Genomic DNA, 144,179 nt, shown 5'->3' on the forward strand with positions numbered 1-144,179 from the left:
TTCTGTGTGAGGTCATAGACACCAAATATAATGCCGCAACTGCAAACAGCAATGAATATAGGATATTTTATTATCATTAGTATATGACATCGTATTCCTCCTAATCAGTGATTTTTTGTAGGTTAATTATTACCAGGCAATTTCATGGTCTAAAAACAATAGTATTAATAATTTATAGTAGAATGTACCAGCTATATGTGATAGGGAATCTATGTGACCGACTTTATTACTTTAGGTTAATTCGTATTTGTGTATAGTATACAAATATTTACTGAAAATGTAACTGGTGTGTGATGTGTAGCGTTTTTATATTGGTGTTTTAGATTCTAATTATTTTTTTAGTAAGATAAATCGAGTTTTTAAATTACAGAGGTCAGAATGTGGAGGAAGCCTTTCTTGAGACTGCTAAGAAGATATATCAGAGCATCCAAGATGGGCGACTGGACCTGAATGCGGCGGAATCGGGTGTGCAGCACAAGCCGGCGTCGCCGGGCCGCCCGCTGCCCGCGCCGCCTGCTGCGCGCGACAACTGTGCCTGCTAACTGATCTCGCAGATATCACATACATGGAAATCATACTTAATGGTTCAAAATTATTATCTTAGTAATAAACACAATTGTCATCAAATTTGTTTGTTTTGACATGTTTATATTAGTGTACATTCCACTTTATATTTGTTTTGAGAATGTATATTTTAACTGGGCTGACCTGAAAATGTAATTAGAAATTTTGCAATTTCTAGATCTGTTTGACAAATATTTTCTGCGGAAATATTTTTGAAGAATTTAGCTTCAACCATATTGTAAATGTATTATTTATCTACCTACATGAGTGTATTTTTGTATAGGTATAAATAGGTTTGGTCTCTTTTAATAGATCAATTAAACTTTGTTTTTTTAATCAGTAGTGAAAACGTTAATAATTGATTATAATGTAGTAGTTACAGTTTTAAATTATTTCAGATTTTATTTATTAGCGGGAGCAGTATGTGTATTTTAGTTTATAAGCACTTATACATTGCATTGACCGTGGTGGTAACATAGAACTACACGGTAGTTATTTTTAAAGAAAATACGTTTCTTATAACTGTTGTGTGCATTTTCAAAGCTTTAGCTCTTTTTGTCATTCCTTCCTACGATTATTCTGAGAAGTAATTTTAGTAATATTATCAAAGCAAAAATCTGTAAGTCCGTACATTTAATAACAATAATAAAATCAGAATTTGCTTCCAGACTTTATAATGTTACCACAAACAAAAGTTATGTAATATATTTAAGGACTTTATTTAATTATATTTGTGAACAACAAACAATTATAACCTTTATCGATAGCGACGTGCGATCTGTGCATGTCTCATTTCCGAAACCATTATTTTCTTTCTATAAATAATCACGAGTGTCATTATCACGTAAGGTATGTAAATATAAATATATATCATATACTAAGAGGTTTATACATTTTAGTTTGTATGAATATGTTCGAAATAGTCGAGTTTGCCGCTTTATTCATTAATTTGAGGATATTTTCCAAATAAACAAACTAGGTTCACTTTACTGCGTGTAACGTGTTGTGTGTCCAGCTATGAGTACACTACAGCGTTTCCCTGTATCTGGGAGGAACGCTTCTGCGTGTAAATCAAGATTATGGCTCCGACATGATTTAGCGACGAAAAATGCGAATCCAATTGTGACCCAATATCTATGAAATAAATAACAATAAAATGTTTATTTAAATTTCATAAAAAAATACCAATCGCGCTTGCAAAGATAGCTTATCTGTGTCACCATAATATATTTATCTGATAGAGAGAGTTTGAGAACTAACAAGTGATAATGATACTTTGACTGTTGAAAATCTATTAAATCGAAATAAATTGATTACATCAGCCTAATCCTCACTTATCTTTTGACTACATACTTTTTTATTTCCCGTTAGGTATCTCCCTAGGAACATAACAACAATTTGTTTAAATGTCTTTATTCTTGTAGTGCGGAAACACGTGAGATTCGGGCAATCAGTTGAGGTAGGCGTGCCTTATATGACAAGTGTTCTTTTCAGAAGCATTAGAATAGAATAGAATAAGTTATTAACGATTATATGCATCACTTTCTACACAACACCACTTTGGGTTTTGGTGCCTCTAGTGCTATAATAATAGCCCAGAAGGCGCGCCTACTTTAATTATTGTGTGTATTATAGAGGTATTCATATCAATATAATATAATTAAAAAAAGTGTAAATCAATTTAACTTTGTTTATGGGCTAATATATATTTATGTAAAGCAGAAATACATTTGAGATTCACTTGATTATACGTAGTATTAATTAACAAACAATCGTCATTCTTAATTTGTTTAATTTTATTTCAGTACAGTTCCATCACCATGCATAGTAAACCTTATTGAATATTCAATAATATAATAGTTGTTAAAGAATAATATAAAAATATGTAAATTCCACAACCTTAGAACTTAATTATTTTAAGTTAATAAAATAGACAATAGGTATAAAATTGAATTGCGTACTTTAATAAAGTTTGTACAGTGTAGCGTCAGATAACTACTTAACCTTTAAATGCGATAGTTTGCAGAATACTTGTTAAATTATTTTATGACGTAATATTACAAGGGCCGATTTTTCAATCACCCTAAGTCAGTTTGATTTATTCGGAGTTTGAGTGGCTAAAAGTTACGTTTTGAATAGAAATACTGCATAAGTAATTCGATCTTGTGTCTCAGCAAGTTATTTTAATGCTATTAAAGTGTGCACAATTTTGTGAAATTTGAGGCCAGTACTCTTCTATCATAATTGGCTAACTAACTCTGTAGTTTATTCTCAATAAGGGCGAACCGAGTGATGACTTTTGATATTTTATTTCATTACTTTACGAATATTTAATCATGTTGACTGAATATGTAACTATTTATCTGTCAGTTAGATCGTTTTAAAAGGATAGACATGTAACACACATTTTCCCTTAACTTAAAATCGTTTTTGTCTCGTCTTCTGTAACACCTTTTAACACAAACAAAATTTTCAACATCTCTATGATTATCATGTCATTGTCATAATGATTATAAGTTATAGCAGTGCCTCTTAAAGTTTTGATGTAATGCTCTGTAAAAGAACATCATGCATATCTTGTAGGGATTGTTCCAATGCATTTCTGTACTTGACACAATCGGTGTCCGGATTGTCTACAAATGCAGATGTTGCAAAATTGATGTCATTTGCTCTGGGATTGTAACATGTCGCATAGCCATCAGATACCAATGGGCCGTAGCACATAAACCCATCACACTTAGAAGCAACCTGAAACATCATCATACATAGTTAGTTATTTTGAACACTTCTTGACAACATAAATCTCCGTTTAATAGACGATATCTGGTGTTATAAATGTTGTTCAAGACAGTTTTTGCCTAACCTGGCTGGTTGAGATCCTCATGTGTGCGCTTTTCGTAAATGCCTTGTCAGAATAAATTTTGGGTATTTCAATACCATTTTCGATTGCCGTTAATTTTAATCCCAGTAAATGTCTATCAACACCCAATCCCTGAAGCGCCTGTAATAGAAGTCAGCGATATTAGATTGTGTTACTCTTGAATATTTGAACCCATGTATTCAAGTAAGTCCTACCTGTACAGTATAGTTTTTGTGCGAATTAATAGCGCTCTTTAATGCAGCTGATTTCTCTTTAGGACTATTGTTTGCGTTTAACATGGTCCTTGCAAATTCTACGGATTCAATTGAACACGATCGTATAGTTTCTGTGCGTCCTCCTATGTACATTCTTGTAGCTGCTGACTCGTAGTGTGCGCCAGGAACTTTATGCAACCTAAAATGTACAAATTTAGTTTTTAGTTTTTTAGTCGTGTTAATGTCTTCATTAATTTCATCATGTTTTCAATTCTTAATATTTTCATGAATTTTCTGGTCAATGTTGCTCAACAAAAGTTACGCCCGTTGATGTAGCGTACAGATAATCTTAAATGCGCTTTCGCCTGTCAGTGGAAATTAAGTTGGTGATAGTTACGTTATACATTATGCTAGGTACATTTGCTGCGATAATCTTAAAGCTAAGTTACGAGGAATTAATATGTAAGGAACAAAAATGTTATGAAAACTAATTGCCAGCTAATTTAGTAGCAAACAATACTTTCAATCTAATCAAAAATCAGCAAATCAGTTAATTCACTATTGATCTACATAGTGCGACACTGCAGCGGCTATTTTATAAGTAGATGGCAACTAGTAAACACTGCTTCAAGAAGGTGTTTTCGATTATAATTACCATTTACAAGAGCAGTGCTAAGAACTATCGAGATAACAAATCCTCTTACGCTTGAATAACTTAGTATCTTACCTGTAAAAAGCTAGTTGCATAGCCATTTGTAGATAACTGTCTGGGCTTAACTTTTGCTCTTTGATGAAGTTTTTCCCATATTTATTATATTGGAAACAGTTCAGCTCCAAATTATTTACCAAGCTGTAACAAAATATTTATATATAAAGAACATGCACAAGCACGTTACAGATACAATAAACATTACCAAAGACCTTGTATCAATATTCGAATTACAAAGATTCTTCGCTGTTGGTGTAGCCCAAATTACTTAACTAATTTTTAGCACCGTCCGTCGCTCAGTGTTAACAAGTACAGTTAAGTTAGGAGACTAAACATATGATTAAACACGTTGACAGTCCCTGCATCACATAATGATACAAATAATATACATCACCATACGTCCTTGCATCACATGTGATGCAAGTAGCTATACAAACTTTATGCACCGAAGAAAAATTCCACGGGATCGGTATGACGTCCCTTCCACCCTGTCTATTAATTAAATTTGAAGTATTTCCAACTACCTTCAATAAAAAACCGCGGGACGTCACGTAAAAGTGGGAGGATTTGGCCTGGACGGTCAACGTGCGTTAACGCCCATTCTGCGGAATATAAGCGCAGCGAAGTACGGAATTTGTAATATTTTTTACGATTTTCACTGCAATTTATTTAAGAGTATTTAACTTAGTTTTACACATATTTAATTTACAATGAGCAGAACCGCTTTGTACCGGGGCAAATGAATGAATAGCAAATGGATTAAATTGGCACTATTAGTATTATCGTAAGCATCTTTCTAACACAATAATTGGAAATTCGGTACTTGGCGGAACACTCATCAATCGTCAATACAATGAATTTAAAATTATTGTAAGTATTGGCAAATTGCTTAAGAGAGAAATGGCTTCAAATTGAATTGAATAAAATTTAGAAACCCAATTTTTTTTAACGTAAGAAAATTACAAACCTGTCTAAATTCTTTTTTGCTGTATTAATCATGGCACCGACGTCCGACGACACGTTGAATTTCAAATGAGTCGGTTCTCTAGGGCGTGATGATCGCGGTCCTGGATTTTTATTTTTTGCTCTAAAATGTTAACTTATATTAATTAAGTATTATAAATAAAAAGCTTGAAAAATATACAAATGCTGCAATCGGCCTTTTAAGAAAGACAAGCAATAATCACTACACTTGGACACTTGTAACAAGGTAGTGTGGGGAGGTTAAAAAAATGAGATAGTTACAAGAATTCATAAAATTATTAAAAAAATTAAGCGTAACCCTCTTGTCTTTTTCAAATTGATACCGACAGAAAATAACAAAGGCAAGTACCTATAAGCATATCTTACTTACAGGTATTGTACGATAAAGTCCATTAAAACAGCTATAGGTTGACCTTCTGCTGGGGAGTGTTCGTAAGTTAGCCCTGTTACACCATCAGCACCAACGACAAACTAGAACCAAGGACCATCGTAATCCATCTATTCATATTCAATTAATAGAATATAATCTGTGTAAGTGTTTGTGATTGCGTCTCACCTGCACCGTTTTATCAAACCAGCGATTACCACCATTGCTGCTAGATCCATTACCATGTATGAGCTGTGCTCCAGCTAAGGTTCTACGAGCATCAGGATCTTTCAATTTCCATAAGCCAACGGGAGCATCCAGACAGAGAACAACAATACTTCTTTGAACATCTTCTAAAGATGTTTTATTAATTTTATCTGAAATATTAATAAAACATGTTTCCTGCCTTTGTCTTATTAAAAGAGAATGATCCTTTAATTTAGTCAGTGAGTACTGGTCCTTTAGCCTTTTCAGCATAAACCCAATACCTATTCTATACCGCTACACGCTTTTCCAATAAGTGCGAACAAACAGGCGTTCAGATGTAGAGGAAATAGAATAAGTATTTGAAGGATACATACCATTAGCGAGTAGTTGGTAAGCTTTAGCCCACCTATCGCGGTTTTCAGACGTGAGAATACCGATTCCTTCATTATTCACAGTGTTCGAGAGTTTAATTACTTTGCTTAATTGTTCGACAATTTGATCTTCGTTCAGTAAAATGTTATCATCGCCCCATAGATCGACATGAAATATCTAAAGAAAAATCAATTATTATCTATACATTTAGGGTATTTTAACACGAAATTAGATATTAGGGTGTGTCAATATAAATCTTGTTTGTCTTTAATCGAAGTTATGGAGATTCTTTCTTAAATGTAAATTGTGTATCTACCACTTAAGTATATTCCTTTTTATCTTTTTCTCGTATTGAACTAATGTTTTAGGTGGTTCATATGGCAATTCGACTTACAGCCGTTTACATGAAAGCTTGGAACTACAGACAGATGTACTTTATTTACATATTACGTGTAATAAATAATTATAATTTGTTGCCTTACATGATTATTATGAATGATTGTAACGTGTTTGCTATCATTATTATAAGACAACTTGTCTCGTTTTTCCCATGGTATCCTGCAGGTTCCAAATATTTTCTTATATTGTTGCATATCTAAGGGATTCTTTCCCATCATTTCAACGGGAATCTGGTTACTGAAATGAGTATAAAATTTATTATGTTCCCAATGCTGTTGAGGTCAGTCTTCCCGTCTTCCGTCTACAGAGGCATATTAAGTATAGCATAAATGGAACCCTGAACACTTACTTGTCAATCAAACTTTTATACTCCAGTGCAGCTAGCAGTGTCTTAGCCGCATATTGTAATTGATTTTTTTGACTTTCGAATTTCTCGAGAGGAAAGGCTAATCCAGGGCTAGAAAATACAACTACTGGATCTCGGTATTCCAAATATGCTGTATTTAGCCACCACTCTTCAAGCCAGTTTAAATGCTCCTTTGACCTCTTCTCTAACAAAGCCTGTTTCAAATTTGTAAATAAATATTAGCGATGAATATAATATTAGTCAAATTTAACACGTTTATCCTTCATAAACGTGTTAATATATATATATATATATAGGTCATGCAAAACAACAAAATAATACAAAAAACTTACTTGCAATTTCTGTCCTGTGCCATTTAGAAAGTCTTTTACCAGAGTTGTTGTCTTTGCAAATTCTTCATCATTTAAATGAGGTCGTACTGTTAACAAATACTTTTCTATCGTGTCCTTAAGTTTCGGAACTGGTAATCTCGGTAGATTTTGCGAATTAGTCGTTGAATGTGAAGATGTATAATTACAAGTTATTTGCATAGAGGTGACATAGGGCTCAAGGAATCCTTTCAGACCCCGCTAAAATCATAAAAGATACACTTCCAAATTACTTGCTAGAGTGTTACTTAAAGATAAATTTAAATTCCACTAGCTGTCTCGAAACTCCGACCGCGTGAACTTCAGTTCAAGCGCGGTGGTTTCCGATTCCGTGTAAATGAAAGAATAGGATTACCCATTTTACCATATTTGCCATTATACCAGGTCCAATAATAAAAATACTTTCATTAGTAAGCCCTTTTTAAGAATACAAAAATCTAGAACGGAGACTACCTCCACAGGAGAAATGTAAAAAAAAAGACATATAAAAGCCTAAATAGCCTTGCTATAATGTGCTGAAATTACATTATAATCCCTAATTATATCAATCATTCAATTACCTTTGGGGACAAAAATGCAATACATGTATATTTTCTAATGGAATGCAATCAAAATAATCATTTTCAAGTACAATTTCAATCATTAAATGAGGACAACTATGGTTATGGTTAGTCTTTCCTAACAAACATATACCTTTCGAACGATATACAATTTATTCTGTTTGAATTCAGAGCCATATTCCACACATTTTTGGAGCTTATGATCCTATAATTCTATTACTATCTAATATATTATAATCATCATTATGATAGTGTGTGCAAAATATTTGTAGTAATATTATAAATTTAAATGTTAGTTTCTTTGTTATGTTTTCACATGAAAATACTTTACTAATCATCATGAAATTTTGCACACAGTGTCTAGTAGTAAAATAGGGTATCATTTAAAGCAAAAAAAAATCAGGTTTATACTTTATATCACAGGCAGGCACAGGCGCGGGATCCACTAGTGTTTTCAAAAATCAGCTTTTTATTATGAGCATTGTGTCTTATATTTAACCAAACCAAACTCAAACTATGGACTCTCTCTTGCCAACAGATATGAAAAGTTTATCTCAAAATAAAAGTTCTTCCTCTCAATCCCTTTATTGAATCAAACAACTATTTGTATAGGTATATGCTTAATCTTAAATCTAAATATTAGTAAATAGCCTACTTACCAATTTAGGCAGACCGCGTAACATTTTAGTTAAATCCTGAAATAAGAATACGCTAAGTGAGTTTCAATGCATGTACTGTTTCATTTATCTATAATGTAATAATCGTAAAAATAAAACTACGTAAGAACGGCCATAAATTAATGATAGGAAGTTATTAATCTCAAAGTTAATTTTGGATAAAACTATTTTAGTAACTTTAATATTGCAATAATAAATAAGCACTTATACTTTTTAGTTTCAAATTACTTATTAGACAGCTGTTACCATTCGAAAATAATATATCGGCGAATAACAAACCTCTCCGTCTTGATTGAAAGTCTCCTGTACTTTGACACTAGTCAACATCTGTTCAGCTAGGTATATAACTATATGAAACGATTGTAGAAAAAGGAAGCAGAAAATTTAAACTTTACAGATAAGTTCTTAGTGAAAGTGCCTATGCATCCGTGGCAACTACAAACGCAATATACGTTCCTCTACGGTACGGACCGGTGTTGCTTGAAGGCTGAATATTAATCAAGTGGACACACCAACAATATAGTTCATAACTTTTTAAGTGGTATCTGATAATGTTGGTTTTTATTTAAATCCCGTTTTGACGTGTGAAATGACCTTGAATAAATGAAATGAAATGACACTTGACATTTCAACGTTCAGTCACGTTCATAAATAACCTGCTGAATCAATACGCATTTTCATGAAAAATCGGCACGTAAAATAGTCACCATTTAAGCGCGGATATTATCTAGTGTATAAGAAAATATTCTTAGTAGCTTAGCTTCTTAAAATATTGTTGTTTTCTGCTATCAGTTAATAAATCTGTTCTTTAAAAGACACATACAACATTATAGCATTTAACACGACAATATTATTAGTGGATGGACGAAACCGGAAATGACCTGCAAATTTTATATAACGTATATTATGCAAATTACCAAGATCAAAAAATCTGTTTAGGTTTTACGTAAATAATATAGACATGTCCTAATTTAATGGAAATAATTTATACTTTACAGATACTATACTTATTGGGACTTTGGAATTTTTCAAGAACCATGTTTGTTTTATGCCTTCGTATTTAAAGATCCCGCTTTACTATTTGTTACACTATTAACTGTAGCTAATGTGAAAGTAAAGCGGTGCGCTAAGCAATCCAACGGATAGACACAACTCATATTCATTGTAGCTGTTGCTACAAAAGAAAATGAGTTGCGTCGCCTTATTTATCTTAGGCCTCAATAACGGAGACGAGGGCATCATGCCTCTCGTGGGGCGGAGCGACTCGCAGCGCGTAACCAGTAAGATTTTTCTGTTTACAGAGCGGCGGCACATTAAGCAGCGCGTATCTTCGAACTCGTAAACCCAAAAGTATGAATGAAATGTCATCGGCAAATCCGATCTTTGCCGGTACAGTGGACGCATTATGCAAACTCAATACGTGTGATGCGATGCGTCCGATGCTTACGGTACTGACTTGTGGAAGCTTAGCTTTAAGCTGATGGCAATGCACCCGATGGGGGAACAATCCATATATATTAGTATCGAAAAATATAAAACTCAATAAAGAACACTTGCAGCGTGGTCTGCCAATGTCCGTTGTGACGGTTTCTAAGTCAGCGTTCTGAAATATCAAAAAATAAGTGATAGAAGAATCCTCGGTGGAAGATGATTGGGCATTGCTTTATAGAGCTTTTCTAGCTTTTCGCCCGCGTCGAGGTCGGTTATCTCGCGTTTCCAAGACAACTCTTCATTACGTCCGGGATAAAAACTATCCTATGCTCTTTCTCAAGGACAACTCTATCTCTGTACCAAATTTCATTAAAATCAGTTCAGTGGTTTAGACATGAAAGCATAACAGACAGATAGACAGAGTTACTTTCGCATTTATAATATTAGTAGGGATTGAAACCGCGTGCGTCGCCGATAAACGCCGCGTAAAGACGCAGCAGGCACTGCTGCGGGCTCTAAAATCGATTCTCCGTAACACACCATTATTATATGTGAACTAGCTGTTGCCCGCGACTTCGTCCGCGTGGTTAGAAGATATAAGTTATGATTTATACCTGCCCTGTTTTTTCCACACTTTCCATTGTATCTTCGCTCCTATAAGTCTCAGCGTGATGGTATATAGCCTAAAACCTTCCTCGATGAATGGTCTATTCAACTTGAACACGACGCGCGACCATACGGCGCTCACGGCGGAAATTCTCAGTGAAGCAATGCCGGCGGGTGAATCTTTTGCCCGTCCCATTTGAGGAATACAGAAATAGTCTCCGTCCGCGTCGCAATGTAGTTAAAACTCACTTTTCCACGATTTTAATATGTATCATAGATCCTACGTGCGCCTTAGCGTTACTGCCACGTGCTCTGAACAGACTGTACAGTGTGCTTAGGCTGGTTTTAGAGTCACGCTGACCGTCGGCGCGTAGACTACGCGTTAGACTAAGAGGATTTACCGAGGGCGCAGATGTGGGCATCGCCATGTCCGCCCTGCATCACTATGAACTATGTCTTATAATGACATACGTTTGTATTTACGCATGCGATGTGACGCGCCGCAAGAAACGCCGCCTCTCCGTAAACAGAAAAATCGGACGACGCGTCGTACGATTTTTCTGAAGACGCGACGCGCAGCGCCCCGCGCTTTCTTGAATGAGGCCCAAGGCTAACGGTTGACAGAAGCAGAGAAAGCCTGTGAAGCGATGATTTCTCCATTTTATAATGCATCTTTTTATGTAACTACCTATAAGATCAGAGTGGACCCTGGACTGATTATGTTGTTGACAAACTTGTCGCTGGAAATAGGTTTATACTACTAAAAGCTTATTTTTGTTGTGCGGAAATTTGTCACTATGTCAGTATTAATTTTAGGTTATAAAAACATATTCTCAAATTCAGAATTATTTTATTTATAAAAAATCTCGGTCACTAGAAATACATTCCACCATTCATCTAGAGTTCAAGACTAAATTACTTTTTTGCTAACACATGAATTTGTGTTACAACTTGTTTCTTAACCAGAAAGAGAAGCAGATGATAAAATAGTCAAGGAATATTATTTGGCCATATTACTTTTAAATACATTAACAAAATTACTAAGATTAATGATATACTTGTATGCTTACTTCTTTAATTCTTTTCTATTTCTAGAAACTATAGTAAGGAATGTTTTCATGCCAAAATTACATAAATAAAACAAATCAATTTCTAATTCCTTCTTAAAATTGATGGAAGTCATGTAATGTACTATATATTTGGGTTACTATGTATGTGAATTTAGATCTTGGCTACTTGGAATATATGTGATTTTTTATTGGAATGAAAACTATTTAAATGCATAATCTAGGGTGCTAGTACACAAATACAAATACATACCTTGTTATATTACTTAAGTATATATAATTAATAAAACATTGATTACCTTAATTCTATATTCATTCAGTTTCTATGTTTAAAATTTTATTCCATACATTGATAAATACAACAGTCTTCAAGCTACATCTATAATATTCATGTATTGTGGATATATTTATTAAGTAAAAGGTAGAAACTAAATGAATATTAGTTACAATATAAAGCATGTTACATTGTCTTCAGATAATTATTAGGGTTTACTGCTGTTCCTAAAGATTAAAACTTACAAGTTCTTAATCACTGATGGTATCTCAAATTGTAATAATGCATCTTCTTAACCAAATTAAACATCATCTATTGTGGGCAACCAAAACGCCATATTGGTGCAAGCAGAAGCCAGCATCATGAACTTAGGACTGAATTGTACACATTGTATAGGTGCAGGATGATCTCCATTTAAAACACACACTTTATATCCAGTGTCAGCATTCCAGACATGGACTCTCCCATCGGTCGAGCCACTGAAGATATATTGTGAGTCTGGACTAAATGAGGCCTCTATAGGTATGCCTTTATTATTAAGATGACCAGTAAATGTCTGCAAAGGAGTGCCATGATATGCATCCACTAATCTGATTATGGATCCATTTGTACTGATCAACATTGTTTTTCCATCACGTGAAAATTTTAATCCAGTCCAGTCACATTCTTTCTCTTGATTTAGCTTGAAGGTGACAAAGGGGCCCTTATCAAATGACCGTAAGTCATACAGCTTAATGCTTTCAGAATTAACACCAGCTGCGAAAATAAGGCCTTCAGGATCATAAGCTGCTACAGGTCTTCCAGACAGATGCATCAAGCCTTGACAATTTGGTGATCGCAAGTCCCACAAGCGCAGTGTTTTGTCCAATGATCCAGACAGAAATGTGTCTTCAACTGGTGACAAGCATAATGTTACAACTTTCTTAGTGTGTCCCGGGAAATACCTGATATACTTATTATCATGAAGTGACAAATATCTTATAGTATCATCAACTTTAGTTGAACTGTGTATAGCTGTGTTCTTGGCATGTGTGAAGTGTATGAGATCGACACCATACTTTTTACTGTTGACTGTAATCATCTGCGTGCCTTTCTCACAATCATATATAACAATTTGATCATCTTCGCTACAAGATATTAGTGTCTCGCCACTTGGAGAAAAGTCAATACTGTTTATTTTGTCTGTGTTTTCTCGAAACACCTTAGCTACTTTAAAACTTCGTACCACTTGGTCGACCAGTTTCATCATTTGTGTTTTTATGTATACTTTGGGCTATCGCGATATTCACTAACAACAAACAATACAAAATTCAAAATGTAATGAATGATTTGATTTACTTCATGGAGCTTGAAAGCACATACTGCCAAGTTGCCATAACAAATAATTAGTATTGAATAGTATTGATTTTATGCGCTGCTCTCAAATATCAACTCAGTATTTTATTGAAAAGTTAAAGTTGAGCAACTTTAACCGAAATGAACAGCTGTAGATTTTTCAAATTTGATGCTATGTATATTTATGTCAGACATCTTTCGCTGGTAAGACTCAATCTCTGAAAGTGAAATATTGAGATTCAAGTTGTATGTCCTTCCTTGTGGTAAAATTGCACTTCTTGCATACAGTCCGCTTATTTATCATTTTACTATGAATTATAAGGAGTCACTTGGTAAATTTAAAAAGTAACTTTGAGTTCCTGTATGACAAACATGAAACAGTTGATCCTAATTCCGAAATTAAGATTCATTTCATTCACATTTTAAGATCTAAATTTGAGTGACTTTAATCATACTAATATATAAAGTTGAAGAATTTGTTTGAACGCGCTAATCTCAGGAACTACTGGTCAAAATTTAAAAAAATATGTTTGTGTTGAATAGACCATTCATCGAGGAAGGCTTTAGGCTATAAACCATCACGCTGCGACTAATAGGAGCGAAGATACAATTGAAAATGTGAAAAAACAGGGCAGGTATAAATCATAACTTATATCTTCTACCCACGGGGACAAAGTCGCGGGCAACAGCTAGTTTAAAATATTTCTTAATGTGATAGTGATATTTTTATACATACAATTTTACAATTAAATGGAAAGCGTAAAAAACGGATTGAGGGGTGCGGGTGGCCTTTACTCAACTGTGGGAAAATATAGGCCTAAAAAACAACAGGACATGAACTTCTTTTAGGTGTAATTTATCTATAATATGTATGTATTAAGAAATATATAAGTAAGTTTATCAGTTGTCTGGTTATCATAACACAAGCTCTGCTTAGCTTGCGATCAGATAACCGTGTGTGAGTTGTCCCAGAATATTATTATCTCTTTTTATTCACGGGTTAACTTTATGTGAAGAGACCCGGTCCTTTTTAATGGCGTGCACAGGGACACAGGTCCAACGTGCAGAGGTCTTCTTGAGAACTTTAATCTATAATGTGATGGGGCATCTAATAGGGATCATTCACCTCCGCTCTATAGGAGAACGGACATGAAGAATCCAAAGTAGATACAAAACTATTGCAAGAATGTGTGAAAGAAAAATTTGGCTATTATAAATATGATAAGTTATGTGGACCAGTTCCTTGGATTTTCCAGAAAACTATGGCACCTGCTTCTCTACACATGGTGATGTAAATAAATTGGCAGGCGGTGACTCGCCGCTCACTAGATGGGCCCCCTATGATACCGTCACGATTGACAGCAGGTGGGCAACACCAGTGCGAGTGGCTAGGGGTGTAGAGAGGTGCGACACCGATTTCTATCAATCGCGGGTCACAGACCCGGAGCGGGTTTCCTCATTATTACGCCATGAGACACTTCCACCCCCGAGCATATAGCTCTAGCGACCCCTCTCTAGCCAGCAAGTTAAGGCAAGAAAGAGCTGGGAGTTCCCGTAAAGAGTAGACCCCCTGGGGCATTCAGGTTCCATTGTGTCACTACTCACAATATTATTACTATTATTATTCAACTATAACCACGGTTTATCCGATTCAATCGTCTTATGTGTTGCATTTGGGTAGGCTTTATTTAAAATAAGGTTTTATGCCAGTCGGTTCATCTTCTAATATATAAAATTCCCGTGTCACGATGTTAGTTACCGTACTCCTCCGAAACGGCTTAACCGATTTTTACCAAATTTTATATGTGTATTCAGTACGTCTGAGAATCGAGTAACATCTATTTTTCATACCCCAAAGTGTTAAGGGTTGCTCACACTAAAAAAACATATTTTATTTTTTATGACATTAGAAATACATAGAATTAGAAAACAACGTTTGCTGGGTCAGCTCGTAATTGAATAAATGAAGCCAGTTTAGAGAATCACGTAGAACAAATGTTCGTTATATATATATCCAAAAATACTGCCTCAAGTCCTTTTCTAATTTCTGCCATTGTTTCTTAAGACTGTGTTTTCGACAAAAGATCGTACTTGATTGTTACCAGGACTTAACGCTTTAGCTCTCATAGTGAATCGTGTTTATTTTTAAAAAGTTCAATGCTTCCTGATAAATTATTTAGCTAGGATAAGGATATGATGATTTAAATATGCCGTGACAAACGATAATAGTTCTCACTTCGCAAATCAATTTAGGTAAAACTGACACAGATTTTATTTTTAGTAAAAAAATATATTAATTTTGCTGTTTGATCAAGCACATAGAGTGAAACGGAAAACAAACCATAATGTAATAGTAGTAACATAGATAGCTAGGTACACTCCTCGTTCGTTAGCACATGTATAAAAAAACTCATTTTGGAAACAAAATGGACGGTGTTTAAATGGCGTTTGTCGTATTTGTTAGTGATGTGAGATATTATGCTTATTTGGGCATTGAATCTCAGTAATACGGTAGACGAAAAAGGAAAATTGTCTCTACCGTCGTAATATAGTCTGAACCGTGACTGTCTTTCATTGATAATTTTATGGACCTACATTTTTGGAGTATGGTATCCATTTTGTGAACAACTTGTTGTGTGGCGTTTATAGTGAGTATTATCTACTTTTATTTTAGTGAAATATTTCATAGTAATGCAGCGTTCTTACTATAGTGTTGGAAATATGGTTTAAATATAAAGTATTTGTATCAATATGTGCGTGTAAATGTTTAAATTATTCGGCTACCAACTATTGTTACCTACATGTTTTTATACACATACATAGTAGGTAGGTGGCGAACGCAGTGTTCCACTGGGATTACTCGACGCCAAGTATTTGTTAAGTACATTATTATCTAGACTAATTCGTGTCTTATTGTGTGTTTTTGTTATATCCAGTTACTTTAATTGATCGTCGAATCGGGTAGGTTCACTATGATCATCTTTTGCTATTGATTTCTCGATATTTTTGTCTCTTATTACTGCCATGAATGGTATTATATAAATAATGGTGAACGGTGTTGAGTCTAGACGACTAGACCTCAAAACTAACTGCTCACTATTATAATATAATACTATATAATATTCCATCAAGCAGATTATTTTAAGATTTTTGTTTTAATTCAATTTTTCTGTTCAATTTTTTTTTTGTGGAAATATTTAATAACAAACATTTGAACTGTTCTAATTCTATGCGTGCAGAAGGCCAGTAGCACATAAATGTTTAACAGTTTTTTTTTAACAAATTAAAACTTGAATTTAACCAAGATAAGAAAATAGTGTAATATAAATAACATAATGTACTTACACAATTGATATTAAAAAATAGTTGGAAAACCCGTATACTAAAGTGTATAAAATTGTCTATTTATAAAAAAATAACATATCAAATAGTTTTTTAATTACAAAGTGTGTAAAATATCTTAAAGGAAAACAATGCTCATTGGAAAAGAGTGCTACTTTTTGTTATGCAAAAATTAGGTCATTGATCTAAGCATCCTACTTCATGGGTATTTATTGCATATTTAAAAGTGTGTTATATTGTTGAAATGCAAAAATATACATATTTATCATATCATAAAACAAGAAAATTGAATAGAAAAAAGGGTGTCTACATAAAATATGCTTGAACACATATAGTAATATTTATATAGTAATATTTGTAAATAAAAATATACATTTTAGTTCAGAACAAACAATATTAATTTGTTATTTGAGTAAAATAATACTTTCTGTTTAGTAATTGTTTCTGGAAAATAGTAAATATTCAATGGTGTGTACTATATCTGAGCAGAGAGTAGTATTATGTCTAATGAAACATACCTAATGGTACCTACTTAATGGTTTTTTTTGGTACAGTTAACTATAAAGCGTGCTATGTTTTTAAAAAGAAGATTATGCTGTGTAACTGAACGGGAGAAGTTGTACCGCTATATGTTAATTGTGCTGTCATAAGCGTATAGCTTTTCCCCTTGGTTATGCAAGCTGAGACCATCGCCAGCCAGAAGAACACATATGAAGCTCATAATTAAAGGAACTGCTTTGTTTTTATGGTTAACAATAAATTTATGCTGACTGATTATGTATGTTACTAAAACATTTTAATTGATATATTTCTGCCTGTGCATTTTGAATGTGCTAAGAAGTGTAGTGCACCAGATTTAATTGAGCAATGTGAATAAAACACTTAATTTAAAACCCAAACAATTTTCGGATAAACAGTTAAAATGTAGAATTTGAGAAGAACCGGTATATAACTATTTATTATTTACATGTTACAGAGTAAAATGGACATACCACAATTTAATTGGATTCTTCTTGATGGAAAAATAATCATAATTCACTCGTAATAGAGTGATGGACTCATATAATTTATTTGATGATGGAAGCGGTATGTTGGAAGGACTTACTGATCTTGGTGGATCAGACAGCTTTGCTGGCAGCACATCATCTGGAGTAACTGGAGATAATAAAGATACTCCAGATAATAGGTATATTTAAATAAACAATGATAAAAATTATCTTTGAAAAATGTATTGTGTTTAACCCCAATTTATTTTAGTTACAGACAACCTTACAGTCAAAGTAGTGTACCACAAGAAGGATCAATTCAGAAACTGGCTTCGTTTGGAGGACCTTCTGCTGGGATAAATAGCAGTTCTCAACCAGTGCCGAACCCAGGTGCTGGTCCTCCTGCACCTGAATACCACGACTATGGGAATTACCCGCCGCGCCCACGCTTGCCTCAGCCGCCACATGCTCCACTACATCCATCACATCATGTGCATCCTTCACATTCATACCCAGGATATCATCCTGGCCCTGATCCAATGTATGCCATGCCAGAACAACCAGGTGAGCCCATTATTGTAACATTTGAGATTGACATAAGAGTAATGGTAACTTGAGGCATTTGCTTATACATGTAAATTATTTTACAGGAATTGGGGAAATGGGTGTGTGGTCTGGGCCTCCAGGAGCAAACAGATACTCTCCCATTACACCAAGCTATAGACATAGCTATGAACACCAGCAGAAAATGCACCAATATCCTCCGCAACAGGTATATAAAAAGTTCAATGTTATTTTTTTATTATAATTGGGTGAAAAGACAGTGAAAGGGTTCTTAATTAAACTAAGTATACTATTTGAAGTAAACATACTATGTATTGAACAGGGATCTGGAATAGGCAGTTTACAAGCACAGAATGGGGCGTACATACCAAGACAACCTCATTTTTCCCAGCCAACTTCACAACAATTATATGGACAACAGCAGGTATATATTCCTACATCATATTTTCGAAGTAGGCTTCAAAAACCCCTGGAATGTTAAAGATTTTATAAAAAAAGAAATACATTTATTTTAATGTCTTGCACCGTTTTTGGCATTCTTTCTAGCAGTGATGTGTCTTCATGTGGACTTGTGTGGTTATACTTTCAAGCAAATGTTTTCGTTATCATTATAATGTTACAAATCAATTCTTAGAAATCCCATAAAAAAGCTAATTGTGGAAACTTAATTATAAATGAAAAGTTCATTTCTCTTATACTATTTGAATGCTAAAAAATACCTATTCATTTTTCAGAACTATCCAAATTACACACAAATGCATCCACCAACTGCATCAAGAATAAGTCAACATCCAACATACCACCAGCAAATGGACGTAAATCCACATCAGTATGGTATACCACACGGTCAACAAAGCCATGCACCAATCCCACAACATCAGTCTCACCAAAACATGGCAGGTCATACTGGTGGCATGAGTGCAGGAATTCAAAGCCACCCTAATGTGCATCTCCATCATCCAGGAGCTCCACCACTACACCATGTCCCTCGCCAGTCTCCGGTGCCACCGTCGTCAGTGGCGCCTTCGCATTCAGTACCCACGCAAATGCCCTATGCGTCACCTCATCATTCTGTGTCAATGAACTATCAATCTCATCAAATTCAACATCCTTTAGATGTGAATGTGACTAACCAGTATGGTTCAGTAAAACCAACAGGAATTGAAACAGGGAGCCCGCAGTATCGCCCTCCTTTTCCACAGCTCTCCCCACAAATGTCGCCCAGGGCTCAAATATCACCACGACAGCAAACTCAATCTCAATTATCGCCGCGTCCGGTCATGTCACCGGTTAAAGGCCCTAGCGCATCACCACATGGAACACGCAATTTGGTACAGTCACCCGTGTCTGCTGGACCACCGCCTCCTGCTCCTGGACCATTTGCTTCACAAAATACACTTCAGGCTCTAGAACAAATGGTTTTACCAGCAGGTACAGAGTACCCTTATCAACGCAATCCTGCATCGCCAGCTGTATCGCATGTGGTGTCATCGCCATCTCAGTGGAATCAAAATAAATTGGCACCTACAAGTAACGTAACTCAAATCGAGAATAGTGAACAACCTGTAAAACCTACAGAATCTTCAACAACATTACCAGCACATAAACCTGAATTGGTGAAAAATATTTCTAATTCTGTATCAAATACTGAACCAAAACCAAAGCATTTGGAAAAATCAGAAACGGAGAATGACAGACCTTCCGAGAATATAATGACACCACGAAACTTTGTACAACCAACTAATATCAATAATACTCTTAAAGACAATTTAACAGCACCAAATTGTAATAATTCCTCGACTCCATCGGGTGGATCCAATATGTCGGTCCCTATAGAAACTGCTGAAACCTCTGAAAAGATACCAGCTCAGCCCACTGAACATGAAATGGATAATTTACCACCAAAGGAAGATGAAAACGGCACAACTAATGTACTCAAAACCTTTACCAGTGAACAGAAAATGGAGTCTCAACAAAAAGTAGTCGAAAATACTAATCCACCAGAAAATACGAGCGCTCTGAACGTGCAGCCCCCGTCATCACAGGCAACTCCAAATAAGGGCGTCAGTGATCATGCTCAAATAAGAGCACCTCAACAAATGCATGTACCATCTTCTTTAAATAATGGTAATACAAGTCAGTATGATAATATATCAAGCATGAATGTGAATAGGACGCCAGGTTACCCAACAGGACCCATTCAGAATGTGACAGCAAATCTGCCTAACATACCTCAAGGGTTACAGCCAAATGTCGCTACTAGTATTCCACCAGCAGTACACACTAGTGCTGCACATAATGTATCTTCTACATTTCAATCAAGTTCTACTTCCGTCACCCAAGCAGTTCCTAATATGCCCACAAACTTACCATCAAATCATACAATGCAACATCCAAATTTGACGAATACTGTTACATCCAGTATTCCAGCTCATAATCAGCAAAGTAATTTACCACCTATTTCGGCACCAATACAAGGAAACATGCAGCCTAGTATGCCTAACATACCCAGTAATATGCAATCAAATGTCCCACCCATAATTTCTAATGTGCCCGTGGGATTGCCTATGAATGTCCCAAATATGCACACACCTTTACCACCAAACCCACCTAGCATTATTTCAAATATTCCCCATAATATGAATCCTAACATGTTAATGATGGGACCTAATCCAATTCCACATCCCAATATGCCTAACATGTATCCAGCAACTCATCAACAAGAAAGGATGACTTTGCAGCAACAAATTCAAGATATATATTGTTTACCACCTTCAAATGAAAACCAAGAAAAAGTAAGATGTTTACAAGAACGACTGGCCTTACTTCAACAACATGAATCAAATGATAAGTGCAATGGAGGGCCAAATTGTACGATTCAAAATCCAGTGTATGGAACAAAGATGGTAGAAAGTCCTCAAGTTACAAGTACAACAGGGCGCGGACGTGGAAAAGGACCAGCTAAACCTAGAAAGCCTAGAGCTAAAAAGGAAAAGTTCATGTCAGCAGTACAAGCTTTAGATCAATTACCAGTATCTGAAGACTGTGTTACAGCTGGAACTGGATTACAAAGTAATTCAGAACTCGACTTAGAATTAAATGAAGATATTACTAACCTAGATAGTAGTGCTATTTCTATTGATGATTTAAACACTGGTAAAATTAGAAAGCAAAGGGGGCCGCGAAAGAATAAAGAGCGAAAGCCTCGTACTCCTAAAGAGCCTAAAGCTAAAGAATTGGGTGATAAACCAGTTAAAGAACGTAAAAAACGTGAACCTAAGGATCCTAACGCCCCTAAGAGAAAAAGAAATTCTAAAAAGTACGCCGTTGAAGTACAAGCGGATACTACGACTTCATATGACTTACTAGAAAATGATAATAAAGACACAAAATCGAATGAATTAGGTTCGAGTCAAAATACATCCATGAGTGAGAGCCCCAGTGTAGCAAAAGCTATGCCTGATTTATCATTAGATGAATCTAATGTAACTGATTTTGACGATATACCTGTTTCTAAAATAGCTATCAAAGATTTATTAGAAGAAGCAGAAGCAAAACGAGAGCAAGGAGAAAAAGATGACGACTTGGATTCAATATTTTCTAAAAGAAAGTCGTCTAAGAAACGAGCCTCAGCTGGCGGAAGTTGCAAAAAAATATCTATCCGTAAATCCCTAGGCGGTGGTAGAAGGAAAAAACGAGGGGGAATAGTTCCCGATTCTGATGGTGAACCAGATGATATGATGTCTACTCCTCCTCCATCGCCACCTCCTGAAGGGGACGATAGTCTTAAAAGAAGATCTGCTAGAAACACGCAACGAAAAAAATACACCGATGACGTTATGTTACGTTTGTCAGATGATGAATTTACAATGTCTACTCCAAAAGTGGAACGAGAATGTAAAACTGAAGACCCTGAAGCCAAAGACAATATTAGATCTGAAGGCATGCCTAAACCTAACTATATTTACGTCAATACTACTGAAGAAGATGCCATGATAGTTCAGCATGTTTTAGCATGTCGAATGGGAAAGAGAGAATTTAAGATTGAACAAACAACAAGTGAAATTATGCCAAACATTGAAAGTGAGGAAACTGAAGTAAAAACTGAGAATATAGCCACTAATAATGAAACACAGCCATCTGTTTCTGGTGAAGATATTAATGAAGACGTTAGTAATGAAAACGATAAAGAAATTAAGGAAGAAATTCCTTCTCCAGAGAAACCACTTGAAACTCCACTCGAAACTCCCAAAGTAGAAAATTCTTCAGAATTAGAAAAAGATAATTCAGATTTAAAAAATAAAAAACCGGTAATGGTTGATGTAGAAGAATATTTTGTGAAATATAGAAATTTCTCATATTTACACTGTGAATGGAAAACAGAAGAAGAGCTGTATAAAGGTGATAAAAGAATATTTTCCAAAATTAAACGTTTTAAACAAAAGCAAGCCCAACAAATGAATATTTTCGAATTGTTAGATGATGAACCCTTCAATCCTGACTACGTTGAAGTCGAAAGAATTCTAGATATGTCCGAAAATCAAGACCCTGCAAATGATACTGTAGTCAAACATTATTTAGTTAAATGGAAAAGTTTGCAGTATGAAGATAGTACTTGGGAATTGGAAGAGGATATTGATGTAGACAAAATAAGACAGTATAAGACATTCAGTGAAATTCCACCTAAAGAAAAATGGAAGTTTAAGAAGAGGCCTTCTGCAGATCAATGGGTCCAGCTGAAGGAGTCACCCATGTATAAGGGAGGCAACACACTAAGACCATACCAACTCGAAGGACTGAATTGGTTACTTTTTTCGTGGCATAACAATAGAAACTGCATTCTAGCAGATGAAATGGGTTTAGGAAAAACTATACAAAGCTTAACATTTGTTAATTCCGTATGGGAATATGGCATAAGGGGGCCTTTCCTAATTATTGCCCCTTTATCAACTATACCTAATTGGCAAAGAGAATTCGAAGGGTGGACAGAAATGAATGTTGTTGTTTACCATGGTTCACAGCAAAGCAAGAGCATGTTACAGGAGTATGAATTTCATTATAAGAATGACCAGGGTGAACCTATAAAAGAAATTACCAAATTCAATGTCCTTATAACAACATTCGAAATAATTGTCACCGATTTCCAAGAATTAAAATCGTTTAACTGGCGTATATGTGTAATAGATGAAGCACATAGATTAAAAAACAGAAATTGCAAATTGTTGGAGGGATTAAGGCAGCTGCATTTGGAACATAGGGTGTTATTATCTGGTACACCTCTACAAAACAACGTAAATGAACTTTTTTCCTTACTTAACTTCCTAGAACCCTCACAATTTTCAAGTAGTGATGCATTCTTGAATGAATTTGGTCAACTTAAAACGGAATCTGAGGTACTCAAATTACAGGCTCTTTTAAAACCTATGATGTTAAGAAGGTTGAAAGAAGATGTTGAAAAAACGCTTGCTCCAAAGGAAGAAACAATTATTGAAGTAGAGTTGACAAATATTCAGAAAAAGTATTATAGAGCTATACTTGAGAGAAATTTCAGTTTCTTACAGAAAGGCATTGCTAGCGCAGCAAATATTCCCAATTTGATGAATACTATGATGGAATTGAGAAAATGTTGCATACATCCATACCTGCTTAATGGTGCTGAAGACCAGATTCAATTTGACTACAAACAAGCTAATGGAGAGGATAAAGAAGCTTATTATAAAGCTCTTATTGATTCATCTGGTAAAATGGTACTTGTTGATAAATTACTACCAAAGTTAAAAGCAGGTGGACATCGAGTTTTAATATTTAGCCAAATGGTTAGATGTTTAGATATTTTAGAAGACTACCTTGTATTTAGAAAATACCCCTACGAAAGAATTGATGGTCGCATAAGAGGCAATTTAAGGCAAGAAGCTATCGACAGATTTTCCAAACCCGATTCTGATAGATTTGTATTTCTACTATGCACTAAAGCAGGTGGGTTAGGCATAAACTTGACAGCTGCTGACACGGTTATAATTTATGATAGTGATTGGAACCCTCAAAATGATTTACAAGCTCAAGCTCGTTGTCATCGCATTGGTCAACAAAAAATGGTGAAAATATACAGACTGATTTGTCGCAATACATATGAAAGGGAAATGTTTGACAAAGCTTCATTAAAACTAGGTTTAGACAAAGCCATATTACAAAGCATGAATACTACCCAAGGAAAAGAAACTGGAATAAAGCAATTGTCCAAAAAGGAAATTGAAGACTTACTTAAAAAAGGAGCATATGGTGCTGTAATGGATGAAGATAATGCTGGCGACAAGTTTTGTGAAGAAGACATTGAAATGATTCTAGCTCGTAGAACTCAAGTTATCCAAATGGAATCTGAGAAAGGTTCAACATTTTCAAAGGCTAGTTTTGCAGCTGCTGATCAAAGATCTGACATTGACATTAGAGATCCTGACTTTTGGAATAAATGGGCCAAAAAGGCTGAAATTGATACAACAGAGAAAAAGGAAGATGTTGACTTAATAGTTACAGAACCCAGAAAACGCACAGTCATTAAGAGGTATGGCCATGATGACGGGCCTATGGAAATGTCTGACATGGAAGTTACACCCGATTCCGACGAAGATGAAGAAGGTAACTTGATTTTTAAATTCAACTTTCCTATTTTTTTTTTAAAACTTTAAAGCTTTTCATTGTAATTTTTTGTATTTTAGGCATCAGTTTAAGAAGTAAAAGAAAGAAAGATAAGCTTGGGAAAAAAGGGCGAAGATATGCAAGTGATGATTATATACCTCGTCATGAAGGTGTTCCGGTGGATGAAGAAGTTGTCTATGGCTCATGGACAAGATCTGAATGTTTTAAGATAGAAAGGGGACTACTAACATTTGGGTAAGTGTGTACAAGTTATATTACAAATTAAGGATAAAAACTATAGATTTGAAAAAAGTTCACAAATCAAGAGCATGTTTGGGGAAAGACTCATCTCTGTGTCTGTTCCTACATTTCGTGTTAAAATGGCGTTCTGCAAAAATAACGAACAACCAATGTTAACCTTGGATGTTATAGATATTTAAATACATAAGGATCAGAGATGTGTATACAATACAATTTTTTATAAACTATTTATCACGAAAATAAATTGAGATACAGAGCTTAATACTTAATTTTAAGGGTTTGATTTTGAGTTCAGTATTTGTATTCAAGTGCCTATCTTAGTGAAGTGTATATAAATTTCGAATGATAAATAAATACTTGCTTATACATATTAAATTGTTGCATATTGTGACTTGCCACTTAATTAATAGCGAAATTTAATTTTTTGTTTAAAAATTCTCGTTTTAATAATATTGTCGTTGATTAATGTGTGCAGATGGGCGCGATGGGAAGAAATAGTTGAAAAAAATCAGTTTAGGAAAGGTTGGACAATTCCAGTCATAGAAGACTGTGCGCGAATAATTGTAAGTTGTATTTTGCTTTGTTGTAACAATTCATTTTTTTTTTTTAAAGAGCTATATGGATACATACAATAATTATATTTATATATCTTCATGTAACCTTGTTTCATATGTCCATGCAAGGTTGCTATTTGAGACTATGATGACTAGCCATGCTAATACCGAGAAAGTTTTAGACTTTCACTGAGTTTACATGCCAATACTGAATGTTTTTTACTATGTACTATGTGTGTTATAACAATTCTCTTATCAGTCTAATAGACACAAAATATTTACAGGTTTTATATTGTCTACGCCATTATAAAGGCGACGAGAAAATTCGAAATTTCATTTGGGACCTCATTGAACCTTGTGAAAACGGAGAAGTAACAATATCCAGAAACCATAGTGGACTACATAATCCTGTACCTCGTGGCAGAAATGCTAAAAAGAAAAATAGGCCTAAAGATTTGCCCAAATCAAATGATTTACAAAAATGGGAAGATACTAGCCATTGGAGTTCAACAGAAAAATATGATTGTGACTTGTATTTAGAAAATAGTTACAAAAAACATTTATTTAGACATGCCAATAAGTAAGTATGCATGATAAGGTGATAACTTACAAAATATAAAATTTATTCAAATGGTATTCAATAATACATAACTTTATTTGTTTAAGGGTGTTGCTAAGGGTCCGTATGATGTATTACATCAAACACGAAGTTATCGGAGATTATGCTACGCAAATAGAAGGTGGAATTCATGCCAGGTAAAATTAGTTCAATCAAAATAATCAGAGTATCAAGTGTGAGGTCTTAGTTAATGAAACAATCTTTAAGAGGTTTGATGCAAGACCTAAGTCAGCAAGTCAATCAACATACAGCAAATGCGATAGCATCATCATTTTTACATGTCGTTTTTGTCTTGTCTGAATATAAACGTCGAAACAAACTCAGGGTCAGCACCTTTCTTGAAGCCTAGACAATGTCGCTTTCCATACTGAGTAAATCAATCTAATCCGATTTTTGGATTGGCATTGCTTACAGTATATGTAATTGCTCATACTATGGATGATGAATTTGTGTAATTCAATATTTCTTTACAGCTCGCTAGGCATGCGCGTACCACGTGGCGTGGACAGCACTCCCCCGCGTCTATGGTGGGATAGTGAATGTGATGTGTCCCTCTTAGTTGGAACATATGTTCATGGTTACGAAAATTATTTAGCTATGCGGTCAGATCCCCAACTATGCTTCGTAGATAAGTTGGGGCCACCCGATGACGCTGAATGCACTGATATAAAGTAAGTAGTAATTTTATTCTACCCATACCGTCTCAGTGAAAGAGAGCCACCCCAAAATGTTATTTCTTAATTCTCGACCCTATTCTACACTGAATCAGCCCTTGCGGTAAGCCTATTTAAGTTACCCACCCTCTGGTCAGCCGCCCACCTACTGGCACCCATTGTGCAGATATTTTATTTCAACACATAATTTAAAAGGTCATGAAATGCTTCATTCAATTCATTGTGTAACAGGAGTGAAGAAAGAAAAGTGCGAGGCAGTGTTGTCGGCGACGAAGATTGTACAGACGATGTATCTAGCGGAGCTGGAGCCACATCTCCAGCAGCTTCTCCTCGACCTGATGACGACAGTACACAAAGTAGTAGCGGTGGACATTTGTGGCCCTCTATGCAAGACCTAAACACCAGACTCCGTAGGCTTATAACTGCTTACCAACGAAACTACAAACGTGAAGAACTTAAAATGCAACAAAGAGCTAAGGTGCGTAATAACTGTGAATATTTGTTATGATACATACTGATCAAATGACAAATTATGACATTTATAGAATTCCATTTCTAAAAGGTCGCCAAAAAATTGGAAAAATAAGAATAGTTATTAAGCGTTAAGTAAATCAGAAGATAGGATTTCAAATTTCCAAAAACTGATTCCTTTCAAAGTTTTGGCACTTTTAAGGCTTTCTGTATTTTAAAGGCAGGAAAACGTTACTGAGTGTGACGTAATTTTTGCCTGTAGTATATAGGCACAAGACCAAAATTAATAATAAAAAGTTAATAATTAACACTGAGACACCCTATAATAGTATAATTTTATATGCATACAATATCTATGGTTATTTGTGTATTGGCTTTTAAGTATTGCTTCTTATATTTTATTAATTGTACCTGTAAGATTATTAAGTTAGAATTTCATCCAGAAGATGGAGCGACGAGAGCGGATGGATCAGTTGGCCAGAGATGAGGTGTCACAGTGGCGTTGGACCCGGGCTGATGAAGAAGCTTTCCGGCGAACTGTGGCGTCCTATGGAGTAGAGTTTGACCCAACCACTAAAAGTCTTCGATGGGGTCGATTTAGAACACTTGCCAGATTAGACACTAAAAGTGACGATGCTTTAACTGACTACCTTAAAGCATTTATGGCTATGTGCAAACGGCAGTGTGGATTGTCCGTTGGAGAAGCAGAATTACCCACAAGGGCAGATTTAAAAGCAGAACCTATAGGTGAAGAACGAGCCATAGCTACTCTCGAAAGGTAAACATTATAAACTTTAATGTTTGAGATTGACTTATAATGAACAATAATTGGACTCTTAGATTTAGCTAAACTATAGTTTGGAAAAATGGAGTCTGTACAAATTCGTCTTTACATTTTCGCAACAGACAAGCCCAAAACTGTCTTGATTATAATCTATTAAAGTTCATTTCCTTTAGTTCGAGTCCTCAATCGAGTAGATTTGCGCTATCTTCCCCGCTTATTAATTTTTTTTCGAACACTTTTAAATAAAAAACGAACACTTTTAAATAAAAAACGAACAAAAATGAAATCGCTCCATGCGTGTGGGACCTATGAAATTACGGATAGACACGTCGAACTTATAACATTCCTTCTCTGCATTGGGGTTAAAAAACAGAGGAATTGAAAAAAAAATTGAGCTAATCTACTAACAAACAAAGATAATTGTTTAACTCCAAGCAGTCTGTTGTTTCTAAGATTAACATTTCAGCTTTATAATATGTATTATATTATTTCTGAACAGAATTGATCTTTTGCGAGTATTGCGTGAGGAGGTTGCTCCCCATCCGGCGCTGGATACTCGATTGGCCTTGTGCGAGCGGTCACCAGAAACACCGCCCTGGTGGCAGCCTGCTCGTCACGACAAGTTGTTAGTTTTAGGTGTATGCAAGTAAGTTGTGGTATTTTTTCTGTTAATTCAGTGACTTCTCCAATTACATTTGAATTTTTCAGGAGTTTTATTAAGTACTTACAAATATTTACACAGTTTTTTTGGGTGGAAGGTAAAAAAAGGATACGGATAAATAAGTAAGAGACATTATTGGTTTTGTGACATTTCCATGCTTTTTTTTTTCAGGCATGGTTTGGGGGATACTTACAGTAAACTATTTTGTGATCCTAAAATGCCATTTGCCGATTGCGCTGGCAAATGGTACTCGAGTCATAAAAGTAGTACACGCAGTGAAGCGCAAAAAATATCATCAGATGAAGAAGACACTACGGTATCTGAAGAGACTGCAGGTGAAACTCGCATGTCACTGAGACGCAGCAAAAGAACATCTAATGCTTGCGACCGGGTCGTCGACGATGACACCGATGCTCTCTCCGAGTTAGAGACGCTCGCAAAGCTCGGCCGAATCGAAGAAACACTTCCACCGGAGCGTTGGTTTTCGGAGCGCGCTCTAGAGACGCGATTGCATCACATCGCTCACGCCGTTCAGAACCGCGAGTGGCCCGCCGCCGCCAAGCCCGAGCCCCGCGCCGCGCCCGACGCGCACGACGAGCGCAAGCAGGGGCCCAAGCGGCACATCGCCATCGACGTGGAGACCGACCGCGCCAAGCTGCACGCGCTGCTGTCGTCGCCCGTGGCCGCGCACTCGGGCGGCGCGGCGGGCGCGGCGCCGGGCGAGGCGGGCGCGCCGCCGCCCGCGCACCAGCGCCTGCCGCCCGCGCCCGCGCCGCCGCTGGCCGCCGTGGACCTGTCGGCGCCGCTCGACCTCAGCGACGTGCACGACTTCTCCGTGGGCCGCCGCACGCCGCTACCCGACGCGTCCGTCGCCCCGCAATCCCGCAGCCGACTCGATGACACACTTTCGAGGCTTATGAAAAGAAAGAATGTGGTATGATTTTATGCATCATTAAAACATAGACTAGAGTTAGATACAACGATAGTATACCTCATTTCAATTTTCAAAATTCTATTCAATCAATCTGACCTGAATTACCCATTTAAGGTAAGCAATGCCTCAAGAAAGTATGACAATCAGCACTGATTGCTTAACTTGCTTTCTAAAGTACAATGTCTCAGTATGTTCAAAAATGATTACCTATCCTTAACCATTTCAATGTTTTACAGTCATACCGTACGCAGCTGTTAGAGGACATTACGATGTATTCTAATCATTTATTAAATACTCTTTCAGCCTGCGCCAGAGCAGATAGTAGGAAAAGAAAAGAAAAGAAAAAAGTTGGATGAAATAGTATTAGGACTATCGGCGGCTAAATGCAAGAGCCCATCTGCACCTGCATCGGACAGCCCTCGTGGCCGCGGCGCCAGCGTGCTGCCTGACGTGACAGTTACACCAGCGGCGCCTCCTTCTTCTTCGGCTAGCTCTTCGAACCAGAAACCATTTTCGGTGACGGTGACCAATGTTCCTTCACCTCAGGCTACTTCTAAGGAGTTATCTTCGTTTTTGCAACAATCTCTTGAACAAACGAAAATGCCTAAAACTTCGGGTGTGACGCCAATGAAATCTTATTCGCATGAAGCGAAGGTAAACAAGTGGCTAGCTGAACAGGCTACAGTAGATACTCGACGTCGAGGTGTGGCACCACGATTAGCCCCTGAAGAACACGTGCCAGTTGTGCATCGAGTCACTGGCAAGCGAATAGTTGGACCAAAAGCTCCACAACTAAAACATTTAGCACAATGGATTGCTGAAAATCCAATGTATGATATAGACTCTAAGTGGACAGAAGGTATCAAGGAGCACATAAAGTTACCTCAAGATGTCCGTAGTCAGAGACATTCACCAATGCAAACTACTAGTTCTAGTATGAATGAACGCAAGAAAGGGCGACCTCCTACGCTTGATTCTCCATCGGCAAATGTTATGTCTTCAAATTCGCATATGAATCAAAGTTTAGCTGGCTTGAATCCTGCAATTTTGGCAAGTCTGTCGAGTCTCAGCGCATTTGATCCTAAAACATTAGCTGCAACCTTGTCTAACTTGACTGGGTTTGACCCTAAATTACTAAACACCTTTGACCCGAAGCTACTTTCAAGCTTGAGTAGTTTTGATCCTAAAAATAACCCATTATTAAATTCATTTAATAGTATGCCAAATTTGTTAGGAAATATTGCTGGTGGTAACATATTCGCCAATTTAGCTGGATTGGGGCTCCCTGGTTTCTCTTCTTTAGATATGAATAATCTTGGGGCACCTAATGTTCCAAGTGATAGTAAATCTAAGTCTCGAAAACCTGCAGAGAGTGGAAATCCTTCAAATTCAAAATCTGCAAACTCGCAATTTCCATTTGTATTTCCCAATCCAAATATGTTATATCCTCAATTAGGATTAAGTGGTCTAAATCCATTTGGTATGCATTCGGGGATGTCATCAGCTTATGATGCTTTAGGTTTGTTGAGTAATAACATAGTAGCTAGTTCGGGTGCCTCTACTATGCAGGGTTCAAGCCATAACACTGCACGTAGCACGGCGAAAACTACTACACCTCGTTCATCAACTATAGTTACAAATTCATCTACATCTCGGCAACAAAAAGTATCAGATCGGCAACAATCAAGTCAATTACCACAAATTCATTTACCTCCAGATCCTTATCTATTAGAATCTCTTTCAAAGCAATCATTAAATTATGAATCAATTTTAAGACCAGACAAGCGATCTCGGGACATTGATAGCCATGAAGCCACTGCAACTGATTTATCTAAGACTGATAAAAAGAAATTGCCGTTTGATGCATTGAGGTCCCAAGTTCCACCTGAATTTGCTGCAGTTCAGGAAAAGCTATTAAAAGGTGATAAAAAGGATATTGACATAAGTAAAATGCTGTTAGAGCAAATGGCTTCTGGAGCTTTAAGTGCCAGCCTTGTGAGTTCAGCGGAATCCAAAAAAGTTAAGGATGATAAAGATGTTTCTGAAAAACTATCGAAGTCTTCTGACTACATATCTAGGACAATCACTTCTGAAGAGGGACCTTCTGGAATTTCATTATCTCATAAAAGAACTCATGATGAAATTACCAATGAGCCGGAAAATTTGGCCCTAACAGCAACAGAATTGAATTCTGCTAAAAAAGTAAAAGAGAATCCTGCTTCCGAAAAAAAAGTAATTGATAAGCCTCCTGACCACTCGACACATACTGGGGAAATGGACCTTGAAGATCTAATTGCGCCTTCAACAGTAATTAAAACTGGAATGAAAGCCGACTTTGATGCTTCTGTTTCTAAATTAACCCCAACGGAAATGACCACATCCTCCACTGGTTTTGACAGAGACGAAAAATCACAAAACAAGCAAATAAGTTCCTATCATGATGATCCCAATCTTCAAGGTAGTGAGGTTAACTCCTTAAATGATGATTGCACAGATAAATTTGATAATGAAATTAAAGACGGTGGTGCCAATGAAGATGGTTCAAATGGTGGAGATATGTCTGCCAATGATGTAGGACGTAGATGTAACAGAAAAAAAAGTCGCAAGTCATCTGAGGAGCTGCCATCTTCATGCCCGCGACGTGAGCTAAGGTCGAGCTCTGGACGACAATCGACAGAAACAATGAATACAAATCATTAAATCATCCATATATTTAAATAAAACGAAAAATATCCACTGTTACTACTATTTTATTCCAAAACAGTGGTCTAGTTTCTTTCTTGAAGAAATTACGGATGTTAAGTGATTATTATTATGAAAACTTCAGTTAACTAATAAAATAGAGTAATCTATTTTATTTTTTTCTGATTTAAGGCTTTTCTAGAGTAAGAATTAGCTTAGTTATAAGAATAATATTCTTATTTTAAACTTGTATAATAATAACAGAAGACTGGATACTCCACATACACAGGTCCACAGTTGTACTCAAAGTTCTTCATCAGTACTTTATTGTAATAGTTACTAGAAATACAACATATTAATCAATTAGAACAAACTTAAATAGCGTTATTTACAATCAGAATTATTAACGACGTATAGAATGTGGCTTAGAATTTCATTACGTAGTTTATACGATAAACTATTGACACTTTAGAGATCTCTTACAAATTATGTAGTTCAGTTTCTTTTTGACTACTGTTTGTATTAAAAGTAAGTTAGAATTTTCGAGTAAATAAATAATCATTGAGGACGAGTGAAAAGCTAAAATTATTCCTGGTTTTATTATTATTTCTCATTTTTAATTTAGTTATTAATGTAAGATTTAAGTCAAACACTGAATGTGATAAAATATTTATTACATGTATTCTTATTGTTTACACTGCTCTATTAATGAATGTATTATATTATAATTATGTGACAAATCATAAAATAAACATAGAACTGATATTTTTTTCTCATTTGTTCTAGAACACCAAATAACCCGAACCAAATCCTCATGAATGTTCTGACTCATATAATTGAGTCAAAGAACCGAAAATTCTATAAATATATTCAATATTACATATTATTCTTTAACAACAAAAATTAAAAACAATATTTTCCTGTTTATAATACTAAATACTAATATAATAAATATGAAAGTATTTCTGTCTGTCTGGCTTTTACGCCAAAACTACTAAACCGATTGTATCGAAATTCCGTACCTTGAAAAGGGGCATCATCGGCCTAGCCTTTTCCCAACTATGTTGGTGTCGGCTTCCAGTCTAACCGGATTCAGCTAGTACCAGTGTTTTAAAAGGAGCGACTGCCTATTTGACCTCCTCAACCCAGTTATCTAGGCAACACGATACCCCTTGGTTAGACTGGTTGTCAGACTTTTAAGCTTCTGACTACCTGTAACGACTGTCAAAGATGTGAAAAACCGAATTTGGAATAACTGCCGGGACCCTCAATTTAACGTGCCTTCCGAAACACGCAGGAACTCGTTATGACAAAGTTGGTCACCCATTAACAGACCAACCGCCTCAAGCGTAGCTTAACCTGTGATAGATTCACTTGGTGGTTATAGCTTAGCTACGAGCTCCGAGCTCCATGCTCCAAGGGCATAGGCTACTAAACGGATAATAGGGGGTCAAAGTTTCTTGAAAACTTAATTGTTTATTTAAAATAATGAGATATAGCACAGCGGTTTTTGGGCATTATAATAAGGGAGGAGGCGGGGGGGGATTAACGAGAACGTGAGTCACGCAAAAACGACTGGGTGGATTTTGAGGAAACTGTACTATAACTTGCAAAAAGCTTCTGTTTTTTTCAAAAACTTGTCGTGATGTTACCAAAAAAGATTAAGTAGGTACGAAGTAGAATAATATTAAGTTACTCTTCGCGAAACAATCTTCTAATGACATAAACAGCGGGTAGATAGGGAATAATCTACCCGCTATATAAATGTTCATTGTGAGGAATGATAACTTAAAGGGGGAGATGTAGATTCTCTCAAAAGTCAAAAATAAGAATAAATACTGACAAGAAAAAGGCGTTACTTGGAAAAATTTTGTTGATTGTTTCGATACAACACCTTTAAGAAATAAAATAAGTGATTATGCTCATGCGAATGCCTTTTTTTACGTTGACCTATCCCTACTTCCCTACTAATATTATAAATGCGAAAGTAACTCTGTCTGTTACGCTTTCACGTCTAAACCACTGAACGGATTTTAATTAAATTTGGTAAAGAGATAGAGTTGATCTTGAGAAAGAATATATATAAGATAGTTTTTATCCCGGACTTTTGAAGAGTTCTCTTGGAAACGCGATATAACCGAACTCGACGCGGGCGAAGCCGCGCGCGAAAAGCTAGTATTAAATAAGAAGCGAAAGTTGTATGAATTTATGAGAACAAATCTATAACTTTTTTTCGGTCACACTGATCTTGTCTTTTAGCGCTGCCCTGATAAAACAAGCCCAAAAACATAAATCGAGAAAAAATTGAGTTAATATTTGAAATATTCGTCTTGCACCATCTTAGTATTTGGTTGTAAAGTCAAGATTTTTAATTTTTGCCACTATAATAATGTCCTTTGGACGTTTTTCACAATCCAGGCTCTATTATAGAAACAAACTCCTCGCGTGAAAAGGCGTTGCCTCATGAGACGCTCGTCGCTCATTTGCAGCGACAAATCTGGTCACGTCACATGTAGTAATAAAGCTCAAAATGTTAAGCTTTGTCGCTGATCATGGATAATTAATCCACTATGGAGACTAGAGAAAAGAAAAGAAAAAAATAAGCGGTCTAGACAAGTTGATATAAATTATATAAAAGTGGTACTGCAAACGGTCTCTAAATTAATTACCGTAAATAATGGAATCGGACAAGGTTCGTATGGACACAATATACGTTTAAACGATAATTTTGTTTCATCAATGTACTGTTTTATTGAGTTTAAAATGTAGGTACCTACAAAATGTAACTTTAACACACTTCTTTCTACGTAATAGCTAGTTCACAATTAGATGATAGATATTAAGGATTTGTTTTTCATATGGTTGTTGAAGGTCTTTGTTGTTCTTTGTTTTTCATACGTGTGGGATATGTGAGACGATTCTCGATGTCTTGGAGAATCATCCTTGTTTCGAGGGATATGAGAGGATATTTATGGACGATAGCTGTTATATCTTTCCGATGACAGGTAATTAACACTTTCTGTATAATGTGTTCAGTTTTGATATTTTTCTATAATCTTTTTTTCGAGTCGCGGGAAATTAAAAATGGGGTCGGTCAACCAGATTTTCGCTGTAAACGAGTGACTCCATGAAACAGCGACTTTTCGAGTGTCAGGAAATTTAAAAATGGGGTCATGCGATCAGATTTGTCGCTGCAAACGAGCGACGAGCGACTTATTTGAGGCTACGCCTTAACTGTGTGGTTATATTGACACATAACTGACATTACTGACAGCTGACAACCTGATAACAAAACTTCAAAAGGGACTGGAACGTGAAACCTTATGATCTTGTTGATATTATCCAATTTCTTATTAATAACAAATTTGTATTCATATATATGTTAACTTCAATTAATTTGGCAGCCGTAAGTAAATAGTGAAAAATCAATCAATAAAAAAAAATGGAGGATAGAGCAGCCAAGCTAGCATTGGCACGAAAAAAGGTAATTATTTACATCGTGCGCTTTTGATGTTACAAGTTCAAATACTTTATATTTAGTAAACCTTTTTGAAATGCGTTATTTTAATTTGTTAACTATATTGATGAAATCATTTAGCGAAACCCTTGTTATACCGACCACGAGAATAAAAATGTTAAATTTTTCTTGTTGACACGTCATTCATAATCATTAGTGAACAATTACAGATATATCTGTCCCTCTCGTCGTTGTAATCCCGGTAGTGGTCGGCATTCGCGAAAACGGCCTGTTAAATAGGCAAGATATATTTAGGCTACACTACAGTACTGCAGGTCTCTGAAATTACGATTGTAACTATAACCATTATGTTATAAATAGGTACTACTATAAGTACTCTGTGTTGCAGTTAAAAGATCATCAAGAAAAGAAATCATTTGGCATCCAAAAAGATGATATTGATAATTCAGTAGCCACTGAAAATGCAGCAAACTGCAATGTGCAGTCAGTGCCAAAAGGTGATGAAGAATGTTTTATTCACCCAGATAATAAAAATAGTGAAGTTTTTGAAACCATTGGAACGGTTGATATGAATACAACAAAACCTATTGAAACTGATCCATCACCACCAGTTCCATCTTCTCAAACAGATATAAATGTAACAGAAATATTGATATCAAATAAAAGGAATTTGGAATTACAAGTCCATGACTTGCAATCGAAGTTGGGTCAGCTAGAATTAAACCATGCTCTAGTTATCAATGAATATAAAGCATGCAACAAGAAAGTTCATGAATTAGAAAATGAGCTTAAGGACATAAATAATAAACATTTAATTGTTGCCCAAGAAATATCAATTAAGGATGCAAAAATAAGTGAGTTGAGTTCTGTTAAATCATTACTATCAGAAGAAAACAGTAATTTAATAGAGCAACTGGAGTTTACTAAAACTCTAGTCAGTGCTAAAGAAGCGGAAACCAATTCACTACACAGTCAATTATACAATCTTCAAAACCAATATGATGTTATACTTCTGCAACTTCAACAACTAACAAATGGCTCTCCAGATTGTCAACCAAATAAAAAAGCATCTCATACAGAGAATACTGAAGCTTTGACACAAAAAATTTCTAATTTGGAACAGCAAATGAGTTCTTTACAAAAAGAGAGGGATCAAATGAACTTGCACTATGAACATTATGTTGCGGAATTAAATGAGCAATTAAAAGCGGTTATGAAAAAAAATGAAGACCTAATTAGAGAGGTTGACAATTTATCTAACAGAGAAAACAGCCTTATAGAGCAAATAAGTGATATGGAAATCAGAATACAGAATTACAAACTTGATAAGTATAAAATCCAAGAGAATCATGATACTGATATTTTGAAAGATTTACAAGATGAACTGAATGTTACTCAGGTAAGGAACTTTTTTTAGCAGTACATATACCAGTATATTCTCTAGACACGGCACAAATATTATTGCCCACTTTGTCCCCCTGCTGGGCAAAGGTATATACATAAATGATTATTTATCATTTAGATATATTTTCATTTTAGATGACAATCAATCTTTTAGTTACATTTTTATTTCAGACAGGCCCTTGACTTTAAAAACATATGGTGTATATTTTATTATTTTAGGAAAAGTTGAACAAGTTAAAAAGTGAGCATGAAGAACTACAAAATCAATATTCTGAGAGTATTGCTAAAGTGAAGGAGTTATCCGAAGTTAAAGAAACAGAATGCAATCATGAAAATATCAGCCTATCAAAGTTAAATGCTGATATGGCAAGTGATAAAGTTGCTGCACAAAGAGCAACGGAACAGAATAAAAAACTAAAGCAAGATTTGCAAGGATTAGAAGATGACTTCATCAAAATGGTATCTATTTTATGTTAAAATTGTTACTACAGGTCTTGTCTTAAAGATACGTTATATTTCTTACGTTTCTATAAGTACCTGATTATGTTCATACTCTATAAGTACTAAAAATTAAATGGAATACCTAGGTCTGCCTGTCTAACTTATGTATTCTATAGGTTTCCTTTCACACAGATCTAATCATTAATCTTATGTTGTTAATCTATTTATTATTATTGATAAATGATGTGTTTGTATAAGGAACCCGTTTTTTGTGTCATCATGTTTTTATTGAATTAATCGAAAGAGTCTACAATTCTGAGGATTAGAGTAAAATTCAAGATTCGCCGACTTGAACCTTAATTTAAAAAAAATTGGCCAAAGTTTCGGAATTTCAGGCTTATGAAAAGCAAAAAAATAATCATTATAATTTAACGGAAGTACATATACCGGAATTTATTTATTCCATCGAAGAAAGGAATGACAGACCGTTCTACCAATTCCTGTTGCTTTAGTATGAATGGGTCGAGAGATATGATTTTTTTTTTCATTTTTCGTCTCCATTTTTTTATTCATCTAAACGGCCATCGTAGTTGTTCATTCCTACATTAAAGAATTGCTGATACTTTCTATTATGTGAGGTATTTTTTCCTTTTCCAAAACGTAACTCATCGGTTGGAAGAATTTTGTTATTCTCACTAGCAATTGTGTAGCTAAATATTTCTTTTTACTTGATTTACAGAGTAAAGACAAATTAGAGTTAACTGAAAAAATTACGGCAGAAAAGTATTTAAACCGGGAACTTACAATTAAATTATCTGAAGTAGAAGAAAAGGCGAAGGAAATGCAAATAAAATTAAAAGCCAAAGATGACGAGATGATTCGATTACAATCAAGTTATAGAGACATGGAAAAGCAGTGCGAGCTGTTAATAAACTTAGGTAAAAGTAGTAGTACAACTGTGCAAGAAACGGTTGATAATAGTTCAACAAAGGGAGAAACGGAAACGGTGAATGATGATGAAGAAGAAGAACATCTTCTAAATTCAAATCATAAGTCGTTAACGGAACAAATAGACGACAAAAATAGCCTACGACTTCAAAAGGAAGACGCGATGCTAAAACTTCAGGATCGATTTTTGAAAATAATGGGCGAAGTTGCTGATTTATCGGATGAAAAGCATCGACTGGAACACATCATTTTGCAGCTTCAAAATGAAACTGAAACCATTTGTGAATATGTTGCCTTGTACCAACAACAACGAAGTTTATTAAAACGGCGCGATGAGGAAAGAAGTGCTCAGTTAAAAGTATTTCAACAAGAATGCGGGAAACTGCAATCTGAGCTGGAAGAACTTACTGGAATATTGGCAAGGTTCGCTGACGATAAAGAACTGGCGTCTTATTTCTTAACTGAATCGAAACGTAAGGATATGGAAAGAGTTATGACGTTACTATCCAACCTCAAAAATAATTCATTAATTGATCCCAGAAAGAAAAATATTGATTTTAAAAACTTCTATCCTTGTAATTGCTGTTCTGGTAAGTTAATAGAAGTTTGATAACTTTTGTTATAGTAATTTTATGAACATACTATTGAAATATAGCTAATATTATGAATATTCTAAATAATCACTTTATTATTATTGGGTAAAATATTTCAAAACCTTGAAAAAAAATAACGAAATCGCTGAAATTAAAAAATGTCGGAATTATCGGTTCATCATCGACGACGATCTCCGTGGTCGAGTGGCGTACACACCGGTTTCAAGGTGTCGCTAGCTCTGAGGTCCCGGGTTCGATCCCCGGTCGGGTCAATGTAAAAATTCACATTTCTACATTGTCTCGGGTCTGGGTGTTTGTGGTACCTTCGTTGTATCTGAATTCCATAACACAACTGCTCAAGCAACTTACTTTGGGTTCAGATCAATGTATGTGATGTTGTCCACATTTATTTATATTTATTTATCATCATTATATTGTAAATTAATATAAGGAAGGGCGTCTCAACTTGAGTGCATTATAGTATGGGTTTCATTTGATTTATTATTTTGAGGATCCAGCCTTACTAGGTAAACCAGATTAATATTTTTGAAGTTAGTACTTATATGGAGAAAACTCTGTTAGCATTGGTATCAGTGTAACATTATACTGTTACTGGAACGCAAATTTATTCAAATTTCAAAATAAAGGATAAAAAAACGAAAATGCGAATTTATAATAAATCAAAGTTTCAGTCATTTTACTAAGTTCTTGGTATCTAAGCACCTTGCGTACTCTGCACTACTTTACTAGTAAAGGTCAACAGTTGGCAAATAGCATTATATTATATTTCGACACTCGTAAAAACCTATTCAAAAATTGTTCGTATTAAGTAGCATAGTAATAGCATAACCCATGGTCTAGCAAAAAAAGTAAGTAGTGTTTGCCAAAGGTCTTTTTTGAATGAAAATGAAAGACACTCATCCATTTATACAATTTGTATTTATTACTGAGCAAAGTATTCATTACAATTTTCTTTCGTCCGTGCTATCATCATTTTAACATAGAAACGGTGACCGCAAAGAGTCACTGTTAAATAAAAATAACAATTTTTTCTTTACCTTCAAATAAAATATATGATCTAAGTTTACCGTCAGTACATTTGCGGTCGACTGTATCTCATACTTCGTCGGTCTTTTGCTAGTGATATTTTATTTTTATAGCAAAGATCGACACATAAATATAACTGGTGTTGCCTCGTCAGGAAGCATTCGTAAGCACATGACCCTATCTTCAATTTGCATGTAGTATTTAACAGTTCGCATACATCTAAGTGTGTACCATTGGTGTTCGATGGACTGTAGCAACATTGGCCCCATCGAATCCAATCGACTTATTCGAAAAGGATTATTTAACAAATAATAATATTAAAAGAAAATAACGATGTCTATTATCTCTATAATTTAAATCTATCCTCTAACGATATTGGTTCAATTAGATTTATTTTATACCTTTTACAGTACAGCCCTCTAGAATTGAGTCAGTATGTGGCAGCACAAATACATACGTCATAATAACAGAGTGACGGGCTAAATGCTACCAGTTCAAGCGGCGATCGATTTTCGATTCATCATTGTTAACATTAAGTTATTTATATTAGATACATATCTAGCGGCATAAATTAGCAGTCTGAATACGCGTTGCATAAAAATGAATCATTGTCAATATCTAGAAATGGTTACCAATATCGTTAGGTTCATATAACTAATGCAGGATTGATGAATCCTTGGACAGCGCTAACAAAACAAATAATATAACATGTTTACCAACGTTTTCTTATTAAGTATTTAAAAATAGGTACATTTGGTTTCTTTCTTAACTATAGCACGTTTCAATGACATTTTACTAACTAAAAACACTTTTTATATCCATTTACTCAACATACGCCTTAATTAAATAACAGTTTATGATTGTCTAATTCCATACCCGTCAAATTTGTCATAGAATTCATTGGACATTATACGCTAGTAAAAGAATATGAAACCAAGAATTCGATGGAAAATATATATATATATATTACTTTCTTCTGTAACATCTTAATAATCATAATTATTAATATAAAGCCTGACATTTATAACCGACACATCAAGTACCATCAAAATCAGTTCAAGTATGTACAAGATACTTTAAATATGTCCCAATCATTAAAATAAATTTGTTTTAATTATCAATCGTTTGCTTGTCTGTAAACATGTATGTATAAAGTGGACCAAGTTTTTTTTTGTTTAACAGAAATGACTGATATTTGATAAGTTATAAACAGTTTATTAATAAAGTAGGCCTAGTACCTGAATTAGCCAGCTCTAAGTATATTTATCTAGATAGGACCACTAAAGCAAATTATTATAGAATAAGATCACACATAACCTAATTTCCTATATTTAGCAAGTTTGGGTAATATGCTTATTGTTAACAACTCCATGGTGAATGCGCTATTCGATTTGTATCCAACAACAAACTGTAGGTATCAATTTGCCTACCTGTTAAATAGGCACAACTACGCAAGCTTGACTTAAATACAATTTTCTACAACTAGAAGTTAAAAAGACAGCCTCAGCAGGAGAAGGTACTTGAATTGGCTTCACTGCTTCAAATAGATTTTTCAATAAACCTAATCATATTTTGACATCGTAGTTGTCTCAGAACCTGAAAGGCTGATTAATGCACACTTGGACCAGGCAGATTTGTCTGAAGTATTAAGGGAAGCCATTACAGGCATGTAAGGCGTGATTAACACAGAATTTAGTTATTAATTTTTCATCATCTTAACAGCACTGTTTGGTTTTTTTATTATCTTCAGCTTAAAATTGAGCATCATTTCAGGATTTAATGGTGAGTACATAAATAATTCTGATGATCAGAAAGTGCAATCACAAAATTTATGGGGGTAGTGGGATGGGTACCTAGTTGGTTATCTTTCAGACTACAATATGAGCAAGATTTTCAAATAATGATAAGTGAGATTTAATAGAAATTCGAAGAATATCCCAAGTTGTGACACAAATAATCCCACCTTTGTCCCTAAATGCTTCTTGTATAAAACTGATTAAAACAGCATTATAGGATATTTTTTAAATAAATATTGGTCAAAGCCACTCAGGTCAGAGCGCAAGCAATTTTCAACAGATATGTATAGGTTTTAAAACATTTAATTAGCGCACAACACCAGGTATCTTTGATAGACTACATCACAGAATTAACTAATGAAATCTTCTTGAAGTCATCAGTTCTGAAACACAAAATAAAGCCATAAATATATATATATTTTTAATACTGTATTTTTGTAATCCTAATCTAACATCCTATTTTGAGGAAGTTTTTAAATCAATGAAATGATAAGAGATAAAATTCGCTATACTTACAGACTTCCCTAGTCGTCTTTCTTAGGACTTTCAGCATTCAATTCACTATTTGGCTGAAAAAAAAAGAGTTTTGCAGATAGGTAACGCCAATGGCCAACACTTTTAATATTAATTAAGGTTTTTATTTAGAGTTATAGATAATGCTTACCTCAAAATATCTATGATAGAGCACAACCCCATTTACACAGCCAATGGAAACCATAATTTGAATGACTAGCCACACAATCACATTACACACTTGTGCTTGACCAAAGAGTTCTTTTCCATTTTTTATACATAACATCGATTCTGTAACCATAATAGCTCCATATACCCAACACTGGGTACCAACTCGCTTACAATTTGGATCCGTAACGTAAGTATAGTATTGTCTGAAAGAAAGAAATGATGAATAGTTAAATTCCAAGTTTTACTGCCTTATTTCTGTTTTATTTCACAGTAATGTAATATTGATTCACGCCTATTCCCTTATCTCAACTTTATGTTTGCTTCAATACGACGACCATTGTGCACTTTACATACTGTAAAAAGAACAATGCAAATAAGATGAATGCATTACCTTACGGACGGAGCGACAATGACTCCTATGAGACATAGGCGCGCGATCACTAGAGGATGTGAAGGTGGCATTTCAAAAATGTGTTTCAAGAAAAAAGTGTTAAGTTCAGATATTTGCCAAAAAACCACCAATTGACTTAGAGCACAGAATCGCATGTATGTGCTCGTAGGATCTAACCACCGGACTGGTGTCCACTGCACGGGAGTGAACTGCAAGATCGCCCGCTTTATTTTTCCCGTAGTGGATGAAATATCCCTATAAACATTAAAAACATAGGATAAGTGTGACTTGAAATTTATAATGTTGACTATATTAACATACATAATTGTATTAACAAATTAAAGCAAAATCTATACATACTTATAGAAACAGGGCTTATAAAAGCAACTACTTAAATTAACTTATTTCACCTGAATTAAAATTACTTAGTTAAATACCTAATAAGTTATGGTTACAATAGCAAAAAGTCCTTTACCTTATGCTGACCCACTTGTATTCTCTCATTTCCAGGGCTTTACAAATCTTAAGCCCACACCATATTCCTAGACCATTGCATACTAAGACATCTAGTATAACTGAATCCCACCAACATTCTAAGAAGTTAGGAAGTAAGTGTGCAAAAGCTATTTCAGTTATTTCCCACATTATCGATATAGCCCACAGAAGACCTGCATGCCTAAATAGTATAGCTTTGAACATCCAACCCAAGAAGTGGCCCCAGGCAAACACATCTACATGAGACCAGACTTTAGACAAGCTTATATCTGAACAATTAACAGCATACTCCTGAAAAAAAGCCAATATTGAAACATGCTCCTACATTCCCATTTAACCAAATAATTTATATCCATGTATATAGTATACATGGATACTAATTAACATGTTTTAAATAGAGGCAACAATGATATACCACACAAATATTCTTTTGAAAAACATACAAATATTATGCAATTTCATCATTATTTTATTCTACTTAAAAACTATTGCATGGCAACGGATGAATCACTAACTTTTTACATAGGTAAGTGAAGTAAAGGTATTTAATTTAAATTAACTCTTGTTATGTTTGTCTAAATCAAGAATTTAAATTTTCACAAATATTGTCTATTTTTAGAGATCATAGTATTAGCAAATGCTAATTCAAAAACGGCTATTACAATATTTGGCACTCACATACTATGATACAAAGGTTATCTTTCAGTACATAATACAGCAAACGCTAACATTGAAAAAGTAACCTGAATATATTGTTTATAAGTTTATTTATGTTATTTGGCCTTCATTTTTGATACTACTTGTTGAAAACATATTTTTAGTAACTCACCAGGAAAACAAATTAAAAGTATATTTCGACTGTTTTAATTTTTAGGTATTGTTGGTTATTTTAATTTCCTTTTTTCATATGATTTTTGTTTTGTCAAGCTTATAAATTACAGTGGTAGTAATTAAATATATTCTACTTGAGTGTATTACCTTATCCATATCAATGTGGAAGTTACGAAGGTTGGGGTCAATCCAATACATTATCTCATAAACTGTAGAATAACTTTGGAACAATAAAAACAACAGCGCAAGCAGGTACAGTACTGATGCTCCAAAGACAATCCTCCAGACTGCTGGATGTGGTCGTGTGAATGGTCCATTGGGGAATGTTAGTACTGATATTATGAGAAAAAAGAACACCACACAACAAATTCCTGACCAAATGTTTTCTTGGATTCTGGATTCATCTCTGCAATTAATTAATTGATTATGAAGTTTGCGCACCATAGCTGTGAATGGTCATCATAAACAGTTACCAATTAAATATTTATAAACAAGTTAATTGAATGATAAAATACAAATAATTAATTCTTTCTAATAGTTACGAATTGAACTTATACCTTATCAAGTTACTGACATCATAAGAATAATTTTATTGTGTTTCTCAAGTGATTCTCCCAAGTGTCATAAGAATGATTATGGTTAGGAATCGTAAAATCTATGGTAGTAAGCAACAAGTCATAAAATCATACATGAGTCTTGATCAATGTTAGGGTCATAGTCGTAACCATATCCTAACCCCAGAAGTCTAGTTACATCATATCATAACTTAATTAAATAAGGCATAAAGGATAAATGTATACAGTACCTTACAAACGCTGTGTAAATAACGGATGCAATTGATACTGCCAGCAGTGTTATAGTATGAGGTTTATAAAAAAATTCTAATGATATATCATCCACCGGTCTCTCGTTTATAGAGCTAAAAGCGTCCATATAATCATTGCTAAGCATTCCGCTACTGCCGGACATAGTTCTTTCTTTAGTATCTTTCATCTTTATTTTATAATGCGTTATTACTTTATTCCTAAAAACAACACTGAATTAATTCACATTATAAATAAGACTAGACTTTCTGACAAACGTACTAGACTGGGTAACATAACTGATTGACAGTCTGAATATGTCAACTCGCGGTCACAATGGAATTGATTCTTTTTCTTTGACGAACGACGAACAAAATATACGGAGATACCCAAGACTATGGAATAAAGGAGTGACCGTTCAAACTTATTAGTAACTTATACTCTACTAGCAATGTCTTTGGTTTTACTTTATTTCATATTCATATTTTCTTTATTCAATTTAAATACATATAAATTACATTTTTAAATATATATATAAAAAAAAAACAACATACATTTAAAAATATAAAAAATAGTGTCCAACCGGAAACGGGTACAGGGCCCAAGCTGCCGGTGGTCAGGGCTCCAGAGAGAGGAACCTCCTCACGATGCGTGCCGTGTCCAGAAGTACCGCCCTCTGAATCAAAACCTTGACCCAGACGCCCAATGAGAGCCTCATAAGGTGTTAGTCGAGGCTCTTGGCTATCAAGCCATTGATGATATTCATATAATTATTTGCAATTCATAATGTTACAATAGATATTAAAGACGCTTAAAGCTAGGTACAATATTAAGGACTCTGTTAGGGTATGTTTGCAAAAGAAGGCAGCAACAAAATCTAGTAGTGTGTCTCTTTCTCACAAGGGTCTTGAGAATTGTCAGAAAGGGAAAGTAAACTACAATATTAACCACTTTTTGAAAAAAATCGTTCTGCCATTGTTTCTAATCCATTTGAGTAAATCTAAACTTTGACATTCGACAGGTTTCATGTAACCAATTTGAATTTTTATACTTTTACTAGCTGTTGCCCGCGACTTTGTCCGTGTGGTTAGAAGATATGTTATAATTTATACCTGCCTTCTATCTATCTTGTAGGATTCAGTCAGCGTTTGCAATGTAAGCACAAAAAATGAGTTTTTTTACGACCTCACATTAGAAACCTCAAAAATTGTAGCCTATGTGTTATTCTGATGTATTAGCTATATTGTGGTAAAGTTTCATTCAAATCCATTCAGTAGTTTTTACGTGAAAGAGTAACAAACATCCATACATCCATACTTACAAACTTTCGCCTTTATAATAGTAGTAGGATGTACCTAAACACTATGACCAAACACCTATGACGGTATACCCAAAGACCTATAATAGGACATTTGCGATACGCTTAAAGGTGCGGCTTTATGGAGCCGCTCGCGCTCGTTTGCAGCGACAAATCTGGTCACATGACCCCATTTTGAGTTTCCCGCGTCTATGATTCGCCGACTTATCTTCACTCGATTCTGCTATAATATGTACAATAGCCGTTGAATGAATGAGATTGAGAATGCGAAAAGTGACAAATTTAATCAAATTTCATCCATTCTTCGACATTATAAAAAGCGAATTTGGGGGATAGATCGTCTCGGCGAATCATTAAGGCGTAGCCTCATAGTCGCTCATCGCTCGTTTCCAGCGACACATATGATAACGAGACGCCATTTTAAATTACCCGCGACTCGAAAAGTCGCTGCTTCATGCAGTCGCTAGTCGCTCGTTTGAAGTGATAAATCTAATCAGGATGCGAATTTGTGTTGCTGATTTCCTAACCTAGTTCGTACCCCGTAGCAGTGATACAAATGAAGGAAATAAAATAGCATAAAAATAACAATACAGTGGTGTTTTTTTAGATTTTTTGATTCCGTTCCGTTTACGGGAATTAATTTAGATACCATTACATCACCACTTTTGTATCGACTTGTCTCGCTGCTCACTCTCGATCGTTTTTCTTTTCTCTATTCTGTAGTGTATTCGTATGATCTTTTCCCAGCGACAAAGCTCAACATTATGAGCTTTAACGCTACATATCACGTGACCTGATATGTTGCTGCAAACGAGCGACGAGCGACTGCAAAGGCCGTAGTTCAAAATTTTCGTTACCTTTCCTGCGACCATATTTTGTCGCTTTTTCGAGAAGCGGAAATTTTAAAATGGGGACACGTGATCAAATTTGTCGCTGCAAACGAGCGACCATGCGGCTACGCCTTTAAGGGTGTGGCCTTATGGAGTCGCTCGTTGCTCGTTAGCAGCGATAAATCTGGTCGCATGACCTTTTGCTCACGCAGAAAATATTCAAAATTGTTTATAATATAAAGACGCTCTCAACCGTCGATGCTCTTTCGGTGTGAATTGACCCTTTATTGAAGCGGTAAAAAAAGTACACAGTCATTTATTTGTCACAGAAGAAGAACTAAAATCTAAATGGTACTACTTCCAATTTATTGAGTAACATTTAAAAAATAAAACAAAAAATATTCAATTTTACTTTATATAATTAACGTTACATTAATTGTGTAATGAATACACACATTTTAGAATAAAAATATTAAAGCATTGCAGTACCTACATTACTTTCATTGCTTGTTTAGCCCAAAATAAAATCTAATTTGTGTATTTTTCAAATGCACGAGAACAAAATAGTTACACGATAAACTACAGTATATCACTTTATCTTAAGTTTTAAACAAATATAAAAATAGCTATTGTCTCACATTAAGCTACAATTCGTGCACTGTGCACATTTTTTGTGATTAAGAAAAATATAGAGACAGTTGGTTATAAAATATAGCTATTTTGTTATAAATAATAGTATTTATTAAGCTTCGCATTAAATAGGAATATTTTATTTGTATCAACAAGCTCATCAAATCTATATTTTCCAAAGGTGGCTCAGCCACTGTTCTAACAACCGAGTTGGTTGATTGACATAACTGCAATAATAGGTACGTTATTTAATCATTTTTATCTATATATTTACTATTACCATGGGTCCGTTAAATATTCTTAACGTTAGTCAGGCACATTAACAAATTTATTGGACAAATATTATTTGTTTAGTCAAAATAAGAAAGCTACTTAGATAAAATAAAGTCTAAGAAGTCGGGGCTCATGACGTAACCAACCGGTAAATTTGCAACGGTTTGTGATAAAACTAGCCCCCACTTCTTGACTTTAATTCGTCTTATCTGCATGTTTTTGTTAGGTAATATGTTTAGGATTAGCTAGGCTTAAGTAACGTGTGAATTTAAGTGTTTTCAGTGTCGTCAACATTATAGACAAAACGGAATTTGGTGGTAATCCGGAAATTATCGTATTCTTTTAATATTCAAAATACCTAACATAAATATATTTTTTACATTGAACACCTTCGAACAATTACAATTGACTTGATATTTATATCAAATAATAAATATTCTTGTTTCGTTTGTTTATAAGCATTAATACATAATTTAGGTATTTCCGTTTGATAACCAATAGTACCCACTAAGTATATTATGACGCTATTGTTATTATACTATTATGTCACTTCAGTAAATAGATTGATATCGATCATAACTACAGTATAAACGTTAGTAACAAATTATGGCAAAACACAGATTTTGTTATATTTCTCTATAATATTGGTTAAAATTTAAACAATAAATGGGTAAATATTGGCAAATAAGTCAATCGGCACAAGGTTCTTTCGCATGCGAGGTAGGTAATTTATTTTAAAAAAGTTTATAAAAGACTGTTAAATGATAGCAAACTAATTAACTAATTAACGCGATTTCACTTGGCACTCAATACAATTCGACGCCCATCGACAAATGACTAAACAACTGCAGTTAATCGCACAAAACATCGGCGTCGGCCGTATTAAAATTAACGACAAATTGTTATGAAGATAATATCTACAGAATTGTAGTAAGACCTACTTCGCAATAATTTACCTTTCGTTACGCTGAGTGAAAGTAGTTACTTAGAAAAAATAGTTACCATGTAATATTTTTCCTGATAAGTGGTAACATACATAATAGTTACCACGATTTGCCAAAGCCTCTGAAAAAAGTGATTTACTTATTTTAAAAAATACAGCACCACTACGCGTTTATAAATTAATTAATACTGTAACTAAATATTATAAATTATTGCATAAGTGTTATAGAATCCCTTTGTGCGCTAAGAGGTTAAATCGAGGAGACGAAACGTGCCTTTTTGTGTTTTGGACGGATAAGTGTTATAACTTTTCTCAGTGCTTCCAGTTTCAGTAACTGCATTTGTGAAACTGAGTATGACTCGATTTAAAAGTCATCCTTTTGTTCTAGGACAAACTTGAGGTAGACCTACTTGAAAGGTTGCCAGTCTAAGTAATGTGTAGCATTCGAATTCTCATAACCATGAGCGAATGAAGATACATCATGGTTTGACTTACATTTTTTTTTTCAAATTCTATTAATTACACCATCGGCGTGGACCCCAATTCTGCTATATGCAATGGAAGATGAATGAATGAAATTTGGCTTAAAATGTCAATTTTCGTAATCTCTTAAGCCTACACAATAAATTTCCAATTATTGTATTGGCAAAATTATAAGGAGAATAGGAATAATTTCAAATTTAATCCAATTGCCATTCATTCATCGGCCATTGTTAATAGCAGAATCGGCGCCCTGGTTTAAACATAGGCTCGACATTTCAAAACTTCTATCAACTTATATGAGAACGAAGATATTTCTACTGAGAAAATATCTTGTATTTTTCCACTTGCTATAAAAATAAATATTATCATCTAAACTCAATTGAGTCTTTACAAAATATATTTATTGCCAAAATAACAAAACTCTTAAACCTAACGCTTTTTTAAATATCTTAATCTTAAACAACTCGTTATAACATATCAAAATTTAGTCATAACGCGTAAAAGAAATTGTCTAAAATTCAAGAAAGCTTGTTCTTTAGAGGACGGCCAACATTTTTCATATCACCAACAAATAGTTTCATATTTTAATTCCAATTAATATATATTCCAGATATGAAATTTCACTTCTTATTTTTGTCGAATTTTATAAATTTACCTTCGTTTCCTAGACTCAATTTTTGTAAATTATTTTTTAATTGACATAACACAGTTTTTGGATATCACCCAAAGCAACAATTTCCTAGTTCAATTCCTTTACAAAATAACAGTTACACATGTGCACAGTGGTTATACATCTATCAATACATCATACATACATAGCATAGACGCCATTTACGTAAAACCATATAGGTATATAAATATATATACATATCACAATAAAGATTAATTTGCGAACTTATTGTTATTAATCTTGATTTTAAATAAGTCGTGTAAGGTGTCTTTGTTGGTTATCGATTTGTAAATTAAAATATTTCAGAAATCGATATAATCGGTTTAGTACCTCCTGACAGAGCTTTGTCGTTATCGACATGAATGTGTACTTATGATTGTAATTGAAAAAGTTACAGCTCTAACATTTTTACTCAATAATATCACAAAACATCAAAGGCTGGATTCCGATCCCGATTGTAGGTATGTATTATAAAATCTTAATTTACTATGCACCTTCAACATAATTATTGCCTCCTCAATCAGCCTAGCTAAGTCATGCATGATGGTCTGTTCCCTTATCCCAACAAGTCGTTTACATTCGTCGTCTTTATTGTCTGATATTTAATCGACGTATTATTTCTTAACTACCTAACTTTAACTTTCCTATTGCCGAAAATGTGATATTTCTTTACATGGTAAGTTGTTATTAAAATATAACAAAATGTGTTGCCACAATGATCGATGAATGATTGGATTTGGAAATATTGATTACGGGGCGAAATGCTTACGGTCAATACAATGAAATTCTAAATATTATGTCGGCAAAAGGCTAGGAGACGATGTCAAATTTCCAGTCATTCATCAGCCATTGTAAATAGCGGAATTGGGGCTGGAATATTTCCTAGTCTGACGGAGATAAAAACGTCAGGTACGATGAGTGATCTCTCGGTTACGCAATTATTTTAAGGCATAATATTAATAGAGATTTAGTACTTCTAGACTATTACTGCAAATAACAGCACCAATTACAACTTATAATCAATAGGTACCGTACTGTAACACGTAGCGTGGAAAAAAGGAAATGAACCAATATTTATGAAACTGAATCAATAATAATCGAAATGAATAATCACTTGTCTTATTGTTATTTTCTATGGGAATTTTTACTCGTAATGGCGGCGATTGTACTGTCTTTTTCATACCTCGTGTATAAATATACTCGTATTCCGTAATAATCACAATAGTAATTATTACGAGGGACAACAAAAACTATAATAACGGGACTTGTTTAAAATAAAAATCATATTCATCACGCTTGTACATTTACACTAATTTGTATAAATATAGTATACCTAAGTTGTGTTATAACGTTATGTAGATATAGCACCGGTTCGTTAATTCGAATACTTATAGAATAAATGTTCTGAAAAATACTTACTTGATCTAAAGATACGAAAAAACATTATTAATATTCAAAACAAAATGACCCTCTTTTGGTACAACTGTACAATTACGTACGTTTAAAGCTATAGAATTGCTGTTTCTTAACACTTAAATTCTCATACATTTAACAACACGCAAAAGGCATACTTGCAAAAAAAACATATTTGACCTTAATGTATGTGCTATATAGCATTTATATTAGACTGTTATTGTCGATGGGTATAAGAAATAAAGACTATCATGCATGATCCTATACAATAGTAATACATAAAATATATCCAGATGTAAAGAAAGTAATGAAATCAATCGAGTCACATTAATAAGTAAAGGTAGGCTACTTATGGTAGGTCTTATGTATTAAAGTATCGCTTGTCTTTCTTAGCAAAATATTTAACCTAGATATAAATTGATTCGGCAAATGTGGACGAGTATCAGTTGTATAAAACTTTAATTACCATTCCAAGTTCAGGTTCTAGGATCGTTTTTGAGCCCACTTCATGTCATCTGCACGAGGTTTGCAGCCAGTCAGGGCTTCTATAACAGTCTCTAAAGTAGACCAGAAGTGTAGCTTTTCCAAGGGCCAGTTGAGCCAGCCAGTGGTGATGCAGAAGTAAGTCTCGTGCGGCGCTACGTGATGTATGCGGTGGTGGCGACGGGGCAACACTATGTGCCACTCTTGTAACCAAACAACCCACATAGGTAGACCAAAATACGTATGCGACCATTTGTGAATCTGGAAACAAGTAATTAAAGAGATAACTGAATATATTTAAAATGTTTTATAATTATAACTGGCTGTGCTTCGTAGATTACATTACATTTACAGATTTAATTTTTTTGCCGTATGATCAGGAAGAAGTCACGAAAATGCTTACCAACTTTCGCCATTACAACAATTAGTAATTATTACTATCTCATGTGATAAGGAAGCTGATTACGAAAATATTTATATGACGAATTTAAATAATACGAGGAAACATATTAGTAAGAAGCAGGTATACCTACTCTATAGGTTACGATTAGTATAGTGTTACGATTTGGGATACCATTGTATCTCAAGTCGCCACACGGCCACACCGTCAGACAAGGGATGTCATACATTTGGTGCAATGCAAAAGTTGTTATCTTGATTTTGAGAATAATAGGATTCCCGAAATGATAAAAAATCTGTTAATGCCGCTCACTTCATAGCTCTCAATACCAACTTCAACTTTGCAAAAAAAAAAAACAATCTGTCAGCGAATTTCGTTCAACTTTGTTCAGCCGCTACGTTTAGTGTGGCAGACATCCTTCTGCATGTTCTTCCATAGATAAAGCTAATATAATATCTAGGCTTAAATCGTTAACTTTAACTGTAATTACCTGATTAGTCATTGCTACAAAGATACAACACAAGTACCAATAAGCAATCCAGTGAAATTCTTCATTGATATTGCTATCGTCATAGGTAGCAAGCTGCCATACAATCCTTGCTAACACGGGTATAGTGATGGCGAAGTTATCGCCATTGGTCTCAATGAAGTCATGTCGAGTTATCGAAGTGGGATCGATGTGATGTTCGCGAAATGGGCGCAAGAAATTCTGTAACAGCAATAAGAACATAACTTTTACTTCAATAAGTAGAGTGCAAGTAGGTACCTAAGAACGAAAATGAGCGAATGAGCAATTTTATGGTTACAATAGAAGGCATAAGGTACAAATCTGTATGTTCTAGCATACATCTAAAGATAATTATACCGACAAGAATAAGCTATACCGACATAAGTCTACTAAATCAATATAGCGCTTACGATAGCTACGATGTACCTATCTGTATGTCTAAATATAATACAATACTTATTATTCATATATTTCATCACTTTATGATGTGAATTAACCAGCTATGACCAACCATCTAAGTTTGTATGTATTCGTATGGTTAATATAAACATGTTTATTATTTGCAATTTTTCATTAGATTATGAATTAGGTGCTTAATTGTTACCCGCCATGTCACTTTTGCATGATAATATAATAATATGCTCACGACGCGACGATAGCAGTGCCTCTAATAGTGTAATTTACAACTATCACGCAATAAAATTTAAGCATAATAAATAGCAAAATGGCAGTTCGTTTTACAGTAATAATTATGGATCTACCTAGGCTGAGGCATGGTCGCTTATGTAGCGACTAAATCATAATTGATCATAATTTTTCTTCATGTTTCTCTAGTGTGTGGGTCAAGAGAAACGAATAATTCAAGATTCGACGGCTTAAAAACCGCTTACATAATGTGTGATGTGCAGCTGCAGCATTTACAATATTTTATAACGAGTCTTTCTTTTTCAAGTGCAGTCAAGCTGCCAAACCTCATGTTTTTAAACTAGCCTAAGATTTTTTTGGGAAAAAAATAAGCATAGGTATTTGCAACAATCAAAATCGGGTGATTTAAAACTTGGGAATAAAATAGAGAAGAATATCAATGAACGACATAAAATGAAGAACCAAGTAGGGTATATCATTCTTATTGATCAAATGCGAATATGCGACAGAACTCTCAACGTGTTTGAGGTCTTTATGACTCCAATTAAATAAGTTTAATATGATAGTTAAAAGCCTATTTAATTGCCCTATTCAACTATGGGACCTATTAAAATGTCGGATGTTACATATACAAATATACGATTGTTTGTTTTGAAAATATTATATCGCCGCCTTTTTATCCGTGCGTCATGGCGTATCAAACGTTTAGATAAAATCAAGATAATTGTTTATTGATAGTTTTTCTGAGACAATTCGCGCCAAAGAGTCGTTTTGGATGTGCAGTTGAGTTAAGTAAATTTCAATTAAAACCACCTTTTTTAAGAACCAGGTTTAAACCTTTAGGTATTATTCATTTTACACGGGTAGGTATATTCATTTCGTCACCGCGACTGTTCCGCGACATACTAAATTTCCAATTAAGCACCTATTGTGTTGAAAAATTTTAAGGAGTACGAATAGTGTAATTTTAATTCTATTTCCATTCATTTATTGGCCTTTGTAACTGAAGATCACGTCAGTTTTCTTAAGGGTGTCAGGACGACTGGGGAAATGAAATGACGCCAAGCGCTGGTAAAACTACCATTCAGCAACATTGGGAGCGCTGCTATTAGTCCATACGTAAAGTCAGCTTTTTTAATCGTATTATTTGGTAACAGATACCATTCAATAATAATATAAATAAAAATTAAAGAATAAACAGAAGTTCTTAATGTTTGAAGCCAACTGATTGTACTGCTATAAAGCCTTAACTTATCTATTGCTTGTCCTCTAAAACATTTTAATTTTAAATAAATTACATATCCAAATAGGTACCTATATAGTTTAATGTTCATTTTTGTTACATGATTAAAAATTAGACCTTTAACATTCGTTCCCAATATAAATTCGGTAAATACATACACAACATAGTTTACCAACCTTATAATTTTTAAGTCGAACTTTTTGTTTTAACTAGTTACTATCGGAGACGTAACATCGTTCTGTTTTGTCTTCAGTACTATCGTGGGTAAAGTAGCAGATATATAATTACAACATAAAATCAATACTCGTTTGCAGCTCGTTAGTAGGTATGTAAGTATCTATACCTTGTAGAATAATAAGGCTACGTACGTACGCAGTAATAATTACTACAACAGACAGTTTCTATAGGAGTCATATTTTTATAAGTATCAATTAATTATCATATGTGTAACTGAATATGTGGTATGTACGCATATAGATATTATGAAGGTAAAAGCGAAACGGACCGGACTAGAAGTACATAAACTGTAATACCGCTTAGAAAAGTAAAGTTTAACCAGGGCCGGATTAACCATGTCGGGGCCCCTAGGCACAGTTCTTTTCGGGCCCCCCTTTTTCATACCACAGCAACGCAATTTTGGAATTTTTACGATCCCCGTTGTTTTTTCATTTTTTAATCGGGAGTGCTGGGCCCCAGGTCATGGTGGGCCCCTAGGCACTGGCCTAAAGTGCCTTATGGATAATACGGCACTGAGTTTAACCTCAAACCTAAATATTTATTAGCATAATCAACTTTTAAACAGTATCACATGACTAAGTAATTTAAAATATGCTTAGCTAGACTTACAGTGAAATTCGTTATCAGTTATCAGACTAAATGTTATTGATCCTAATGAGTCCTTGAAAAACAATAGACTTCAAGGTCACTCATATGACCGTATTATTTCAATAATATCGATCGACTATCGTAACAAGGGTTATTTAATTTCTTTGTCCTTTTAATGGAAAGAGACAAGATTTAAATGGCATACGCAATCTTTCTAAACTGGGTTCCGAAAAGTGCTGTTGATTGCAGTTTTTGGTTCCTAATGACGGAGATCCTCAGCGCTACCGACCTATGTTAAACATCAGACTTTTTGGAAGAATAAGTTATACCACTTAAACTGAAAAAAAATATGATTTAAACAATCTTATCTCCAGTGTCAAATGTCAAGCAAACAAATGCTGGCAAAGCTGTTTTAAATGGGTCTTAAACTGAAGATTTGGAACAAATGTGTGTTTTATTTACAGAATTGTAGAATGTGTCAATTAAGTTACGAACAGTTGAAACAGTTTTATCCAGAAACACCATACAGAGTACCAACTTAATGACATTCCAAAACAGTTAAAAATAACACAAACAACAATAGGTAACAAACACTTGAAATTTTCTTTATACCCACTTGCAACTAGACTAGAAATTTTAGGTCAAAATAATGAGTATTATAGAGACAGTTAGCAATAAAATATGTTAATTTTCACGTTACTTTGGTGAGAAATTGGCAAACAAAAAAATAAGTTTAGAATTTTTTGCTAGAACAGTAATGAATTTTTTTTGTAAATATCTTTGAATAGCCTCTTTTAATAAACAGAATGCAGAATCAGAAGTTGTTAGTTTTACTTCAATATATTGAAAATTAATAAGAAGTCCTGTTATCATTAGTCCAAACTGAACAAGATATAACAAAGTGCAACTGGTGCCTAATTCGAGTTAGCACATCAATCTTTAATTTGTTTACAAAGTTAGTGTTAAAATGTGTTTGAGAGGATAATTATGGTATCTAATGTTTAGATAAGGCTGTTCAGGCTTACAAAGTGTTGTGCCTGCATCCATTAACAGTTGGGGAGCCTTGGTCTAGTAAAACATATTGTACAATATGTAGGTACTGGCAGCTATTAAGGTATAGGATAAAAGCCTAGTTGAGAGTGTAGATCACTTAAATCAAAATGATTTTTTAAAATTTGTTTGGAAAATCATATAAGATTTATTATATTTTTATGTTTACAAAAATCAGTGTTTGTGCTAAAAGTGCTTATTAGTGAGCAAAATGTATTGTTGTGATTTGGAGGTGTAGTAAACATAGTTATATCAATAAATGTTTGAAACTCAGTGCTATGAACTATGAGGAACTTAGTAATATGATACTGAGAATTGAATTATGTTTTGATAGCAGTAGAGGCATATCAAGAAACAAGTAATGATTTCAATGAAAACTCACATTGGCAATGAATGGCAAGAACAAGCAAATGTTAATGTAGCACATTACCAAGAACAAACACAACAATGACTTAATCAAGAGTTGAGTCAAGATTATTTACTTTGCCTATTAAGGGAAGATCAACTGCTCCCCAAGTGTCAGCAGCCCAATGCACTACGCCTGAAGCAAAATCTGCTGTTAAAACACCAGAAATTGCTGCTAAAAATAATGATGCATCCGCACGTATGTGTCTGGCCATGAGAACACCAGCACATAAACACAGTGTGCAACAAACCACCACACACACTGATTCTTGAAGCCTTTTTCCTGCCAAACAAAAATTACATCTCAATCCTATTAAATAATGACCTCACTAATATTTATATTTAGCAATATATTTTTGAAAAGATTAACACAAAAAAAAAATTGAGTAGTAGAAATAAGCATTTGCTACTTATGTGATATAGAGCAAATTCAATTATTAGCATTCATTAATAACACATGTTCAAAACATCAACAGAAGTTGCCTTTTAAAATTTGAAGTGTTAATTATAAACAAACTGACCTGGACTGTAGAGTTCAGCTAGTTCTTTCGCTCCGCGATGTTGTGGCCCCCAACGGGGCATCGGCCCAACCTCACTAGGTGGTTGGGTATTTGCATTAGGATCATCTTCCGACATAGAATGCTCAAATATCTGACGTTCAGTTTTAACCGGTGCTAACAATGTTGTGGCCATGGTACTGGCATAGTCGAACTGTTCACAACTTAAACCACTAAGACCATCCCTCTTAGCGCACGGAGGAATAGGCAACGGTAAAGCCATCACTAACGTTGCGAATGACAAACCAAACTGAAACAATTTAGAGATAAAACAGGTAATTCAATATTTAAATTTTTAGACCGTCATCAAACTATTCTAGTTTACTAACCAATTTTCTTAAATGTTCAAACAGTGATATTTACTTTAAGAAATAGGCACGAAAAATCCTGACAATATCACTAGGACGATATATCTCGATTAAAATAAATACAGGAAAAAATAAAAGCCTGTTATGGCCTAAGTATCAACGACAGTCGCCAATCATCAAGTAGGTATATTGTCTTGCATGTCAAGTGTCAATATGAATTGTCAACTAATTGTCAAAAGACTTCAAATTGCTCAAAGCCATAGATATAGGATTACATATAAGATCAAAGCATAATTTTATTAATGTTTGTTTTCTGCATGGATAGGAACTTGAAGTTTCAAGAAGCGACAATTTAATGCAACATTGAACCTACTAAAAATCTAGGAAAACCTAGCGAGACATTAAACTGTAAAACCCCTGTAAAGCCCTTGTAGATGACATTCTCGCCTACAATATAAATTACGACTAAGTGCCTATCCACTGAATGGAACGAGGACGACTAGACGTAAAATTTGTATTGGGAAAATGTAAGTAATAAACGTATGTTTGTACCGAAAGATTGATATTTGGTCCAAAGTAGATGTCGCATTAAACAATAGAACTCACTTGATATTTTACCACAGAAAGACAGATAGTCTCAATAAAAGTGTTCCACGTTAGACCTATGTCCTCATAAGAGCCTTTTAGAAGAACCGCAGTTGTATTTCTTAACTTAACAACAAAGCGACATATTCTGTCAAAGTAAATTTCATATGCTTTGCGGTCGGGTTGCTCGTAGATCAAGTCGAGAAACTCAGAACTACGATTCTGCGTTGCACAATACAACGGAAAAATTCAAGATTTTTTTTTCATTGAAAATCCATATTTTTTTGTTGGGAGTTTTTATTCGCATTAGCGGAAAATTGCGGCAGCTCATGCGATTTAATACGTTTGCTGCCGCAACTCATGATGTCGCCTTATTGAGACGCTGGTCTCCATTAGATGTGTGTTGAAGAAAGAAATTTAAAAGAACAGTAATTAAATATGATTTTGGTTTTCGGATTACTTTCAGGGTTGCGACAGCTCACACGATTTGATACGTTTGCTGCCGCAACACATGACTTCACATTTTTGAGACACTGGTTTCGCTTACATGTGGATGCTATAAAAGGAAATAGAATATAATAAACATGATTGTGTTTTACAATGCTTGAAGGGTTGAGACAGCTCACGCAATTTGATATGTTTGCTGCCGCAACCCAAGATGTCCCATTTTTGAGACGGTGGTCTCGGTTGTAAGGGTTTACAATAGAAGGAAATTAAAAAATACAGTATAAATAAATATAAATTTAAATGAATGCTTTTCATAGTACTGGAAGGGTTGTGACAACTATACAAATAATAAAGATAACTTTAAGTTAGTTAGCCCAAATGACCCCAATGGCTTAGTTAAGCGACTGGAGTGAATTTTGCCGTTGTATTATTTGAATTTATTACCAAAAAGGGTAGATGTATTAATTAAAGAAATTTTGGGGTGATTTTTTTTAGTTACCAAGTTTATTGTTCGAAAGTGATTCAGAAAAAGTAAGTAGAGACATGGAGATATTTAGAGTCAAGCTGGCACCCGAAAAGTCGGGAAAGTCAACAGCACATCCGCCGTATTCTATTGAAGGAAGTATATCTAGCTATGTGTACAAACAAAAAAAAACAAAGTTTATTACTTCCAAATTACTTAGTGTTACGCTTAAATTCCTTTTCTATGAAATATGTATTTTGAACCCAAATTCCTAACATGCATTGGGCGTTACGTGAAAGTAAAGTCGCGAAACGTTAGTTTTGTCCAAAATAACTACCTGCACCCAAACATTCTGTTTTAAGGCTAAAAATAGGCTCCACTTATGCGCATGCGCAATCAAGCTCTCAATTCATAACACGGTTCTAATTGTTAAGTCCAAAGCATTATAATCGAACCTCATAAGCTAGGTAGAATTATTATCAAGTCTTTAACTGCAAATACAACTTGCTTATTCATATAAAGCAGTTAAAACCAGCAAAATGTCGGTAAGTAACTGATGTTATTAGAAAATAGAGCTACCGCGTAATGTTGACAGCTGGCTAATAATATAATTCCGTGCAAGTAGCTTCCATACCAAACAAATTACCCATCTGCTTATTTATTCTTTTAATTATGGGATAATATATATATATATTTGGGTTATTGTGTATTGAGTTATGTTTAATATACTTTCTAATGTCAGTCGTTCTTAGGCAAGTAATAGATGATGATGGTTATGTCAATTACCTAAAGCGTTAAACCATAATTCCCGTAATTAATGGGTGAATTAGAGGCCTAGTAAGTATTTAGACTTTTCAAACAGCACCATCTTGTCTCAAACAATCTTTTATTGTCTAAAGCAAAGCTTGAATTAGTAATTAAACATTAATAAGTAGTAGACAACTGATAAAGAACCTTAAACATTTTTTAAATGCATACATATCACAGAAATGGGTGGGAATCGAACCCACGATCTACGGTGTGACAGTCAGGCCCACTAATCACTAAACCAACAGTCCATTGGTCTAATGGTTAAGAATGACGTAGGTACTGTTCAGCGTTTCAGAGTTTAGAGACCTTAAATTCGAAGTATCTTTACCATTGCGCTTTTGGCACCTTTGTAAATTATATAACTACTTTTCAAATCAACGGTTTTCAAAATTTCAGGTAACCATGTCAAGATATAAGCAACCAAAAAAGCTTGAAAACTTAGCATTATGCAGACTGGGAGATTGGGTGGCGCAGCAAGCAGAATGTCAAATGTTACCGATTGCAATGCTTTCGCAGAAAGATCCTAGTACGGCCCAAGACACCCTGTCCCACAACGTAGATTGTATAAGAGGATACTTGGATGTTAATGTACCATGGATGCTGCACGATTTACTAGTAAACGAAGCTATTAGGGCATTATCAAGTCTACTTGACAAAACTAAACAGTCATTAGGGTTTCGCGGCTGCATGGGTAAATTTGTAAGTCAAATGAACGTAATTGTAAAAATGGCAGAAGTATTATTTACGAAGAATTTAACTATTGTATCTGTTGACACTATTCCAAAGATGTTGCGAACTGTTTTCTATTCTAAGTTATACATGTTAAACGGACTTGTTTACCTTAACTTAGGTTCACTTTCTGGAGGTTGGAAAACCTCAGATATGGAATATGCAGTTATTAAATCCTTGAAGGAACTACACCGATTAAAGTATTTGTTTATAAACTACGATTGCACTGATAACATATTACGATGCGTTGTTGAAAATTGTAAACTTTTGGAAAAATTAGACGTTTCATGTTCTAAATGTATTACTAATGAAAGTATGGATATTGTAGCAAAAATGAAAAATCTCAGAAGTGTCCAATTGTACAGAACATTTGTCACTTTAGAAGGATTTGTAAAATTGCTAATAAAATGCAGAAATATCGAAGATATTGGCAGATGCGATGAAATCGGTAAAATTTTAGAGTACATAGACCTTAACTACTGTGAAATAACTACATTTAATTTAAAATCGTATGTTAGTAGATACGCCACATTAAATCAACTACAATTAGCCGTACAGATGTGCCCGTATATTAGGAGCATGACTGTGTTTCATAATACATTACAAAGTGACTTAATGGTACTTATAGGACTAGGGGAACTAAAAGAACTTAAACTATTATCGTGTGACTTTTACGCTGATCAGATTAAACAAATCCTTCAAGTTAAGGGTTGTAATTTAGTCAATTTACATCTCGAACATGTTGATCAAATAGACTTAAATGCTCTCATGTACATCAGTCAAATGTGCCCCTTCTTGGAGTCTTTAACATTATATAATTGTACGCTTATACAACACACGTCGCTGTACACAAAAAAGCTAGAAATAGAGCCTTTTCGCAATCTGAAAAAAATTACTTGTGTCTCTACATGTACCGATGAGCAATTGTTATTTATGCTAACTAATTGCATCAACGTTCAATTTATTCATTTAGGGACTGCGATACAACTCACAGACGAATTTATGTTTAACATACTAGACAAGAATCCGCTGGTTTATTTAAAGGAGCTACGTATTATGCAATCGGATTTCTTGACAATGATTTCCGTGCAGAGAATTATTCAAAGTTGCATGAGTTTAGAAATATTAGTGGAATTAGAAAGTTGGACGCTGTTAACAGAAAATGACCGCGAATATATCAGAAATTACATAAAAGTTAATAATTATAATATTGACACGGCTCCTATCAGAAGATATGACTCGTAATTAATAACGTTGTCACAGTGGGATAAAAAATAATTACAAGGCATGTGAGAACAAGAATGACAAATAATTGTTCGCCAAAATCATAAATATAGTCACAATTTTATGTCGAAGTTACAAAAATTTTGGTACATATTGAGCAGTATTTCATACCTAAGCACATTCAAAATTGAGGTAGTTCTCATGGTTAAAAATGAAAACCACAGTAATCATATACATTTTGTTTATAATGTATTGTATAGGTATTTATTTCAGTTGTATAAAAGAGAAGTAAGTAAGAACCATTTGCCTTACAAAAATTTTAAGTACTCTAATTTGTAATTATAGTTTTAGGTTTAAGTGTAAATATAAAACAAAGTTTTTTTTACTTCATAAACACTTGAAAATTGATGTACTGCAGTTTTTCTTTTTAAGTTAAATTTTACCCCTATTCAACCAGATAACCAAGAATAAGAATTTAAGAGCATACTTACTATAAATTGTAATCATCTTTGTTTTAAGAAAAGTACCTAATACTAATAATTAATATAAAATTAAGTAAAGCAACTATGTAACTACATATTTACATAGTTGTTATGTAATTACATAATACAAATACATTAAACATAACATTTTTATTTTTGTAGTAAATCATAAAAGACATGAAAAAATGAAAATATTCTGTAAATAATATAATTTTAATTTATACTACATTACATAAATATATTGAGAATGTAATAAATACCAGACTTTAATATACTCAGGGTAATGTTTCGTTTTCAGTTTGAAAACTTGTCTACTGATACTTAAACACAATTAGCTCTATAATAACACAAACCACTTTTGTAAATTGTTTTTTAATTATTTTCTGAATTATCATGAGTTAAGTGCACAGTTACCTTTGTTTGTTTTTTCAATATCCTTGTAATTTGGTACCAGAGCAAACATATACACAGGATAGATACCATTAGGAAAATTTGCTTGTTTACATTGCTTAATTCTTTTTAAAAGACACTTTTTGAATATTTTAATATACTGTTTGAAAGATCGAGTCACAGATGAATCTGTAGTATCCTTTTCACTTCTTCCTGATGAAGTAACATTTTCTTTTACTACTATAATACCATTTTCAGAAAGGGAATCCCTGCAAATAGATTATTATTTATACAAGGCAATTAGGTAGTATAAATAACTCTGAAAGACTATTTTTAAAGCCTTACCTGCATCTAATAAGGTAAGCCTCCAAATCATCATCTGTGAGGTACCCCAATACCCATTGATTCCAAATAACATCATATTTTCTTACAGGTTTGAACTCTTGAAGGCTAACCTTAAATAATGTGCCCAATTTAGATTGATGTTCGCCTACATACTCTTTAATAGCGTTGATGAACTTTTCATCAGGTTCTACAACATCAACAGTTTTAAAATGTGGGATTAATAACTGTTTAGTTATTCTGCCAATACCTGCACCACAATCAAGCGCTGTGTTTGTAGAAGGAGGAGTATTAGAAGTAAGTAGAGTTTTTAGGAACATTTCTGATCCTTCTATATCTGCACTTGAAATGAACCCAAAGCCTCCTAAAACACCATCGACGGTAGGAGGAATATCTGCCCAGTATTGTAACGATTTTTCATAATTAATATTAAAATCATCATTTTCAATCATTTTGATGAAATTTAATGTTTCTAATAGTTCAGACGTTCTCACACATTGTTTGTCGTAAAAAAAGGAAGTCAACTGTCAAGTCAATGTCATTTACAGTGTCAAAGTCAATTGTGTAAATTTTAATACTTTTATACTGTGATTCTGTTGCGTTTGAACGGAGCGTAAACAAAGACATTATATACTCTATAATACTAGCAGCGTAAATTACCAAGTTTGTGGTTGGAACTTGACAAGAACAACAATGGTAATAACGTTATGACAATAACTCATTTGTATAACTTAAAATAATAAAAAATACTATAGTACACATTTACAAGTAATAACAAACAAAAATTAAAATTATTGCCAGCGGATAAATAAATTAAATAATAATTTCGAAGAAAGGTGTGCAACACCGTCGAGCGTGTTTTTCTTTTCATACGTCAAAAACGCAAGTCCAGACGTTTTCAAAATGGTTTGTGTTAATAATTTGTAATCTAAATATTTCACGTTAATCTAGTGACATTTCGTTTGTGTTGCATTTGAAAATGGTTATGTGATTACTTTTCAATTGGTTTTAATTTATATTTCTCTATGATAAATTGTATAGTTAGGCCGAGTGCGAGACCGCCGTCCCTTACTTCAATAATTTTACCGAATTTTAGTGATAAACAATGTGTACTTTTCTATGCATACGAATAAAACTTGGCTTTATTAGCACTCCAGTAAACTCGACATCTGTAAGTAAATCTAAGCTGTGTAAAAGTGAAATAATACTAGTGTTTTGATTTCATTTCAGGGTAAGGTTAAGTGTTCGGAATTGCGAACGAAGGACAAGAAGGAGTTGTTCAAGCAACTCGAGGAGTTAAAAACAGAATTGACCAATCTCCGTGTTGCTAAAGTTACCGGAGGAGTTGCATCAAAACTGTCCAAAATGTGAGTATATTTTTCAATTTTAACATTTCTTCGAAATTTCATATTAGTTCATGATAATTTTTTTAAGACCCTGTACTAATGCAATGTAATAATGGCAATTAAATACATTTCAAATTGGATCTACCATAATTAAAAGATTTTTTTCTAACTATTGTATTAAAATTCTATGTAAGAAATGCGTTACTGAAGTGATAAGTTTTACCTGGGCCTCAACATACTATTTCATCTAATAAGTTATTTTCGTTGTAGTTTGCAAAAATTACTGTGTTAATTTACATTGTTTTCGTTACAGCCGCGTTGTAAGGAAAGCTATTGCACGCGTGTACATTGTTTACCACCAAAAAATGAAGGTTAACCTTCGTAACCACTACAAGAACAAGAAGTATAAGCCCCTAGACCTGAGGACCAAGAGAACTCGTGCTATGCGCAAAGCACTCACCAAGCATGAATCTAAAATCAAAACAAGGAAAGAGATCAGAAAGAAGTCTCTGTTCCCCCCACGAGTATATGCAGTCAAGGCTTAAATTAAATGTTTAAGTAATATTTCGTTTTTCATTTTTTAGATTGTCTTTTTCTTGAAAACCACTATATTTGTATTATTTCTATCTTTTGACTTGTACCTTCTAAACAATCACACATTAATTAAATAATTTAATAGAAACTTAAAGCCCATCTGCACTTATCATACGAGAAAATTACCACTTGAAACAAGATGAATAATATCAGAAAAGTTGAATAATTTCAAGCAATTGAGGGACATGATAAATACTTTTCACAACTTTATTGTTTGTAACTAACACTACATACAATGCCTGTACCTTGTTGCTTGTGTAACCCTTCTAACCTGGCAAATACTATCCATGCCATCTTTGGCAAATGTGTCTTATATGCTTTTTGCCCCTACTCCAGTGTGATTGTGTAAAATCTTAGACTTGCTTTCTTAAAATAGCAAAATAGGTTTTGGTGGAGAAGAGACGATCGCTATAGGTCGACATTAATTGGTTTATGAGCTAGCCTCTTAAAAATTAAACTTTTTAACCCTCGAGAATGAGACAGATGTTTACTTGGTAAAATAAAATTTGGGAAATAACATTCATATTTAGGAAGTGCCATCATTAGCAATTTTTCAACTTTTACCATCAAGAATGAGAAGAAGACATTTCACAGATCATTAGAAACAAACATTTTTGTAGGCAAATCGCCTATGTCGGTCGTATACAAATCATCGTTCTAGCCTTTTCCCTACTATGTTGGGGTCGGCTTCCGGTCTAACCGGTTTCAGCTGAGTACCAGTGTTTTACAAGGAGCGACTGCCTATCTGACCTCAACCCAGTTCCCTGGGCAACACGATACCCCTTGGTTAGACTGGTTGCCAGACTTTTCAAGCTTCTGAAAAGCCGTAACGACTGCCAAAGATGTTGGAATAACAGCCGGGACCAGCGTTGCCAGTTTTTTTTATTGATAAGTCGGATCTTTGGTACTTTTTGAGTAAAAATGGCGGGATTCCTCCGTCAAAAGCGGGACATATTAAAGTTGATGTTCGATGTTCCGCGGGCGAACAACATAAGCAAACAAGTTAACAACAACTTAACTGCGCGAAAAATTTATCGAGCTTTTTTTTAGATTCGTATTTGGAGTGAATCCGCCCCGGGCGACGGTGAACCACGCTACGCCACGCAATAGTCTGTGTGAATCCTACGAAAGGCGTACGGTCAAATTCTCTCCGAAAAGCGGGAACGAGCCTGTCTCGCGCAAGACATTAAAATTTGATTTAAAAATCGGGACGTCTGGCAACGCTGGCCGGGGACCACAATTTAACAAGCCTCCCGAAACACGGAGGACCCCGTTATGACAAAGATGGTCACCCATCTACGGACCTACCGCGTCAAGCGTAGCTTTACCTGTGATCAATTAACTTATGCGGTTATAGCTTAGCCACAAGCATAGTATTAATACAAATAAGATAAAAAAAGGAAATCAGTTTTTTTTTTACTTTGTTTCACCGACAAAAATTCAAAGCTGGTTTCTCTATGGCGTACTAAACATTAATTTACACTACCTAGTATAGTAGTATATCTTCTATGTAAACCTTTCAGACTTCTAAGCAGAGTCAGGTAAAATAAAATTAAAAGCGTGAATCTTATATTTTAGTTTGGGAATAGCAATTACCTAAATAGGCTTTTAGGAGCTCAGTGTCAGTATTTCGAAAATATAATATCTCCATAGATTTCATTCAAATTTTTGGTGGTATCTTATGTATTGCGTCGATTTTGATAAATTTTACTGTACTGTTTCCATTCGTTTATTTTATTTTTGACACCTCGAGTACCGAATCAAATTTTAATAGTGATGGTCTGATGCGTTATCGAATCGATTTTTTATTACAAAAGATTTTATTTGTGAACAAGTTTTAATTTTATTTTATTTGTATTTTATTTTTTGATCCATGCATTGCATAAGGAAATGAATTACGAAATATTTGAGAAATGGTTTCGGGAAATGTTTGGCAGATTAACAAAATGCCAACGCAAGACAATAAAAAAAAATCATAAACTGGCTCATACCGTGTACCTTTACTCATATTCATTAATTTGCAGCAAATAAATTCGATCCTAATAATAGCTACATAACGTTTAAATATTTTCATTAGCATTAGATTAAAAATATTATCACAATTAATATATAAATTTTTCCGAATGGCACAACTTTAAGTGGGCGTTACCCGTCAATAAACTATCTATTCTTATTTATTTCAAAATATTTTTCCACTGTAATGTCGTCTTTTATAGGCGTGAACTGTCGAAAAGAAAATAAGCGAATGGACGACGTATAATAGGCACCTTAATTAATAATGCTAGCCAACCGAGCAACTGTAGTTATTCCATATAAATTATTTTCATTAAATATCTATTGAAGAAGATCTGGAACACATTTAAGAGGAATAAGAGGATTAGAATAGATTTCTGAATATTTTTTTTTATATCCTGGTACAACTCACACACGGTTATCTGATCCCAAGCTAAGCAGAGCTTGTGTTATGGTAACTAGACAACTGATAAACTTATTTATATATTTCTTAATACATACATATTATAGATAAATTACACCCAGACACCAGAACAAATGATCATGCTCATCACACAACATTTGTCCTGGGCGGGAATCGAACCCACTACCTCCGGCAAAGCAGTCAGGGTCACTAACCACTAGACTAACAGGCCCGTCAAGATTCTCAGATCTTCGATCCATTATGCACACAAAATTTCATAAGTATCGGTCAAGTCGTTTAGGCGAAGTTGAAATACAAACACCGCGACGCGAAAATTTATATCTATGGTATTAAGCTGTGTTTTCTATATACCTACCAATGAGTTTTTCTGTGAATTTAAAGCTATTCTTTACTAACCAATTGAAGGGAAAGATCCTTTATATAGTGAAATATTTATGCGCGTTGAAGGGAAACTAGAATTTTAAAAATCTGAGTAACTTTTAATAAATCTAGTATTTTATTGTTCATGATAACATGCAAATTACTAAATTAGCACATTCAATTTCTCCTTACTCTAGTTGATTAGTTAAATTGATCGTTTATTTCTTGCCGGCAGCATAAATATTAACAATAACATTGCATTCTCTCTTTTAGTGTCAACTTGACACTGACAGTCATTTATTGTCAGAAAAGTTTACCGAATTGAAACTACCTGAATTCTAAACTTCTTGCGATCACGATATTTTTAATGTTCCTGTATGTGCATTATAAAACGCAATCTATGATAATACATTTTACTTTTTGAATATTTAGTTCTAATATGATTTCAGTTGTGCATTGTTTTCTGTTACTATTTCTTTTTACATTAGAGAATGCCGCCTGTTCTGAAAGTAAAGGATTCATTGTTTACTGTCCCTGTATGGGTAAGAACTTTTTAATTAAATTTATTTGTATCTCATTTCATTCATGGTAAGATTCCCCGAAATTTATTTGATTTATTATTAAATAATTACAACCTATGCTATAAATACAACTTGTATACTATCGACTATCTTCACTCGCTTTTGTACTCGGGAAATTTAGCCGTACATCTAATTTGTGTTACTCAATCAATTTTCTTATATTACAGGGAGGTTTGGAAATCAAGCTGATCACTTTTTAGGCGCTCTAGCATTTAGTCAAGGATTGAATAGAACTTTGGTATTGCCACCATGGGTAGAATACCGATATGGAGAGCCCAGATCTGTACAAGTGCCATTCAAAACTTATTTTAATGTAGAAAATCTAGCTTTAACTCATAATGTAGTAACCATGGAGCATTTCATGACCAATATTGCTCCTAGTGTTTGGCCAAATAGCAGACGAATCTCATTTTGTTACACACAAAGAATGGGTGAAGAGAAAAGTAGTTGCAATGCTAAATCAGGAAACCCTTTTGGACCATTTTGGGATACTTTCAACATAGATTTTGTTGACTCTGAGTTTTATGGCCCTTTAAATTATGATGTGTATAATAAAGAAATGATGGATAAATGGAAACAAAAATATTCTAATGAACAGTGGCCTGTTTTGGCTTTTACAGGTAATGGTTAAATATATATTTATAAACTATTCCAAAATTAAGACTATTTGTGTTTACAACTAAGATAATTTCCAGTTTTATTCAATTAAGCAAATTATAAATTAGCAATCTAGATTTATAAATACACTCTACCCTAATAAATTAATCAAACTTTTCATTATTAGGAGCACCTGCCAGTTTCCCAGTCCAGAAAGAAAATGTACATTTACAGAAGTATCTTAAATGGAGTGATGATATAGCTAATAAGACAAGATTATTTATAAAAAAGAATATGAGTGGAGGTGGTTTTCTGGGCATACACTTGAGGAATGGGCAAGATTGGGTTAAAGCCTGTCAGCATGTTCGTGACAGCACTATGTTATTTGCAGCTCCACAGTGTGTGGGATACAAAAATGAAAGAGGACCATTAACATTGTCAATGTGTTTGCCACAACCAGCAGACATAATTAAGTAAGAAATACTTTTCTATTTTCTTTATAAATCATGATTAATTATGAGTTTTTACAATAGTATTCTTAGAATAAAAATAAACCTACTTAATTTATTTATTTAGTACTGTGGAAGAATTACAGCTTAAAAGATTTAATAAACAAACAACCATACTTGACAAATAGCCAATTACAAGTCATGTGTAGAATTATTCTAAATTTAATAACTTTTATATTAGCAGAATACCATTTTTCAAATGTATATTAAACAGTAAATATGTAATTTTGTTACAGGCAAGTAAAGAGAGCACTGAAAAAGTTAGAAAACATAAAGTACATCTTTGTGGCCTCCGATTCAAACCATATGATTGATGACTTGAACAAAGCATTACAGCATGCTGAAGTATCAGTAATCAGACTTCAGCCAATGAATCCACATTTAGATTTAGCTATTCTAGGACAAGCAAACTACTTTATTGGTAATTGTGTATCATCTTATTCAGCATTTGTTAAAAGAGAAAGAGATTCAAAAGGTTTGCCTTCGGAATTTTGGTCATTTCCTCATCGGAAAAAAAGTAAACATGAAGAGCTATGAAACATTTTAAATCATACACACCTACCGCTGTACTTAAATTCTTATAAAGCTTAGCACTTCATATAAATATTGTCATTTGAGGTCATTTTACAAATATACAAACATTTTTTTTTGTGTAATGTTCCATTGGTGCTAATTTACTAAATAAGATAATGGCTGGGTATTGGAAAAGCTGGGTTTTGGCGATTAACAGTCAACTGTCGAGACTCCCAGTCTCTGCATTTGTAAGGCAAACATGACTAGCAGAAATAAGTTTACATACTTTTTAAGTATGCTTTTGATTTCCTATAGTAGATATTTCAATCTTTTGCTACTCAATAACTATTTGTATTGTATCATAAGTGTTTATGCTGAAGAAATAATTGAAAAGTACAATACTGACGACTAGTTATTTTTTACAGTTATATTAAAGTTTCTCAGGTTTTTTATTTGTAATATTGTAAGTTAAAATTTAGTCATAGATTTACTTATTTTGTGATTTTTTGCATAATTTTAATAAATTCAATTTATATATATATTTATAATTTATTTCTTTAATACTTACTATCAATTGTATCCAATTGGTCAGATTCATAGATCAGATAAAATCAAACAGGTTGAATACCAACAAATGTTTATTAAACCAATCCAGAGAAAAAATCTGATGCATTTTTTAGACTACTTGATGGCAAGTTATTGCTCAAGTCCCGTTTTTTGTTCTGTTTGTGATTAACATCTATAATTGAATCAATTGTTTCAAAATATGATATATTCCAAAACTTGACATCATTATCATGTGAGCATGAAGCAATAAACTGCCCATCATGACTTATGTCGAGATGTTCGACAGGTAGCCTGTGTTGACCCACTACACCTAACTGGCGTTGAGGGAACATATGAGCAGCTCTCAATATGCCATCTTCACCTGAAGTCACCACAATATTCTGTGTAATAGGGACCATGCATTGAACAGCATGCTTTTGTCCAACATATTCATCACTATGAAAACCAAACTCCTTCCAATTGAATAAGTAGAACTTTCCTCTTGATGAAGCTGCAAGTAGTTTAGTATCAGATCTAAACAGACCTAAGCAGGTTATCTCTGCATCATATTCTTCAGATGTGGTATAAATTTTGCTTAAAAAAATAAAAACAAACAGTCATGTTAGGTACTTTTATGGTAATTATACAAAAAAGGGCACAGAGGCCTAATGAAGAAAAATTAAAAACAATTTGGTATTTATAATATTAGTATAGGTAAATAATAATAAGTTACAATATATATTTGAAATTATAATACCTTGCTTTAAGATCTATAGAAGTTAGAACACCATCTCCTCCAGCACATACTAAGTATTTCTGAGCATCATTGGTTATCAAGTCTGCAACATGTTCTTCACCAATTTTTAAAGTAAACACTGGATCTGGCTTTCTTAGGTCCCACAGTTTAACAGTTCCCCCATCATCACCTAAGAAAGGAATAGCTTTAGTGTGTACACAAATTCTAGATTTGGTTTTTAATATTTTAACATAATTTGACTACAGACTCACCAGTTATAATTTTATTATTGCCTAGGTTTAATAATCTGTACACAGGCTCATCATGTGCATTTTCATAACATTTCTTCAGCTTTCCAGTCTCAACATCAACAGCCATAATAACTTTATCCTAAAAGCATTTTATGATTATTAGGTTCATCAAAGTCTTAGTGCACCAGCCTTTACTAACTAAGTGTAAATAATACACAAGAGGCATTAGGCATTATAATACACACTTAGGCCTCTTGCAATAGATAGCTATAAAAAGAATATAATATCAAGGTACCAAACATTTAACTTCTATTTTGGACAGGTGTGTGAAAAGGGTTATTATAGAAGACTATTTTTACTTGATTTTGAAATAAACTTGTTATTAACCAGATTCATAAGTTCAAAATAACAATTGACTAAATAAAGAATGTAGAACTTTTGGACTTAAAACTATGGAATAAATAAGAAATCTACAAACTTTGGCTGTTGAGTATAACGTGCTCCCTTCGTCATCAAATTCCACATCTCTGCATGCTTTTAAGTGTAATTCTAATGTATTAACAAGTTTTGTCTCTTCATTATTGTATTCATACAGCAAAACATCTCCAACTATATTAGCTATTGCAATCAAATTCTTAGAAGGATGCAGTGATATATCAACAATGAAATCTTCACATGATATAGCTGGAGGATGGTCGCGTTGTTTATTTTTTTCTGCTTTAATAGCTTTAACTACATCGTCATCATCTGCATCATCATCATCGTCTTCGATTTGATCTTCTTGTTCCTCAACTTCGTCTTCACTCATATCATTACCATCAGAACCTATAAATAAGGTTATTATTATTTCGATTTAAGTATGATTTACTTCTGCTGTGTACTTTTTTTCTAATCCGTAATAATCGTATTCTTAGTATCTACTGTTACATGGTTTACACCGCACTACGCAAACTTTTAATTACAATTTACTTTACATTAAAATAAAATGCTTGTCTGTAATTGCCTCATTCACTAGTTTAAAAGTTATCTACAACAAACCATTATTGCCAGACAAAGCTTCATCTTCGCTGGAATCATCGTAACTTGAGGAATCATCTTCATCTGATGAATTTTTATCAAATTCTTTGAAATGTAATGTCATCTTGGACTAACAAAAACATTCACACGTGCTGACTGCAACAATAATATTTTGTGTCATGTTTGACAAGTGTTTGAGAATGAGAATTGCCAGTTTTATAAAGCAGAAATTATTGAAGTTGAGGATTTTTCTGTGATTTTTCCTGTTTTTATTATTTAACTTTTATAGTTTTCATGTACACTAAAGTGTATGATCAAATAATACTTTTATGAGGTTATTCAAATATCTTCCGAACACGTTTGTTTTATTTCAAGGTAGCTTCGCACTCGTAAAATAAAGTTTAAGAAAAGCATGCATAAAACCTCTATGTTTTAGATTATAAAATACATATTGTGTAGATTTGAACATTGTGTATTGCTAAAAGCTCCATGTTTATATCTTACTGTGTAAACACTACAAACGTGAGAAAACAACCATCTATTATGAACTTGTCAATGTCATGCTATGATGGCAATAGAACACAGGGTACTTCAATACAATTAAAATCCGTATTGTCGTGTAATGTGAATTCGATCGAGTTCAAGGAACGTAGTTCTCTATAGAGATTCGAGTTATTAAACTCTTTGCACTTGTGCGATCCAATGAACCGTTTACAAAATAATATTAGTTTCAGTAAAATGGGTTGCATCAAGTATATATTTTAAAAAACCCAATAATAATTTGATAGAAGTTTTGTGTAGTGCGTTTTTAAACAATAGAACTAAGTATCTAAGGGGACGCTATTTTTGCAATCAGTAAGGTAAGCATCTTATTTATTTTAAGTTATTCCAATAAGCTGAAATGATTGCTTACTAGAAGAAGTTATTGGTGGTTACAGATTCGTTATAAAAAAATCACATTCAATAGAAGTTATATGATATGGCTGTAGTCAAAACCTGTCTCTCTGTTCTCTTTTATTAGATCCTTTATTAATATATATTTTTTGTATAGCTATATATTAGCTACTTAGTTTTCAAAAGTGATAAATCATGTTTCTTGATATTAAATATGTATAAATCTTTATCATTCATACACACACACATTTAAATAATAGCTTTAGTAAAGTCTATTTGTGTTCTTCCTAATATTAATTAGAGTACAGTTTATCAGAGATTAATGAATTTGATTTGATTCAATAATTTTCTTCAACAAGTGTTACTTTTGGTACTAAAAAATATGTAATTGGGGAGAAAATAAAAACAGCAAAAAATATATATTTCCTAATATACAATTTAGGTAACAACATACTTTTTTGTACTAAAAAAATATTAAAGCAATTGAAGCACATATTAAAGCGCATATTTTTTTCAACCCTGGGTAAAAAAGCTATACAGCCAGTATTCAGAGGAAGGATCAAACTTTGCGAAACTTAGTATTATATGTATGTATTTACAAACATATACATGATGCTACACATGATTTTTAATAACATCATCATACAATATACATACATATAGCATTCTGTACCACTTTTTCATGGACATAGTTAATGTCAAGATTAAAAAATCTTGGATTGTCTAATATATGTTACACTGTGTTCTTGAGTCAGTAGTATGTAGTAGAGTAGTATGTTCTAGGCCAATTTATTGAATGATTGAGTCAAAGTACAACCACCAGTTGTGAGATTTCATTTCATTTCAGGTGCTAGCTTTTTCAAATATTATTAAATTTCTTTGGCCAGAATTATGACATTCGTATTTTGTACTTTGTAGAAAATAAAATTACGATGTAGGTATTGGTTACACAGAGTACTTTTGTGTAACGGCAATGGTTGATGATAGGTTGGTCACATTTTACGTTTATACTGGTTAAAATAGTTGTTGAAACCATTATAGAAACGAAATAACCTATGGGTTTACCCTTTCCCTGTAAAATTCGTGATTTGAAAAGAAATGACCATACTAATATTACTTTGATATAAATAAAAGCTTAAATTTATTAGTAAAAAAAAAATCATCAAAATAAATGTGTGCAATTGTTTTTACAGAATTTACCAGGTGAAGAATTTTCACGTATTTATAACTTATATCATCATCATTAGCCTAGCGGTTATGCAACTACGTTGGGGTTGGCTTCAGGGCCCCAATTCCGATGGCCGATGACTGAATGGGCATAGGAATCAAATGATACTATACTTGGAAATTCAGTGTATTGACCTCTGTTCCACCCCATGCTGACTTTCTAATTACTTTGTTGGAAAAATGCTTAGGAGAATATGAAGAGTTAATCATTTTACCTCTATTTTCATTCAATTCTCCGCCATTGTAAAGAGCGAAATTGGGGCCCAATACAACAAATTTCCAATGATTGCGTTGGTAAAGTGCTTAGGTAAATACGAATAATGTCAAATTTAATCCAATTGCCATTAATTCATCCTCCATTGTAAATAGCGGAATATGGGCCCTGGTCTAACTTGATGCAGCTAATTTAAAAGCTGGAAGCATAGGTTCTAAACATTAATATTGATTTATCTCACTTTGGATATTAGGGACTTACCTTATTTAAACAATTTAGTACGTGAATGACTGAGCTGGGCTTGAATGTTTTTTTGGTAACTTGTGTTTATTAGCAACATTAGGACTTGCACTAGACTTGAACTTGAATCCTAGCTAGTTGGATTTATCCCTCCCGAAACCTTCTATATTCAATTTCCATGAAATCATTGGAGCCGTTCCGAAGATTATACACGGTGATTTTTTAGTCGTCTTACAAAAGCAGGCCAGTTCATGTATCCGACGTAAAATACCCCTAGGCGCGATTTTTTTTTTTTTATCATCAACTAAGATAATAAGTACGAAGAAAAATTAAACATGAGAAATCTGAAATATACTGTTCAAAATGATAAAAACGCAGCCGCCCGCGCCCCTCACCATTGTTACAAGGCTCAGAACGCGCTCGCAACAGAGCTGTGTTTCTCAAAAACTACGAATTGCATCATAATATTGAATAAAAATTGCATTTTAAATTTATTCAAATCTCATAAATATCTATTTTTTATCATGAACGTATTCTGGTCATTGGATACATGAACTGGTATGCTTTTGTAAGACGACTAAAAAATCACGGTGTAGAAGTGCTCCTTTAAATATATCTCAACCTTTTTACATTCCAAATACATTACATGAACCTAAAACTTTAATTTTCGAATAGTTATTAACCTTGCTTACCATAATTTTATTTAAATTTGCTTAAAAATATGCTTTAAACATTTTATCATCCCTGAGGCATTTAAACGGTTCGTCTCTAGTTTACCGAAGTATTTTTTTTCTCTACTGAAAACAAAAAACCTTCAGAACCTCATTGATGTAATATTGTCCCGAAAAAAACATCTCTCCTTACCAAACTCTAAATTATGAATCGGTAGACTATGGTCGACATGGTCGTAGAAGCGTGACAGCGTAATACACGGTGTGGATCTACTTAGGCTAATTACTATTATATATTATGTGGTAGAGCGGCATCACTCTTTCACACCCCCAATATAAGCAGTTTAGGTCATGGCGGTAGGTCCCTAGGTAATAAGATTTAATCAATTTGAAGCCTACCGCCTTTTTAGACTCGTGTATTCTTCAATGATGGTTGCCTCCTTATACTTATGATATAAGAGATATTAGATAGTTTGTCTTTCAATAAAATAAAAATCAAGATTTCTACTATAAAAAACGTACGTAGTTTCGTACTTTGCAGCTCTCAGACGAAACTTGACGAAAGTCAAGGGACGAATATCAGGTTTACAAAAAAATATCCTCAATCAATCCTCATTTATCACGTAAATATTATAAATGCGAAAGTATATGAGTGCGTTTTGTATGTATGCCTAAACGGTTGAAGCGCTTTCGATGAAAATCAAACGACCACTTTCATCCGCCTTCGTTTAAAAAGGGTAATATTGTACTTTTGATGCTTGCTATAACCGACAGTGGCTACAGTCAGGCAGGCGAGACCGCTAGCATTGCAACAGCTAGTTTACCTATTAAGTACCAAGTATTTATTTCTATCAAAGTATATAGCTACCTTTGAGTCCATATTACTTATGTATTAACCTAACGCCATTCACGGTTAATACTCTGGCCGTTAAGTCGCTGTGTATTACGGCGGACGTCAGCGGAGGTAGGGAAGTGGGAGGAAAACGTAGGTGGCAATACGACGGCGATGAGTTGATGACGAACTAGCACGTGCAGTGTACACGCGACCCGAGTGAGCGTGACCTACTATTGGTGCTCAGGCTAACGTTGTTTAACTCACGTGGGGTAGTTCAGATCGCTATCCTGAGCGTAATGCGTAATTTATATTTATTTTATTGAATATTCACGGAGGTCCATGTTCGAACGGGTCCACACACAGTGATATTAAACATTAAAGCGAATAGAAATACTAGCTTTATCAGTTTGTTTGTGTTTGTGGTTTATTTGTTTAAACAGTGGATGTGTGCATTGAATGCTCTTGGAAAACTTCTGTTTTCTTTGGCGCTTGATGAAAACTTACTTTTAATTTAAATCCTCCATGAATCCTTTCTTTTTGAGTAAGTATCCATTGAAACATTACTTTATTAGAAGTGGTTATTTTTAAAGCGACCTATTGTTAGTTTTATTTAAACATTGTTACAAAATACTTAAACAGATATATTCCTGATGTAAAATAGAACATGTTTAAAAATAATGGATATAGGATTTGAAATTTTAAAATTCCTTCGTTTTTTTGGCAGTAGACTTGTTGTTTATTTCTAATATTTAGAACCTAGATATATATGATTTTTCACAATACATTTCCGTTCAGTTTTAGAAGAAAATTGAAATCCGGTACAACACACATGAAAATTGGTAGGGTATATTTCATGTGTATGTATGGTACTCTGTCTCAAAACTTACCTGTAAAGAGAGATAAGAACAATAAATAAGAGGTGTGGCCTCAGGTGATAGGTGCCTTGTATTGTGGGTGTCTACTTTTTGCATCTGAACTGAATATTTGGCGAAACAGATCACGTAATCGATTTTGGTGGTGACATGTTGTTTAAGAACCATGTATGGCTCATAATGTTTAGAGGTTTAGCTAGCGCGTTAATAGTTATGCTAAACATCGTTTTTTTTTTATTTAAAGAGAGAGTATGAGATTTGGTGGTAGGGAGTTAATCAAATTGGATACTTTTTGGATCACTCGTTTTTAGGCTTCCTATTATTTGTATGTTTGTCGTTATTTCATGTGACATATCCATTTATTATGTATTTTATTTATATCTAAGTAAAAGTAAATATTTAATATTATTTATGTATATAGGTTAAATTTTCATATATAGGTATTCGTATAGTTTTATTCATAAATATCCATAGTTAAATGTAGGTACTAGGTACTTAGTACTCTTAATCGTTTTGTATTGAACTGTTGTACACTATGCCAGCTGCTTCTCCTTTTGACCCAAAGGTTGACTGGTAGATAATGCCTTGCTGCATTTAGTCCGCCTTATTACCACAATTGTACATGAAACTTTAAATAATTAGTTATTAGGAGGACATAATATTAAGATTATTATATAGTGTGTCCAAATTCTGAAATAAAAGGTTTGATTTGGTTAATAATGTGTACACTCATATGTATGTATTTAGCAACTGCTTGAGTTTTCTGATCCAATAGTTAAAATCATAGGTTAAGTAGCTATAGAGGTTGTTTCAGTCGGTTTTATATAACGCAATTGCTTCGGTTACACGGTTTACACAAGCCAGTAGGTACCTCTATGAAAAGGATTTAAGTTCCGTATAAGTGTGAAACTGACAGCAGATTTATTTTTTCATCGTATGAAATATGTATATGAACAAGTTTATATTCTATCAAAATAATAGTAATTAATTAAAAGTAATTTTATAGAAATGTTTTAAAGACTGCTACATTTCTAACTAAAATACAATTTCTTAATGGTAAATTTTCTACTAATTCTATCGTGCAGCTTACATACAATGTTAAACTGAAATAAGACTTACTCGAAAAACGTTCTCTGTACAATTAAGGAAAACATGGTTAGGTAAATTCATACCTACTTACAGTTAACCCCAGCCTACGACGTAAACAAAAAAAAACTTGCAAAGTTGGAACTTCGCTGTATTGAACTTTAAAACACGTTTCTGAACTTTATAAGGCTTCTTTTGAACTTTCTTACGCTTTTGAATTTATTTTAATTTGTGCACTTTTTTGGTATCAAATGAATGAAAAGATCTAAGGTCAAACGGAGGTAGAGTCGGTAGCTGCGTAGGTTTTTAGTTTGTAAAACATTTTAAATAATTACGGTTGATCCATATTAACAAGTTTCATAATATGTGAAAGGAAAAGTTTAAAAAGTAAAACACACGACTAGCGACTAGGTACCTTAGTAGGTAATATAACAAAACTTCTTTTTACTATTACTTATGCTACTAAGAATAAACTGTAAGGTTTCATTCGTCATTGTGTTTATTATTGTTTTAGATCCAATATGGAATGGGTTCTTCGAAGTCCACAAATTCACAGCACTTTCAGCAATCTTGGATTACTACATGCAGATGGATATCACATAAATGAGAATTGCAATGGTAAGTTCACATCTAGTTTTTCTGCTACCCACATTTGTCAGTGTTTATTCAAAAGTTAAACTTGTTTATTTATTATTTTAGCGGCGTTGGAGACCATTCTCCAAAACATCATAACAGAAGACAAATACCTGCGTACATATAGAAGAAGCATTAGTTTCGGCCAAAACATCAAGAAAGATCTCATACCGCTGCTAATCCACGCCAAGGAAGATACGACGATAGAACTTCTAATCAGGATACTTGTGAATTTGACGATTCCTATCGAATGTCTGCTCTCGGTTGATGTGATTTCTAGAAATGATTTTGGGAGGCATACTATATTTGAAATCAATAATTTACTTTCGTCAACTAAAGTAGCTTTTACTGATCAGCGAGCAACTAAAGTTGTAATAGATTTTTTAAAGAAAAATGTCGATTTTGAACAAAAGACAAAATTGTCTAAAGAGCATTGTACAAATATTAGTAACAGCCTTTTGTTGCTTCGAAACATCTTACATATACCAGAGGAGCCCAGTAGTCAAAGTCCTAACTACAATGGACCTCCTCATGCAGTACAGAATCAAATTTTGTGGAATATATTTAGTCAAAGCATTGATAAAGTTCTCATTAAGTTAATGATAATTCCGGATGCGGTAAGTCATGCAAATCTCTTTATGAGGTAAACCTACTAATTTATTAATTTTATGCTTTTTATAAAAAACGATTGCTTGAAATCCCTTACATATTTTATTATTCTGTTTTAGAATGCATGTACCTAACTATAAGCAATGCAACTGTGACTGATACTTATTTGGTTGATACGGTTTTACAAGTAGGTATACGTGATAGTTTTTAAGAGTCGAGATGTGTGTTTTGTATTTGTTTTTCCTTCCAGAATAAATGGGCAGTAACGATGGTACAACTTATAGCTTTGTTGTATAAAGACCAACACGTTGTTACTTTGCATAAACTCCTTAATCTATGGATTGAAACTTCTTTATCTGAAAGCTCAGAAGATAATGAGAGCAATACATCTCCTCCAGATCGAGGTACTTTAATATTCAATCATAAAATGTCTCTTATTGGAACTGTGTCGTTATGAACAAGTCAAATTAATCACGTGTTAATTTAATAGGCATGTGTTCTTCGCCGATGTGTACATCGGAGCAAACGTCGGATTCATCAGACACCGGTGGCAGCGGGAAAAGTAATGATGATCCTAATTCTGAAAACAAGGGCTGGGATGCTTCTTCCGAAGTCAACAGTTCTAATGAGAATGCTAATCAACCATTTCGTACACCTGAAGTAAAGAAGTCAGATGACAAAAAGAAGTATTCAATGGTAAATAGCAACGATGACACGATGAAGTCGGATAACGTAAGCTTTTATTTTATCATAATAATATTAGTAGTAAGTACTAGCTACTACTTTGAATTTGGATCGACAACGTAACAAACGTTGTTTTTGCAAGGAATTCGATTTTTGTGGGTCTAAAGCAGCATATTTCAGATAATGTTAATTAGTGCCAAGGGATAAGGACTCGTTCGTTCAAGTTACTTCTTGTGTTATTTATATGACAGATGTTGATGTGATTTGCTTTTATGTCCAAATCCGCCTAACCGTCAGTGTAATCGAGGAACATGCATGCTTAAACATGCTTCTTTTAGAATGTTTGTGGAAGGATTTCGTTTTAAAACTTATTTTTAATTGTAGGAAAAAGCTTCATGCAGCAGTGGGATTCAATCTGAAAGAAGTGATCAGGGACAATCTGGTCAACAAAACGGAAAAAAGAATGTAATTTCGGAAACTTCGGATTGTGGTTATGGTACACAAATCGAAAATCAAGAGTCGATCTCAACCTCGAGTAACGAGGATGAGTTGCCGTCAAAGAAGCCTGTTCACCAGAAGCCGCATAACCCTAAACAAAGAGCCAACACAAAAGTGCGCTCCGGCATCACCATGCAGGACCGGAAGCGGAAGAAAATTGTCAAAAGGGGCAAATCAAACATGTAAGTTCAATTTACTTTTACCTTCTTCTAGTTTAGAAATTTGCTTAGAGTGATATTAATTTTATTCTCGTTTCCAGAATCAACGTGCAGGGCTTGTCGCACAAGACACCAACAGATGACGACATATCTAACGTATTAAAGGAGTTCACCGTTGATTTCCTGCTAAAGGGATATAATTCCCTGGTCCAAACACTTCATAATCAAATTCTTACTAATTTGCAACTGGAAATTGATACATCTCATTTTTTCTGGCTCGTCACTTATTTCCTCAAGTTCGCATCACAAATTGAACTTGACTTGGAGCATGTTTGTTCGGTGCTGTCTATTGACATTGTGTCCTACTTGACCGCGGAAGGGGTCAATTTATGTGAACAGTTTGAGTTGGCTATCAAACTTGACGGTAATGATCTGAAGCCTAATATACGGAGACTGCATTTGGTAAGTACATACATGAATTACTCAGGTTCCAAAGTTTTATTGTTTCAAATTTTTTTTTAATGTAAAATTTCAATCATGATTTTAGGTACCTACTGTTTTACTTACTTTTACGTGGTTTATTTTTGTAAGTGACTGTAACAGGCTAAACAACAAAATATTAGCATATTGTCACATTCTGAAGTATATAAATACAAATAAGATTATATTTCTAAGTAGAACATTTGTTAAAATGTTGTGGCGGAATTCAGAAAGGCAAGAATTAAACGTTATTTTTTTTATTTGTCCCATAATTCTAAAACCAGGTAAGTACATTAAAACTAAATTCTTTAAACCAAAGGTAAAACAGCTTAATTATCCGTATTTTTTATACTTTATTTTAATAATCATGAATGTTTAATGTGTATAAATAATATGCAATATTTTTTTCTCGTTACAGGTTGTTACAGCCATTAGAGAGATAATCCAGGCTATAGAAGTGTACAAAAAGTTTACACATATTTGCCAGGAAGACCAGGATGCTCTTCTTAAGTTACAGTTCCAAATGTGTGAGACCGAAGAACTTCGATCGCTTTTCGTTTTGCTTTTGCGCCATTACAATCCGAAGTATCACTCCAAACAATATTTACAGGTAAAAAATCTTTCATAAATCACCTTCTCTGTTCCCACTAAATTCTTATTTAAAATGATTTTTCTGTGTCCTGTTAAAACGGTATGTGAGCCAATTCCATTGACATAGAATCAAAAGATATAGTCTTATTCCTATAAAGTTATTTTACCTCTTGTTTATTGCTTTTCAGGATGTCATAGTGACGAATCACATATTGTTGATGTTTTTGGACAGTGCGATGAAGTTGCCTGATTACAATGGTTCCACCAATATGCCCGACCATATCAGACAGTAAGTTCAAACTCATTATTTGGCCTTGTTTCATTCTGCTTATTACTTACTGTTCCACCTTATGCAGACAGTTCTCTATAACTCCGTACTTTTTCAGGTTTGCGTCATCAGAAATTATGTACCAGTACGGGTTGTTGCTTGAGGACTATGCCGGTAACGGCGAGTTCGTCAATGATTGCATATTTACTTTGATGCACCACGTGGGAGGAGAGCTTGAAAGTTTGATAACATTGTTTCAGCCGAAGATTTTAAAGACATTTACTTCCATTTGGAAAACTGAATTCGAAATTTGTGATGTAAGTTTTTCAGTTAATCTGTCTTTTACCTTACATTTTTAATAATTTATTTAAAAATAATGTGTACCTAATGTTAATATAGCTATTTTGCTTAGTTTTCAAAACATGTTAAAAAAAGTACTTGGTTAGGAATGAAAACACTTCCATAAATAAAATTATTATGTTATAGGATTGGTCGGACCTGATAGAGTATGTGATCAATACTTTCATCAAGAAGCCGCACACCCTCCAAAGTACAGCCAACTTCCGACTGGATAATGAGAACTTTGACGACGACAAAACTGTTGCCAAGCCCACTGCTACTCTCGCAGCTCAATCAAAGCCTGAAACTGAGATCAAGAAGAAGTCTGCTAATAGTAACGCTAGCAGTACCAAGGAAAAGTTACTCTCCAGGTACTAGTAGTTTATTTCGTTTTTGATAATGCCAGATTTATCTCCTGTAAACTATTTTTTATGTAACTGAATTGCTATGTGTGTTTGTTGATAATTCAATTCCATAGCAATTTGTCTAGTGGTTTCATTTAAAGACTTCTTTCTATCTTTAAATACTTCTTTCAGTTGGACGGAAGATGAACTGTCATCGTTGAGTTGGAACTACATGCAATGCAGTGCATTACCCGATGTAGTCGGAGAGATTATTAAATTGTATAAGGAGGATGATATCGTTAAGTCGAGGGACTCTGTTATTAAAGAGTTGTTCAAACAAAACCTTATAAGTAAAGATGAATTTGATAAATTTATATCCGGGGAAAATGACAGAAGATCTAAAACGGTACAGGCTAATAAGGAGAAGAGAGATGATGAGATCAGCAAGCTATGTGAACAGCTGACGCAAGACGGGAAGGCCAAGTCTCTGGACTGGGTACAAAAAGTTTTATTGGAAACATGTTTCGCTAAAATATACCTGGAAAAGTTAGCTCGGAAATCTGATGCGGAAGAAGACGAAGACGAAGGTGAAACAAAACTAACAACTTTGAGGAAGTCTAATGATCTGCATGTGCTGTCGCCAGTCTCGTACCATTCACTTCGTAAGTTCTATTATTATTGCTAAAGATTGATATATCCTCGAGAAAAATAAAAATGCGAAGTTGTATAAACATTTGATATATAATTATTTATGATACAGTTTTCAACCAATCGGTGGCTCTGGTTCCCTGGAACTGCAAGCAGGCGGCGATCTGTAAAGACCTGAAGTTCCTGCAGCTGTTGCACAAGCTCGGTTTTTACATGCCCGTGGACTCTGGGAAAGTTTTCATACGTATACCTCACTTCTGGTCGGCGGACTTGCTCTATGACGTAGCGGCTAAAATTTCACCGATTGACGAATGTAAGTATCAAATGTCATATTTAACAAGTTTCAAAGATAATTTTATAACTTTTGTATTGGATGAGGTGAACAACATTTGTTTCTGCTCATTTTGAAGTCAAAGTTGGTTCTGAAACTATCTTGGTTGCAACATTGAATTTTTGAGTTTCCTTCATGGGAATAATAAATTGCCTGAAAATCTAAAATATTTTAATTTTAAATACTAATTAAAACCTCTTTGCAGCGAATCTCAAGTTCTCTATAAATGATATCAGTAACAGTAGCGTTACAAACACCGTTCCTCAAGAAAGTCTGATGTTGCCTGAGCTTACAAAAGACATCACGATGATTGAGAGTCCGGAAAATTTCTACCAAATACACAAGCAGAAACACCTCGCTACCATGGTGAACTTCACGCCAATGTAAGTAATGTTAGTCGGTGTTCATTTTAGTATCTACCTACAAAAATAATTGGCAGCACACGTCTCTAACATATTAAATGATTTACTCAAGATATATTATACCTTTTTCAGGCCTGGCTCTTCGTTTAATTCGGAATCCGGAGATGTTGAGAAACAAAATTGGTTGGAAGTTGTACAAAAATCACAAGAGTACAAAATCGCTCTGAACTTGGGAAGGTATTTATTATTCTTGATCCTTGGTTTTGTTTAAGATAAATATAGTTCATTGGAAATTAGGTACTTTACTTGGGGTTCATAAACCATGAACAGGCATGTATAAAATAATAAAACATTTTGATAATATTGGTGTCGAGCAAGTTTACGGTACATTCAAGTTGTTCAAGCTACTGTGTGCTTCCCACATCATGATTCATTGACTTCTGTTGCCGACTTGACATTGTTAAATATTTGAGAAAATGTTGCAGCGGTATCGTCAAAGACGAGGATTCGTCGTCGGACATCGTGATGCAGCTGCCGGTGAAGGAGGCCGAGGCGTGCGCGGCGCCGCTGCTGCTGGCGGGCGCGGCCGGCCCCGCGCTGCCCGCCGCGCTGCACACCAAGCCCGACGCCGCGCACTTCAGCGGGCCCGTCGCCGAGGCCGAGTACTACAGGTGCGTTGTGTTTTTTTCAATTGAACTTTGATTTATAATAAGGAATGATTGTGATTCGCATTCAATGGTAAGTTGCGACAGCTCCCGCTATTTGATACGATCGCTGTCGCAACCCATTATGTCGCTATTTGAGACATTGGTCCCACTTGCCTGTAGATACGCACAGGTAAGGGCGCGTTATGTTATACCTGACCATAATCATTTTCAAATTACTGCTACTGATGTTGTACAATGGATTCCAACAGTTATGGCGGTACTTAAAGGGTTTGGCTGATGGTAATTTAAAGTAAAATTTTTACTACCACGATAGAAAAAAAAACTTTTGAAAGTATTTTTTAGCGAGCGTGAGTAATAGATTGATACTCTCAAAGTATTTAAATACTGAAATAATGTTGTCTTGTAAAAAAGTTTTGATATTTAATTGTTCAATGTTTTTCGCAGTGTGTGCGAAACAGCATCGGTCGCCTCTGACCTAACTCGCATGTATGTGTCGGACGAAGACGAAAAACCCGAAGTCCTCATACGACCCGTTATTGAAATAAAACCCCTGAGTGAGGACCGCGGCGATGACGTGGATGAAGATAACGAAGGGAAACGCACAAGGGTGCAGTTTTATACTCCTTTCTAAAAAGGATTCGTTAAGTAGAAGAAAGTTAGTGTTTGTTTTGTATTGGTGGATATTATACGTGGAATAGTTAATGAAGATTCTTATCCGCTGTTTTAAGTACCAAACTATCGCAACGTTTTATTTAGTTTCGCTTCTTTTTACAAGATTTTATATAACATGTTAAGTAAGTTTAAGATAAGTTAAGTTTGTATTTTTACATAAAACACGGAATGTTAAGTGTTTGACGGTGTCATATTATTATCATCTGAATCATTGTGTAACTCATGCTTTCGAAAGGACTTCCGTCATGCACACACGTAATACCTACCCTGTATGCATTCCTAAGTTATAAACGAAATTTTAATTATGTTAATTAATATTAAAGTATATAATATAAATGTATTGTAGTGGATGTTACCAGTAGTTTAAAAGTGTGTGTTAGAATATGTATGTCAAATTAATGTTATTTTAAAAATAATTTTATTAGAATTAAGTGATAATAATGACACAGGAAAATATATGGATTTCGGATTAAATATGTTTTTATTTTTAATTCGTCAATGTAGATAACATTTTGCAATCGTTAAATATAAAGGAATAATAAATAACTAATTAGAAATAAAGATATAAAAACAATTCAAAACAAAATTGATGTAAATGATTTTTTATATAATTTATTATAATATAACATTGTACACATCTAACAACAATGTAACAAAAACAACCTTAATAATTATTCTAGTGCTGCTCACATTACACACTGATCATACAAATCACACTCATGTAACACAATTATGTTTGTACAGAAAACTACAAGTTTTATATAAACAATACATTCAGGTACTCACAGACATTTAAAATAAACAATTAATGATAGTTATAGGAGCTGGCGCCATGGTTATTCCCACCGGCGTTAATTTTATGGAGGTAGTCTTGTATAGCTTCGTCATAACTTTTGGTGTCTGCATCATCTCCGCCAGCGCTTCCGTAGTAACCGTGAGAGGGACCTTCATAGGAATTGCCCGAGGAGCCCTCAGAGGAGTATTCATTGTGTGGCCCTACACCCTGGCTATGGCCACCATTGTAACCATTGTATGACTGTTCTTCAGGTTCGTACGAGTCGCTGTGCACAGGTGCGTCTGATTGTATCTCTTGTACCTGGTACGAGTCGTGTTGGCCGCTCGCGCGGTGGATTTTCAACGAGCCATCTTGACTTCCCAGAGCTTCATGCTCGTGTAGTTTAGGCGGGGACTTGACGTGCGGAATTTTGACAATCTGTGGAACTTGCACTGGGTAAGGCTTGTTTATATGCACTGGATACGGTACTTTCTCGATCACCTTCACCGGGTAAGGCACTGGTATCTTGACAGCAACAGTCTTCGTAATTTTTACCACTCGGACAGGTGTCTCTGGTACATCCACGTGTTGGCCAAGATCTTGTAATTCTGTCTCATAGTGCTCTATAGGTATGGTCTGGACGTGATGAGCTGCATAGCCGTAATATGAGCAGCACAGTAGTATTAGAATTGTCTGAAATAAAGCAAATAAATTGGAAAACACGCTTATGATGATACCTATGCACAGAGAACGTTATGCAAAAAGTTATATTTCCACATCCCATTAACTTACATCAGCGACAGTGTTGACTCCCATAATGATATTTTTTTCAGACTTGCATAATACCCAATACAAGTAAAAAACAGGAAGTGGGTCTTGTGTAATGACTTACATAAGATCGCTATTACCGAGACTAGATACAGATCCGTAAAAATAAAGCAAAACCCAGCCGATGCAACAAGAGCAATTGAACTTATTTACTAACCGGTATTTCCATTGTCACGTACAAGTGTGCGATAGCGGCGCAGTTAAAAAACTATCGAATGCCGAGTCTGCTTAGTGCCTTATATATCGCACATTCTCTCCAGGCGAGAGGCTAAGAGCAATTACTTTCTTCAGCGGTCACTGGCGTACGTAAGACGCTGCAGGCACTCGGTGTTAGTGTCCGCACTATTGTAAGTCGAAGACATCTTATAGAATTAGGTCATCTCTCAATCGATGTAACTTAATTAGAAATTGAATGAAAAATTACAGATTTTTTTTAAGAATAATAATGGTAGGTTGCTTTTAATGTATGTTTGCAACTATTTATGTATAAAAAACGTTTTTAAAGTATATAAACCTTATATATTAAGAATTTATTTCCGTTTTCATTGTTTCGCCAAGTCGTTAGTTTGGCATTTGGCTAATTATTTCTTAACCAATTCTAGATACTTTATATTAGATAATGATTTTATGAATCAATTAAAGGGCAGCCTTAATGCTTCAACGAATTACTTTCTGTTACTTAAATATGCCATAGATAGATTTGTTTATTGCTGTTAAGTAATGAACTTATTTATTTCTTTTATAAGGATTACTGGCGTGCGTTCATCGGTATAGCCAGACTAGTTTTGACTTGGGTTCTTTAATCATAAGCTGACGCGACCATTTATTATCAAATTTCATTATTAATTTTTAAATTAAGCATCTTATTAATTACTTAAAGACGAATGAGTTTGTTGACCTACTAAAGTGGCTTTTTCTCTATCGACCTCAAAAAAGTATTATGTTTGTAAATATTTTTAAATAAGATATTTATAAATTATAGTAGGTATCAACAGTTTTTATCAATAACGCACGCGCACGTACCTACTAACGTAATACAAAATCACCTTGTAGGAACAGTATTTACTACTTTATTAGATCATCGATTTACTTGCTTTATGTAAAAATTAGAGCCAACGATAGAGGAAATGCTTATTTATATTATACATTTCCTTAAAACGTTAATAATATACGGATAACCGAGAGGTTGAGGTCACCACGCCAAACACACTGGGCGCGACGCGTCGCGGGTTCGGACCCCACGTAGGACAAGCATTTCAGTGATCCTCAAATGTTTGTCCTGAGTCTGGGTCTTTGTGCACGTGATTTGTATGTTTGTGAAACCCTCCGCGATACAAGGATTAAATTCAATAGCGCGGGAGTCGTTTTTTAAAAGAAAACATGTATGTTCCTGTGTGAACCGACTCTTGTAAAACGGCGTTATCCAATAGTTAGAATAGCGTCCCCGGAAGTCCTCCCTCTTTAGCGCAAAATGAGCGAAGGAAAGTGAGTGACGGAAATTCTATGAAGATATGTAGATACTCACATGTTATATCTGCGATGTTATTCTTAGACATTTTTCACGGCTTTAGTAAAAACAAAATAACGTTTTTAACGTCGTAATGGCAAGTGACTGCGTGCGATGCCTCAAGGGGTAGCGCGCCCTTTTTAAGACGCGGCATAACTTAATGGGTTAAGTTTTACTCTAGTAGATAAGATTGGTAATAAAATTCTCTGTAATATTTTGATTCATAACAACGCCGTCGCTACTCTTTCACTATAAATTGACCCCTGTAACCTGTAGGTAGATTTCAGTGAAAGATATGTAATATGATCCAAGTTTCATGGATATAAAAATAAAAGTTACATACCTAATTATATTATTTACACCATATTATTTTTGTAATTCTGTACCCAAAAGTAAAAACAGAAACGTAGATATTAATTAGGCTCTGCTTTCGGCTGTAGGATGAAGACAATATTCTTCTGGCAACACTTTTAGGGGAATCAATCAAGTGTCTGGAATGGAAATGTAAACAGCTGGATCCATACAATCTTGAAAACTTTATCTTTTTATTATTCCTTTTTTACTCTTCATTCCATCGATCTATCGACCCATTATAGAACTGAAATCTACAAGTTACTTTTTACCAATGATATAATAACGATATGATCGTAGAGCAGTCACATTTAAAATCTGTTCACGATAACGTGAAGAAACCAGTGTGAAAAAGTAGAAGTTCTTGATGATCATTAAAATAAATTCATATTACGTTACCATATAAAAACGTATTTTTGCACCTACTGCATACGAGCCCTATGGTATCGATCTTCATACAAGTGGTTGATAAGATTTCGAAATAGGTAAAAAGTGAGAAAAGAATGACAAAACAGTATTATCTGTAAAAATATATTTTCTTTATCCATGACTGCTCATGTTTCATTGGTAAATTAAATATAAATACAAAAACATGACTCGGAAACTCGTATTAATTTTGTTTTGACTTGAGAGGTAGCAATGTCTTAATTTATATTGAAATTATCTGGACTTTAAAAGAGACTGCGACCCCTGAGTTTGTTTCGGCATTTCTTCTCAGGGCAGTCAGATAGGAAAAGTAGACTCCAGCGTTCTCAAAAGAAGACATGTTAAAGTGATGCTATATCCTACAAATTATTTCATTTCATTTGGACTGCATGGATAGCCTAGAGATTAGGGTTGCCACGCAAAACGTAAAAGCGATTTGTCGCGGGTTCGATACCCGCGTAGGAAAATCATCTTGATCCGAATGCTTGTCCTGTGTCTGAGTGTATGTGTGCATGTGACTTGAATGTTGAAATGACAATCTCCATACCATGTGCGAGCTACTATTAAACAGCCACGACAGGCAGCAGGGTAAACACCATTAAGAGAGGCTAGGGGTGTTACCGTGGCGCGATACCGATTTTAACATCACGGGTACCAAACATAGAGCGGGTTTTCTCTCTGGTCCTTATTATGCCTTAGTAGTAGTGTATGTAAGTAAGTAATCAATATGTACACAGTATGGGAACGGCTAGCTCAGGTGCTATCTAAATGTGTGTAAATCATAATCAATGGCTTTTGATAAGTATTTGTGCACATTTCATTTGTTTAAGTACTAAAAAAGGTAAACAATCTTGGTTGTCCACAATCCTATAATAAAACAAGTAAAAACAAAAAATAAAATATGCCACTGATAATAATCATTAAGTAGTTTGTTTATTTAATACTATGTTTGTACAAAGACACACCAAGATGTAGACTCTCTATTATAAGAATGTTTTAATTTCTTCATGTAATAGAATAATTATGTCACAAACACCTTTCTATTCATGACATGGGTGTCAATTACAGTTTTATTTTTCTACATATAATTTGCTAACAAAATAAAACTGTGGTTATGTTGCAAGTGTTTTAATTAATAAAAAACAAATGTTACATATTTATTTATAACTGTAGAAGCATGTCATGTAGATTTAATATGAATACGGGGATTTTTACACTTAATCTATTTAAAAGTTAATAATAATACAATTTATTTTATAGTTTAAACTCTCATTCTATCAGAAAGCACTCTAACAATGGATCCAGAACCTCCAATATTAAATGCTTTTTCATGCCACAGCAACAAGTGCCCACTGGAACCTTCAGAAGGGCATTCAAACCCACGGTAAATATACTTCATTAAGATGTCAACATCATCTAATTCCAAGTTGCCAACTGCCTCCTCTATTTGGGTAGATTTTATAGCAAGCAGGACCTTCAATGTCAGCGCCAAAGCATTATCCTGAAAATAGGAGTTATTTAACTTTTACCCATTCATGTGTTTGTTATGTGTTTCATTAAATTAGATTAATTGCTCCACTGATGTCTTATCGCACAACATCCTAATATTATTGGTAAAATCATAAATCAAAAAATTCTTCAGTGGATTATATTATATTTCAACTCACTTTAATTTGTTGGTTTGATGATCCTAATGGAGCATTGCTCAACACTACTTTCAATGCATCGGTGAATCTGCCTGTATTATAGAGTTAAGGAATAAAAATGGTTTTAAACACAACAATAACTAAAATACTATCAAAAACATATTGGAAATCTTTCACATTTCTTTGTCTACATTCCCATTTCATAGTGCAGCTCTAAATAATTGTGAAAATCAATATCTAAGTTACAATTGTTATGCTGTCTATAGTATTTAATTAATATAATACAACTACTGATAAGAATAAGGACTTAGGAATGAATCATAATTCGTGGATAATGGTAATAGACAAGATATCCGCCATGACACAAATAGTAGTCAAAGCTTAGATATTACTAACGTACCGCAAACGAATTTATCAATAGATATTGTATTAAAACTCTTTGAAAAGGATATTGATTGAGTAAAGCGCAAACTTCTCCTTCATCCGGCCCCGTAGGAATCGATTGCTCAGCCTCGTCGTCTCTAAAGTTATCTTCATTGTATTGATCGATGTCAATTTTACGAAAAGCAGAGCTTGATGTATTTTTTGCCATATTGATAAATCACAATTTGTAAAAAACGCTTTAAACTTCTAGCTAGAAGTACAAAACTTTATAATGTTTTCCTGTGTGACACACAAAATTAATGACACTACTGACACATCACTGACAAACAAAGGACAAGTGACAGATTGCGGGTTCGATGGTAACTAGAACGTCGCAAATTGGGAAGTTGAAAAGAAAGAAACTCATACAATATACATATTTTCGTTGATATCGAAGTGTAAAATATTTTTGATATATTTTTTATAAAATCAAAATTACTATACTTATTATAATTTTTAAATATCTACCTGTAACTACTACTGCCTATAACTAATAAACTTAATATATACATTTAAACCATTGTACCACAGTCAAACCATTACAACGGTTTGGTGGGGTTTAGTTAATAAGTTACCCACCTTTTTGTTTAAAGATAAATAATAAAATTCTTGAATTCGCTAATCTAGTCAAAGAACCATGGCAGAACAATGGTAGTGTTGCTTATTATGTACTACTTACTAGTCTGTGAGTTTTAGATTCGCGTAATTAATGCAATACAATGACACTTTTTTATTTTTGCTTTTACACATTTTTTAACTTTTTAATTTTTTAGTTGGCAAGTGGCTTTAGAAATGTCGTAAATAAATACTCATTTGTCATAATGTCATATACTCACTCATTGTCAGTGCGTCAAACGTATTGCAAAATATCAGTGAATCTCTCTAAATCTTTTCTTTAACACTTAACCGAGTTGCTTTATCTTTACGTTTCATTGATCAAATATTTTTTACCACAATGACAATGGGTGATGAACTGCCTGTTACTTCTTTAGTTTTACCCGTTCTCATACGTCCCGTTTTAACCCAGGTATGTGTGTTGTATTCAATTTGTTTTAGAAATGTATGTTACCTATTGCAACGTAATATGCTTTATATATGGATAGCATTTTAATAGTACTAAAACAAATTATAACGTTAGCAGCTTGTAATTGTTGTGTGCGTCTTGAATGCCTCATATTGTTTATCATGGTAAGGTAGTGTAGCTTGTTAATTAAAAGTGAATTGTTGATCAAAAATACTTGAGCAAACCTTGCGAAATTATGACATATACGTTGAAAAGTACGCTAGATTTTATGTAGATGAAATTGACGAAATATGATATTCTTGAATATATGAACATTCTTGTATAAAGCTATTTCTTTTAATTCTAGCTAGAGAAGTATGACTTGGGAGCGTCGCAGACACTTCGTGCTGCGCTTACTAAGGCTGAAGCAGCAGTGCCTGGCCTCAATTATGATTTGGTAGCAGGGATTATGAGAAGAGCCGATATACCTGTCAACATGAATGAGAGTCTGTTACGTCTCCAAGGAACACTGACTGAAGCTGAATGTATGTACTTTTCTGGTGATTAGGGCTTTAATACTAATGATGGTCATGTTCATTATTAATACACTAATTGTTAAATTAGCCACATAATTTGAATGGATATTAATCAATAGCTTTTTAAAATCAAGGGTGTGAATCATCATCAAGAAGCCCATTCACTAAAAAAATACATCAATCAAAAGTCTTGTTTTGCTGTTACAGGTGCTGACTTAAGATTGAACAGGTCTGAAGAAGCATTCCAGGAATTAAACAAGAAGTCAACTGCTCTGAAGAAAATATTGAGTCGCATTCCAGATGAAATTACAGATCGTAAGACATTTTTGGAGACTATCAAGTTAGTAACAATCCATTCTATTATGCAAATAGTATATTATATGTAGTAACTTTGTGTTCAAACCTCCTTGGCATTTTTGTTATTACTTAACTTATATTGAAATAATGTGTTGTAAGTTATTACTATACTTTAATTATAGAGAAATAGCTTCGGCCATCAAGAAGCTGCTTGATGCTGTGAATGAAGTATCTACATACACTCCAGGAGCTGGTAAACAAGTGTTGGAACAGAGAAAGCGAGAGTTTGTCAAGTATTCAAAGAGGTTTTCTAACACACTGAAAGAATATTTTAAGGAGGGACAGTGAGTATTTGTTTTTATCTAGCCAACTATGCTCCATACAAAACTGTAGAATATAAAGATTTGAATTTTTGTATCTTAACATATATTATATGATAATAATGCTAAATGCCAAGTTGTCAGTAAAGTTTAGCTGAAAATGTTTTTCTTCTAAGCACATGTATTGAGGACTACCCCGAGTTTCTGGTGTTGATATGAATATTAATTAATCTTATCATTGCATAGTTTATCAGTTTTGTTGAAACATACTATATAGTCACAAAAACATTTATCAATTCTCTCATTTTGTTATAATGATATTAGTATGTACAAACTATTTTAATAGTTATGTGATGTTTTTAGTTACGGATGTTTCAATAAAATTGTATAATAGTTTTTTTTTATTGGGACCTCTGTTGATAATATTCGGAATTTGAATTTTAAACCAATCTAATTAATTTTCTTTCATTTCAGGGCTAATGCAGTTTTTGTCAGTGCTTTGTATCTGATACACCAAACAAATCAGATTCTTTACACTGTTAAAAGTAAGTCTGAGTAAGATTGTTATGTTATACATAGTATGATACAGTATTTAAAATAATACTTGAGTTTATTGTATAATAAGAAAACTAATAAAACCTGTCCTTATAAAAATCAAGTTTATCATACCCAAACTATCATGTTTAACCACTGGGCACTGAAATATTTTTTTTTTTGGTATTATTTTTGACTGGCAGGGACATTAATATATTTTATTTAGTGAAAGAAAACAATATGTAAATAATATAGTACACTTATATTATTGTAGCTCTATCTGCATACTAATGTATCATTATTTCCTTACATTATATAGTTGTTTATATGATTTTTAAACCATTAAATTATTGTGAAGTACATTAATGTTACAATTTACATTCTATTTTTTTAATTTTTATTGACAGTAAGTTGTCTGTTGTAATCAAACACAATTGCCTAAAAAGATATAAAAAAGTAAAGATTTTGCTGGAATCAGTAATGAAGATTATTTTTTTTTTTGTTTTGAAGAGATAAAGTTGTACAGTATAAGTAGCATTGTTGTTTATGCTTTTTAGGTAACTAGTTGTTTACATTTAATAATAATGTGGCACATAATTTTATTGTATGAATATTGACTTCCATGGCATTCCTCAAATGACTGTATGTTCAATAGTGTCATAGTCGCATTCTGTATTATTATATAGCATAGCACAGGGTAAATACACGTTCTCCATTGTGATTTCTACTAGGGTCATTGTTAGAAGCTTAGAATATTATTTCTGTTTATAATCAGATACATTTGACCTTCATCTTATGTCATCCCATAGACGCATTCAATATAGATTTATTGATAGAAAGATCTTTTAAAAAATCTGTCTCTTGTACTTAAGAACGCGTTTAGACCAAACCTAGGTGTAGAAAACCCAGAGCCTAACAGAAAAATCATAACTCTGGTGTTTACTTAAATATTTTAGGCAATTTTTTTAACTATTAGACAGTGTATTTGTCGTCTAACTGGCTGAAATCACGGTTGGTGTAAACGTGTCCTTAGGTTTATTTTACACTTTACAAAGGTACTTTTGTCTCGTAAAGCAAAATCTGTTTTTGTTCGCTTCTTATGTTATTCTGAACTTTATCCATGAGGTAAAAACCTGTGTTTGTTAAATATTAAATTAATTTTATTGCATAGAATCGCCGTAGTGGCTTCGTATTATATTGTATTTGTTATTAAATTAACAATAAAGTGCAATTGTAAAGGTTTTACTGTATTTATTTTTTATCCATCCCAGTGCGTATTTTAAATTCTGTGTTTATTTTATTGTAATAGGAACGTTTTGTCCGTATTATCTCATGTGGATGTCTTTTCTTAAAGCTTAATGTACCCATATCTCAAATTTTATAAAAATCGAAAAAGCATTGTTGTGCAAGTTTGGATAGAGAACGCATTTTAACGTCTTTATTGAACGTTAATATGTTCAATAAGAATTGTCTGGCTTTCATTTTCTGTATAAATTTGGTGAGTAACTTCTAACTGCCTTAACAGATTTTATTACTTCATTGCATTGTTTATGTTATCGGAAGCCTTATTCAAAACTTTAGGACTATTTTTCTTGAACCTAAACAAACTTTACTTAGTTGTTAAGTTCCTATAGCGACAAATACTTTGCTAATAAGAGATAAGGGAGGAGAATGACCTACATTTAAAAGAAAATCTTGAAATATTATATAAATCTATTTTTACAAACTGAGATAAAGAGAATGGCCAACCTTCGAAAAATATTTACAGTTAAAATGTGGGTATACTAACTTTCTTGTTTAAGTATGTGCGAATTTATATTTATTTAATTAAGAGTGGCTTTGTTGTCTGTACGCGACCCAGCCGGCTGCGCCCCGTCACTTCACGGCTAAGGACCATGTGGAGTCCGAGGCTAGTCGGAGAGTGCCGAAAAATTTCGCGTGAGTAAGTAGTTATATTTTTTTTTAAGTTAAGATTTAAGATCCTTAATACCTTACCAATTTTAATGACTCATGATTGTAGGTATATCTACATTCTACATTTATTCCAAATTTCTAGAGATTAAAGTATTAAAGTCAAATAGAAAGATGAATGAATGAAATGGTTTTGTAAAGATGACTGATACGGGACTCCGTTAAAATTACAAAGTAAGCAAAATTAGATTAGGTATTCTAGAAACTTATTATACGGGATTTATAGCACTTTAGCGAAGAAAGTGCTTAGCATATTCACCGATTGGAATAGGTATCTACACTATCTACCTACTTACACTATTTAAATTATTCTCTAATTGACCTTACCTGCATTTTCCATATTAATTACTAGCTGTTGCCCGCGACTTTGTCCCTGTGGGTAGAAGATATAAGTTATGATTTATACCTGCCCTATTTTTTTCACATTTTCCGTTGTATCTTCGCTCCTATTAGTCGCAGCGTGATGGTTTATAGCCTAAAATCTTCCTCGATGAATGTTCTATTCAACACAAAAAGAATTTTTCAATTTGGACCAGTAATTCCTGAGATTAGCGCGTTCAAACAAACAAACACTTCAGCTTTATATATTAGTATATATAGATTTTGTTTAAATATATTCTATTAATTTTGCGATACTTAAAAAAAGGGGTTCACTTAAGATGGCCTAGGTTTTATGGTTCAGTATCCAAAGGGAAGAACGTAATGATGTCACGAGTTAGGAAGGGTATTCAGCTACCTACCTATTATTCGGTTTCTAATCGGCTATTTTCTAATATTTAGAAATTACGTACGTTTTTAACATTTATTGGTAGCAAACCAAAGTGGTTGTGGACTTGTAAAAAAAAATGTATTTTGCGCGGAATATCGGGCTCTTCGGCCGTAAGCGATGTTTGAAAGAACATATTCGGAATCCGGCCAAATAGTAATTTGAGTCAACTTTAGTAAAGAAGGGGAACCCTCTAACTAAGGCTCCGCTGTTAATCCGTACGTCTGTCACCAGGCTGTATATCACATAGTAAGAGTCTTGAAATTATCACAGATTCTGTATTTTTGCTTCAGCTACAACAACAAGTAAGATACGGCTATGGCTACTAAATAGTTATTGGTAGTATGGCTATATATATATTCCACTCACACTTGACTGAGTTTAATAGTTCTAAACATATTTTTTGAATTTGCTTATTGAGATCAACGGGAAATGATTTGAACCATACTCCATTTTCTTACAAGAGAGGATCCCAATTTTGGTTTCTTTTAATACAAACATATTTTAAATAAATAACCGATTGATTTATTTTAGTGGTACCTAATACCTACCTTATTTTGGTATTACATTAAAAAAAAATACCTGTAAGATAACATCAGAAAGGAGCTTGTTAAAACAAATTTGTAACACATTTGTGTTTAGGTATTTGATGAGATATATTATTCTGATTCTTTTAATTTTTCGTTCCACTCCATGTTTATATTGTGGATAAGAGGAACGAAAGTTTGTATATATTTGTGTTTCTATCTATAGTAATATCTATACTCTATACTTACTATTTACTTTTACTTTTATTTACTAATATATAAAGCTGAAGAGTTTGTTTGTTTGAACGCGCTAATCTCAGGAACTACTGGTTCGAATTGAAAAATTATTTTTGTGTTGAATAGACCATTTGTCAAGGAAGGCTATAGGCTTTATAACATCACGCTGCGACTAATAGGAGCGAAGATACAATGGAAAATGTGGAAAAAACGGGGAAAAATATTCATTTTTAAGGGCTTCCGTTGAGTGCCCTGCGAAAGCAGTTCAAGATCTTCTAACCACCTGGACGAAATCGCGGTTAACAGCTAGTCTATGATATTTCTCAAAGGAATACAAAAGAAATAGTTTCTCAGTGAGAGTTCGTGGGAACAAAGCAAGGTTTTCGGTGGTTGAAGGCGGTGGCTGGTGTCAGTGAAAGAGTCTGTTAAAATGATATCGTGATCGGGTTTAATGGGTCATGAAGCCTGCGTTGCGATTCGTCTCGTCGTGCAGCCGCGGACAATGGCTGGTCGTGCCCGATGCCCTCGGCGCCCCTCCGCGCCGCCTGCCCGTGACACTTGACACAGGAACCCGCACTCCACGACCTCCAAATATTTCCGCGTACACCTTTTTTATCTCAAAACGTGGACTACCTACCTACGCATCAATTTACTGACCCAAGGTAAAAACGGCATCATCGACTTTAAAATTAGGAATGAAAAAAATGTAAGAACACAACATTATAGGTGGATTTCTCGACTTCGTATTTAAAATTGACCTGTTTTTTTTTTCGAAAACAATTTCTATTCCATACAATCTTATAAGGACATTTTATGTTGTCAAATGGCATGGCAAAATATGACTTAGTATCTACTAGAGCCCTGACGGGTTTGAAGTTTTTGGACTTTGGTCCTATGTCCGCACCCTGACCTCTGAGCTCATTCTCGCTAGTCGAGTCCTAATGACCAAGGTTTCTAGGATAAAACTGTTGAAGAAAGCTGTTGCTATGTGTATGCTAAGTTCTTTAAATAGTAACTATTTGTGCCGTTATAGTCTTACGCCTGATCGGCGTAAATTTACAGTGTCTTTTTCTTTCTGCTTACAGAGTGTTATAATTAATCTAAGTTTCTTGATTATAACACATCTTTTTCAGTAGGTTTTTCAATTACTCTTTATTTATCACTTAGATGTCCCTTGCTCAGGTTTAGGTATGCAGGTAGGCAATCTCTACATGGTAATTTTGAAAAGAGTAAACAAATAAAATATTAATTATGGCCAAACCATCTCTCCATCTCTAGTATGTACCAACTTAAATACAATACAATGGCAAACTTTCTTTCCAGACCAAGCTTCAATGTACCTTTGCCTACTTCTTATGACACCGAAGCCTAACAATGAGTCAATCACACGGATCTGTTAAAATATTCATAGCTTTAAAGCGGAGGCGTAATCGATTTTAACTTCGAAGTACAGTTGGTACTGCGCCGGCGCCGCACTCACTAGATGAAAGTATATGATATTATGGTGCCATTTAATACGTACTTCGATCGTGATCCATACTGTCATGTCGCCGGCCAGAAGGTTTCTTTGATTTCCAGCCATATGTTTTTATCCGGTTCCATGTATGATGATATTGATGGTATTTAAAGTTTGGTGTACCTATATGGCAAAATGAATGCTTACATGGACAGGAAGAAATAGTTCATATTCATCTATCTCACAGCTGCTATGTTTTAGCATTATTATTGGAGTCCGTTGCAGGAACACCGAAACACTTGTTCTGAATTTCCCACTACGTCTAATGGCCTGCGATTCATGTTCCGTATCGATTAAAGACGAAGCAGTTATTATCACAGATCGCAGACATTAATAGGGTAGTTAATCATTGATCATTCTACGATAGTGGGTTGATTTTTGATAACCAGGTTCACAGATAATATTTTTCTTTAGTACGACTCTAATAAATTGAAGGAAAGGTTTCAGAAAAGAACTATTTACTATAAAGGTAGGATATTCAGAAAAAATACATACCTATTAAGTTAATAAAACAGATAAAAATCACATTCAATATAAAACTAGACGTTCGCTATAAAAGCAGATAATATGTAAAGTGGGACGATGGATTGGTCTTATGTGTTACCATTTATTTCCACTTACATATTAGCATCACAGACTTCAAAAAAAGCTGTTTGTTGATGCAACACATTTTGAATGTATGGTCCAGGCCATCCCGTAATTGTTGCACATCAATCTCCGTTCGTAGTTGCAAAAACAAAGCATTTGTTACTGAAGACATTATGATTCGGTTACCGAAGCTGTTATCATGATTTATACCGACCATTCAAATTGGTACATTATTCAGGACGAAATGCATAAAAGTTCAACGACGAATCAAATTCACAATTCAGGACGGATGCCGATAATGTTCAAAGAGTAAGTGGCGTACGTACGCTTTCAAGTGCCCCTATCTAAATAGGCATTGGCTATCTGTTACATGATAACAGAATGCTCAATTGAATGTAATTCATTGAGCATTGTTGCTTGCTTAGCAATTAATTATATTTAAACATGTTGAATACGTGCATGGGTATCAAATATGTTATGAAATAATAGAAAACTTAGTTACGAAAATAAAAAAACCGCGACACAATATTTGTCTTTGAATACCTTCGCATGTATAAGTGAGAGCGTGTTTTGGGAATCATGGATGCATCTTCATCATTTATAATCGGTTGTTGACTGTATACCAGACGCGTGCATGTATAATTTATATGTCCATGTCTAGATTTCCCGTTTAATGAATAGAAAATCTAGGAAGATGTTGATGGACACCGGTAGGTATCACATAAATTTCCTTAAATGTTTCCACGAGTTGATAAATTTCCATGTATCAGTAGACAGATGTGTCGATGAAAAGTTTGACGGTATAGCAACCGGGCTATATCAGTCATTGTCTTTAATATAATCACTGATTAAATATTAATGGAGCATCTGCCGGCTGGCGAGGTTGGCGGGGCAGGCGGGGCGGCGTCGGGGCGCGGGCCACCGTCGCCGTGTCGCATATGCAATGGCGTCTCATGCTGCCATCTTCAAGCAAATCGATGGTAATAAGACCCACGCTGAATAATGTGATGTTTTGACGGGTCAAGTGTCTGTTTGTCGATCGCTATTTATTTCAAAGATAAAGATTTTTTGTTGATTTTGATTCGGGCTTATATTTTTTTATCTTAAACTGCACGGGAACGCCATTAATATTGGATAATATAAAATGTATGCAATTATATCTATCATCAGAAAACATTGACATGCATTATTATATTATCAAGGTTAGGTCAGAAGATGTGCTGGTTGAAGTGGGACAAAGTTAACCATTTCCTTATTCAGCATCTTAAAGTATCTTGCCCTTGAGATAGGCAGTTTACGAAATATTGTTACAAACTCTTTATTTCCTACCTGACTGTTTATATTTGCATTCATTGTTAAATTTAAATCTTGCTTATATTCTGGCTTGACGACAATTTCCAATACATAAATAAATAAAGCGGTTGATTTCTACGCTTAACTTACATTTTTTTTGAGTTAACTAAACTTAACATTTTCTTACCAATGTTGATTAATATTAATGACTGGTTCTATATTAATCTGATTAATTAAAAAAAAAAAACTATAACTCAGTGATCAATCAATAGGGGTGGACAAGTATTGTGCAACTGTGACGAGTAGTGTTATTCCCACAAGCGGAATGATTCCCACAGCTCCCACGAGGGTCACTGGTGAGACAATATTGTGAGTGTCAGTGGCTGTGGCGCGTTGCGGCGGCGCGGCGGCCGGCATCTGCTCCCTGTCGTGGGAGTGCGTGCGGAAACCGATCGCACCATCGCGCCAACAATAACACACAAATCAACGAGCCGCCCGTGGCAGGTCGGCTGCCTCACCCCTCTGGAAGCTGTGGGAACCGAACAATTAATAATATCATTCGCAAATCCCCATCTAAATCTAAACAAACCATACTCGAGTGCGATGTGGGGTGGGATAATGGGTAAACCTTTGTATACAAGTAGGTACACTGACCGGAAGCATTTTTTGTGGTACGCTTGATTCAATTACTGCTAGTCGTGTATTTAATGAAAATTAGATATTTTCATCATCGTTATTTCGCGTTTAGCTCACAGAAATAGTTTAATTAATTAATTATTTAAAGTGTATAAAACCACATGCTTAGAAAGTCCATCGTCAGTAGAACAGATCGTGCTTAACATTTTACAATTGCATATGTTTAGTATTTAGATACATCTAACGAAACTTGTATTATACTGTAGAGTTCGTTTCGCCGTTTCTTCACTAGTGCTAGAAAACTTAGGAAGCGGAGAAGAGTGGCTGATTCGGGGTACTGTCTGTAGTACTGTCAAAAAGTGGTACTTTGTAGACTAACTTAAATATGTTTTTGTTTTGATTTACATCGACCACTCTTGCCGTTTGTCATTTCAACATTCTCATAATTTTCATTATTTCGGCCCAGTTTCTTGTTTCCACTGATCTCTGATTTTTTTATAAATATTTTCTTAACCCATCCTGGACTTTTTAGCTACTTAAAAAAGATTTAAGCCTTCCGAAGAAATGTTCTTAATTTTTGAACCTTCCTCAATTACGACTGCCTATATACAATTATTTACGACTAGCTGTTGCCCGCGACTTCGTCCACGTGGTTAGAATTTTTCCCGCTTTTTTTCACATTTTCCATTCTATCTTCGCTTCTATTAGTCGCAGCGTGATGTTATAGATATAGGCTATAGCCTTCCTTGATAAATGGTCTATCCAACACAAAAATAATTTTTCAATTCGAACCAGTAGTTCCTGAGATTAGCGCGTTCAAACAAACAAACTCTTCAGCTTTATATATTAGTATAGATATAGATTTTTTTCCAAAGAGGTCATAAGTTTAGAGGATAACAGGTATTCACCAAATTATTGCTATTTTCGTATTTTTATTACATTAGAATAGAAGAGAAGAGAATCTTTATAATCATAATGTGTGGTATAGCTTTAGGTGTATAAGATGTGTTAGATCTAAATATGTTGTTTATGTAATGCACTTATATAATATGGTGACATTTGTTAAACCACGAACAATAAAACTTTTTTATTGCTCTACAATTGTCGAACAAAAAATGCTAATTAATTAAATGACGGATTCGGGTTAATATGTTTCGTGGGGGTGGATCCACCACCTGACGCCGCCGCACCCGCGCCGTGATGAGCTGTGCGTGACCACAGTAAGCGCGTGCGCATGAGCGATACAATCATTTTACATTTTAATACTCGGTAAGTAACTGTGCTCGGGGATATGTAATTTAGAACTAATGGCGTTCAGTAATTTCCTTGTTAAGCTTGATGTAATAGTTTTACTTTGCTCTCTTATAATATAATTAGATAATATATTTTTCTATATTAAATGGGAACTTAATTTTTCATATTTCAAATTCAAATTCTTATTATATCGTAAAGTGCCAACTATGCCTGAACTTTTTTCTACCTTCCAAAAATCATCGTAACATGTGGGATGTTATAATTTCAATTAAGTAATTAGATTGTGAAATTGCAAGTTAAAGTTAAATTGAGAATAAAATGTCAATGCAAGTGAATGGTAACAGAAAGAACATCACAGTTAATACTACAGGGTAAATAGATACCGAGTGAGTAGTGTTACGGGCCATAAGTTTTTCGATTAGATCGCGCGTGCCGCCTGCGCCGGCGCAACTGTCAGCAGTCGCGTGTCCGCTTAATAAGCTCTTAATGAAATTAACGACTGTGCCATATTGATGGGGATGACCAACAAAAACGTAACAATTACAAATTTAGTATGTTGTTTGATACGCTACCCTCTGTTGTTATTAATGTTAATGTTACCTGCACGCTTGTTGCACTACATCGGAAATGAAAACGTATTAAACCACGAATGATTTATGTTGTTAACTGGGTTCCAATTTAATAATGGTTATTTGGGGAATATTCCTAGGGTACTTACAAATGTAAGTGTTGACAAAGAGGGAGTGAGTCAGTCATCAATTACTTAGTCAACTTTTTTCTCGGACTTACGGCTGAATCCACAAATGTAAATCAGTTTCATGTCGCAGCCAAGTCTTATGGGTACTATCAATTGCCAGCCGAAAGGTGTAACGTGGATACAAGTTCATTTGAGAACCTCTTAAAAATAAAATTGTTTATGATGTCTCCGAAACTTTCCATTAACATGAGAAGATAACGATTTTTACGGAACATAGTTCGAACAAGGAACCTTTTTAATATTTCCAACCAAGACCATGATTTCTATGCGCCCTATCTGATTTCCACGTTCTACATTCGAGTTGTAAGTTATGCTATCGCTTTAGAATAAAGCTTTTCTTTGTAAATATTATCGAGGGACGCACATGGGTGGTGTTTATTTACGGGTTGCTTAATGTTCCTTAGGCGCTGCGTCGCAGGCCGGTGCGAGTCGCCGTAAGACGGGTGGATAAGTGAATGAACACGTGCGCTCTCGCAAACACAAGTGTGGCAGTGTTCACACCGGCTCCTTTCAGAACCTGATTAGATAAGCCGGACACCCCGCCTGGCTGGGGTAATTAGTTACCTATAGCGATTGAAAAGTCGAGCCACTGCTGTTTACATAGCACCACATTTGACACCAGCAGCCTAACAACCAACACACAGACCAACGTAACTGTATTTACTCATTCGTGGTGTCAATGTATACTTACTTACCTTTATTGTACTTATTATTATCCTTTACTGTGCCATATGAAAGTTATGGACTCATACCTAGATCTTTCTAAAATACGAAAGAATAAAGATTTATACTAATGAGCACAAAAAAAACTAGAAGATTTAATAATTGGCAAGTTTTATAAGATTTTTCTAAGCGTCTTTTGTTTCTAAGCTTTCAAGTATTTTGGTAGTTTATGTTGATCTGACTTTAGATAAAGCATACTTTGTTTCAGGTAGGTATAACCCGCATTTAGGGGAGGTGGACTATATTTATCCATGTAAGGGTGACACTAACACATGTGGTTCACTGAGGTGACTCTACTAAGTGGATATTTCTACGCAGTAATATTTCATGTGAACTGTTAAAATCATTTAATTTATTTTATCTTAATGTAATGGAAATGTTTTACCTGTCTGAAACGGGGATTGTGGGTGTGGTGGCTTGGACTTGCGAGAAAGTAGTTTACATGGCAAACATATAAAATTACTATAATATAAGTAAAGTTTCATGAAAATTCATGTCGCAGATTAGTGTAACACTAAGATGCACATTATAGTATACTATAAAATCAATAAACCCAAGCCTCTACCCGTGCCGCAATGATTAAGTACACCAAATACTCGGTCACATGAGAGTATTTCCCCGTTACGTTACTTTATGAATATTCAATATAAAAGATTTATTGAATATTTGTGTTAATGGTAATGCAAGTTATTTTAAGTGCTCCACATCGTGTGATCTGGAGACGGATCGCGCTCACCACACGTGCACACCTGCCCGCAGCTTCCGATTGAGAACTTTGAAAGGGAGAGCCGTTCGGTTGAACGCAGCCAGTCATCGTTATTCCCTCAAACAATGTATACTGGTTTATAATTAATTCAACATACATATGCACTACTTTTTTAACAAGTTTCTATTGTTATCTAGCGATCGATTTTTTCGAGTCGTACGATCTAACTGCTATTCTGAATTAACGTGATATATTGTTGCCGTTGACAATGACTGTTGTACCAGGGGTCGTGTTTAAAATAAACATTTTAACTTATTTTATTATGTGTATAAAACTGTATCGGAATATAGGTACATTGCTCGCACGATTCTACTAACGATATATGGTTTTTATTTTACTTCTCTGAACTAACTTAACGGTATTATTTAAGAATCAGAAATGCATATATTTATTAAAAACTAGCTGTTGCCCGCGACTTCGTCCCCGTGGGTAAAAGATATAAGTTATGATTTATACCTGCCCTGCTTTTTTTCACATTTTCCATTGTATCTTCGCTCCTATTAGTCGCAGTGTGATGGTTTATAGCCTAAAGCCTTCCTCAATGAAAGGTCTATTCAACACAAAAATAATTTTTCAATTTGGACCAGTAGTTCCTGAGATTAGCGCGTTCAAACAAACAAACAAACAAACAAACTCTTCAGCTTTATATATTAGTATAGATAAATATCTTAAAACTATGTACTTGATATTTTCTGCAGCCTTCTTTTAGTGCATAAATAAAAATAGGAGAACCATGTACGGGATTCTATCAATACTTTTGTCATTTAAGTTGGACAGTCATATAAGTAGTGTGACTATTACAAGCAAAATATGTGTTCTGAATGTAACTAACGTGCTAACGTAAAAACGTGCTTTAAACAATCTGTATGTAACGATTATGAGAACTATAAATGTGTTTCTAGTGGGATGCCCAGTAGCCGGTAGATCCCCAACAAACCAGAGCGGTTAAATTGGACGGATCACATTGCTATGTCAATAAGTCATCGGAAGTTGTAGGCAGGTGTGTTTAATGTACAATATCCTATTGCTTCACTTCACGAAAATGGTGTGTTTCATCCGTTATCGGTACAATGCCCACACCAAGTCTTCCATATTCAATGTGCGCGCCTCGGCACATGTACCTATGCAAATAAAATCAAGTTATAGGTACCGAAGTCGCCGGTACTCGCTCCTACTCCGGATGTGAGGACTTCAAATACAAATCGTATTTACCTTAGAGGCGAGGGCACATACAACACGTGCTCGGCACATAGGTGTTCAGGTAAAGGGGGAGCGTACAGCTGTTTCCACAAGAGAAACATTAAACCACGCCTGCTCGACTCGCCTTGTGCAACACTCCAAGAATTAACGTTCAGATTTGTTGATGTCGTCACAAAAAATAAAGCTCTGTAAGCTTTTTCATAAATTAATGATCTGAGTGTACATTTCTTCAGAAACTTATACATTAAAAATCTTTTTGAACCTATAGAAAATACTCTTATCCTGCTTCATTCAAGACTCTGCCCTTTAAATGGATAAATTCAAATGACTGGTATTTTAATATATTTTAAATTAAGTACTTAGTCCCTAACCAACCTACCTACAAAATAGTGTATTAAAATAAAACACGAAAATATATAAAAAGCGTTATTTATTTTGATAGATGGCAGAAACAGTATCGATGTTCAACAATTAGTCACATTGTGTGTCGGGGTGCCTTCAAGCGAAGGCGAATTTCTTCGAAAGTGAGACCATTTACAGCGTTACAACAACCTGCGAGGATTCTATTGTCAGCGAAGGATCAGACGCACAGCTGCCGGCGCGCGGCGGCTGCGGGGAACTGCAATTTGCATCAACGGCAATTGGTATCAAGTTACAGATTTAGAAACATTATTGCGAATGACTATTTGCTGTTTATAGCATACAGTGCCGCATCAGGTAAAAAAATAACGGATTAAGGTGATACTTTCGAAGAGTTCTTAAGTGATATACTTATTATAAGTGTCCGAATCGAATCCTTACTTTACCATGTCTATCGGAGACCACGAGAGTTAATAACTTATATTTCCATGTAAGTGTACTTAGCTTCAAAATCACCTTCTAAATTCCTAAATCGGGTAAACTTATTTTCATTAAGTTCTATAAAAGATGAATGAACGGTCGTTGTGATTTTATTTTACGACATTTTTTGTACACTATACCGGGAATTTATATGAACGACATTTATTTATTTTGTCGCATAAAAAATCTGATTCATTGTGCTCACCGTACTACCTGTGCGTCAGCACATGCCAGTTTTTGTGCGAATACTTAGTTAAAGAATGCTTTGTGAGGGGTTATGTGCCGCTATGACATACCTACAGCACATTTTGAACGTTTATAATATTTTTAAGTTATTATTCCCGAGCTATTTAAATGATGTCCAGAAATTTCTAGAAATCGTTTTCTTCTCGCATTAGCATGAGGTTGCGTAAAACGTCGCCAGATCTGTTGCACAGATAAGCGCGCTCGTAGCTCAGGCCCTGAACTCAGCTAACCTAATTGACAAGCGGTGCCCGCGCACGCGCACACATCATCGATCAACTTGACCACCTCACAATCGAGTTACGAAATTCACATTCGTCTAGATATTGATCCTGTACAATTACCGTAACAGCTGGAGCTGGACAAGTTCCATTACAAGGAAGTTAAAAGGCATTTAGGTAATGTTTTGTTGTCAGTATCTATGCAATATCGACATCTGAGAATGTATTCCAAGATGTCGATATTTATTGTGTATCGACGAATGACTGTAATTCTAGTAAAAAGGATTTTCTTTTATATTTTTCAATATTGAGACATATTATTACTAGTGGTTATGATAATAAACCAACCAACTACACATAATTATTTAGATATATACCATTTCTTGGTAGCGGCGACGTTAACCCAATAACAGTGAAATTTATTATTTACTGCGATATTTATGGGACTAGTTATATGAATATAGAACTGGCCACTATTTCCGCAATTCTGCATCGATTACAAACAATAGGACAAGTGGCCAGGGTGGAGCCGGTGCTGGCGTTTGCTCGTTCCAAATCCACAAGTACCTAGGTCCTAGAGACAAGCGAGATGGCGCGTGCCCGCGCCGCCTGCGCCTGCGCTCTATGCTGCTCTCCTCAGCGCGCGCGCGCTTTATGTCAATTACTTCACAAGCTACGTCAGTGCGACTCAGGTGACACTTTATCGCTAAAAAAATGTATAGGCTTCTGTTAAACTGATTCTCTGAATAGCCTAGACCGCATCACATTACCATGAAGTGATACATTATGATTCATTAATGTAGACAGATGTGGTCTAGAAAAAATCTATCTTCAAATACATCAATTATTAAAACATTGACCGTAAACACTTTAAAACAAATAACGGACTTTTTTGTACCTCTTATTTGCTTTTTAATTGGCGATTATTTCGTAGGTAAAATATTTTTGACTTTTAAACTCGACTTAACTTATCCAACATACAGGCTCAACATATAAATGCTTATATATGCTTAAAACGTAACTTGAGAGATGCCAAGTCGATTTATTTATATTCCGTTACGATGTGGACTTCTACAGGTATGATCAAAGTGTATGAGTTGGTAATGAAGGCAGAAATGAATGGTTGAATGCAGCACGAGTCAAAACTGGAGAGTTACGTCAATATATCTTATTAGCACATAGCAGTGGATGACATGTCGCTCGTCGCCTCGGACGGAGGAACAATCGGCAAGCGGCGCCCGCGCACCGATCTGATCTGCACTCCTGCCAGGCAGCGCGAGTCATGAACGCACAGCGTTTTACGTGAGTAATGTCTATGTTGAAACTATGATAGAAATAGTAACCCGGGAAGTAATTTACGAAAAGTGATATCTCTTATGGATTTATCAGGCTACAATTGTTAGTCGACTCAAATAAAAAAGTATATATTCATTTGTTATCATTATAGCGCACTACAGTGTAAAGCCAATATGTGAGAGACTTCTAAAATTGCGATGACAGTGGCAACTGTCTGCGGATGCATATTGAAATTAAATTTAGTAATTCATGGAAATTAAGTAAAATAGGTCTCTGTAAGAAAATAAAACATTTCAATAGTTGTATTTCCGCTTCAGCTCTTAACCTGTGCAGTTCTCTAAGCGCTGTGGTATTGCTTACAATCGTTTCCTGCACGCAATGCGCAATATTATACGTACATCATTATTTCTTGTTACTGACAGCGCAGATATCTGAGTGAAGATGTTAACTGACGCGTTCTCGTTATTATATTGTTACAAAATACACTTCATTTCTGTTCTATATTTTTTGTGCGATTTAAACTTGACAATCAGTTGGTTTGATGGACGTTAATCGGTGAGAAATAGCTTGTGTAGTCGAGCGAAGAATTCTAGACCTTTATTAGTAACCGATTGAAGAGTGCGACGTGTTTGTGCCTTTACTCTCAGTATGAATCAACTTAGCAGGTTTCTGCGGAAGAAACCTATATATTGCTAATGAGCTAGTAAATTTTCGGTATAAATCCATGATGATTTTGATAACGAAAACGTGACGTACAGGAAGCAATTGAAGCAGTATAATTGTAATGCGTAGGTATAGAATCGTGAAAACGGAGCCGGTTATTATACGAACAAGAATCGCGAGCGACGACCAGTAAGTACGAGCGGTAGGACCGAACATGACTAATGAACTGATTACGCTTAAGGCGTCTCGTAGGAAAGCGGCAGGCGTCAAGTACTCATTGATCCAGACTATCAGATTCATTCATAGCGTATTTGTCTGTTCGACGTTCATTCCATGATGTTAATTGCATGACGTTAGTTGTTGGTATTGGATCAGCTATCGACAGATACTGGCTGTAAACACGTCGTCTATATCGCAACAATCTATTTATAATCACCGGCCGGCGAGACCACTGTGTGTTAAATGTCTGATATTTACGATTACGAGCCGAGACGCCGGCTCTAGTGCCGTTTGTTATAAACTAAAATTAAACGTATCGATACTTTGACTAGTCTATTAAAATATGCACCTCAGGGTAACGTAATCTAGAGGGAAAACTACTTTTTACTGATTTTAATGTTAAAGCCTTATTTTGTTATTTTTTTTGGCCTTACCACCTACGAGGATGCCAGCGTATAAAATAGTAAGTAAGTCCTGTCTGGTAATATCTTCAAAAAGTTTATATAATTTTTATAATTAGCAACATGGAAATGACAGAGCCAATTACTTTGGAAATTATAATTTCACTAAACTGGAGTTGAAACCAAAATTCTTAAAGAACAGCATATATTCCATTTACATAAAACAGCTACAATCTTGTTTAAAATTATTGTAATAAAATGTAACCTTCGGAAAAACAACCTAATTTGCTCGTTGAAGTCTTTTATAAGGAAACTAAATACGTGCATACTATTGCGATTGCAAAATTCGTAATAATGTGTTTGAGTATATAATTATCACTTGTACATCATTATTTTATATGCAGTAGAAGTTATCGACATGATTGTTAGGTAAGGCACTAATCTGGGAACGATTAGCGCACCCGCGGCCGCGGCGCTGCGACGGCGCGCGCACGTGCGCGGCCAGCCGGTGAGTAAGCTCGCGCTCCTACTTTACACAGATAACTTTGTTTATCGAAATAAACTCCCCTTACATCGAAAGCCTTATTACCTGTACATATGGTCCAATTTTGATTAATGTCTTGTCGTGACATATGCAAATATGAAATTGTCGCTGCACTGGCCCTTAGCACAACTATCTCTAGACTGTCACGCAAACAAAATCCAAGTAAACAACTGTTCAGAAAATGTGTCTTGGGTATTGTAATTGTAATAATTGTAAGCAGTGTAGGATAATTGACCACCTGTTTTTGTTATATTTTGCTAATGCAATACCTTCACATTCTTGTAATAGGAGTGGATTCTAAATATAGGCATACGTACCTGTACACTACCTGCGAATAATTAGTGTATATACGAGTTCTCACGTAAACTTATTACTTTTTTTAGGAAGTTAGTTAGGAAGATACTTAAAAACAAGATATTTTATTATTTTGTCATATGGCAACATATAGCATCATATATGCTACTTTGGGCGACTATTAAGATACTTGTATCAAGGGACAAACGAATTATGTCCTAGAATCATATCAAAAAAAAGCGAAGAAGAAGACTAAAATAATAACATCCAGGATAGAGTCGAACTATATCGGATGCTAAATAATCTATTTTGCATTCGATGAAATTGCTTTGTTTATTTGAAATGAACAAAGAAACATATTTTACAGAATAAAATAAAATAATTTAAAATGCTTACTTACGTTACGTCACACACATCCCTCGGGATGACCTCAAAGCCGGCTGCGACGGTTACTTTTACGTAACACAATGAAAATGAATAAATGGTGGGCAGAAAAAAGCGCGATAGATAGGTACAAAGCTTCACAGATGCGCAGTGTGCTGATACTGTCACCTGCGCGTACGCACGTGCGCAGCGCCGCAGAAAAACACGCCGTGACGTCAGTATTGCAAAGCCACGCACACACCACCGAGACAACGCTATACCCTAATAGCACTAGACATCGTAATCTTGTTTTTGTCTGTTGATTCAAAAAATAGTATTCAGTTTTCTAAGTGATTCAGGTTTGTTTATGTCAACGGATATACCTGTCAAGTGTGATTAATCTGATCACCACAGATGTACAGATGTGCGTATTAAGCAGCGCTCGTATCTGTCCAGTTATTCAGACGAAAGTATGCGGGTTATTTGTTGTGTGTCAAACAATAACTAACATTGAGATACCAAAGTCCAAACCTGTAAATTAAAATTTACTGGCGAACTATATACTTAAAGGTTTTTTTATAGAGATGTGTAGAGAATTAAACGGATAGCTGTTTACAAAAAGTGATAAATAACGTGTAGTTCCACCGGCGTGTTACCTGCGCAGATGCATTAGCAACGCTCATCACATCACTGTTCCGACCACCCCTTCACTCCACCATGCGTGCTAGTTTCAATTAATTTTCATTAACCAATATCCATTTACGTTCCCTAATGAATTTAAGATGATTCTACGCTATTTTGTTACTTTCGAAGTGAATTAATAAATATTTAATTAAAATATCTATTGTGTTTTTTTCTTTCTTGTTTGTTTCTTCTTATTTCTTTTATAGAACTGAACCCAAGATTGTGACGTTTGTATGTGCCATCTAACCGGCTTTTTAGGAAAAATTTACATAATATATGTATATATAGACTCTACAATGCAATTTCTTTTGTACCTTTTATATTTATTTTTGCAACGGTTGAAAAAGGTCTTTGTCACACCTTCGTCGGATTAAAGAGTTATGTAACCAAATCGTTTTATTATTGTCGGTTTATATTATCAAACGCATTTAGAGTAAGCGCTACCCGTTATTACAGTTCTGATCCCCTCATTAAGGGACAATCGAAAATTTGAATAATAATATACCAAATAAAAATATTCTCATGAGTGTACCAGCTCCAGAATTGCTTCAGTTCAAGTTCACAGGGGAGAGCGATTAGGTCTCAACAAAACATTCACTCAAGACGAACAAAAGGAAATTGCACCTATTATTATGAGGCTGTTATAATTCTGGGTTCGCAAATCAATTCCATCAAAGGGTTCAAAGTTAATCATCGCTATAATTTTCTAAAAACTGCTTCTAGCTTTGTTACTGAACTCATTTTTTTTTAAAAGCATTACACTACATTTTTCTGGAAGTATGACTACATGATGATACAAGAAAAACTAAAAATGCAACACAACATTTAGGTAAATAGTAAATTTAAATAGTTTTATCAGGATTTAATGAAATCCCTAGCGCAGTACGAATGGCAATTACCCGCCTCTTTGTCAAGTGAGATAAAGGGCCTGGCAGTGCGACATTAAATAAAAGATAGAAAGTGGCTTTATTTCACTACAAGAATAGATTCAAGGAGCTAATTTACCACTCGTTTATATCGTGCAACTAGTTAGAATACAGTTTTGGTCTTATTGTATCGCGTCTGGTTCGCGATGTAGGAAACAATTGTATTGGTATTTTAGTTTTGTTAATTATTTTACGTTGTTGTTGTTAATAAATTAATAATTGTATATGGTGTAAAAGTACTTACACTTTTTAATGCATGTACAAATTAACTCAAAAAATTAAAATTTTCAGTTATATAATCGTGTATTTTATAAGTGAGTGAAAGAAAACTCTCATGGGAAAACTCTTCTTTTTTTCTTCGTTAAAGAGCTTTTATTGTTAATAAGGCTGTTTCATTAAATTGACACTAATGTAAGTAAAGCCTTCATTGTGTTAAGTAAATATAGTAAGCACGGAGGGCGCGCGGCGCTTCGGGCGCGGCACAGTTCGGCGGCGCGGCGCGGCGGCGGCTTCGCAGCGCGCCGATAAAGCCTGCGCCACGTTAGCGCTAAGTGAGCCCCGATAGCCGCTGACGAGTCAATCGCGCCCACGCAAACTGTCGCCGTCGCTGTCTTTAATAACGTCGGTACTCGGTACCTACCCCCGTCCCAAACAAACTCACAACGATTTCATTTAAATCAGTTTCATTGTTTAACTTTTGTACAGAATGCGGCTTAGCAACTGCTGTTCGTTACTAAAATTGTTTCACATTTTCCATTAAATTGTTTTGTTTGTTTGCATTTTAATGCGAGCATTCAGCGTCTATTTCGTTATCAAACTTTAAGTCAAGACCTTTGTTGTAGGGTGGTGTAATGATACATTGCGAATCTTACTCTTGATTTAGGTCTATAGGCCTACATCAATACCTAAACAGCCAATTACTATCATCCATACTAATATTAATATTATAAAGTGAAGGCTCTGTTTGTTCGTATTTTTGAAAGGGTAATTAGGTATAGGAACCACTGGTCCAATTTGAAAAAATATTTCAGCGTTAGTCCATTTATTGAGAAATGCTGTAGAATATGTTATATACCATCAGGACATGATTAAAACGAACAGTTGACAAAAACGAGGAGAAGTTATCTAAACATATGATCCGATTTTTTGAATTCCATAATTATACCTTCATTACGACTTGTTGTTATGAAGGTACTGAGGTGGTTCTACAAAGCGACATCTCTATACATAGGTATATATCAATGTAATAAACTGTAGATTGCTACTAAAAATAGATTTTATTAATTAATTAATAGAAGGTACTTATTACACGTTTGATTGATAAAACAAAACCTTATCGAATATATTGTCCAGTGTCTATAAATTAAAGTCTAAAGCTCTCGCTTGAAAATGTATTCCATATTTACTTGTGTGTGCGATGGAGTTTAAATAATTAACTGCCTTTTAAGTTATTCTTTTAGTCTTTATTTGTGCACACAAAAGAGAAATGCAAGCGCGATTACATGTTAAATGCGCTTATGGCGGCAAAGGAGCCGCCGGGCGGGCGTAGGAGCCCTAATGCAGTGTCTATGTACGCGGATAGCTCGCGGCTATCTCCGTCGCCGCCTGCGCCCGCGCCGCTACTCACACAGAATTACAATCGATAGCCCTTACGACGATACTCCCAAGATCTTATTTAAAAGCCTCACTAATCACCCTCGCTACCTTACGCGGTTCGAGAAAATTACGTTCTTGCGAAATGTAAATAAATAGCAAATATTGTGTGGTTAACTCTAAAGCATGAATTTAGAACAGGTCAAACACTGATTGCACAGCATGTATCATCAAAAATTGCAAATATTACATAGTGAAGCAAGCGAACATTATACTTAGTGTCAGGCGGTACTCTTTTATCGTTAGAGAGCTAAAACAATTGAATGTAAAAGACTCCTCAACAAAACGCTGTTTCACAACATGACGATGGGCGAAGTAGGTACCTATACGTATTCATTAATTGAAAACCGTCTTTGAGATGGCGTGTGGCAATAACGCCAGCAAGCCACAATTATCTCGTCACAGTTCCGAGATCAATCAAACCATATCACGTTATGTGGGTCATTAATTACTGTAAACAGTAATTACTTTAATTATTCTTGACAGTCTTTGTGTAAAGTCGTGAAGTCGCCGCACGCCGTCGAAGGTCGGAGTGGTGTCTATTACAAAGAGGACTCGTTCTGCTGCCCTGTCTAACGTAACAGTACTTCAGAATAGGGTACTTACTTATCATTGCTCAATTCATATACACTTAGTGCGAATAAACTGTCATTCTATCAAGTCCATAACAAAAGTAAAGTAATATTCTAAAATGATTTAACATTTGTAGTAAGTATCAAAATCAGTATGCTGCAAGATTGAGAAAATACTTTAAATTAACGAAGGCCTTTTTGCAATTATAGACATCGTTAAAGCTTGCGGGTGTTTTTTTTTTCTGAAAATGGATAGAATAAGTGTATAACATTAAACTACATATAATTATATCTCAAAAGGCTTAAGTTTATAACACATCTAACGAATACAGTCTTTTTTTAGAAATTCGCCTCACACTTATTTCCTTGTTTTTTGTTGCTTGAACACTTTTTGCTTTAGCGGGTAAACGCTAAATTGCTACCTTTTTGATTATAGAGGTATTACCGGCGGGATACGGTAACCAACAAGGTGCTAATTTTGATGTTTTGTTGTAACGTTCAACACATTATTTTGATAAACTGCGCAGTTTAACTATCTTGTTACTGAATGATTCATTTCGGACGAGCTTATTTTAATTTGGTACAGTAATTGCGTTTAGGCACGGGCGTATGTGTAATACATTGCATTGATTAGCGGCCTGGCTGTATGTGTTGCTGGCCGGGTCGCTGGTGTGCGTGTGCGCGTGTTGCTTCGCGCGCTGTCAAAGCACCCCGTCAGGTGATCTTTGGGTCCGTGACTCAACAGTTACACTAACGAACCGGTGCACGTTGCGGCGCGTGCTTCATTGTGCCGTATTATCTATCATTATCTCGGTTAGCCTAGATACAGACGTATTCAATAACGCATGTAGCAATATGAAATGTAAAACAATAAACTTTTAATAAAGAGAATGCTTACCGCAACTTCTTGTGTTGAACCGGATTAATAAGTTGCGCAACTTCGATCGTCGTGTCATGAGAGGTTGCTACAGGCATAGCTGCGGGTCAGCACTGGAATACAATACTTTAAACATTAATTGTTCTATTGTAATTGTGCAATTTAATTATTATTCGAATGTAATGTTTGTAACTATGTACTGGTTCAGGTTAGATTTAGCTATGTGTTCGCACATTCAGGCTGTTTCGTTTAAACAGTACCGTAGCAGGTGGAAATAAATCACCGACAGATTAAAGATACTCACCTAGTCCGGCGAGCTAACCGTTAAAGGCCCATGATTAATTCCATTATGTTCAGTTTATGATACTTATCAATAGTTATTATGTTTCATTAGCGTTGTAAACTATCTGTACCGTCAAAACGATCCATCAAGGTGTTAAGTAGAATCATCGGTGCTTTCGGGGCACAAGGTACCCATCGAGTGTGTTTATTAAGCGTTGAAGCCCGCTCTGTAACACCTGCCATAGATATCCAATCGAACCATATGAGGCGATGGCACATTCATCACGACGGTAAATCATCGCTAAAGCTACAGGATGATCACTTCTTGATTGAACTTTAACTCTTGTACTTGTACACTTAATCCACTGATGGATTTATTATTTACGGGTGATTTTCTAAAATCTTTTTTTTAATCACCTAACCGTCTCTAATTTTGATAAAAAACATATTATGAATTAAGAAAACAAAAGAAATCTCTCTGGGTAGCGGTAACACATTTGTGTTCAAAATCTTCAAATATTAATCCATATTCATCATCAGAGAAAGACCTGTTGGTCACATGGGAATTCAGATACCAATAATATGGTTTCCAGGATCTTTCATCTAATAAATTACCAAAAATTATGTTATAGTTTACAATAATTTCTCGCTTAAGTTGATCATCCTGTAAAACGTTTTTCTATCAATCCGATGACGAATCGAAAAGTCAATCTCACACATTATTAAGATAGATACAACTGATACCCGATTCGATTCATATTTTAATAACGTTAGTTTTACAAATAAAACAATAGAATGAACAAATTGTTATCATATTTTTTAATTATTGATCAGCTCTGTGTTTTCAAAAAATTGTAAGAAACTAGCTGAAAAAACTAATTATTTTGTCTTTTCTTATGTTTGTTATAAAAAAACGTTTTCGTTTGACAGAATAGTCAAATAAGGAGTTGCTTCATCTTTCTATATTAAAATAGTTTATAATGTAAGTACAAGAGCGCATGAAAACAGATTTAGGAAAACTGAAAATATAAACACTTTTTTAATTTATTAAATAAATAAAAACAAATTTCCTAACAAGTGACAATTCCGTTATTGCGTTACTTGTACAGTTGGAGGTGTTGAGTAGTTGGTCCTGCGTGACTGGACTCGGGCGGATGAGGACAGGCCGCGCATGCCCCGTTCTTTCGCTATCAGCACACGCACGCCGCCGCGCCGCCCGCCTGCCGCCGCCATGAAAGCCTCCGTAGTGCAAATTATTGCTCCAATACTTGGGTCCGTTTCATTCCGGTCTGCGCTCATGCAAAGGATGATCCCAAACCATTAGTCACGATCAGAAGATTAATAATATTTTATGCGGTGTCGCAGTTGTTATCGAAGCGAATGAGGTGACTTTTTCACAACGCGCTATGTGTACCGATACGGAGAAGGAGGCTAAGTTCGGCATCACGATGTCGCTACTCAACTTTCGACTACGGCTGTCGATTAAGAATCACTTGCGACAACACCGGGTTGATCGATGTAGCCCTTGGCATTTGTGCGACATAACTGTACACTTTATAACAAACAGATGACACAGATAGCACTCGGCACAGTTATGAGTGTTGCCCGATTGACACAATGTTTATATTGATTAATCATGAAGCTTGTACTCAGACTCATAGGTAATGAGGCTGTAGCCGAGGCACAGCTCGCAGAGATTAGCAGTAGGTGGGTAATCTCACAGAGGCGGTACGTGGAATTTGCCAGGTACTTTTATCCAGATGCCTTTTAAATCTGCAACGTGAAGGCATTTCTGGTCGTACGTATAAACAACCGTAAAACGGGTAGCCTCTTCTTAATAAGCTTAACATGAGAACGGGTTGTGGCGACCGCACGTGGATAACCGCCGTAGCTGGCGGCACATCAAAGCAAACACTCGTTTAAGCCAATTGTGCGTGCCGGCGCGCGCGCAACTACAACGTGTAATTATACGGTTATAGGGCGCACCCCCGCGCTCCACGCTCGCTCGCCGCTCAGCGCCCCATCACCGCGATCTTAAAAAACAACCATCTGTTGTACCGCAGCCAGGATAACGCCTGCTGGGTCAGTAATTGACCGCCAACATTGTGTTTTCTATATTAACTTTTTTAAATGATTAAGAAAGAGTGAATTGTCATTATAGTTGGCGTTTCCTAATTTATGTGATTTGAAAAATACACATATTTAAACAAATGTTTATTCCATTTTGTATTTAAAGTTTCGGTGAAAGTAATTTTAAACAAGCTAGGAGACCCGATTTATTTTAAACTGTTAAATTAAATTAAGAAAAACATATGAGATGTTGTTCTCGTCATCAACAAAAGTTAAAATGTTGTAAATTATAAATCCCTAATATTAGCTTTGTTTGTACAAACATAAATCAATAACTGATATTTGTTTTCCCAATTTCAATAAATTGGAAAATAAACATATAATTAAAATAGGTGGCTATAATTATTTTTTACTTGTAATGATATATTCGAAGCATTGTGAAAAAACGGGCTCCTACTGTAACGTAATATTAGTGTTATTAATAGCATAATTTAAATCAATTTCCGCCGCTCGGGCTAACCCTTTTAGTGAGGGCGTTACAATCATTTATGTTTCATAATAGTGTGTAATCGCCTTGTGATCTGTGGCGCTGGCACCAGCTGTGATTCTAACGCTGCCTCTATTTTGGTCCACCTTGATGGCTGTTATGAACCGTAGCAATTATAAGTAGTCCGGAATAATGTGGTATCTAATGAAAATATAATGGCATTTATAATAACGCCATGAAGAATGGTCTTTTTATTATCTACCTTCTATCTCTTTTTTTATTAACAGGTCTGTCAGTAATCAGGTTTCACACAGTAAAGTGCATAAATTGTTCGCTAGCAATAAAACATCGTGTGAATCTTTGAGACATCTGGCGATCGGAAGAGAGTCTGGTTGTTTTAATGTCACGTTTAAGGAACTCGAGTAATAAAGTAATTTAAATCAGGTGGTCGTGTAAGGCATTGTGCTTATAACATGGGCACCACGTGCTGCAGCCGACAATAGTGTGGCTGGCCTTAGTGCATTGTTCCGGCAGTAAAGCACGGCAGCGGAGCCGGCCGCGCGCCGCGCCCGCCGCGCCTGCCTCGCAGGTGCCGCAAACATCCTTGTTTTAAAATGAAAGTCGATTGTTTGTGTTTTATGATTACTGCTCTAGACTTTACTGTACATTTCTTAATTATTTATTCGTGAGAATATTTAAGTTGAAGTGTAATAAGAAGTATGCTAGTATGTTTAACAAGATCCAACAAACAAACTATGTCGATAGTTTTGTTGGACATTGCAATCCATTCTTATCATGTACCTGTTTAATAAATAAATAAATAATAGTAACCTTAACCAAAAAAGAGACTTCTCTAAATTAATGTATTTTTCTAAATATTTCGTGATCTGAAATTCCATTTAATTAGGAAAGACAGAAACGTATTAGGAAAAAAGAGTCTGAATGCAAAGAAGTCCCAAAATTCCCCAAGTTTGTTCTTCCCAAGTTTTTTCACTTTTTACCAAATGAATTAATTGGACGAATTGAATCGCAAATAAAATAATGGGATGATGACATAGTAAAATTTTAATATCGATCGCGGTCGTAACTATTAGATGCTATCTATTACGTAGATAAACTATTAATAATTCTCGGACCATCAATCACCGTAAGGTCAAAGCTGCACGCGGAAACGGAATGTTCACTCTTAGCAGTTTTTACGAATTGTTTTTGTATCATTAAGTATGGAAGTGTACCGGCCGACGTTGGTGGGCGCCGGAGTGACACGTAGCAACGGATTATTTCGACGGACTATTTATAATGTGGGCCTCGGAGACGCGGATTGCGGACGATGGAATCTGCTCCTTTGTCATTGGAGCAACCTGTTCTCTCGGGTTGGAGCTCACGGCGAGCACAATGTAATATAACGGGCCACCTGATTAACCGCCATTCCGGCCGGCTATGCAGATATCGAGTGCCGGCAAGCCGCGCACCACCGCCGCCGCCCGCGCCGCGCCGATCACTGATCATATTAATTTCAAATGATAGATTGCCTTTATATTGGTAATGCCTTATTATGATAAAGATAAGAGCATCAAGGTTACTGAACTTTCTACGGCTTAAAATAGAGGCGGGCACGATACTGTACTTGTGTAGATGATGCTCCTACGATCGATAAAGCACTGTGGGAACGGATCTCACAAGCTCTGAATATTTTTTATATGTCCGTACGTACTCATCATAACCGGCACCATTTACGTTTCCTTCTTTCATTTTTTGTTTCGGGTTTTTCAAGCGCGACACTGTAGCAGGTGAAGGGATCAGAATTTCACACGAGTTATGTTCATTCAGAAACTATTATCTATGAGGAACCTTAGTTAAAACACATTCCGAAAGTTTTATTATAGATTAGTGAAGTAACTGACATTACTTCTCTGGGTAGTCAGATAAGAAATATTGACTCCAGCGGTCTCAAAAAAAGACATATGAAAGTGACGATATATCATACTAGCAGCATAATAAATTCTTTAGGGGTTAATTTCAGCTTATAAGAAAATATTAAAGAAAATTTAAATTTATTTTTCGTACTTTCGAGCAGGTTTAAAACATTCCGATTCTGAACTACAAAAAAGAACTATAATATTAAATAGTTTTAACTCTCCACGTATAAATCACAACAATTTGTTTACAATGAACTTGTTAAGTAGTTCTCAGGCAAAACAGGAGACGGAATCACCCCTTAATCCCATTCCATCAATATGTAACACTTGTAAAAAACAGCACCTTTGCAACATCCGCTGTCAATTCTCACGAGACAGGTAGCTGCTTCCGTCGACGCTTTTATTAAACACTCTGAGGATAATCATTACAGTGTGCAATGTAGGATATGGTAGCAGTACCGGTCAGGTAACATTCTCGAGCTGTGATTCAAGCAAATTGTATCACAGCTAATGAGACAGGCCTATCTGAGCTGTAAGCGCAAGGTTTTGATACCGATGTGTTCTAGAACTGGTGACCGAAACTAGGTCAAAGTTCGGGCAAAGTTCTCATTTAATTTATGGAATATTTAATTATTATTAATGATTTTGTGGTTAATATTTAAATATTTTCATACAACACCATTATATTCTCAAATTAGGCAAAGATTGTATTATGAGTGCAATATAACAAATAAACATACCTATATTATAAATTGCGATATAGATTATTATAGAAAAATAACACCCAAATACGGATCAACATAAACATTTGGACTGGGTGGGAATCGAACTCACGGCCTCTGTTATAGCAACCAGGGCCAATAATCCACTAGACCAGCAGGCCATGTAACCATGTACTAGTTGGGTAAGAGCTTATTTACGAATGAATGGGCTTATTACAGAGTAGAGTCAGGATAGAGCTTACAGATCAGATAAATACAAGTCGTAATAGATCTTTATATAAAGTATTGAGCAAAGTGATGCTGGTGTAATGTTCTTAAGTACATTTATAACTTTTAATATGGTCTGTGACTGAATAAATGTAATTAGTAACCCTCAGAACAGAGCCATCCTATCAAATTACCATACCTGTTTGATTTTCATGAATGCAAATTCCGGGTTGCTCATCTACATGTGCCTACGAAATTATAATATTCACAACGTCTTAGAAACTGTAACAATTAAGTATTATTTATTTAAATTATATTCCGACTTATATTTACAAAATATGCACATACGGTTAGTTGCAGTGTTATGCAAAAAATACGTGCATAAATTGCATAAGTAATTGAGGAAGTAATTTGACAGGTCACCTTAGTACAGGAACGGGTTCACAGCAACAAGTTGTAGTCACGCAGACGAAACGGGGAGCGCCTGGGAGCCGGCTACGCGCTTATACTGTGCTCGCTCTCCATTGTACACGCCAATGCATGAAAGGACGCACTTTTGTGCATTTTTTAGCGTAATAATTAAAAAAGGTTACGTATTTTCACGTAAATATTGCTGTGTTTTTTGTAATAATAATTTTGCAGGCTTTGGAAAAGTTTAATTTTGGAAGAGGTCTTGAAACTGGAATTTATTTTATTAACAACAGCATATCGTAAAACTAAATATTAAAATGCATGTAAATTTATATAAAAAATATAAAGACTAAAAAAGAATTGTATTGGCAGGATACAGAGCAGGACCGCACAGAATGGAGAGTTCTCGTTTCGGAGGCCAAGACTCACTTCGGGTCGCTGAGCCGAGAAAGATATTTTTTTTTTTTAAGTTAAAAAAGAATCGAAAACTTATTAATACCTCACAGTAGGCCATTTCTGAACAGCACGAGTATGGTTACGCACATGAATATTAGTTGGTCGGTGCGGCGAGGTACTTCCAACCCTCCATGCATCCGCGCTCGGTGATCTATTGTTTGCCGGGAGAAATGAAACGAGAAAAAACCTCGTTCCCAAATGCATCGTGAGAATACATGAAATGTGCTCCCAATTCACTAAGCTGTGCAATAGTGGGAATCAATAAATATCATGTTACACGAACTGGCCGTCGCCGCACAGCTTCGCCTTGTAAGTCTTGTTACCTACTCGTTAGTTCTTTCGAATGTTCGCCAATTAACTTTGTATTTTTTCAAGATAAATTCGCAGTTGAATGAATTTTACAGCCTTTTTTTCGTTCAAAATACGAGAAGATTAAAGTGGCATTACTTGTTTATTTTTTTTATTAAAACCCATATTTCTAAAATCAGTACAAATTTTTCAATATTTATATTCATATTCTAAATAAATTTTAAATGTTGTGGTATACCAAACCGAGAAATACCACATGGGCTCTAACGAGTTGTTTTTTGTTTTCGGATAAACACATCCGTGTTTTTGTATGTTTTTTTTTAACTCTAACAAGTGTTCCGTAACTCTCTCAAAAAACAAAGACATTTAAATAAAAAAGTTCCTTCTTAAAAAGTTCAGAGGTAAATATGCGGATGTTTTTTTGATCCCAAAACTAGCACCAACTTGCAAAATGTACCTAAACTATACATTGCTACTACACTTCCAGCATCTTTTGAAACCTACAAGAATGTCTGATATAAACTATGCCCAATAACGACATCCATCAAAATCGTTATTAAAGGCGCCTTTCAAGTACAAAAGCAGATTAAGAATTGTTGCTTGTATGTATTAGTCCCAAAACAAGCTATCGTTCGGTACCACCGAATGATATCCGCATAGCGTGCACAGTGTCAAGGTGAGGGGTAGCGTGGCGCGGTGGTGGCGCGTTGGTGTTGCGCCACGGTGCGCACGCGCCGCCGCGCCGCCGCCTCTCGCCTGACTCATGCCCAAGGATTCCTGTTTTGTACCGACCGACCACCACACCACTATCGCCGTAACATTATGCCCAAACGATCTGCCAACGCATTGTCTTTGAACTTACTGTTTGGCGATAAATGTCAGTGCTGATTTACAGTTGTTCAGTCCCGACTACGACTGGCGCTTGGCGCGCCGTTTTCAAAATAAGTATTACATTAATTTCATAATTGGTCTCCAGATTATTATACAGGCCAGACTATTTTTTTCGTTGAACAAACGTTTTAAAATAAATGATCCAACATAATTGTTGGTGTTATCAACATGGAGATTTTGTTTTCAAGTAGCGTTGGTCTGAAGTTATGGATTTAAAATTATCATAATAATTGTTTAATATTAATTAATATAATTGTTTAAACCAGTTAACAACTACCGTATATAATAATAAAAAGGTCATGAGATCTTAACTAAGCTCAACCCACACACGGTGTTGCAAATGCACACTATTTGTATTCGGAGCCCATACACCACACTGTTCATATTATTTTCTCGACTAGATATCATTTGTCACAATTAAAAGTTTGTCATTCACCCAATATAGTATTGAGATGAATCTTGACTTGATTTATATATCATCATAAAATGTTGGCGAGTGCGACGGCTGATGCGTGGAGACGCGCGCCTGCGCAGGTACACTACGTAGCGATCTTGATTAATATTTATGATTCAATTCTTTGTACCTCTCGTGAATTACATATGACAGTGCGGTACACAGAGCCCGGCTGACCGTAATTTGATAAATCGGTTTAGGCAAACTCTTAAGTATTAGCGATTCGCAACGCATTTCCACGGCCTGAGGTAGGTGTTCAAGAGTCGTAAAATCAACATAAAGCATGATTAAATGTAACAGTAAATAACATATAAATAAATTTATATTTAAAATTGCTTTCACCTATTTATTTCGTCGTCTTATTTATGTCGTCGCTGGAAGTGTGTATCCGCGAGTCCGTCCGAACGGACTTCAATTTACAGCGCGCCGTCGTTTCCATTTTCGTGTGTATTCCGGGGTAAAATGCCCCTAAAAAACCCTTGAGAAACGTATGGAACATACAAAAAAAAATAACCGATTTGATCAATTCATTTTTGAGTTATGCTGTTATATCAGTATAAACACGTACACACTTAGACACACAATGCATTTAATTCTTATTTTAAGTTCTTCGGCTTATTGATATGAAAGTAACAATTGTCGCAGCTTGCTGCAGCAGCCCACCCACTTTGCGTCATCTGATAGAACAACTTTCTCGGTTTTTTTGTTCAATTTCAAAGGGTAATCCAATCTGACAAGCACGAATGATTTGCGACAATTGTCAATCATGTACCTACTTACAAATAAATCTGAGATGCGAATAATTACCTAAATACTTATGCAAATTCTCGCACGTGGTGCCATTAGAAAGTTGGAAGAAAATAGTGGGTTGTACTGAGTGATGGACAGATGATAGGTGAGTGTGGAGTGTCGACATGGAAGTCCGGTCGTCATGCGGCATCGCGGTGTGCGCGGCCGGGCCACGGTAGCCGGGTCTCATAAACAAACGCTCCTGTTTGACAGATACAATCAGCGTCCGCGCGCCGACGATTGTCAGCGCTCCATTCTATTGTGACAGCCCGAACTATGCCAAAAAGAAAAGTCATTACAATTAACCGGTTACATTTTAGATCACTTAAGTATAACACTAGACGAATAAGGTGTACATCTACGTGCTATATCTCTAACATGCTGCCATGCACCGTTCATCACTTATGAGACTGTCACTACAAATAAGGTAGAATTTTTCATGAGTGCCAGTATTGATTTGTGAATAAATTGTAATTGTTTTTAAAGATTACAAAACTGCCACCTTTTAGCTAGCAACACCAAAAATGGTATTATAATATTATAGATTGTCATCCTAGGTTTCCAGCGGCATGGTTCACAGGAAGCCAAGCCATGTCACGAAGTGCACCCATAACGTTTAGTCTTATCATAACGTCCTTTGTTTCATACAGTCAACATTTATACTCTAGATTTACGAGATAATATTAGAATTACTCAGTATTTTATGTGAGAAGAGAACTATTCAGATATCAGCACAAGTGCATAATGTCTAAAATTTATGTCCGGTTTCAGGAGGACAGAAACAAAGGTTTTATTAACTATTATTATCAACACAATGTAATATTTAATGGTAATAAAAGGCTCCGTTAGCTTGTTATTTATGGGTCGATCGACTACCGTCGGCGGTGACGAAAGCAGACCACGTCGTGATCAACAGCGCTCAAAAATCAATGCTAAACACAGTTGTCTCAAGCTTATCTTTACGACTGGATTGTACGGGTACCCACTTACAACGGAATTTTAATTCATCATGAATTTTTTGTCTTATCTGACCTATTAAGGTTGTACCAAAGAGTATTTTATAAATAATGACTATAGTGTCGCATGATGGTATTTGAAACGTATACCGGATGTTATATGCAATGTCACGCGTAACAATTTATTTTATTGTATTTCTTTTCTTCGACTGTGATTTTAAGTTACTGTCCCAAAATTAACACCTGTTAAATTCCTGAATAATTTGAAAGATCTTGAAAATATTATTTTCTTATGCTTGGTTATTCTTTAAAATAAAAAAATGCCCATTCATGTCTGATTCTGACTTCAAATATCAAATCGATAAGTACCTCTACTTGGTTTGGATACAAATGATATTTGAGTATATTGCTACTTACAAAACTAATTCGCACTAAACGTTATTTATTTTACTACATTGACCTACTTAAAGCAGGTGCCTTCACGTGTTACAAGCTAACTAGAAAGCTGCAACTTGCTACAAGTCGGTAGTTAAACGTACAAAATGTATTAGTGCGGTGCTTGTAATCGATCGACTAATAACCTGTTGCTAGTTACGCGTAGTCGTGACCTTTACCCTATCATTCACTGCGGCGCTCGTTAATGGTTTTCATTAATAAAACACTCATACATATATAATATGTAGTTGTATTAAGAGTTTGTATCACTGTTATATCCTTTAATTAGAATATGGTACATAATGTAAGTTTTCAGATAACTTGTAACTGTGACTATGAATTAGGGTATTTAAAAAAAAAATAAGTCTCAACATTAATACCTTTTCTTTTAATACACGGCCGCGCCTCAGCTACTAGGTACTTCGTAATTTTTGTAGTTGTAAAAATAAATAGATCAAAAGAACTCTTCATAACAATAATTATAAGAAAAAGTCCTCTCGACGAGGATGGGATTCGAACCCACGCGTGCAGAGCACATTGGATTAGCAGTCCAACGCCTTAACCTCTCGGCCACCTCGTCATGTATGCTGCTTGCTGAAACATATATTCTCTAGTACTACCCGAGGTCTACATGTATATGTATAACCTGCCTCTTGATTTTAAAAAGTATATTACCTTATTACCTTATTTTGAATAATGTTCTGCTTTGAATTAAAAAAATATGTATTAATTCCAGTCAATTTGTTAAGCATTCTAATAATATCAGAGCGGTAGAATGCCAGACGTATTCCCAATGTACCTAACTATATAGTTTATGGTCCTAGACTATATTATTGCTGATCATGTGATATCCGGACTGGGTTCTTATCTTTATTGCCATTCTATCTTTGTTCATGTTTGCCTTCTATCTATATGTCAATTTAAAATCAAAATATACGCATATGAGATGGAATCAATTGTATGGCAATTGTTTATATAGTTCGTTATCTGAGCTTCCGGAGTAGAGGGATTTGTTCAATGTAAGCATGTTGCTAGTTAACCATTTTAGCGTTTCCTAATAGGTCTCTCCTTACAAAAGTTATGAAGCACTTAATTCTGATAAAAAGTAGTAAACCTTATTTGCAAATTTGGTTTTTGTCTTAATAATCTAAGTCAATCAATCTGCTTCAAAAGAGACATTTTTCTGATGAAATCTGAATTTACATATATAATGAGGCCGAGCATGACCGGCCACAAAGGTCACAGCAGTCTTCTGGAGCATTCGCTGCATGGCTTAGTAATGCGTGTCCACATTCTCGTTCGCCACGCACGTACCGCTGCCTTCCCGAATATTTTCTCGTAGGTGATAGAAAAAATCAAAGGACTAATGTTGCGGGGGTTGTTCGCGCACGGTCAACAATTTACATTCCTCACGATTTGAGGTCGGCATGCCGCAGGGTCGGGTCGATTTCTACATGACAAAAGAAATCATTAGGAATTTACGGAAACCCGCGTGCTTCCATGGTGTAATTGTTCAATCCACTGGACTTTTTGTGGAAAAAGGAATGCATTTTCAATTCACGAGGTTGTTTTGTTGTTATAATCTGATGTGGGCCCGAGTTAAACAAATAGCTTGGAGTAAGGGGGCGGGCGTCGGTCGGCGCGGGCGAAGGATCAGGAGGTCACGCAGCGTGTAGCGGTTGCCAGATTACTGGTGGCAGCGTCGTGCACCCTCTACCGCACTACCGGAACTATTTGACTTCTGATAGACTTTAGCTTATGTACAATTGACATTAAGCCGATTTACCTATTTTAACGATGTTAAATGCTTTGTTTAAGGTAATAGCTTTGACTTTTTGCACAGCATTTTTTTTGTTATTGATATAAAAAGGAATTAAGAGGTATAATTTTTTAAGGCTTTTTTAGAAAACCATAAAAAATGTGATAGAGAATTATTTTCATTCTGCTTTTGGAATGTTTTCTAAAATGCAGAACAATCAATGTTAAACAAACCAATACAGCTCATTTGGATTCTGTAGGACTCAGATTTTTAAAGATCTGATGTAGATTGCCCGGAATGCGGTTACATCAGGCTATTGTTTCAGTTTATTGACTTTGCTGAGATAAGTGAGCTATTAGTTCGCGATCGTTCTCCACAAATTTGGCAATACGTTGGAGTTGCTTCGTGCAGGATTAATGGATTAATGACGAGATGTCGCAGTAGCGGCCCGGGGCTCGCTCTCGCCGGACACTGGTGTATGATTTGATTGTACCTATATGTAATTATTCTAACCATTCTGTTAGGCAGTTTTTTTGCAACGAAGGTATTACTTCTGATTTAAAAGTACCAACTCGGATTCTAGCCTGGCCTAGCCTGACGTAAATTTAATGTCGATCTTCCGGACTTCCTCTACTTTTGATACTCTATCTATAGATACCTTTTTTATTCAAGACAGATTCAGGTTGTTCAGATTCATATTTTGTAAAGTATCTTAAAAGGTATCATTAGATATAAAAATCATATCTTGATTTTTTATATCTAAGTCTTAGTATGAAAATCCCCATCCTCACATTCCTCTTAAAAGTTGTTTTGTTTTAAAATGAAAGATTAAAAATGTTAATATGATTTTTAATCATTCAGCTTAAAACAAAACAACATCGCTGTTTACCTGAAATATCGTCAAGTTAGAGTTCTAAATTTAATTAGGTATTACGTAACGGCGATTTGGTAGGTAGGGGAAGACACGCCCACATTTCAGAAAGGGTTGTTAGCGTTACCTAGGTATTATATAATAAACGAACGAGACTGCCCTACACAGGGCCAAATTCAATAAGACGAAAGTTAATTCATTTAAAAAATATTTTTCATTTTAATTTAACATGACAATCCTAAAATAGATTAATAATAATCAAGATACAAACCTAGTATCATACAATGACAAATCATAATTACACGTTTGTATATCACAAATTTTATCTGCACAACGTACAAAATTATTAAATGAAGTTATCTAATACATCATCACACTTAGCTTGGGGCTACAAAAACGCTAATGGCGCTTGGACACGTGAACAACTATGGTCCCGAAGCCTTGAACAAATATTAAAAAATGTAAACCCGCTTTTTTATCTACATCTTTCTGTCTTCTTTATTTAAATGTTTTTATTTTTGTTAAACTACCTGCTAACACAAATAACTAGGCAATAGTATACTTGCACAAGATTATGTGAGTTCATTTGTTAAATATATCAACCTCTCTGTTTTATTTATTTTATTAAATTTAATAATTAAATTAGGTGTCTCAAAAAAAATCTAACCAAAAATTGCCGCAAGGATTACACTGAAATTCACTTTTCATTATTTAAATACCGAATCCTAATTGCAAGTGATTCTCTTTTAACACATTTGTGAAACTTGTATCACTTTATTTAATCATGCTAATTATTGGAACCAGTGAAAATAATCGTTTTCTATTAGGTATTATTTTATTGCTCCTATTCATGGTAAAAAATGCTTTAATATATAATCATACATAATATTTGTATATGATACAGGTAAAAATAATGAAAATACCAAAATTTTATCAACAGGAACATTAGTAATATAATCCAACCACAAAAATAGAAGTGCTAAAAAGAATGCTCCAGGTGAGGCTCGAACTCACAACCCCGGCATTGCTCACGAACACTGTCTTATAAGTACCGTGCGCTAACCAATTGCGCCACTGGAGCGATGCTCGGGCTGTCGAAATTACAATATACTTGCCACGAGCCCCCTCCCGCCCCTCGACCCTTGCCTCTTGCCGCTCTATCCATTCATGAGGAAGTCGAGTAGTTGAATGACTAACAATATTGCGTCATAATTTATGTAAATGATGATTTTACAGCGTTGGCAACGAATCATGGTCTTTAACACATGTCTGATAAGCAGTTATATCAAATAACTTTAATTGTTACTAATGGAACCACTGAAGCGGTGAAACCGCTTTGTTATCTTGTATCTATGTACACCAATAGTTTACATTTGGCACCGAGTTGTTAGAATTTTATCACAGTTATTTTTTTGTTATTGCATCGAACTGTACTTATTATCTTTTAACAGTTTATGTTGTAATTCACAACAATTTATGTACCTACCCAATTACGTATGCTATGTAGATTTAACTTATAAAATCGAAATCGACTGATTAAATGAACCAATTTAAGGAAGACAGTGAATAAAGGTAAATTCGTTGACGAGGCCTTAGCCCAATTGTGGGCCAATGTAAGTTGACTATAATATTATAGTTACTAGTAGCAATTGGATACAAGAATAAAATAATTTTGATTAGATAATTAAATATAATTGATGAAGGTAGTTACCGATATAATAATTTATTTCAACAGTTACAATTTATTGAATTTATATTATGGGAGAATTGGAAGGTATCACGTATGTTGAAACAAGTAGCAATTAACACCGTTAATTAACATAACTTTGTTTCTGTCTGTACACAAAATAGATGCGTATTAGGAATCAAAGAGGTTTATCAAATAACCGACTTTTTATATAAGGTATTGAAAGAGGTAAGTAGGTACAGTTTTTGATTATGTATAACAAAGAAGGTTGCATTGTGTAAACAAAAATGTGATTTATTTTGATTATATTGAAATAACGCTGTTCACCGTATCGTAATATTAATTATATCATAAAACAGTCCTTATTCTCATTTTTTTTTTATAATTTGGAAGTTTTTTACCATCCATGATCCATGGTACACTTTATAGCGCTAGCTATACTCAAAGATTTAGCGAATACAGTTTCATAGAACTGTTAAAGTTGTAACGAGTAGCCGTGCAGCCCGACCCGGCCGAGCCGGCAGCGCTCCGGCGCGCGGCGCACACCCGCGCTTGCGGCCATTCGATTAGCGCACCACAATGATATGTTAATGGCCTATCGAGAAATACTTATAGTTTATTGTTCACCGCACATCCTGCTACCAGCCAGAGAAACATCGCTGCAAGCACCATTACCTATAAAGTTAGTACTTAAGCTCCCTTTACCTATAATTATTTCGTTCCTATGTATGCAATATCGTAAAATGTAGCTATGTATTTACATTGAAAACAATCTATGAATACATCAATAAAACCAAACAAACTCTTCACGGTTCATTACAGCATTGTAAATGAAATAACTCCTGAATCGATTTTATCTTAGTAACAGCATGAAGATCATAGAAAAACCTAGCTGTTTTTTTCAGCGAAAGTCACTTTTGTAGAACAGAATTTATACCCGCATTAACACAGTGCCGTTGTGACTTAAGAATCATTAAATAAACAGAGTTAAGAGTACGTAACCTCCGGTTCTTGTGTTGTGAACTGTCTGTTAAAGTCAATTAATTTAGTTAGTTATCGACGTTAGTTAAATAGCAGCGTTGACCATTGTGAACCGAAGGTATAAGAGGCATCAAGTATCTTACAACTTCAATTAAACCTCAGATAAGCACGTGTAACGCAATTCATGCAAGACTTGCGTCGATTGAGGCGGGCTAATGGTATTGAGTAGAAATATCGAGCGGCGGCAAACTGACTGATCAGACCGATTGAGCAGGACAATTGCCCTTAATGAAAGTAATTAACACGACGCGATCGGCCGGCATCGATAGCGGCCGCCATGCCACGTTGCGCCTGCGCACCGCTGTTCAACTGGCCGCACGCCCGACACTACAATATGAGCCTAAATCAACCCACACATGCTCAGATTTAATTACAAAATAAATCACTTTTCTATTACTACTAATTCACTCGATACCGATGCTAATAATTTACAAGGCGCTAAAGATGCCAAAGCTATGCTCAAGTGTCACAAACCATCATATTCTGTGTTGTATTAGTATTATTGATATTGTTCTCGACGTAAGGTGTAAGTTTCTCAACGCAATTTCAATTGAAGAACAGGTAGAGGTGCTCTTTTTTTCTGTGCTCATTCAAGCCGTTCAAATGCCCAAAATCAGCTGATTCAGGTAAACATAATGTTGAAAGAGTATTGGCATTGGTTTGGTTAAGACGATTTAGAGCAATGTGCTGACTGCGTGAGAAAGTGGGTTTTACTCAAATCATAATAAAATGTACCTAAGACGGGACGACATTTGAGCAACATAATAAATATAGGTAGAGCTTTCGAGGTTCTCACAAGGTGTAAGTTTAGCCTTCGTAAAGATATTGTATTTATGTGATTGGACAATTTGGCGTATGTGCAAGCCTGGAAAAAGATGCAAAATTTTGAAGGTCAGCTGGATTACGCTATTATTGTACGATGTAGAACTAGAACCCAAATAGCACAGTACTTTGCCAGTTAAGGTATAGTCAAAACGGAGGAGAATTGATTTTGTTAGAGCTGTAAAAAATCGGCAAAAATACGCATTCGAAATCCATGAGGATATACAGGGATAACGACCATTTTTATCTAAAATTAAGACGAAGCTAATAAAACGGAGTAAAAATAAACAAGTCGTACCTATGTAAAACTTGTTATTATTGTGACAAACTTCAAATAATTCGTGGAATACGAACGGGCGAGCAATACATTTACCCACCTTTGTTTGCCCACATTTTCCAATATCAAGATGTGTGTAGATCAAGGTTACGGCTGCATTTATCTTTTATGGGCACTGTAAATCAAGAACAAATTTATCGATAAAATGGTATAAAGCTAACAGTGCGACTTGTTGATGTATTTGTTTATGATATTCTACAGATATCTATGCATATGTAAACATATAGAATAAATATTAACTACGTCCCAGCCGAACTATTCAAGGTTACTTGTGAGTTGGTATATCTGCTCTGTTACACTTTTTCGGTTACTCTGTTGAGCGAACTGAAGATTGTTGTGATTAATAGTTATTGAACTATAAAGTTAAATATATTTAATAGTTGAATAAGATGTATCTGAATATTTGAAGTCAGGTGGTAATCAGATTTTTAGCTGAGCTTAGTGCTAAAGGTTTAAAGGCACGAGCACGGGCGTGTCGTGTGGAAGTGTCGGGTTTAAATGGGCCATCGGTATGCGACAACGCCCCGCTTGCAATGTGTTGACCAGCACTTTATCAAGGTTGCCGTAAGCACGTGACGAGCGCTATTGAAATGTTATCGAACTGCAAATTACATCCCAAAATGTCACGTGTGCCAACTCAAGATATATTTTTGTAAGACGGTGATATAATATGTGAGGTAAATGAAATATAACACCCTTCTATCAAGCAACTCTAATAAAATTAATGTTATGAAATTGATTTCATGTTGTGATTGTTTTAAATTTGCTTCTGGTGCATTAAATGTACACCTGTGCCATTTGGGAGGCGTTGATATAATTAATTGTTTTTGATACCTAACTGCCACATAATCTTACTGTAAGTTTCAGATTTTTTTTATTAAATATAGTTTGTGGGAGTCAAATATTCGACCATACCTTTAAATACGATCTGTTAGGAATCAACATACCGTCGTTAAGGCATACTCATATCACCGACGTAATGGTTCAAGAGACAATAAAAATAAGATCGAGTTCGGCCAGCAAATATAAAAGAATTCCTCGGCAAACGATGAATGAATCGGAGCATCATTCTCAAACGAGCATGTAGTTCGTTTTGTTTGATTATATGTGAGTAATGAAAAAGCGCGTCTGGTCTCAGGTGCACACCTGTTGAGGCGCCGAGGCCGTGGGATTCATCTCCAGGTAAGGAGACGCGCAAAAACTTATGTATTGTACTTACGGTCCTGTGCGCAACCAACATCTAGTGCGGAGTACGATCTCTCTTGCATCGTGAGAAGTCACCCAATGGTCAATTGTACTGTTTGTGAATAATTAAAATCAAATAAGTATCACATTGACAATAAATCACGTATCATATTCAAAATAATTTAAAGTTGACATGTACATACCAAAACGTTTATAATTTGTAGAGAACCAGCCTCTTTCACATTAAATAAGGTTTTTTTAAGCTCAAACGAATTTCTTCTGGTTTACTGTGATTTTGCAGAATGACCGAGTTCCAATAAAGCATTTGAAAGGCACAATTCTCTGAAAGATTTCAATCTGATTTATCCAATAGATCCCTCACAAGACTCTTCTTCCTATATTGTTCTAAGGATGGTTTGAACATGGATCGGATTTGACGACTTCCATACTTTTATTTTAACAGAATGTCACCCACTACACTTGCTGTGTTTTTATATTCTCACAAATAGAAAGTAGTATCTCGTAGCCTGTGAAACCTGTGTGATATGCAGATCTTCGACACGATTTTATTTCTTTACCATACAGGGGCGAAACATAAGAAAGCACGAACGCAACGCTTTTATGTGTAGGCAGAGGCCCACTCAGATATGTACGTTCCGTGTTTCAATTTTTGCCCATATCTGGCAGTAGCGGTGTGCCGCCGCGTGTAGACAGATTCAGATATGCTAAGAACGTGCAGGTCGGCGAGCCCGCGCGGCCGCGGCGAGCAGCGCGTGCGCCCGCTCCATGTAGGCGTGAACATCGCGCACCGGCCGCTCTGCTCCTCACCAGATTTATGCGGGGACCTACAGACTACCAGCACTCTGCGCAATGCCACACAAAGCTATAAACCCACTCACGAGTCTGCTAGCCTTCTATCCCACGCACAAAACATCTTTCTCTCAAAAATACCAAATTTTATTTTATCTTTAAAGATTTTTCCTCGCCACAAGGCGTAAATATTCCATTTACCCTACTATTGAATAATCGGGTATGTGTGATTTAATGCGTTGTTGATTTTATCCACATTCCTCGCCGTTGTACAATACGCCGACTGGCGCAATGCGAAATTCCATTAAGGTTTTTGAATACGAATAAAAGGAGATTTTGGAAAAAATCCGACGCTGCACTCGAACAGGTTATTGTTCAAGGTTTAAAGAGGAACAATCGCACTGTTGTGTTTCCAGTTAACCATGACAAATGGCGTTGTTTAGTTTACCTGTGGACTTCTTTGTTGCTTCACTTTTTGCATAATTGTTACAAATGAGATTTGATATAACGAACAGGCCGCGGCTTGAATTCCTTTTGATTTTGCCTTAGATATTACTATTATTAAAAAAAAAACTTCCGTGCAACATACTTCGTAAAACAATAAATAAAAATCTCGTAAAACAATCGCAAGGTCAAAGGTCTTTGAACTCGAAAACAAATGAAGTCACGTGTTCCTCATTATACCTGAGTGTGAAGATTTGTAACAACTATGCAGGTAATGCTTACTCTGCTTCGTCTCTTCTTGCTGATTTGATCGTCTATACCAATACACACGATTGATTACTCACGTTTACTCAAACGTGTGGATACATAACCAATCGAACAAAGATATCGTCAAAGCAATATTAGTAAATTAGCGATAGTTTTTTTACCACTTTAATATGACAACTTAATTTTAGTATATAAGATTATTTCTTAGATTCTATGTATTCCTATAACGATTTATTTACAAACTAGCTGTTGCCCGCGACTTCGTCCGCGTGGTTAGAAGATATAAGTTATGATTTATACATGCACTATTTTTTTTTCGCATTTTCCATTGTATCTTCGCTCCTATTAGTCACAGCGTGATGGTATATAACCTTTCTCGATGAATGGTCTATTCAACACAAAAATAATTTTTCGATTTGGAACAGTAGTTCCTGAGATTAGCGCGTTCAAACAAACAAACAAACAAACTCTTCAGCTTTATATATTAGTATAGATATAGATTCAATAAAATTGATGGCACTATTTATGGGACTTCCAACAGCAGTTTCCAGATTTATAAGTCCTTGAATAGTAGTGAATCTTCCGTGTGTCGCATGTTGATTTAAACTAGCATTTTATCACGTGGGTGCTGATAGGTTGATGCGATCGCGATGAACACGGGGATGCGCGATAATAAAACTGTGTTAGTTGGATAACGCACGTCCGCGGTCCCAACAACGTGCGGATGTCCTCGCGGCTCGCCACCCGATAACGCCGCGCGCCGCAACCTGTCCGAGCCTTATCGATGTGCCTAAGTTTTGTCAACAGCCCTATGCAAATAAAACGTTGCTTCGATTTTATTATTAATCTCAACTTACAATAACTTGATGCAACCCTGAACTGTCAATCATTTAAAGATATGTTGGCTTTGTGTATTTTCACATGTAGATAACAAAATTCCCGATGCAATACGCATATTAGTCGCTTGCTACGTATAGCAAGGGAAACTTTGACACACAATATACCAGAACAGCGCATACGTTTATAGCAAAACAAACAATATTCTATGACAACCTATAGTTACAGGTTTCATATATTAACATAGTTATGTGCAAAGCAATTCAGTTTACTATCGCATCGTAAATGGTGTCACTATTTGTTTATAGCGGCTGGCGATCACGGAGGCGGGTATTGACAATGACATTGGCTGTTGGTTACGAATGACCGACCGTTGCTCTGTTAGAATATAATGTAGCTGGCTGTCACACTACTAGCTTAGTTAAACTCACAAAGTTGCAGCTTACGAGTGATGGGATGAGAGATAGTCGCAAATACTTGAAGGTCGCGGTAAGTGGGTCGATGCGAGGCACTTCCGGCCGCGTGGACGGCACGTGCTCGCAGGATGCGCATATGCGCAGGCGCCGTTCCTTAACGCTGCAACTATGTTGCTAGTGTGCCCCCATGCTTTACACTAGATTAGTTGTAATGTATATGTATCGTACCGTACCGTAAAGTAACTAATTATAATCTTATTTTCTAATATTATAGTCTCTCCTCCCCTGTTTCTTATAATATCGTAGGTGATATGTCACCTCTTTTTGGTGTTTCTAGAACTCCAGTATGTAACCTGTTCCCCATGTTCAGGAGAACTTCCTCTTCGTGCAGCAAGGTCTCTGCCGATATCTGTATGCGTAAGTGAAGGTATTCTATTTTGGGTACGCGACATAGTCGTAAAACATCACAATTTACCATTGAAAAGCTGTTACGAAAGCGCAACATAAGAAGGAATATTTCTTTCCAGTTGTGATAAACGACGACATTCATAAAGGTGAAGAAAAAAAATTAATTCGTGAATTCCTTAAGTTATTGGCACAAAAAGGGAAAATTTAAGACGTGCCAAGTCAGACAATGCGGAGTGGTGTTAATCTTGCCACGATCAATAAACTCTCTGATTACACATTCATGGAATACTTTGTGGCTTGTCCCTCTGAAACGTGTTGCGTATGTACATACGTATGTACGCACACGACTACCTACTTACATTGTAATGTCGTGCTCTGCATATAAGCGTGTGTATCTTTTTAAACTGTTAACGCTACTTTTAGTTGGTTGATACGAAAATTGCTTCCTGGAATCGAAATTGTTGTAAAATGCACCTGAAAAAAAAGAATTATTTAACCTTAAACGTTTATGTAGTAACAGAAGACATCACTCATCAGTGGGATGTTTATTAGTTTATGTCTAAAAGTATTAACCAAAAGCAAATATATCTACTTAAAAAACAAAGGTCTATTAAAACATATTAAACCTAGACAATTTAAAGCCATCAATATAATAAAACGAACCATTCGGCCTGGTTTCTTTTAATTTATATCGCGTATAATTATTGTATTAGTTTGTCGAAATGCGTTACGTTTCCGAGACATATGGGTCAGCAGACGTATAAAAATTCGACCAACTGATCCAGATTGGTAGAAAAAATATGCCAGCTGACCGTTATAGACGTAGTTAATTGTTGTGGGGAGGTGGGCGAGGTGACACGGGCTAAATTGGCACATCTGTCATTGATGCGCACCTAAGGCGGCTCTGAGCAGCCCGCGCTCGCCTCCGCGCCCGCACTGCCCGCCCGCTCGCGTCATCTGTGGAGGGTGCTTTTGTTTTCATATGTGTAATGTTATAATTATGGGGTGGGATTAAAATTATTTATCAACATTTAAATAGCTAAACATGCGATGCCGTAGAAGTATTATGTACGGTTAAGTGAGCGACTACATATGACATCCGTGCATTAATGTAAATGTGTGCTTTAACACAATATTCCATAATTGTTTCTGTTTTTTTTACTACCCTTAAGTGTACATTACAATTTGATGTGATTCAGAATCGGAAGCAGGCTGAAAACGTTCATATAGTTATTTATTTATTATATTTTTTGCATGATGGTATAGGCATAAACCTCTTGAATAAGTGTGGAGACGTTTCAGTTTGATTAGTAGAGAATGACAAGTGCGCTAAGCCTGTTATGTAGTGGGCCCTCGTAAACACTGCACCGTGGGCTAGGTACCTTACTCACTCATTTCATTATTTGTCTAGTATGCAAATGAATGAAGTAAAATATAACTATTATAGAGAGTGCATGCAGTATTCGCGACATTAGCATATCTTTGTAACGTAAATTATGCTAGCAACATTAGATTAGTGACGTGACAAGACAACGCTTACTAAACAGACAATTATTTATGATTATCAAAGAAACAAATCCAACTTGGGTTATACGTGAAAGAAATCAATGGAAATAAAGCCTCTGCTCATACCCATATGAATGAAGTGTGTAAGCCTTTATACGAATGCTTGGCCACGCAGTGCAGCCTCGCCGCGCCGCTCTCACGCAACAAAGTCCCGCATTTGACAACATGTCGCTCTCCATACTCAAATCCGATGACACATCTCAGTTCCTCATCGCTCATATGAAGCGGGTGACCATATAAATGATAATCTCCGATGGTATTTTATCGTTTTATTATTTCACAATAACGCACCAACTTCCCTTAATTTCAGTCAGGTCGCTTTCTATCGGATAGCAGTGTTATTATTCCCACCGTGATTTATGACATTGTTGTAATACTGTAGATAACCGATTAGATATTAATGGCTTTTTAGCATTTGGACAATTCATGCAAACAAGTTTCTACTGTTTGTGCTACAAGCACAGTCAAGATAATAAAGTAATTAACTACCCTGCTGTGTATTTATAGAGTTAGAAATAGTTAAGCCAATGAAAATTACGTGGCTTAAAACACGTTTTCGAATGTGATAAAAGTTCAGGTTTAGGACGTCAGAGATCAGCGACCGTAAACCTCGTAAGGCACACCTGCTCTCTATTCAGAACGCCAAACAGCGAACACAATAAGACCTATTCAAATGTTAAACAAAAATGGCGTTCGATAGACAGCAGCACTATATTGAATTAACTCGAAGGCGGAACAATGCTTACATCGATATCTCTACCTACTTTCTTTTCGAGAAAGACAACAAAGTTCCTTCTTGCGAGGACGCTGACAAGCAAGCCGCGACACAAAGAAGATCGACGGCGGTTGCCCGTAATGCACAAAGGTCAACTCGGCTCGAGATCACCTTACATCGGTCGCGCCGCCGCCCGCACCGCGCGCCTCCGCTCTCCGCGCACCACTATGCATCGTGAGCCGGTGCCCTGCGCTCCGCTATACTTTTGTGAGCCGAAGACGACGAGTATTATCGCGCGATCTGGGAGCGGAGATGCTTCTCATAATGCGTCCAGATAAACCCGCTTTGTGTCGTGTGCTCTCTATAACAAGAACAATATTCCATGAAAGGAGTGCGCATCGCAACAGGTACATGCCCCCGCGATTATCTACTAGTTTAGGTGACGTGTGATCGCCTCTTTACAATTCCTTAACTAATTTTTTTTCTTGGATAACAATTCAAAACTTACCAAGACTTGCTCTACAGAGTCCTCAAAATGGAGACGCCAGTAAATTCTTTGTTTGTATACATAGAAGAGTCGTTGTCGTTGTTGTAGTGAAATGTCGTTGTCTTGAGTATTATTATTACTAAACACGTAAAAGGACGATGGAAGATGAATATTTAAATGTTTACAAAACAAATGCAAAATAAACTGATATCGGCGCTTATGAATCAAACTTGTAGTTGTGACTGGGCGCATGCGCCACGAGCCACGACACGTTTAGAAGCACTGAATTAAACAATCACGGCTGACTCATAATACCGGTTGGCTATAAAGACAACTGAAATAATCTTTGTCTAGTCTATTTCTCAGACAAAACGCCATGTTACTACGATAGCATAATTTAACATTGTTTTATACTTACTCCCAATGCCTAAACAACATTATCGCTGATTCATAAATTGCTCCGAACTGCAATTCCAAATCATCCAATTCGTATCTATCGCTCGCTACTTTTCAGGAAGTACCAACACAATTGTGAATATGTTTGCTTCTGTGCATGATGCAAGAATATCCCGATTGATGATCTATTTGAGAAATAGAAGGATTTCAGATGTCTTGTTTATTTTACGTGATCCCAGCAAAGAGATGTAAGTCGGCGAAACAAATTGCACAAAATGTATTATCGGCCTGTTTATGTGTCGTGGTGTGTGGTGCGGTGCAGCGAGGCAGCGAGGCAGCGACGCAGCGGCGCAGCGCTGCGCTGGTACGCTGGTACCTGCGGCGTGCAATGTGGAGCATGCGATAGAGCGGCCCACCCAGCGCGGCTGCACCAACAAAGGCAACGCGACCGTGAAGTGAACGCATTCACGCAATCTGCGAACCAACCCTAATAAGTTATCTACCTACCCGCTGTCTGTACGCCGGCCACACTCTGACACACTACCTTCATGCTACTTTATACGTACTGATCTCCCAACACTACCGGCCACTGCGGTTCTACGTAACTATTTTATGATGTTACATTATGGATGGATGAGGCTGAGATAACAAAATGAGCTTCTTATAATCGCTACACGCGAGGTAGTATCTCCTACATGTTTGGAATTTATTTGATAGCTCGCTATATGGGAGTCATAAACACACGGCGGATATTGTAGCCGTGTCTCAATTAGTGATCCGTCTTCTGCTGAATGATATCCAAGCCATCGCTTCTACAGCTTAGCATGTGCTTATTCTCTTCATGATATAACCTTTTAAACCATACTTTATAACTTACACAATCATTTTGCAATTATACTTTACCTTAGATATATTACCTAGACTATTAATCACCTTTAGATATTGATCTAATTAACTCTATCTAATGCTAATGGCGTTTTACGAGCAAGCGGCTGTAGGCAAATTGAAGTGATTGAATGTGACATGCAAATAGTATAGGTCTGCATACACTTGTAGCTGCCAAGTGGCGAGAAATTGTGCAGCGAGTTAAAACAGGCCAGTTACGAGTCACCGTCTGTGTGGTACAATTAAATCACAAGAAACAACAGCGCTTGCGCAGCTCCCGAGGGTGCGGCTCGCCTGCGCCCGCTCTTCCGCTCGCCGCGCCACTACTTACCCACTCCGACTCGACGTAAACTACCCATGTTTATAACTTAACTACCTATGTACTTATTAATCTGCTACAATAACTTAATCTTTACGGTTTGTCATAAAATAAATGGTTTTTGTTTAATCTTGGCTTGTGACAGTCGACTTTAGCTTAGTAATATCATGGACACATTAACACCCATATTTATTTTTGTCGACAATATTAAGTTAATGATATTGTAAAGAAATAGAATTCCTGTAACGATTACGTAAGACAAACCTGAACAGCTAATGAGATCTGATTAAGTTATGATGTCAATGAATATAGCTCAAGCGATGCTGCGCGTCAGCGTCGGAGCATTGATTTCACTGTTTCATCGGCGGAGCATCGATTATTGTGATTGCGTAAGCGGCGGCTGAGCTTGTCGATGCCTGCCCGTGCCCGATGCGGCCACTGTGCAAATCGGTCCAATTATGCAAGTGACTCGATTAGAAAATGAGATGGCCTGTGCGATATTTGAACTCGATTGATTTACTTACGTAATGGATGCCGGAAACAATGTCAGAGCTGCATTCTAAGAATAGAATCATTTGAAATTGTTATAAATGTCAATAAGTGTGCCTCACGTATGCTTTGTTTCAACATAATTTTAAATCTTATTGTCATCTAGTCGTATAAAAATCGTACTCTGCTAAAAACCAGAAAATCATCCACATTAGGAATTAGAGGTACATGCACCATATACCTAGTCAATATCTTGTATGAATTTTCGTCTAAATCTGTAATAACATAAAAGTTCTCCGCAATATAAGTAAGGTGGGCACTGCATAAAATAAACAAATGTTATTATGTAAGAGAACGTATTTGAAGCTTGATGTACAGAGGTAGGAGAACCGGTTGCCCGCTCATGCGCATACGCACGTCACGTACTCTCCTACAGCGTACTACATTAGCCGGGGAATTAGCTCGCTTCTTACCATGTTTTAACTTTAATTTGGCTATACGATGAAGATAACGCCCGAATATGTTATTTTAATAAAATACAGACAAAACCTTGAAAACAGGCCGTTCTTTAATTGATTCAATTACATGAGTTATTTGTTCACATCTCTTCTGTCAGTTGGTATATACTTATACATTTTCGAGTCTTACCAGTCTGATGATTATTTTCAT

General features: G+C 35.2%; 16 protein-coding genes and 2 non-coding genes across 21 annotated transcripts in view; 8 read left to right on the plus strand and 10 right to left on the minus strand.

Moving 5' to 3' along the window:
- LOC113501567 (ras-related protein Rab-14) overlaps positions 1-1,894 on the plus strand; it is a 4,333-nt gene extending 2,439 nt beyond the window's left edge. Inside the window, exon 5 of the mRNA XM_026882768.1 lies at positions 371-1,894. Within this exon, the coding sequence (XP_026738569.1) occupies positions 371-542 (172 nt within the window). The 3' untranslated portion in view covers positions 543-1,894. The remainder of the gene's footprint in view (positions 1-370) is intronic.
- A 446-nt stretch (positions 1,895-2,340) lies between these two features.
- LOC113501564 (carnitine O-acetyltransferase) lies at positions 2,341-9,228 on the minus strand. The gene is made up of 13 exons (XM_026882766.1): positions 8,929-9,228; positions 8,632-8,667; positions 7,377-7,613; positions 7,027-7,238; positions 6,761-6,914; positions 6,281-6,455; positions 5,889-6,076; positions 5,703-5,803; positions 5,316-5,435; positions 4,367-4,489; positions 3,640-3,838; positions 3,428-3,565; positions 2,341-3,312 (listed from the first exon to the last, which is right to left on the minus strand). The coding sequence occupies exons 1-13, from the start codon at positions 8,974-8,976 to the stop codon at positions 3,097-3,099; spliced, it is 1,947 nt and encodes a 648-aa protein (XP_026738567.1). The 5' UTR covers positions 8,977-9,228; the 3' UTR covers positions 2,341-3,096.
- A 2,291-nt stretch (positions 9,229-11,519) lies between these two features.
- On the minus strand, positions 11,520-13,401 carry LOC113501566 (WD repeat-containing protein 82). The gene has a single exon (XM_026882767.1). It carries the CDS (start codon positions 13,274-13,276, stop codon positions 12,329-12,331), a length of 948 nt encoding a protein of 315 aa, XP_026738568.1. The 5' UTR covers positions 13,277-13,401; the 3' UTR covers positions 11,520-12,328.
- A 2,312-nt stretch (positions 13,402-15,713) lies between these two features.
- Positions 15,714-33,292, plus strand: LOC113501251 (chromodomain-helicase-DNA-binding protein 7). The gene is made up of 16 exons (XM_026882332.1): positions 15,714-16,010; positions 17,681-17,890; positions 17,962-18,254; positions 18,341-18,462; positions 18,577-18,678; positions 18,989-24,887; positions 24,968-25,142; positions 25,624-25,711; positions 25,987-26,282; positions 26,369-26,458; positions 26,795-26,992; positions 27,227-27,473; positions 27,913-28,244; positions 28,750-28,896; positions 29,083-29,845; positions 30,149-33,292. Exons 2-16 carry the CDS (start codon positions 17,757-17,759, stop codon positions 32,543-32,545), a joined length of 11,283 nt encoding a protein of 3,760 aa, XP_026738133.1. The 5' UTR covers positions 15,714-16,010; positions 17,681-17,756; the 3' UTR covers positions 32,546-33,292.
- Positions 33,293-35,798: 2,506 nt separating this feature from the next.
- Positions 35,799-39,478, plus strand: LOC113501252 (golgin subfamily A member 2). The gene is made up of 4 exons (XM_026882333.1): positions 35,799-36,011; positions 36,394-37,404; positions 37,629-37,868; positions 38,590-39,478. The coding sequence occupies exons 1-4, from the start codon at positions 35,970-35,972 to the stop codon at positions 39,406-39,408; spliced, it is 2,112 nt and encodes a 703-aa protein (XP_026738134.1). The 5' UTR covers positions 35,799-35,969; the 3' UTR covers positions 39,409-39,478.
- An 833-nt stretch (positions 39,479-40,311) lies between these two features.
- LOC113501253 (phosphatidylserine synthase 1) lies at positions 40,312-45,782 on the minus strand. The gene is made up of 7 exons (XM_026882335.1): positions 45,441-45,782; positions 44,783-45,041; positions 43,785-44,095; positions 43,310-43,564; positions 42,899-43,121; positions 42,751-42,803; positions 40,312-42,617 (listed from the first exon to the last, which is right to left on the minus strand). Exons 1-6 carry the CDS (start codon positions 45,626-45,628, stop codon positions 42,759-42,761), a joined length of 1,281 nt encoding a protein of 426 aa, XP_026738136.1. The 5' UTR covers positions 45,629-45,782; the 3' UTR covers positions 40,312-42,617; positions 42,751-42,758.
- Positions 45,783-47,987: 2,205 nt separating this feature from the next.
- LOC113501554 (transmembrane protein 189) lies at positions 47,988-58,633 on the minus strand. Of its 2 annotated transcripts, none has more exons than XM_026882753.1 (5): positions 58,478-58,633; positions 58,079-58,364; positions 57,635-57,840; positions 53,372-53,590; positions 47,988-52,742 (listed from the first exon to the last, which is right to left on the minus strand). In XM_026882753.1, exons 2-5 carry the CDS (start codon positions 58,335-58,337, stop codon positions 52,482-52,484), a joined length of 945 nt encoding a protein of 314 aa, XP_026738554.1. In that variant the 5' UTR covers positions 58,338-58,364; positions 58,478-58,633; the 3' UTR covers positions 47,988-52,481. The 2 variants fall into 2 exon arrangements, with proteins under 2 accessions (XP_026738554.1, XP_026738553.1); XM_026882752.1 differs by having other exon boundaries at positions 58,444-58,632.
- Positions 58,634-59,757: 1,124 nt separating this feature from the next.
- Positions 59,758-63,575, plus strand: LOC113501553. Of its 2 annotated transcripts, none has more exons than XM_026882750.1 (2): positions 59,758-60,462; positions 61,124-63,575. In XM_026882750.1, the coding sequence occupies exons 1-2, from the start codon at positions 60,457-60,459 to the stop codon at positions 62,699-62,701; spliced, it is 1,584 nt and encodes a 527-aa protein (XP_026738551.1). In that variant the 5' UTR covers positions 59,758-60,456; the 3' UTR covers positions 62,702-63,575. The 2 variants fall into 2 exon arrangements, with proteins under 2 accessions (XP_026738551.1, XP_026738552.1); XM_026882751.1 differs by lacking the exon at positions 59,758-60,462 and adding an exon at positions 60,471-60,754.
- On the minus strand, positions 63,521-64,426 carry LOC113501555 (N-terminal Xaa-Pro-Lys N-methyltransferase 1-B-like). Its single transcript, XM_026882754.1, has 2 exons — positions 63,898-64,426; positions 63,521-63,821 (listed from the first exon to the last, which is right to left on the minus strand). Exons 1-2 carry the CDS (start codon positions 64,344-64,346, stop codon positions 63,554-63,556), a joined length of 717 nt encoding a protein of 238 aa, XP_026738555.1. The 5' UTR covers positions 64,347-64,426; the 3' UTR covers positions 63,521-63,553.
- Positions 64,427-64,693: 267 nt separating this feature from the next.
- On the plus strand, positions 64,694-65,804 carry LOC113501556 (60S ribosomal protein L35). Its single transcript, XM_026882755.1, has 3 exons — positions 64,694-64,800; positions 65,125-65,261; positions 65,554-65,804. The coding sequence occupies exons 1-3, from the start codon at positions 64,798-64,800 to the stop codon at positions 65,783-65,785; spliced, it is 372 nt and encodes a 123-aa protein (XP_026738556.1). The 5' UTR covers positions 64,694-64,797; the 3' UTR covers positions 65,786-65,804.
- A 3,101-nt stretch (positions 65,805-68,905) lies between these two features.
- Positions 68,906-71,119, plus strand: LOC113501472 (GDP-fucose protein O-fucosyltransferase 1). The gene is made up of 4 exons (XM_026882631.1): positions 68,906-69,173; positions 69,380-69,832; positions 69,997-70,282; positions 70,555-71,119. Exons 1-4 carry the CDS (start codon positions 69,071-69,073, stop codon positions 70,853-70,855), a joined length of 1,143 nt encoding a protein of 380 aa, XP_026738432.1. The 5' UTR covers positions 68,906-69,070; the 3' UTR covers positions 70,856-71,119.
- A 337-nt stretch (positions 71,120-71,456) lies between these two features.
- LOC113501471 (WD repeat-containing protein 55 homolog) lies at positions 71,457-73,605 on the minus strand. The gene is made up of 5 exons (XM_026882630.1): positions 73,403-73,605; positions 72,843-73,189; positions 72,386-72,503; positions 72,135-72,303; positions 71,457-71,971 (listed from the first exon to the last, which is right to left on the minus strand). The coding sequence occupies exons 1-5, from the start codon at positions 73,503-73,505 to the stop codon at positions 71,473-71,475; spliced, it is 1,236 nt and encodes a 411-aa protein (XP_026738431.1). The 5' UTR covers positions 73,506-73,605; the 3' UTR covers positions 71,457-71,472.
- A 347-nt stretch (positions 73,606-73,952) lies between these two features.
- LOC113501470 (protein timeless) lies at positions 73,953-87,179 on the plus strand. 2 transcript variants are annotated; one of them, XM_026882628.1, is made up of 17 exons: positions 73,953-74,241; positions 79,935-80,038; positions 80,120-80,670; positions 80,913-81,066; positions 81,153-81,394; positions 81,731-82,026; positions 82,104-82,464; positions 82,901-83,092; positions 83,262-83,362; positions 83,460-83,658; positions 83,828-84,051; positions 84,217-84,686; positions 84,785-84,985; positions 85,209-85,386; positions 85,498-85,602; positions 85,851-86,036; positions 86,478-87,179. In XM_026882628.1, the coding sequence occupies exons 2-17, from the start codon at positions 79,942-79,944 to the stop codon at positions 86,662-86,664; spliced, it is 3,744 nt and encodes a 1,247-aa protein (XP_026738429.1). In that variant the 5' UTR covers positions 73,953-74,241; positions 79,935-79,941; the 3' UTR covers positions 86,665-87,179. The 2 variants fall into 2 exon arrangements, with proteins under 2 accessions (XP_026738429.1, XP_026738428.1); XM_026882627.1 differs by lacking the exon at positions 73,953-74,241 and adding an exon at positions 77,662-78,003.
- Positions 87,180-87,301: 122 nt separating this feature from the next.
- On the minus strand, positions 87,302-88,233 carry LOC113501401 (the record flags this gene model as incomplete). Its single annotated transcript, XM_026882532.1, has 1 exon — positions 87,302-88,233. A coding segment is annotated over one exon (723 nt), but the record flags the coding sequence as incomplete, so codon positions are not given.
- Positions 88,234-91,704: 3,471 nt separating this feature from the next.
- Positions 91,705-92,948, minus strand: LOC113501473 (actin-related protein 2/3 complex subunit 5-B). Its single transcript, XM_026882632.1, has 3 exons — positions 92,691-92,948; positions 92,260-92,332; positions 91,705-92,093 (listed from the first exon to the last, which is right to left on the minus strand). Exons 1-3 carry the CDS (start codon positions 92,828-92,830, stop codon positions 91,854-91,856), a joined length of 453 nt encoding a protein of 150 aa, XP_026738433.1. The 5' UTR covers positions 92,831-92,948; the 3' UTR covers positions 91,705-91,853.
- Positions 92,949-93,468: 520 nt separating this feature from the next.
- Positions 93,469-96,593, plus strand: LOC113501264 (programmed cell death protein 10). The gene is made up of 5 exons (XM_026882351.1): positions 93,469-93,688; positions 94,032-94,209; positions 94,408-94,540; positions 94,680-94,841; positions 95,292-96,593. The coding sequence occupies exons 1-5, from the start codon at positions 93,617-93,619 to the stop codon at positions 95,374-95,376; spliced, it is 630 nt and encodes a 209-aa protein (XP_026738152.1). The 5' UTR covers positions 93,469-93,616; the 3' UTR covers positions 95,377-96,593.
- Positions 96,594-128,267: 31,674 nt separating this feature from the next.
- Trnas-gcu lies at positions 128,268-128,349 on the minus strand. Its single transcript has one exon. It is a non-coding gene; the product is annotated as a tRNA-Ser (tRNA).
- Positions 128,350-131,388: 3,039 nt separating this feature from the next.
- Trnai-uau lies at positions 131,389-131,480 on the minus strand. Its single transcript is given in 2 exon segments — positions 131,389-131,424; positions 131,443-131,480. It is a non-coding gene; the product is annotated as a tRNA-Ile (tRNA).
- Positions 131,481-144,179: the final 12,699 nt, after the last annotated feature.

This window comes from Trichoplusia ni, chromosome 15 (assembly GCF_003590095.1).
Source record: "Trichoplusia ni isolate ovarian cell line Hi5 chromosome 15, tn1, whole genome shotgun sequence".
NCBI lineage: Eukaryota > Metazoa > Arthropoda > Insecta > Lepidoptera > Noctuidae > Trichoplusia > Trichoplusia ni.

Coding starts and splice junctions, on each gene's coding strand:
- LOC113501253 (XM_026882335.1), bottom strand. CDS start 45,628: ATGAAAGATACTAAAGAAAGAACTATGTCCGGCAGTAGCGGAATGCTT. Junction 45,042..45,440: donor ATTTACACAGCGTTTGTAAG/GTACTGTATACA, acceptor AATTAATTGCAG/AGATGAATCCAGAATCCAAG. Junction 43,565..43,784: donor TACAAGTGGGTCAGCATAAG/GTAAAGGACTTT, acceptor TAATGTTTATAG/GGATATTTCATCCACTACGG.
- LOC113501556 (XM_026882755.1), top strand. Junction 65,262..65,553: donor GCATCAAAACTGTCCAAAAT/GTGAGTATATTT, acceptor TTTTCGTTACAG/CCGCGTTGTAAGGAAAGCTA.
- LOC113501470 (XM_026882628.1), top strand. CDS start 79,942: ATGGAATGGGTTCTTCGAAGTCCACAAATTCACAGCACTTTCAGCAAT. Junction 80,671..80,912: donor TAATGATAATTCCGGATGCG/GTAAGTCATGCA, acceptor TTTTCCTTCCAG/AATAAATGGGCAGTAACGAT. Junction 84,052..84,216: donor AAGGAAAAGTTACTCTCCAG/GTACTAGTAGTT, acceptor TACTTCTTTCAG/TTGGACGGAAGATGAACTGT.
- LOC113501555 (XM_026882754.1), bottom strand. CDS start 64,346: ATGATTGAAAATGATGATTTTAATATTAATTATGAAAAATCGTTACAA. Junction 63,822..63,897: donor GCTTACCTTATTAGATGCAG/GTAAGGCTTTAA, acceptor ATCTATTTGCAG/GGATTCCCTTTCTGAAAATG.
- LOC113501564 (XM_026882766.1), bottom strand. CDS start 8,976: ATGTTGACTAGTGTCAAAGTACAGGAGACTTTCAATCAAGACGGAGAG. Junction 7,614..8,631: donor TACGCGGTCTGCCTAAATTG/GTAAGTAGGCTA, acceptor TTATGATTTTAG/CGGGGTCTGAAAGGATTCCT. Junction 4,490..5,315: donor GCAAAAAAGAATTTAGACAG/GTTTGTAATTTT, acceptor ATTTTGTTACAG/CTTGGTAAATAATTTGGAGC.
- LOC113501566 (XM_026882767.1), bottom strand. CDS start 13,276: ATGATGAAACTGGTCGACCAAGTGGTACGAAGTTTTAAAGTAGCTAAG.
- LOC113501252 (XM_026882333.1), top strand. CDS start 35,970: ATGGAGGATAGAGCAGCCAAGCTAGCATTGGCACGAAAAAAG. Junction 37,405..37,628: donor ATGAACTGAATGTTACTCAG/GTAAGGAACTTT, acceptor TTATTATTTTAG/GAAAAGTTGAACAAGTTAAA. Junction 37,869..38,589: donor AAGATGACTTCATCAAAATG/GTATCTATTTTA, acceptor CTTGATTTACAG/AGTAAAGACAAATTAGAGTT.
- LOC113501473 (XM_026882632.1), bottom strand. CDS start 92,830: ATGGCAAAAAATACATCAAGCTCTGCTTTTCGTAAAATTGACATCGAT. Junction 92,333..92,690: donor GTTTGCGCTTTACTCAATCA/ATATCCTTTTCA, acceptor ACTCTATAATAC/AGGCAGATTCACCGATGCAT. Junction 92,094..92,259: donor CATCAAACCAACAAATTAAA/GTGAGTTGAAAT, acceptor TCCTATTTTCAG/GATAATGCTTTGGCGCTGAC.
- LOC113501472 (XM_026882631.1), top strand. CDS start 69,071: ATGATTTCAGTTGTGCATTGTTTTCTGTTACTATTTCTTTTTACATTA. Junction 69,833..69,996: donor GCCTGTTTTGGCTTTTACAG/GTAATGGTTAAA, acceptor TTTCATTATTAG/GAGCACCTGCCAGTTTCCCA. Junction 70,283..70,554: donor CAACCAGCAGACATAATTAA/GTAAGAAATACT, acceptor ATTTTGTTACAG/GCAAGTAAAGAGAGCACTGA.
- LOC113501471 (XM_026882630.1), bottom strand. CDS start 73,505: ATGACATTACATTTCAAAGAATTTGATAAAAATTCATCAGATGAAGAT. Junction 73,190..73,402: donor AGCTTTGTCTGGCAATAATG/GTTTGTTGTAGA, acceptor CCTTATTTATAG/GTTCTGATGGTAATGATATG. Junction 72,504..72,842: donor CGTTATACTCAACAGCCAAA/GTTTGTAGATTT, acceptor AAATGCTTTTAG/GATAAAGTTATTATGGCTGT.
- LOC113501554 (XM_026882753.1), bottom strand. CDS start 58,337: ATGGCTTTACCGTTGCCTATTCCTCCGTGCGCTAAGAGGGATGGTCTT. Junction 57,841..58,078: donor AGCTGAACTCTACAGTCCAG/GTCAGTTTGTTT, acceptor TTTGTTTGGCAG/GAAAAAGGCTTCAAGAATCA. Junction 53,591..57,634: donor ATCTTCCCTTAATAGGCAAA/GTAAATAATCTT, acceptor TTGCTGTTACAG/AATTTCTTGCGCCCATTTCG.
- LOC113501264 (XM_026882351.1), top strand. CDS start 93,617: ATGACAATGGGTGATGAACTGCCTGTTACTTCTTTAGTTTTACCCGTT. Junction 93,689..94,031: donor TACGTCCCGTTTTAACCCAG/GTATGTGTGTTG, acceptor TTTTAATTCTAG/CTAGAGAAGTATGACTTGGG. Junction 94,541..94,679: donor ACATTTTTGGAGACTATCAA/GTTAGTAACAAT, acceptor CTTTAATTATAG/AGAAATAGCTTCGGCCATCA.
- LOC113501251 (XM_026882332.1), top strand. CDS start 17,757: ATGGACTCATATAATTTATTTGATGATGGAAGCGGTATGTTGGAAGGA. Junction 18,463..18,576: donor ACCAATATCCTCCGCAACAG/GTATATAAAAAG, acceptor TGTATTGAACAG/GGATCTGGAATAGGCAGTTT. Junction 28,897..29,082: donor TTAGTTTTAGGTGTATGCAA/GTAAGTTGTGGT, acceptor TTTTTTTTTCAG/GCATGGTTTGGGGGATACTT.